The sequence below is a fragment of the Neovison vison genome, chromosome 4 (genome assembly GCF_020171115.1).
Source record: "Neovison vison isolate M4711 chromosome 4, ASM_NN_V1, whole genome shotgun sequence".
Classification (NCBI taxonomy): domain Eukaryota; kingdom Metazoa; phylum Chordata; class Mammalia; order Carnivora; family Mustelidae; genus Neogale; species Neogale vison.
The window spans coordinates 220004697-220143205 of NC_058094.1; the positions used below are offsets into that span (position 1 = coordinate 220004697).

The following is a 138509-nucleotide window of genomic DNA, read 5'->3' on the forward strand; positions in this document are numbered from 1 at the left end:
TTAAAAAATTGTTTAAATTTTTTTTTTAAATAGCAAGCTTCCAAATTCTTTTTAAAGTTGAAAAATAGGGGCGCCTGGGTGGCACAGTAGTTTAAAGCCTCTGCCTTTGGCTCGGATCATGATCCCAGGGTCCTGGGATCAAGCCCCGAATTGGGGCTCTCTGCTCAGCAGGGAGCCTGCTTCCCCCTCCCTCTCTCTGCCTGCCTCTCTGCCTACTTGTGATCTCTGTCTGTCAAATAGATAAATAAAATCTTTAAAAAATAAAAAATAAAGTTGAAAAATATTATAATCATGGTGAATTGAATTAGTTCCAGGTCTATGAACATTTAGGTAGTTTCCAAACTTTTGCTATTATAAATAATGTCATAATAAATAAACCCATAGCCTATCATATTGCATGAAGGCAAACATATTTATAATATAAATTCTTAAAAATGGAATTGCTAGGTCAAAGGGTGTGTATATTTGCAAAATAGAAAGATATTGCTAAACTGCCCTCCTTAGAGGCTGTACCGATTTACGCCCCCACCAGTTGCATAAGACAATGATTTTCCACAAATCCCTGCCAACACCCTGAGTCATCAAACTTTTTGATCTCTCCCAGCTGGATAAATAAAAACATATCATAGTGTAATCCTAATTCACAATTTTTAAAAGTATATACAAGCACAATTTTTTATGTGCCATATGTCCATTTCTGTCTATGTTCATATCATAGGCCCATTTCTCCAAGGGGCTTCTGTTCTTTTATTTTATTGATTTTGTAGCTCTTTCTACACTAGGATAATTAGCTTTTTGACTATGAAATGAACCCAAATATTTTTCCCAGTTATTTTTTGACTTACTGGAGTTTGCTAAGTTTTTAAAATTTTATGTAATTGAATGTATAAATCTTTTAAAGTTTCTGCATTTAGTATCACAGCTAACAAAGAGGTCTCTACTTTTAGATTTCTTTTTTTTTTTTGAAGATTTTATTTTTCTAAGAGAGTGACAGAGAGAGCACAAGCAGGGGGAGGGACAGAAGTAGAGGCAGAGGGACAAACAGACTCCCCACTGAGCAGGAAGCCTAATGCTGGGGCTCCATCCCAAGACCCAGAGATAATGGCCTGAACTGAAATCAGACACTTAAACCACTGAGTCACCAGGCGCCCCAGTTACTCCCAGATTTTTTGAAAGGTTTTTCCATAAGTTCCTCAGGCACTTTAGAGGTTTCTTTTTTTAAAATAAAATATTCAATCAGGCTAGCCATGTTCCTTGCATAAGGTGTGATGTATGGGTCCAGCTACATTTTGTTTAAACTTCCCAGGTGACCCAAAACCATTTATCAGACAATCCATCTTTTACTTATTTGGGAAGGCAGTTTATTTAAAGCATTTGTGGTTTCAAATACTTAATTCCAAATTACATGATCAAAGCTCTAATGATGATTCAAATGGAGACAATATCATTGACCATGAAAGACAAGGATTTGGTTTACATATCCCACCCCTTTTCCACCCCTCCTAAGTTTGATAATCACATCATATTTAGTCTCTTTATTAGTTACTTTTGTAACTGTAAATAATTGGCTTACACCACTATTTCTTGTTCCAACAATTCTAGTCAGTACCTTGGCACTCCTCTCAGCATGTGTAAAGAAGTGTAAATATATTTCTGTTATTCCTACTCAGAGCCCAGTATAATAATAATAATAATAATAGTAGTAGTAGATGGAAGCCGGATGTAGAGACTCAGATCAATGTTTTACCATTTTATGATTCTTAAAATATTCATCAGTTCATATGATATAAATAAATGACTGAATTAATAGATATATACATAAATGGAACAATTCTTTCAGAATTTCAATTAATAAACGAAGAAACAGGGAACTAGAAAATCACCATTAGAATACCATAGTAATAATTGCTGCAGGCAAAATCTTCCCTACCTTGAATGATAAAACTGGCCGGTGAAAATTTAAGGAGAAACAGGACATTTCATAGCTTCAACATATCTCCCCCCAAAATGTGGGTGGTTTTATAAAAGAGCCACAAATTCTTTGATGTCCTTCCCTCCAAGAGATGGGCTTAATCTACTCAGCCAGTACTCCCACCTCCAAACTAGGCTGTACTTAATGACTCCCTTCCAAACAATAGATTATGGAAAGGCAGAAACAGTGATTTCTCCGTAGAAAAACCTGACAGTTTTTTCCATCTTACCCAAAAGATCAAGGTTAACATCATGGCTAATAAGTTATGTTAGTATCAGGAACCCCTGACATAATTCAAGGAGAAGGGCACTTCACCTTTCTGGTATACTTCCATAATATCCCAATCCCAACCTAGACATAAAAAAACATCAAACCCAAATTGAGGGACATTCTACAAGACACGTGACCAATACTTTTCAAAAGTGTCAAGATCAAGAAACACAAGAAAAAGTCAAGAAACTTTCACAGATAGGAGGAGACTAAAGAGAAGGACAACTAAATGCCAGGTGGTAGCCTGGAATGAATCCTGGAACAGAACAAGGATAATTGTGGAAAAATGAAATCTGAATGAAGCCCATCATCTAGTTAATAGTAATGTACCAATGTTAATTTCTTAGTTTTGATCATCCAACCACGGTTATGTAAGGTGTCCCCTGTTAAGGAAAGCTGGATAAGGGGTATCTAGAAACTCTCTGTACTATCTTTACAACTCTTCTGTAAATCTAAAATTCATGCCTAAATATTAAGGTTTTTAAAAATAAGTGGTGATTTACTTTTAAAATAAAATATTATTATGAGGCTAAATTTGCTCTTGGAAACTTTTAAATTAAAATTACCGGAGAAATGTGTAATTTTTCAGTTTCAGTTATTCCAAAGCAATTAGTTCAATTTGCAAGTGGGTGAAAACAGCATCCTCGTTTCATTTCGTGTGCTCTACTCTACGTAAATGTTTACAGTCTTTGTGTTCTAGTAGCTTAAGGTTGTTTTTCTAATGAATACAAATGAGAAGTGGAATCTTTATTGTTATGTTTTCCAATTCATAAAATTAGTAACATTAAGAATAATTTTAATAAAATTAAAAAGATATTTTAAGAAATTATTTCCCTGCAGTAAATGTAATCCCGGTGTAAGAGGATATGACATATTCACAAATAGAAATAGGACACACCATTCTCCGCTATCTTTCCGATTATCGTGGCAGAGAGGCCTCCTTCTCTCCTGCAATCACTCTCAGAAAAGTACAAAAAATGTCTAATTTGGGCACTTCTTACTCTGCCCCGGTCTCAGAAAGTTCCTGCAAGTGCCAAGTCACGCCAATAACTAACATGTATCCACCCTCACAAGGCTCTACGAGGTAGGTACATTTTAAAGAGGAATGACGAAGAAACTGAGGTTCAGAGAGGTACTGGGGCTTGCCAAAGCAGCACAGCTAAGTGAGAGGGACAGTAAGCAACTCAAACACCTGCTTGGGCCCCCGGACATCAGCAGAGACCAGGAGGCGCGCGGAGCGGCCGGGGGCGGGGCGGGGGTGCTGGTGGGGGCGGTGTGTCGCTGGGAGCCACGCCCTCCCCAGGGGGCCCAGCCCCAAGCGCCCTTTGGCCAGACTTGGCCCCGGGCGGTTTTCCTAGCGCGCGGCTGCGCAGCGGAGGCGAGGGCGGGGGCGGGGGCGGTCCTCCGGGGCAGGCCGGGAATCGGGGCGGGGTCGCCGCGCAGGCACAGGGAAACGCGCGCTGCTGCAGCATGGGACCCGTGCCGCGAACCCTGGAGCTCTTCTACGATGTGCTGTCCCCCTACTCCTGGTTGGGCTTCGAGGTGACTCCGGGAGCCCCCTTGGCTGGGACTTGGAGGGCAAAGGCGGAGGGAATGGGGAGGCGGGGCGCGGGGACCGTGATCTCGTGAAATTCTTGGCACTGCCAGCCAGGGGTGAAAGTCATTTTGTGTCTCTAAACGGGATACGGTCGCTGGCTCCAGATCGACCCTTTATAGCCTAAGGCAGTGGTTTCCCACGACGGTTTGGAATAAGGGGGTGGGGGGTAACTCCAAAGAATCAAGGAGAAATCCATGGCACAGCCACCTCTTAGCCTACTCCGAGGTTAGTTTGGGGGCGGGGGGTGCCGTGCACAATAGGATGGTAGCTGTCCACTGAGCAGAGAACCTGGGATCGATGTCTTGGGACGGAGCAAAGTTCATGGGATTGATTTCTGGGAGTGGAGTTTTGCCGTTTAAAACCAAATAGTTTAGGGTGTTCGCATAACCCTTACTCTTCTGCACTTAGAGCCTCTGGCTAATCAGTTGCCATAGAACACCCCTCCCTCTCCCTTGGCCATTTTCACTGTGTCCGTCTTACACACTGGCTCCCCATCTCCACCTCTGCTCCTTCAGGTCCTGTGCCGGTATAAGAACATCTGGAACATCAACCTGCAGTTGCGTCCCAGCCTCATTGCAGGGATCATGAAAGACAGTGGTGTGAAGGCAAACGCGTTTGGGACAGGGATTTGAGGGAGGGCAGCTTCCAAAGGTCCAGGGGGACTGCCCTCAAACGGGTCTTTATATTGGCACCAGCAGCTAGTAATTTGCACTCTGCTGAAAACCCCGGTAGGGGTCCCCCCGGGCCTAGGACCCTTAGGTAGACCCTCACCAGTGTGCCCAAATTTCCACTTGCAGGAAACCAGCCACCAGCTCTGCTTCCCCGCAAAGCCCAGTACTTGAAAAATGATGTCAGGCTCCTGGGACAGCATGTCCAGGTTCCCATGCAGTTCCCCAAGGATTTCTTCTCTGTGATCCTTGAAAAAGGTAGAGTGAGATACAGATGGGTTATCAAGTGGAAGGCAGCAAAGCCCAGGAAGTAGGGGCTGGCAGCTATATGAAATGAAACAAAGCGTGGGAAAACACAAGTCAGCGCTGAGTGACCAGCAGCTTGTGGGGACCTGAGGGGAAGAAGAGCAGGATACACCGGTTATGAGAAATTTGGGTGGGAGGTGAGGGCAGTTGAGCCGCTCTGGGGGTGTCAGAAGCAGGAAAGAGCCGGTCTCCATGGGAAACAAGCCAGAAGAGCCCTGCCTCTGAGTACCTCTGCCCCACAGGAAGTTTATCAGCCATGAGATTCCTCACTGCCGTGAGCATGGAACACCCAGGGATGCTGGAGAAAGTGTCCAGGGAACTATGGATGCGTGTCTGGTCACGGGTGAGGGCACGGCTCTGGGAACCTACTTGGGAGACCCTGGATAACGTGCCTAGAACCTGATTCCCAGAGTCCTAGTCCTGCCCATTGTTCACTGGCCTACTGTCCACCCATCTCACCCCTCACTGCCCGCTTCCTGCGGAGTGTTCTCTTCTTCTCAGGATGAAGACATCACAGAGCCCCAGAGCATCCTGGCTGTGAGTATCCTGGCTGTGTCTCCACCCCTTCCACAGTGAAGCTGAAAATATCTGACATTTAGGGGCAAAGAGGACACAGTTTTCATATTGGGTGGAAGAGGTCATAGTTATTTGGGGAGAAAGAATATCCGTATTTGAGGAGCCAAATTCCTGAAAGGTTGGAACTCAGAGAATTCTCCAAAGAATATATCTCATGGTTGAAAGGGAAAGTGCAAAATTCTACACAGGTGGATTTTATTTCATGAAAGAACTCAGTGGGAGGGAGATGTTACATGTTGGCACGCCCAGGCGGGGAGGGATGAACTATTGGCCCCAAACACTCCCAACACCAGACCTCACTGATATATCCAGAGTAGAAAGCAGGAGACTTTACAGACAGGCTTTAAAAAGAAAAAAGAAAAAAAAGAGAGAGAGAACGGACTCAAGCCAGAATCCCACAGAAGCCTGAGTGGAAACACATGGAAATAGCTCAAAACATTTAAATGTGTGCCAGCCATAGATGGGGGTATAAAAAGTAAGTTTGTCTTTGGGATTAAATCAGGAAATTCAAAACGGTATTTTTCCTGCGGTTTATAGAAGATAGTTGAGGCATATTCAAATTTAATACATAAAATGGCAAATCAACAAAGAATGGCCAGTGTGTTCCTCCAGTGTTTTTATTCCTGCAAAGTATATGCACAGGCTTCTCTTGCCATTACTAAGAAACATTCATTTTCCATACCATTGTAAATTCTTTGAAAGTATCATTCTTAGTTTCTACACAGCAGTCCATTCAGTGGGCCTCCTTTTGCTTACTTAACTGTTTCCCTGTTGTTGAACATTTGGTCTGGGACACAATTCTCTCATGTAGCCAACTCCAAGACCCTGTCACATCACAATATACCTCATGACTTCTGTTTCCCCCTCCAAGTTGAGGAGGTCAGACTACAGTGGTTCTCAACCTTGGCTGTATATTTTAGTCACCTGGAGCACCTGGGCACTGCCTACCAAAAATTAGGATGTAATTGTTCTAGGGGATAACCTATGAGTGGGATTTTTCAAAAGCCCCCTCGGGAGATTCTAGGATGCAGCCAAAATTGAGAACCACTAATCCTAAATGATACCAACAAACGCCAAATAGGAACGTTTATTCTTGTTAAGCCCTGCTGGTAACTATCTCCCTGTGCCCTGCTCATAAGTCCTCGGGAAATGCTATGAGAATTATAGCCCAGCCCTTGATTTAAAAAAAAAAAAAAAAACACAAGATACTCAGGAATTCTGAGAAGTAGAAAGGCAAGAGCCCAGACTTGGATTCCAGTGTTGACTCTGCCACTAACAAGTTCTTGAATGCCATCCAAGTCATGTACTGCCTCTGGGCAGCAATCCCCTCTTGGTTAATAAGTTAGGGAGCTTGTTTCTAAGATGCCCTCTGGCTTTACATTTCTGCATGTAAAGTTCCTGTTCTTTCCGCCAATCACAAGATTTTAAAGGGGGGAAAAAAGAAAAACAGGCCCTGTTAGCAAAGATAGACCTCTGTGGGTGGGTGAGTAAAGGCCTTACCAGGAAAATGGGAGCAGAAAATAAAGACCAGAGTTTCTTCTGAGCCCTACCTCACTAATACAGTTGTGTTCCCCTCCGCCTTTCCTCAGGCTGCAGAGAAGGCTGGCATGCCTTCAGAACAAGCCCGGGGACTTCTGGAAAAGATCTCAACACCAAAGGTGAAGAACAAGCTCAAGGAGACCACTGAGGCAGCCTGTAAATATGGGGTGAGCAATTCTTGATGTGGGTCCCCAACCCCAGTGCTGAAGACTGAGGCCAAGCATCTGCTGGGTCCCCATGCTCCTGTTCTAAAAGTTGCTCCCAACATGAGTGCTCCCAGCTGTCCAGACAACCCTATCCTTTCCCTTCCTGTCCCAGAGTCCAAGGAAAGGAAGGGAGGGAGCTAGATGGTGAGAGGAAAGACAGAGCATCTGAGAAATAGAAACAGAAAACTCCTAAAGCTGCGGAGCCTCTTAGCAGACACCTCTTAGGCTGCTTTGCTTATATGACCTCAGACGAGTACCGACTCAGCCTTCCATCCCAGCCATAATGAACACCTGCTCCATCCCCTTCCTCCCTGCACTAACTGCTCTCTCCAGGCTTTTGGGCTGCCAGTCACAGTGGCCCATCTGGATAACCAAACCCACATGCTGTTTGGCTCTGATCGGATGGAGTTGCTGGCACACCTGCTGGGTAAGTTACAGGTTCATGGTGGGCTGCCCTCAACCCCAGCCCACCCCCATTTACCAGCTGACAGGACAGATACAGAGCAAAAAATATATATATATTCTACATATTTCCAGCAATGAAGTCTTACACACACACAGAGGTTCTCAGGGCTGAATGTGAAAAAGGCCACTTTTTCCCCCCTAGAAGAGAATGATGCCAAACAGAGCTCTTCTAGAAAACCACTGGGGGCTTGTGGGGCCAGCCTCTGACCGATTTTCTCCATCTAGGAGAGAAGTGGATGGGCCCTGTGCCTCCAGCCACAAACGCCAGACTTTAAGGATGGCCAGGAGAAGCAAAACTTTTGGGATAAAAAGCAGACCTTCTGCTTCCCCTTCTTCCGCTGTTTGACACTGGGACTCTGGTTTCTCTGATAGAGGTTCCTCTGTGGTCCTGGGAGATGCTGTAGAGGGGGTCGCGGAGTGCCCCAAACTCTGCTTTCCCTCAGAATAAACATAATGCCATGAGGCATCCTATTTCTGGATCTGTGTCCTCTCTGATGTTTGTCTGTTCTTCCTGCAGTCACCTCCTATCCACTGTAGGTGTTGGTGAACAGCTCTTTCCGTACTGTGAGCCCTGCTGCCCATCTCAGGGCAGCTTATGTGGAAGGAGAGGAAACAGTCCCTCTTCAGGGATGGAAAAAAGCCCGATGTATTTTGCAGCTAACCAGTTTGGAGGCTACTGTCTTCTGACCAGCCACAGTGCGTGAGACAGAGCTGGGATCAGAAAAAGCCAGAACTTGGCTGAGCTTCTGCCAGATATTTGAACCAGCTCCAACTACACTGACTAGCAGAACCAGAGCAAGGTGGCAGCACAGGGCCACAGGCTGAAGTTGCCGTGACCTGGGAAGTTGCTCACCCACAAAGCAGATCCTAAGTAAACCCCAGGGCCTCTCTCCCTGGCCTAGTATAACCCCTGTTCCTTCCCACACAAACCTAGAGATTTCCCACTCCCTCAATTATTTATCCAAAGGCCCTGCTCCGTATGTGCCAGCTGTGCAATAATCAGAAGACCTTTGTTTCAGTAGTCTTTCGACCTGGTTGACAATACCCTAAAACCATTCTTGGACATCTGTTGGGAAGCAGGAACCACTGTTGGTTCAGTGGCTCCAGAGGCATTAAGAGGGGATTCCTTGCCCCTGCCCTCTGGCTTTTTCTGCTCTCAGAACTCATTTCCCCCTCTTGGCCCCCTTCACTTGCCATTTTCCTCTCCTCCCCTCTTCTGTTACTCCAGCATACTCCAGGATTTCCAGTGATCCTTACTAGGCTAATCTGCTCACCAAGGCCAGAAGTGTATCTCTAAATACAGACTCCCTTTTTCAAAGATTTCATGACATGGACAGTTAATACAAATTTAAAATATGGGAAAGTGTCCAATAAGAAACAGAAGAGCAAATTAAAATGTTACTTCCCCTATATTGAAGTTACATATTTAAGCATATAGAAGTTCTCATATATGCTGACAGCATGGTGGTAGAGAAAAAGTTTTGTGAATAAAGATGCTTGTCTCAATAGTGTCTGTGATATCAAGTAACAATATAACAATAGATGTTTGAATAAGTCATGGTACATCCTGGATGTAAGGTTTCATAGCCATCAAAAATTATATATGTTTTGGGGCACCTGGGTGGTTTAGTCATTAAGTGGCTGCTTTTGGTTCAGGTCATGATCCCAGGGTCCGGGGATCAAGCCCCAAGTCGGGCTTACTACTAAGCAGAGAGCCTGCTTCTCCCTCTCCCTCTGCCTGCTGATTCCCTTACTTGTGCGCGCGCGCTCGCTCTCTCTCTCTCTGTGTCAAATAAATTAATAAATTAAATCTTTAAGAAGTTTTATAGATATATACTTAAAGATTTATTTATTTGAGAGAGAGGGAACATGCACAAAAGTGGGAGGGGCAGAGAGAGAGGCAAAGAAAAGTCCCAAGCGGACTCCTCACAGAATGAGGAGGCCCTGACATGGGGCCCGATCTCATGACCCTGAGAGCATGACCCAAGCCGAAAACCAAGGGTCACTCAACTGACTTTGCCACCCAGGCACCCTCAAAAATTCCACTTGTAAAGAATTTCAACATTGGAAATTCTTAGAATATTATTTGGAAAAAAGATGAAACTTTCATACTTAGTATGATCTCAATTATGTCTTGATGTAATAAAAATACATTATAGAGGACACGAATATATTAATCCTGGAATAAAATATGCCAAAATGTTTCCATTTTATTTGTACACTTTTTGAAATGATCATTTATTCTGATATATGAAAAAATATATATTTAAATGAAAAAATAAAAGAATTTTTAGATTCACATTTGGGCACAGTTGTTTTTGAAATGTTGTCATTTGCTTAACTTAATCCTAAATCTTATCCCAGGCTAATGTGACATAATCTTTTATTGTAGATCCGTATCTCCCAGCTCTGCCCAATCTTCCTCCAAGGAGTCTAGCATTCTATTTTCCTAATCTATAGCAAATGTAATCTCTGGACGAATGAGACAATTTCTAGACTAAACCTTACAAATATAGTTTAGTTTATAATGTCTGAACTTCTGCTGAGTAGAATCCAACGGTCAGGGTTCGCCAAAGAAACAAACAATAGACTATTTATAGGTATATATAAAAGGAGTTCTATTATCAGGGACTGGCTCACATGGTTATGGAGGCTGAGAAGTCCCACAATCTGCCGTCCGCAAGCTGGAGGCCCAGGAAAGCGGGCTGGTGGGATAGTTCCAATCCAGAATCTAAAGGCCTGAGAACCAGGAGCACCTGTGTCTGAGGGCAACAGAACACAGATGTTTCAGTGCAAGCAGAGAAAGCAAGTTTGCCCTTTGCTTTTTTGTTCCATTCAGGCCCTCAACCGATTGGATGATACCCCCACAGACACTACTGAGGGCCACCTTCTCTACTCAGTCTGTGGATTCAAATACTAGTCTCTTCTAGTATTTGGGATACACTCAGAAATGTTCTGTCAGCTCTCTAGTTGACACATCAAAGGAACTATCAGTGAGAAAAGGGGAAGCCCCCAAAGGCAGCTGTATTAAAGGAACTTTTTTCTAACCCAAAAAGTTTCATACTATTAGTTTCTTCCTCTCCGCCCCTTCCATCAACAGTCCTAGTGCGATATAAAATTTGCAGTTACGTCAGTACTCTGAATTCACTGAACCACTTTTTTGCATTGCAGTTCATATTTGAAGCTTACCAAAAAACATGCTTCTAAAACAAACTCCTTAAGTAAAATTTCTAGAATTATATTTTTTACAGGCCCAAAACGTAAGCATTAGTTAACAACAGAAGGTTTCAGAGGCATGTGGTAAAACAAAAGGGAAAAAAAAACACAGTACCAAGTGAAAAGTCTCCCCTTTGTCATTCCCATTCTCTGGTTTTTCTGTGTGTGCAACCAGAAATGTCCCATGTGTTTTAACATACAAATGTCAGGCATGATTCAGAGGACTCAGTCTACCCTTCACCCGGTTTCCCCAGCAGTAACATCTTGTGCAGCTACAGCACAACGACACAACCAGGAAACTGACCACGATTCACTCCATCAAACCCTGTTCAGATTCCACTACTTTCTTGTGCACTCATTTGTGTGTCTTTTTTTTTTTCTGTGTGATGTGTGTGGGACCACCATCACAGACAAGATACAAAATACTTCTAGCATAAGGGGTCCTCATGTTTCCATTTCATAGCTAGGCTACCTTCTGTCCTCCCCACTACCCTATGCCCTGGCAATGACAATCTGTTCTTCATACCGTTTTCTCATTTCAAGAGTGCTATACTAATGGCATCAGATTGGCTTATCTTCACACGCAAGGTATTGTGTGTCTCAGTGGTTTGTTCTTTTTATTGCTGAGTAGTATTCCATGGTATGGATGTGCCAGAGTTTGTCTGACCTGCTGAAGGACATTTAGGTTGTTTTCAGTTTAGGGCTGTTACAAAAGCTATGAATATTCTTGTACAGGTTTTTGTGTGCATGCAGATTTTCATTTTAGGGGGTTCAGGAATACAGTTGCTGGGTCATATGGTAAGTGTATGTTTAATTGTACAAAGAACTGCTACGTTTTTCCCAAGTGGCCAAACCATCTTAACCTTCCCACCAGAAATGTGTAAGTGATCCAGTTTTTCTGCATCTTCACCGGCATTTGGTGTCATTACTCTTTTTTTTTTTTTTTAATTTTAGCCATTCTGATAGGTGTGTAAGTGCTGTCTCATTGTCATTTTAATTTGCATTTTCCTAAGGAATAATGGATATCTTTTTGTATACTTCGCCACCTGTACATCCTCTTCAGTGAAATATCTGTTCACACCTTCTGCCCATCTTTTTATTTTTAAAAAATATTCTTTTATTCCCTCTTTATACTCTTCTGCTCTTATTTTTTTTCCTTTTTTTTAAATTTCATTTTATGTTTTCAGTGTTCTAAGATTCATTGTTTATGCACCACACCCACTGCCCCATGCAGTATGTACCCTTAATACCCACCACCAGGCTCACCCAACCCCCCACTCCCCTCCCCTCCACAACCCTCAGTTTCTCAGAATCCACAGTCTCTCATGGTTCGTCTCCCCCTCCGGTTTCCCCCAATTCATTTTTCCTTTCCTTTTCCCAGTGTCCTCCGTGTTTATTCCTTATGCTTCACAAGTAAGTGAAATCATGTGATAACTGACTCTCTCTGCTTAACTTACTTCATTCAGCATAGTCTTCTCCAGCCCCGTCCATGTTGATACAAAGGTTGGGTATTCATCCTTTCTGATGGATTCTGCCCATTTTCTAACTGGATTGTTTTTGAAATGTCCATATTGTCCTTAATAGTTTGTTTATAAGTAGGCTTCACACCCAGTGTGGAGCCCAACGTGGGGCTCAAACTCATAACCAAGACGAGCCAAGATCAAGTCAGATGCTTAACCAACTGAGCCACCCCAGCACCCCTTTTTAATTTTTTTTAAGTAGGCTCCACACCCAGTGTGGGGCCCAAACCCAACAACCCTGAGATCAAGAACTGCATGCTCTACTGAGTGAGTCAGACAGCCCCTTAATAGCATATCTTAAAAGAATGTACCAACTATAAGAACACATTTTGAGACAACTGGGGGAAAATAACATGGACTGAATATTAGGTGATACTAAGAAATTAATATTGATTTCATTAAGTGTGATAATGGCAGGGTGGCTGGGCACAGATTAAGTTCTCATCAGTTGGAACTACATTCTGAAACATTTAGGATGGAAATGACATGCTGACTTTAAAAAGTGGGAGAGGTGGAAAGAGTAGATAAAATGTAATTATTGAAGCTGAGTGATGGGTACGTGGAAAGTTCATTACACTGTTCTTTCCTTTTTTATGTGTGTTGGGCTATTTCCATAATAAAAATGTCTTGAAAAAGTACTGACAGCCTGGCTTAGTCAGTACAGCATACAACCTTTGATCTCAGGGTCATGAACTTGAGCCCCACAGTAGTTGTAGAGTTTACTTTAAAAAAGAAAATGTACTGAGATTTCAATTCTGTGATGTTACACATTCTCCCCCTGACCCCATAGTATTGTGCATACAAGGTCAGCCCCAGCTTCATGGACTTGCAACCTGTGCACTCACACAGGGCCTCATGACTGCTTTGATGCTCTGCCTTGTCTTGAAATTCTTAATTTCAACTAAGGGCCCTGCATTTTCCGGTTTTGCACCAGACCTCACAAAGTATGTACTGTGCTGCTCCTGTAAGCACATAATACATGCTGAGTAACTGCATGTCAAATAAATGAGCCAAAAAAAAAAAAAAAAAAAAAAGCAGACTATGAGCGAAAGAAAGGAAAAAGAAATGGGGATGGCAAAGGAGAAGGAGATAACTAGGTCAAGGGGGAGATACGGGAAGTCTCAAAGTAGAAAAAGCTGAATGGGGGCTGCAGGAAGGGATGCTGCTGGGCAGGTGCACAGAGAAAGCAAGAGTCCAGCCAGAAGACGAACCTAGGGCGCACTATTCATCATTCTCCTCAGAGGAATCACAGTGCTTCGTTTGACCACAATTCCCAGGGTTAAGCAAAAGTGGAAGCAGAAAGAATTAGCCACTTCGGACTCCAGGGAAAGAGAGGATTGGTGGCTAGGAGGCCAACTGGACCACTGTTCCTCACACATCCCATGACCTTAATCCCGGAGAGTTCCTTCAATGTCTTTGCAGGGGACTGGGGAAAACTAAAACCCTTGGCCTGCATCAGACCAACTTCCTCCAAGTCCATGTTCAAGGGTATGGCTGGCTCTAGCTGATGCCAGATGGAAAAAAGCCTGGAAAGGTGGGGAGGCAATTGAGGGAGGATCATGAATCATTAACTCAGCAAATATTCACTCATTGCCAGTCAATGATATAAGTATTTATTATCCACTCCATTCATAATGACGAGATGGACGTAAAAGGACTATAAACGAACCCCTTCTGTATCCATGATGCATTCAGATCCCCACCCTTGTCAGCACCGAGTCTCTGCTAGGAAGCACAGCACCACTTTGTTCCTTGTCACCTTGTACCCTGTCTTACAGTTAGTTATGTACACGTTTCTCCTCTTACGAACAGTCACCTCTTTATGATAGAGAGTGATATTCCTACACAGGACCTTACAGCGTCCTGTGTAGCAAGTGAATAGTAAAAATTTATTGAATCCAAGTCCGTGGGCAAACAGATATTCCTGCAATGTGAGCAGGACACTGAATTTTTATAACTCCTTTTGAGAGAAAATGGCAATATATATCAAAAACTTCACTTTCAGGAATTTTTCTGATTTCTACAAATGAGTAAAAATATGTATATAGAGGCACCTGGGTGACTGACCTTTGGCTCAGGTCATGATCCCAGGGTCCTGGGATCGAGCCCCACATCAGGCTCCTTGCTCAGAGGGAGGCCTGCTTCTCCCGCTCCAACATCTGCTGCTTGTGTTCCCTCTCTCACTCTCTCTCTCTCTGTCAAATAAATAAGTAGAATCTAAAAAAAAAAAAAAAAAAAAAAGGCACGCATACAAAGATAGGAATTGCAAAATCCTAGATAAAAACTAAATGGTTATCACTTGGATGACAAAGTTATCAATGGTTATCATTAAATAAATTAATTGTTGTTTCATAAAATAGAAACTATTTTCAAGAGCATAATAGATGGAAAGAAACCAAAACAATAGTTGCCTATAGGGTTGACAGGGAGGGGGCATGAGGGAACTTTCTAGATGATAGCAATGCTTCATATCTTGATTGGAGTTTGCATTATACAGGTATAACTCTTTATCAAAACTTATGGAGTGGTCCACTAAAAATCTTTGCTGAACACTAGACAAATTTTATTTCAAAAGAGAAAACATTAACTAATATTTAACTCTACTTTCATGCATGCAGAAAAATGAAATACCTTACGGGTCACACAGCAAATAAGCAGTAGGAGTGAGATTTGAAACCTGGACTGCACATCTCTAAAAATATGTGCTTAACCACAACCACAAATACCTCTCTGTTTTCTCTTATTTACAGACATACTCATGTGGGACTCCTCTGCCGCTATCTGCAGACATCTCATAAACACAATGCTTTTTTTGTCTCTGGGCAACAACCACACTCAACTTCTCAAATTTGAGAATTACTTCTTGTGGCTCAGTGCCGAATAGCTGAGATGGAGGGACAGCCTGAATCTCATATTTGTTCGGTGCGTTCCCAGTGAGCTTTGTGCAGTTTTACACCTAGATGATGAGAGTGAGAATGCGTATTTATCCTTATGTACTTGAGAATTCATCATTTATGGGAAACATTTCCATCCCAGAAATACCAGTGATGCTGATACACTTCATATTAAATCATTATCCACCTTCCCTACACATTTGAAAGCACTGGGGGTGAGGCAACAAACACAAAGAGAAACACTCAAAACTGAGTTAAAAGGGAAAGACTCTGAGTTTGATTCTAACTCAGCAAATCTACTTTCTCTGCTGATTTCCTCCTCTGTAACATGAAAATGATCAAATCAGACTCGTGCACACGATTGTCAAGGATCAAATGAGATTGGGCCAATTTGTGCACACACACCACATACGTTGTCTTCTCACCTATACTATTTTTTTAAAAAGTTAACCTGCACATCGGGCTTCTAAAGCTATTCAGGTAAAAGTCTTACCTTTTGTAATCAGTCTTAATTAGCTCATAAAAGATAAACATCCTGATACAGGGGCTGCAACCATAATTTCCCATTCTTGCTTTATATATTGATAACTTTCTTTAATCTTCTCATAATTTCTTTTGCTGCCTTTGCTCTCTAAAGATTAGCCTTAAGACGCCAAACAGTGGGGGAAATAACGTCCAGGGAAGACCCCAGAGTTATAATTTTGAATGTCAAAGGTGTTTTGTTAAATTATCATTACTAAATCAGCCAAAAAGTGTGTTTAGAGTTGGATGACATAATGTTTAAGAGTCAGGTTTCTGGAGTGGGACTACAGATTCAAATCATGGCCCCAACCTTTATTAGCTATACACTTTCCTCGAGTTTCTGATTGCATCTATAAAACGAACATAATAATAGCAACTACCTCTTATGTTATATTTTAAATTATTTAATTTGTGTAAAGCATTTAGCACAGTGAGCAATACACAAAACACACATGTTGGCTACAAGTATAAAGCAAACTCAGATTCAGAAACACAAAATCACAAGAATACGGAGGTGTACAGAAGTGCTCAGTGATAGACATTAACTACCTCACAGAAGTCTGTCAATTATCTCTGCTTCTCCCCCTCCCCCACGCCCCATTTCCCTTCACTATTCCCTCCCAAAATGAGGTGGGCCTAGTGGGTTCACCTAGGGCAGTAATCTGACCTCTAACACGGTGGTTTGTAGAGACAGGCAAGTAGAAAGTAGGATGAATGACCAACAGTATCTTTAGCATTCATATTTTGCTAAGGATACTAAGTTGAAGAAAAAAGGAAAGTAAAATGTTTGGGGAAAAGTTTGGCCATACATATTCAACGAAAGCTTTCTTTCTCATTGCTTTCACAAAATCTCAATGATAACATTTCCTGGAATTCAACAGGAGGAAATAATCCAAAAAGGCAAAACATGTAAGAAGAGGTTCATTGTAGTATCATTCTTTAAATGGCTTTATGGAGGCAGAATTCACCCTTACAAAGTGTAAAAAAAATTCAGTGGGTCTTTAAAGCATATTCAGAGTTGTGCCAGCATCACTACTAATTTTTTAAGATTTATTTATTTTAGGGGGGAGGGCAGAGAGAGGAAGAAGGTGAATCCCAAGCAGGCTACACAGAGAGCCCAACGAGAGGCTCCATCCCATGACCCCAAGATCATGACCTGAGCTGAAATCAAAAATCAGATGCTTCACTGATTGAACTGCTCAGGTGCCCTGCATCACTACTAATTTTTAAACATTTTCCTTACCCCCAAAAGAAATCCATTAGCAGTTAATCCCCATTCTTCCCCCTCTCCAATGCCTGGCAAGCACTAATCTACTTTCCGTCTCTTGAAACATTTGATGACCAAAAAAAAAAAAAAAAAAAAAAGAATAAAATAAACTCAATGCAACTAAGTAACATAACATAAAGGTATGTTAAATTATGGGACATCCATTCAATAAAATACTATGTGGCTGTTAAAAATGACCACAACAAAGACTGTATCAAAAGGTGAACTATATATGATACAATATTTAATTTAAAAAAATACAAAATGGTGAGTACTCTGATTTCAGCCAAAGATCATTTCAACCAGTGTGTGAACAGACTAGAAGAAATGTGTAGAAATTTTAAACAGCCATGTTGAATAAGGAGATTGTAGATGATATTTTTTCTCTATAACCTTTAAATATTTTGCAAGATTTTATATTTAACAAGTGGAATTTTTAGGGTTGCCTGGGTGGCTCAGTGGGTTAAGTAGTCAACTCTTGATTTCAGCTCAGGTCATGATCTCAAGGTCTTGGGATTAAGCCCCCAGCTCCCACCCCCACATCTGGGCTCCAAGTTCAGCAGGGAGTCTGCTTAAGGATTCTCTCTCCCTTTGCCCCTCCTCTCTTTCTCTCAAATAAAAAGTAACAGTATAAAAAATGGAATTTTTAGAAAATCTATTTAAAAAGTTATCATGATAGAGAATATATTGAAGGCACAGTCCAGCCTTCCTGACTTGGAACTGGTTCTTAACTAGCAAGTCGCTCTAGTGTAGGCTCCTGACAACCAAGAGCCTTATGCTACAAAGATCTCATTCTCCCAACTGCAAATCCTTTCACACTGTAGACATTCAGCCCCCTCTTTGACTCCCTTGCTTCTCAGTCTACACGCCCCCCATCTCGCTATCCAGATGCACTTCGTAACAAAGCCCTCTTACTTGCCATACATACCAATGACTCCTGACCAATTTCCGTCTATTAATATATTAGCTGTAGATATAAATCCTTCTTTTTTAAAAGATTTTATTTTAAAATAATCTCTACATCCACCATGGGGCTCAAACTCATGGCCCTGAGATCAAGAGTTGCCTGTTGTACCAACTAAACCAGCAGACTCCCCAGATGCAAATCCTTCTGATCCCAGGCATACTTTCCTTATAGGAGATGAACAGTAAGGAAATCCATGTAAACAAAACAACAACCAGCTCTCCCCCTACTCTCCATTCCCACTTCCTATAGGCATACAGCTCATTTGGACTACCACAGCCTTCCTCTTACATCTCTTCCCTATCCTTTTTCTGGTCAAAGAATCATCATTGACATTCCACCACTACACACACCTGCGTTCCATTCCAGGCAACCTCATCCTTCTTTCCCTCCCTCCCTTCCACTCTCCCTTCCTCTCCCACTCTGTATGCCTCTGTTTCTCTCTCACACACACACTCACACACTCCACACATCCTCTGAACATCAGCCCTGGCTATGCCCCCCCAACTGTCCTTGGGATTAGATTTGTGCCCCATTATCTCCTACTCCCCTTGGTTTGTCCAATGGTAATACTCTGAAGCCCTGGAGCCCAGCCTTGTGTCCTTCTCTGACTCTCAAGAATAAAGTATGCCCATCCTCTACACCTTCCAATACCTGCATCACCTAGACTTATTACCATGATTCCCCTTAAAAGAGTGGTCATAGGGGTGCCCAAGTGGCTCAGTTGGTTGAGTGTCTTGCCTTTGGTCCCAGAGTTCTGGGATCCCAGGATTCTGGGATCAAGTCCCATGTGGGGCTCCCTGCTCAGTGGGAAGCCTGCTTCTCCCTCTGCCCCTGCCCCCTGTTCATGCTCTCTCTCTCAAATAAATAAATAAAACTTTTTTTTTTTTTTTTTTTAAAGAGTGGGTACTGGACCTCCAGGGGGTGGTGAGGCCAGGCAAGACAGCAGCCTTCGAATAGAGCATTCTACTGTTCAGTGAGCACCTACCAAGTCAGTTGCAGGGATTCAGAATTTATTGAAACAATTGCACACTTTGAAAAGCTCACAGTGGAAGAAAGGTACATAAACAGAAAGTTACTATATAAACAGCTAAAGGTTTGAATGGGGGTAGGAAGGAATGCTGTGGATACACTGTGGAGACAGCCTCCACAGTAGGTATCACTACGGGCATGGCTTTTGAAGAATCAACAGTTAACTGGGCCAAGAAGCAAGCACAAAAACGTCTTACAGGTCTGCCGAAAACAAGTTCAAAGAAATGGTACTTTGGCAGCTAAAGCACGACAAGCCATTCCATGCCCACAGCAAATCATGCAAAGCACTATGTGATCTAGAGATTAAATAAACCGTGGCCTCTGCTCTAGGCATAAAACATATTAACTAAATACAAGACAAACTACTCACAATGCAGTAAGCATTGAGAAGAGGAAACTGAATAGAACTCTGGTCCTGAGTACAAAGATCATTGGGGTGAGGGCGGGGACACAGGAGCACTCTCATTAAAAAGAGGGTGGACGGTGTTTAAAAAAAAAAAAAAAAAATCAAGGTTCGGCAATAACAAGTCAGTTGTGAACAGAAAGGGGAGGAGGAAGCCTGCGCGTGAACTGAGGGATTGGAACAGAAAAGTGGGTGGAGCCACTGGGCTCCACCCCCGCCCTCCCGCTCCCCTACAACCTACTTTCTGCAGAGTCGGTCTGGACAGGTGAGGGAGGAATTCCTAACACCGGTGAGAAGGGTTGGAAGGCCATGGGATTGGGGTTAGGGTTAAAGCAGGGGATCTGGCCCCTACCTAGAGTTTGTGGCTTCTTGCTATGCAGAGTTCAGGGAATTCCTAATGGGTTGGTTTTGGGGTACAACTGCCTGGGCGTTGCTGCTGTGTTGCAGAAGGAAAAGGCTTCTCCCCACCAGCTTCCTACCCCTTGCGGTAACTACAGGCAGGAAACTTGAAATCTGAGCTTCCTGAGTTGAGGTCCATAAAGGATGGGATACCCTGGCAGATATGGAGAGATCAGGGGTTATCTGGGCCTCTGTCCATTGCCGTAGGCCTTTGTAAGAATCTCATAGTTGTGTCCCTTTGTTGTATCCGTGTGTACTTTCTCCCCCTCAACCAGAGCATGGGCTGAGTGGAAGAAATGGGAAGATGGGGTCAGACAGGGTAAGTGCTATTTCTCCCCAAATTCCCTCTCCAACAGTATCTAACTGGGAAGATGGGGGTGGGTAGGGTGGAGGTCCAATGCAGAGCAATTACAGAGAAAAGGCAGGGCCTGCCTCATCACTTGGATTCCAGTGTTCTTGAGCACTGAGGCCCCAGGCAAGGCACCGGGTCTTGGGTGGTGTAGAAAGATAGAGCTGGAAGGGACAATGCAGAGAAGGAAGAACTTAGAAAGGCAGGGCCATGAAGGCTGCTAGGGTTATTTCCTGGCTACTCCACACATGCTGATATCCTGGGACAGCAGTGTGATCCTAGAGAGAATTACAAAACTGAAGGGAACCTTGAAGATCATATATTTGGGCCATCTGATTTGAGACTGAAGAACCTAAAACCTAAAGGTGTCTAATGTGGTTACTTTGGAATATGATGCGGCAGACTCCTGTCAACTGCCAACTGCTGGTTTAGACATACTGTCTTTTTGCAGGAGCCTGGGGAGGGGCGATGGTGCCAAGCCAGTTGTGGGGGAGACTGGAGAAGCCGCTTCTCTTCCTGTGCTGTGCCTCCTTCCTCCTGGGGCTCACTTTGCTGGGCATACAGCCAGACATCACCCCCGTTGCTTATTTCTTTTTCGCCTTGGGTGGCTTCTTTTTGTTTGTCTGCCTCCTGGCCTGTTCTCTGGAATGGGGATTCCGATCAATGCAGACGGAGAACCCAGGGGCCTCGGGCAATGCACGGTGAGTTAAGGGGTGGGTAGAATTCTAGGAATACAGGATGGACTCTTCCCCTCCCCCCAACCCCGTGTCCCTCTAATCTCTCAGACCTACAGCTCTGCTTTCCTGTTAATTTTATCTATGAGGGAGTGGGTGGAGTCAGGGGTGGGTGGGTCTTTTGCCAATAGAAGATAGTAAAGGGGAAAAGGACTCCTTTCAGGAGATCACCAGTGACTTGTTTCTTCTCCCTCAGCGACAATGAAGCCTTTGAGGTGCCAACCTACGAAGAAGCTGTGGTGCTGGAATCACAATGCCGCCCCCAACAGCTGGATCAACCACCCCCCTACAGCAGTGTTGTAATCCCTCCAGGACTTGAGGAAGGACAGCCCAGCCATCCAGACGGCCCTGACAGAGCGAGACTAGGAAGGCGAGTGGGCTCAGAGGGGTCTGTGACTGGAAGAATTCCAGTCAGCCTCCGGCTGCGGGGACCCCGGGTCATGTCCACTGCTCCTGATCTGCAGAGTTTGGGGGTGCACCCCACGTTGGAGCCTCTTACTCCACCCCCTGACTATGATGTCAGCTTTGATCAACCGGATGATGATGATGTTTTCTTTGAAAACAACTGGACACCCCCCTAAAAGACTTTCCCACGATATATTATCATCTCTGCACCAGACCCATTCATGCATTTGAACCAACATTTTTCCAGTTCCTGCTATGTGTCAGGAACTGTGTTTCTGCGTGGGGAAATGAACACAGAGGGGAGTCAGGCTACCGTCTTTTCCAGCGGGGATGTGTGTGGCACAATTTGAGTATTCAGGTAACGTTCAGTGACCTACCCCGTATCCGGTATTTCCAGAGTTAAATGGAGGGTGAGAGGAGGAGTGATCCAGAGAATCTGGAGAAGGAAGAAGAGAAACATCTGAGTGACAACTTTGTTGTTTCTGTTCTGGGTGCTTCTCTCTACCAGCTCAGTTAGGCTTTCCAGCCATAGGAGATGTTAATACCCTTATTGGAAAAATGAGGGTCCCAAGGGACAGTGAAGTTTAAGAACTTGCACAGGGCACGCTGCTAGTGAACAGCATAAAAATTATTTACCCTCTACTCTTCTGATCCCAAATCCTATTTTATTTTCAAATACAACGTCACCCACAAATCTCAATCTTTACCTTGGACAATTGCTGGACAGGGGTGGGAGACATCCTATGGACAGAATGGGGAATAGTTGTGTCTACAGGCAGTGCGGGCTGAGTGTGACCAAGCGTGCCCAGCCTCCTGGATAAACAAAGCTGAGACAGCTTCTGCCCAGGGGCCGGAGAGCACTCTCTAGTGCTTGCTAACGGGAAGCAGTGGAGTAAATTGCCCCAGGGGGAGGGGCTTCCGATTCTGAGATGAGTGGATGAGGCTGAGAAAGGAGAAAACAGGAGCTTGGCGAGGGGTGGCGGAGGATCTAAGGTTCCCTCTTGAATCACCTGTGAAGCTGGAGCCACCCGCACGGTGTCTAACCGTTAAGCCTCACCCCTGTGTTCTGACCACAGGGTTTTAGCCCAGCCCCCGGTCCGGCTTCCTCGGATCCCACCAGAACACCAGATTCTCTGGAATCGGGCTGTGGCTGCGATGTAGGTTTTAGCCCCTGGGAGCTGCCTCCTCAGGGGTGCGCTCCCCACTTCGTCACTCGCCCACTGTGCGGCATCTAACAACGCCTTCTAGTGCTCTCCATCTCCTCCTTACCCTGGCCCTAATAGTTCAACTTCAATAAAATCAAAAGTCTGGCCAAACCCATCTCGGTAACGTGCTTCCAGTAGGCGGGTGAAGCAAGGTGGGAGGCGCCGGAGAGCCAGCCGTGATTTCCGCGGGAACCAACGACCAATCGCATTTCCGCGTAGGACGGAGCGTCTCCGCGTTACCCCCGCCCCTTCCCTTTCCGCCAAGTGCGCTCTCTCATCCCATTGGACGGCACGTCCAGCGCGAGAGCTCCGTGCCTGCGCGCGCACCGGCGACGGGAGGGGCGGGGCAGGCCTCGCGTAGGGGTGGAGCTAGGAGAAGCAATGCGCAGGCGCAGTGTGCGCTGCCGGACCGGGGAGGGATGCAGAGGGCGCCAGGGTTTTCGATTTGTTTGGATTGTGGGCGGTTCGCGCACAGCCCGGGAAAAGCGGTAAATGGCGGCGCCGAGCACGGCCTCTCGGCCTGCCCTACAGCGAAAGGCGCTTATGGCCGCTGACAGAGGGCGCCGGTGAGTGAAGGAGGGTCGCAGAGGTCCTTCATGGGGCCGAGGGAGGGGAGTGCGGATCATGGCCCCGGCGTCCCCAGCCCTTGGCATCCCTGGAAGCGGCCGTGTCCGCCCTTGGTGCCAAGGGTGGGAGGCCGGGTTGAGCCCCCGAGGGGCGCGCGAGCGGCGGCCTCCCGTCGGCCTTGTCCCTCGTGAGCCGACCGCCCCAGCCTGCTTTGTCCAACCCACGGGGGCTCTGAACAGGAGGAGCTCTCCAGTTCTGCCACATCTCGGCTTCTCTTAAAGATTCTCCATCCTTTCTTTCCCCTTATTCTTTTATGACAAACTTTACTCTGTCCCCTTAAAAACGGACGAGACCTGCAAACCTCGGGATTCTGCCCGATGTGCATTTGACTTGGATTGAGTATAGCATGACACGTATTGCTTTGGGTGTAACGATCAGGTTTTCAGTGCGGTCGACACGGGCTTTGGGGTTTGAGTACTTTGAAAGGACAAGGTGGTTCCGAGACTCCGAGTGTGGCTCCGCCTCGGCCCCAGTTGGTTTGATTTCATGGCAGGCATCACCCTGGATAACATTTTTTTTTTAAAGATTTTATTTATTTATTTGCCATAGAGAGAGAGATCACAAGTAGGCAGAGAGACAGGGAGAAGCAGGCTCCCCGCTGAGCAGAGAACCCCATGTGGGGCTTGATCCCAGGACCCTGGGACCATGACCTGAGCCGAAGACAGAGGCTTAACCCACTGAGCCACCCAGGTGCCCCGCACCCTGGATAACATTTTAATGACTCCCGGTCCAGACCCAGAGGATCAGTTCAGGACTTTGGAGCCAGAACCTGCAGAAAGACAGAATCAAGACTTAATTCCCTTTGTGTCCTTTTCTCCTCTCCTTCCTCCCCTTCCAGTTGTGCCCTGAAGTTCTGGGTGATCATGGTTACTTTGGGAAAAGTCCATATTTGAGACTTTCACCCTAAAGTGGAGTGCAGGGAGGAGCAGGTGTGTGGAGAATGGGATAATGACTTCAGATTAAACTTAATGAGTTTCTGACTGAAAATTTAAGTCCAGAACTTGAAGGAGTCAAGAACTGGGAGTCAGTCGGTGCATCCTGTGTATGGATGAGAGTGAATAGGGACAGGCTCTTTGAGGGGGGGGTTCCTAATGGAATGTTAGCATTTAAGGGACAGTTAAAGATCTCGTAAAGGATCAGGAACATAGGAGGCAGAGAGAGGAACTGGAGAGAATAGTATCCAGGAAACCAAGGGCGGAGAAAGTTTTAAGGAGAAAACACTCCTGGAAAATTAAGAGAAGAAACTTGACCTGCCTCACCAATGATCCGTATCCTGAGGAAGTAACCAGCATCCAATTGTTGGCCTAATAACATTGTTACCAGAGTTTCATATATCCTGTCATTGTTACTGCTTTGGTGTTTTTTAAGGTGATTCTTAATTTTTTTTTTTTTTTTAATTTCTCTAGATGTATCGTAGCAGGTTTCTACCGAAGGTTTGGGGTCACAGGAGTATTTCTATAGTATAGAAACCTGAAGTTAAAATGGAGTTTCAGACATCATTGTCCCAAATCCCAGATTTAACCCTAGTTAGCTGCTTCCAGCCTTGGGAATGTTTTATAACTTCTCTGACTCAGGATCCCACATGCCACCTTGTTGGATCTCTCTTAGCAGTTTTAGGACTCCGTCTTTTCCCTCCTCAATAAATCTCTAACCTGGAGTCAAGCCAAGTACATCCTATAAATGCATGGTAGCTAAGTAATTTCTAAGATGCCCGTTTCCCCCCACACATACATATTTTAACATCTTTGAAAGCCATATGCATTTTTAAATAGTTTTTAACTTGCGAACTGTAGATGTTATCTCATCCTTTTCTCTCTGCCTTCAGGCCCTTACTGTTGTCATGTTTTCAGGAACTAACTAGGCAGGCTGGGGAGCTGTGCATTTATATAAACTAGGCACAGAGATGATAGTGTGTTGGAAATGGAATTTTTAAAATTCATAAACAGAAGCTGATTATATTTCCAAACCAATAAGAAAACCAAAGAATCCTTGAAATAAAGACACCCCTAATAAATTACCAAAACAATTCAACCTTTATGCTTTAACTCTTTCAGGTGATCTCAGGTTATGTTCATTGTGTTTGTCATGGGTGTTTATCTCCTGTGACTTTCTGTCATACTTGCTACTTACTCAGTTCTTAATTACAGGATTCTGACCATTTCTCGTGTCATTTTGTCACAGGAACTTAAGTTTAAAGACCACAGGTATAATTGGTACAAGTGGGCTGGAGAGTAATGTGTATGTGTCAGCCTGTCTCATTTATTTCCTATTAAAGCCAGCCATTGGCTTGAGCTTTTGCCATTGTATCAAATTATTTTATTTCTTACCCAGGATCGTCTTAACTCATATTATTTTTAGCAGCCTGGATAAATAATATGACAGGTTTTCTGGGGTAATCTCTCTTTTTTTTTTTTTTTTTTCAGTCTTTCATACAATTTTATTTTCTCTTTTCACCATTATAGTATGATACCCAAATTTTGTCTTAACTGGAGGGTCTGTAAACACAGGCTTAACCAGCCCTCTTACAGGCGGGGCAAATGCTGCTTCTTGAAATGGTCCCTCCGTGGAACCTCTGGTCATCCAGCCCACGTCGCACCCTTGCCTGGCTTTATCTTCACTATAATGTGTGGCCACTTCATTGAAAGTTATTCCAGACTTTAACTTTGCCATGGCCTGCTTGATTTTCTCATGTTCTTCACTCAGAATGTGTCTGACCTTTGCTATATTGCCACCACCTTTGGGTCCCTGAGCCTCCTTGTCAGAACTGTCACTCCCAGAGGCGGCTGCTCCCCCTTACCCTCTTCCCCCCCCCCCTTTCTCAGAACCACTTTTTTTCAACGGCCTGGAATAATCTCGTAGTTAAAATTGGTCTGTCGGACAGAGGAGTAGTCCTTCTTTTTTTTTTTTTTTTTTTTTTTTTTTTTTAGTAGTCCTTCTTTTGTGTGTATTTTTGTCAAGGTAGATATCTCCCTCCCCTAGACAGACTGTTCACTTCAGAAGATGGTCTCAGTGGAACATACTCCATAAAAAATTATACATGATTTCTTCATGATTAGTGTGTTACTGCTTAATACTATTTTGATTTTAACCAGACTCCATAAAATATGCCTAATACTCGTTATCGTAAGTCCCATTCTTTTTGTTCTTCCTACCCACTCCTTTTCCATTCTACTCTTCTGTGTCAGATCTTGTACTTGATGACCTTTCCCTCTGCCTTTCATCCGCAGGATATTGGGAATGTGTGGCATGCATCCTGACCATCAGGAAGCACTGAAAAAAAACCGAGTGGTGCTAGCCAAACAGCTGTTGCTGAGTGAACTGTTAGAACACCTCCTGGAGAGGGACATAATCACCTTGGAAATGAGGGAGCACATTCAGGTATTGGGAAGCAAAAGAGAAACACCAAATCAGTAAACTGGTCGTATTAGGGGGAGCAGAACACTATGAAGTGTGGCAAGGATATAGAACCTTAATAAGAAAATGAAAATGCCCTTCTACCCTAACGCCTTTTCAGAAAAGATACATAATTTTAAAATAATAGGAAAGACTGCCCCCATACATAGATTTCTTCTGTAAAAGGGTTCTTGAGATTACTAGGAAGGTCATCTGAAGAAATAGAATTACAGCTGAATAAGTAAATATGATTTTATGTTGTATTCTTTGATCTTAGGCCAAAGTGGGCAGTTTCAGCCAAAATGTGGAACTTCTCAACTTGCTGCCCAAGAGGGGTCCTCACGCTTTTGATGCCTTCTGTGTGGCCCTGAGGGAGACCAAGCAGGGTCACCTGGAGGATCTCTTGCTGACAACCCTCTCTGGTCTTCAGCACGCACGCCCGCCGGTATGGAGCCCTAGACATGTGGTGGTGTGTTGAGAAGGGTTAGTTTGGTGGGAAAGGAATTTTTGAGACAGGGTGGGGTAGGCTAGGTTATGGTTTTGTTCAAACTGCACCATCTCCCTAAGTCCTGGCATGGTGGGTCCTCATTTCTTACAGTTGAGCTGTGACTACGACTTGAGTCTCCCCTTCCCGATGTGTGAGTCCTGTCCCCCTCACAAGCAGCTCCGCCTGTCTCCAGGTGAGAATCAAGGAGAGAACACATCCCACAGATTGACTTTTTTCTTGACTGATATCTGACTTTGCCCTAGCATGATACCTGTTTTCATTCATACTGGGAACAGTCTTCTTTGCAAATTTGTTAGGGACTAGCAGCAGAGTTTAGTTGGGGGATTGGCTGGGCCTTGCTTCCGCTCTGTCACAGATGATTTTTTCCTTACGGCATTTGGTCCTTAGAGCAACTGGTACAAGTAGGAAATTCCAACACATGACTGGCCTGGCTCCTTGAAGCTGTTACTTTAGGATGAGCTGTTACATTATGGGCCATTAGCCTGCTGACTGAGTATCCTAGTGATTAGAACAAGGCTTTTATCAGATATCCCATTCAGTCATTCAGTGGGTTAAGCACCTACTGTGATTGGGCTCAATGCAGAGGATCCAGTGGTGAGCAAAAGCAGACAGGGTCTCTGGCCTCATGGAGCTTCTAACGTAGGGGAATGAGCAAGACCAGTAATTTGTAAAACCCCAGTTCAGCAGGGTGCCTTAGGTTATAATGAAGTACCGGGATTGACACATAGATGGTACACCAGTTTTTCGGCTCTCTGTGCCACAGATACTGTGGAGCATTCCCTAGACCACGGAGATGGTCCTCCCTGCCTTCAGGTGAAGCCTTGCACTCCCGAGTTTTATCAAACACACTACCAGCTGGTGAGTCCTCCAGAATGCAAGAAGAAAAGTTGGGAAATTAGACACCCTTCCTGGGTACCTGAACTTAGTTTACACATATACCCCTTCCTGCTTTGTTAGTCAGAAAGTCCATACTGATTGGTTGTCTTCTCTGAGCATTTCTCTATATTGACTTGGTGGGGTTAACAAGAATATGATGGCTTTGTTTACTTGAAATGTCTCATTTAGTTGGGGAAATGGTTTCTATCCATAAGAAGCTCTAATTGTCTCCCCTTTCCCCCAGGCCTATAGGTTACAGTCTCAGCCTCGTGGACTGGCACTGGTGCTGAGCAATGTGCACTTCACTGGAGAGAAAGACCTGGAATTTCGCTCTGGAGGGGATGTGGACCACAGCACTCTGGTCACCCTCTTCAAGCTCTTAGGCTACAAAGTCCATGTCCTACTTGACCAGACTGCGCAGGTACATCTAATGTGTACAGTAGAGAGCTGAGCAACACTGGGGCCAGACACATCCTCTGCCTCTCTGCCTGCTGGATAGGTCTTACTTGGTTACTTTCTTCTCCCTCCCTTTTTACTCGTTCTCTCCTGTCCTACCTTGCAACCTAGTTAAAAAAAAAAAAAAAAAAAGAATTAGGGCCAGCGAGCTGCTTCAGTGTTAACTTCTCAGAGTCACTGTGCTCTCCCTGGGTAATACTGATCCCAGATTGGGTTGTTACTCTCATATACCAGAGACTCAATTCCTAGTCACTCGGCATGTGAGGAGACCCTGAGATTCACCCAACTAGTCAGGAAAGATATTTATAAGCCGGGACAACACAGGACATTTACTCCTTGGTTTGACATTCTCGCTTACAAGCCCAGTTATTGATCAGTTATTATTACTTCGGCAGATGACATTGTTGCAAATGAAAGTTTGCTAGAACTGTCCATGGTGGTTTAATGAATGAATATGGGGAAATTCCTTACTCTGACCAGTTGTGTGACCACAGGACAGATCTTAGGGGAGATTACTTCTAAACTGGATTCCTGCAAATCACAAGCATTTTCATTATTCCCTGTTAACCCTCAATTACTGAGCTATACTGCTGATTTAGTTACCTTTAGGTATTTCTGTTCTGAAATTGATAGTAGCCTTATTAGTAAATAGATACTAATTATTCATCTTTTTTCCATTTCTATCCTTTCCTTTTTTTTTAAAGTTTTAATTTTAATTCCAGTTAGTTAACATAAACTGTTTGTTTCATGTATATAGTACAGTAATTCAACGCTTCCGTACATTACTCCCAAATCCCCATCTCCTGTCTCACCCATCCATCCCCACCCCTAATTCTTTATTTTGATTCCAGAATAATAGCACTTTCCTAAACTTGCCTTTGGGAGTGTCAGTGGTAAAATCAAAGTTTCTAGGACATTCACTTTGATTTGTTGAGGTACTGTTTTGTCTTCAGCATTGTCTGTGGTTTTTAATTCTGTATCTTAGCTATCTTCCATGGGAATGATTGTGTAAGAGCATGTGACTCTTGATCTTGGGTTGTGAGTTCAAGCCCCATGTTGGACATAGAGGTTACTTTAAAAATTAATTAATTTTGAGCACTTTATAATGGTGGGGGTACTTAGTTTGCTATACTAAAAACTTTTTTAAATGTGAATCTTAAATTCATAGGACCTCAGTTAGATGAGGGAGTCTTGACATCAGCAGAAGTAGAAGTACTTACCCTTATATTCTGAAGGACCAAGCAAGAGTAGACAGTGTATTCTATAGCAGTTAAGAGAATGAAACAATCCGCCTGGGTAGATCTGGTCAGAAGGATAAATGGAGGGTGTGAGACTTGAGCAGGACTTGAAAGAAGCTCCTCCAGCACAGAGGAGTGATGAATGGGTCCTAGGCAGGGAGAATGGCCTACGGATAGGAAATGTGTGTGTGATGTTAGGGACCTAATGGGTAAACCAAATGTCTAGGACAAAGGAGTGCCAAGAATAAGATAAGGATCAGAATGCCATGACCTTGAACTTCCATGTTTTAGAAAAACATTAGTAGGGGCACCTGGGTGGCGCAGTCGTTACGCGTCTGCCTTTGGCTCAGGTCCTGGGATCAAGCCCTGCATCGGGCTCCCTGCTCTGCGGGGAGCCTTGCTTCTCACTCTTCCTCTCCCTCTACTTGTGTTCTCTCTCTCGCTGTCTCTCTCTGTCAAGTAAATAAATAAAATATTTTTTAAAAAAAGAAAGTAAGAGAAAAACATTAGTAATTCTTTTAACAGAAAGGTGATATATTCACAGTGATGATTCAAGGCACCATTGAAAAGAAAGAAGTAGAGACCAGTGGCAGGGAATCCAGTGTGGAGTTGATACAATGCCAATACAAGATGTTGGGAGCCTGGACAAAACAATGGAACAAGAGGGAAATAATATGTGTGGAAAATAACACAATGGCATGATTGTACTATAAGAGCTTGGTAGTTAAATGATTGCATATGGAAGAAGACAGAAAAATTAAGTAAGGAATTGAGGGTTCTCAAGAGATGTCAGTACCAAAAATGTAGTTTGGGCATTACGTGTGTAGAAGAAATACTTTAAGTGATGAGAGTAGGAGATGTTGGAGGAGAGTCGAGTAACAAGAGCAGAAGGCATAGGACTGAATCTTGGGATGGAACCCTCCCTGTGCAGCCTCGTCCTCAGCTTTGGAGATTCAGAAATGTGAGGAGGACCTTGCAAAGTCGGTTTCCAACAGTGGCCAGTCAGATGCTGAGATACAGTTACAACCCAGTAGTTACAATGGGTATGATAATTTGGTTCTTTGGGCATCTGCACAGAGGACTCTCTTCGTAGTAGGACTTCTCAAGAGACTCAGCTCTTAAAAAAAAGAGAGAGATTCAACTCTTTTATCATCTGATTATTTGATGAGCCAAAGAGAACCAAAAAAATTAAGATCCTCCACCCCCCGTTATACCTTTTGACTTGAGAAATAATTGCATTTAAGTATAGTCTTAGCTAACCCTCTGCACTTGACAGTGCTGGACAGTGCGCTAGTATTCTCACCGCTTGTGTGGGTTTTCAGTTTTTCTCTTTGTCATCAAAGTCTTCTGTCACCATGCCTCCCTCCTGAAGTTACTAGTTCTAGAATTACAGTTTATCCTGTGCTAGGAAATGAGATACATTTTAAAGTGGCAAATTTCCTTTTACCATGTGGGTATTGATTTTTAACTTGCATATGGGTTACAGACTGCCTTGAAACTGTAAGGGTGCACTAGGGGCCATCCCTGGAGAATGCAGCTAGCCATAAAATTTTGCATATCATCTCAGAGGGTTTATAGTTTATTCCCTTGTGTCCCCCAACCTCCAGTCAAAAACACAGGCAAGAGTGAAGAACCTTGCTATTTTTAGAAGTGCTGTAATTTTATCAGAAATAAATCTAGAGATTCTGTTTTAAGCTGTGCTACTTTTGGAAAATTTCCCCCCAAATGAATAACCCCCAGTTACTAGTTGAGTACTGTTAAATTCGATTACTGAGGATGTATGTTCTCACTTGGGCTTTGTTGTCCTCTATTTACTGATCTAAGAGTCTCACTGAAGTTCAAAATGCTCATGAGTAGGTGCCAAACATACGTTTTTATTGCCGCCTTCCAGCAAAATTAGCATCAACTACTCTGTGTTAAAATTCCAAATAAATAAATGAAATCTTTACAAATGAGAATTCTCTTATGGTCAACTCCAGAACATTCATACTTCTGTAGTCTCTTGAGATTATATATTCCTGAAATAAATGAGTTTGGACATCTTTTTATTATCGTAAGATTTCCAATATTATGATTGGCTTCTCTTGACCCAGAAAATGTACATACTTTTCAGTCAAGCCAATTTCTTCTTCATTTCCAGTTTAGTTACAGACTTCCAAGTCTTCTATACAATGGTCTCTGTTAGCTGCAAACAGAAGTATTCCACTCAGACCAGTAGTTCCCAGACTTCAGCATGTCAAAGTCACCTGGAGGGCGTATTAAAACAGTTTGCTGCGACCCAAAATTTTGCATTTCTTGCAAGTTTCCAGAACTACTTCGATGTATTATAGAGTGCGCTTTTTATTGGGAGCTGTGCCTGGTAACTTAAGTAAGGTGATGCTGCAACTGTCCTCCCTAGTTTGCTGTCATTGTATCTAATTATAGTTCACTAAAATTCATAGTAAAATGAACTTGTTTTCTCTCTTCTGGTCTCAAATAGGAGAGACCCCTCAGACTTCTTGAGTTGTAGAGGAGGCATAGGTTTTACAGTTTGTATTGGGTTATTTACTATTTGGTGCAACTTTCCGTTGGATGGGCCAGTTGCTTAAGGCAGAGTGATACTCATGTATGGCAACCTGGTACACCGTAAACAAGAGTCTTAGGTTGGACTAAAGATGGACCAGTAGTAGGTTCTCTGAAAAAATAACATTGCTACTCTGTGTTAGATAAGTACGTTATAAGAATGGCAGAATAATGCAGTATGTGCCAGACATTGTTATAAATCCTTTCTACATAGTATTTCTTTTAATCTTTATGAAATTGGAGAACATTTACTCTTAATTATCTTCTTACAAAATGACTATTAGAGATTTGAGGGGCCAAAAAACTGAACTCGTTTCACTTTGTGAACCCAGGGCTCAAACCCAAGTCTTTCTGCTCCTGTAGCCCATGTATGTGGCCATAGTCCTGTGCAGATTTCTCCAGACGGTGTGCTCTTCCGTGCATGGAGCATTTTACCCAGATACTGTCACGTCCCGGGGAACGTAAAATCTCAGGCCGAAAACCGCGTGGAAGTACTGCCATTCTCTATTATCATGATTCATGATTCTCTATTATCATGATTATCATGATTCCATTAGCCCTTTGTCAGAACAATTTACTTCCTTATGGCTGGATAGGTGTTTTACTCATTTATAGCTCACCTGGTGGTCCCCCTTGTGCCATTTATGTTTATATAGAGAGCCTTTGCTCTAAGAAAGGGATCAGATTGATGATTGGGGAGTGGAGTTAACTAGCACTTAATTAGCTTTATAAGTGTCTTGGTTTAGTCCAAGAACTCTTGACATATCTCAGTGAGTCTGGATTTTGTGAGATAATATTCAGAATTCTGTATCTGAAGTCATGCATCTTTCTGATGAGTCCACAGCCTTTTTTAGCCTTTCCTAGGGTGTCTGACTTCTCTTTTCATTGACCACAGTAATAAACAGCTTAGGGTTAGGGTTTCAGAAACCAAAGAAGGATTCTGTTGGTGCTGACTGCAGTGAACAACACTAAAATGTGTTTTTCCTCCAGGAAATGCAAGAGAAACTTGAGAACTTTGCCCAGTTACCTGCCCACCGTGTCACGGACTCCTGCATTGTGGCGCTTCTCTCTCACGGTGTGGAGGGAGGCATCTACGGTGTGGACGGCAAACTGCTTCAGGTGTGTGTCATTTGCGGCGACAGCTGTTCATGCTCGATGACTTCCCCTCCTGCCTCCCTGTCTCTCTCGTAACGGTTGCCGGAGTAGGTGGAGGACTCAGAAAGGCCTGCGGTCTGCTTAACCTCTCTTCTCTTTTCTGTCTTTCTGGCAGCTTCAAGAGGTTTTTCGGCTCTTTGACAACGCCGGCTGCCCAAACCTACAGAACAAACCGAAAATGTTCTTCATCCAGGCCTGCCGTGGAGGTGAGTGCCCTGGCAGGCCAGCACCTGGGTGGTGGCTCCTGGGCGGCCTCCCACCAGCTCTCACTCTCCTGTTTGCTCCTCTCAGGTGCTATTGGATCCCTTGGGCACCTCCTTCTGTTCACTGCTGCCACCGCCTCTCTTGCTCTGTAAGTGTCTCCCAATGCATGGGGTGTGCTGGGCCTCGGGCAGCCCACGGCTCTCAGGTTGGTCAGCTCTCTGTGCGCCACCATCTCCTCTTCTCAGGACTCTCTTTAGCGGTGCCTTTGCCTTCCTCCCGGAGAACTCTCACTTCTCCTGCGCTGTTAACTCTGGTGTGCTCGTTTTTGTTACCCACGGCAGTTAAGGAGCTTCTGTCTGTCTCTTCTCTCTCTCTCTCCCTTCGTACCCTTCCCCTTTTCTCCAGCCCTCTTCCCCTCTTCTCTTCTCATCTGCACCCCATCGTTGCCGCTTCTCTGCTTCATCCCTGTAGCGTGCAGGCCGGGAGTACGGAAGCCCCAGGCCGGGCCGTGGCTCTTACTCAGCCTTGAGCTGCTTCCATCCCTCTTCTTTCTCGCGTGCAGTCTCCTAACCTCGAAGAGCCGGGACACCGAGGCTATGCTCCGAAGACATGCCGGCACACTTCTTCTCCTAGAGGGAAACCGTAATAATTAAAAGCTCTGACCATTTTTAGCGATATCAAGTTAGAGAAGTTCCTTCATGTCCCTCCACCTTAATTTTCTCCGTATAAACTGTAGGTAGTAATCAGACCTACTTCATAATGTTGCTGTGATAATTGAATGGAGTAATATGTATGAAGGGCCTGTTTTGCACCTGGCTCATAGTCAGTCCTTAGAAGAGGCCAGCTGTGACTGTTAAGGCATGGTCCGTGGCCTCAAGGGGCTTATAGTTTGGTTTAAAGAGCACTTTGTCCTAACATTCAAATAATTCTTATCTCTCGTGTATTCAGCAAATATAAATGGTTAACATTATCTTTCTGATATCACCAAAGAATATAATTTATTATGGTCGTACAACATGACTAAGTTACTATCAGAAAAGCAGAAGAAAATGTGTGGTCTCTCAAACCACTACTATCTAAAGAAAGGAAAAAAACAGAAAGAAAATGTCTCTTTCAAAAGAGCCTTCCAGTTACAAAAAGATAATGCAAGTATACACGAAGTAGCTTGAGAATGATTCAGAGGCCTCAAGCAAGGGGATAATTAGTGAGTTACAGGCCATGCATATGAAGGAATAAGCAGTAAGGAATAGATTGTTTTAAGCCGGCTTAGTTTGAAGACATTTCATAAGTATTTTAATGTGGTAAGGCTTAATTTGGACCCAGAAGGATAAAATCTGCATAGGTGTGGAGTAGTCAATAGGGCCTTTCGGAGGAGACAGGGATACAAGATGACAAGCACACCAAGACTGAAAGGACAGCCGCCCTCCCCCAAAATGTTGTCCTGGGCCAGAAGTCTGCCTGGATCTAATTTAAAGAAGGGGCATTGGTAGGTGTGTAGTAAGATAAGGCTGGCTGCAGGCAGGACATCCAGCTGATGATAAACCTTTAATCAAACTGAGATTTGGGGCTTCAGCAGATAATAGTGTGGAGCTGTTGGTAGCTCAAGAAATAATGTGAGGGATTCTTTTCCAGGACGATTACCATGCTGGAGAGCTACAGTGAGGAAAGAGTTTGTGAGGGCAGGAACTTACTGTTTATTCACCGGCACAGACCCAGGGCACTGTCTCATACATGGTAGCACTTAATAAATATTGAACAAAGGGATGAAAATTAATCTTCTCAAAAACTGTAGCAGTCACACAGAAAATAGATGGGATTTTGTGTTACTGGGAGAAGCAATAACATTTATTGATTAATGGATCTGAACCTCAAAGCCAAGAAAGAAAGTTTCCTTTTCCTTGAGGGACACATTTAGATTGGCCTATTGCCTTCAGGAGGTATTACTGGCAAAATAAAATGAAATAAAGACATTTATGATCATTTTCTCTTACTATATTCAGAGATATATATACAGTGTCAGATCTGGATAGGGAGAATCGCTCTTTCCTGAGGTAATCTGAATCTTCTCTCTAAAATGAAATCCTTCAAGAGCTGACCTTGGAAGATTTGAACTCCCCTGTCTACTGTCGTACTTAGTAGTTACTAGAACTGATGTCTCTAGAATTACTCTCCTTTCTGCAGCTGCCTGGCTCCGAAACTAGAGTGTGAGGTCTGTAAGGCCGGGAATCTTTACATCCTGGGCCTTAATGCAAAATAGTGCCTGACACATGGCGGTTGCTCAGTAACTTTTTTTGGGATCAGCGAATTTTGGTCAATTCCCCGTAATTCTTCAAGCTTCACTTGCCTTTTGGGCTCTCAAGTGTTGCCTGGCGTAGGAATAGTGTGAAAGACTTCGCTTTCTTGTTTTTGGTGTGTTGAGCTGTGTGTATTCCCTGTCTCTTTTTCCTCCTGACGGTACCCACCTACCTCCAAAATAAAACAGCAACATCCAAAAAAGAGTATGTCTGGGCATAGGTAAGGCCTGGGTCAGGAGGTTGGACATGTAGTCCAGGTATGTTGAAAATTGCTAAAATTTAGTAAGTGTTCTTTTTCAATCATATAGAAGAAAATAATCAAATTATCCCAATTTTTAAGTTTTTCCTTTTACAAATTTCTCTTAAATCTTGGATGCCTGCCACAATTTGACTTATGAAATTAACAAGGAGTAAGTAACCTAAAAATACCAAAAGATTTAGAAAGTGATCACTTTCGGGTTTTTTTTTTTTTTTTTAAAGATTTTATTTATTTATTTGAGAGAGAGAGACAGTGAGAGAGAGCATGAGCGAGGAGAAGGTCAGAGAGCGAAGCAGATTCCCCATGGAGCTGGGAGCCTGATGTGGGACTCGATCCCGGGACTCCAGGATCACGCCCTGAGCCGGAGGCAGTCGTCCAACCAACTGAGCCACCCAGGCGTCCCACTTTCGGGGTTTTTAAAATTTTTTTTATGGATATATAGATTTGAGGTGATTTTCATACATCACGCATGTAGTAATCATGTTATCCATTTATTAACTTGGTTTTCCTATTTATATCTAAAATTGATTTGTCAGCATTTAATTATGTATTGTCATAAAAAGCACTGTGACTTCCAGGTGTATTGCTAATTGAACAAATAAAGACATAGGATTTTTAGTTCTGATCACAAGGAGTGTTTGATTGGCAATTTCCGTCTTGCTCCGAGTGGATGAAGCTGGGCAGGAATGGGAGTAATGATGATTTTTTTTAATTCATCAGCCGGAGATTGGAGGCAGCAGCTGGAAATGGCTCTTCCCAGTCAAGGTGACAGGGAACTCTGGCTTGCCTGTGGCAGGCTCAGGAGCCATGGGAGGAAGTAACGTCTTTGTCCATTCTGTCTGCCTTTGCTACAGATGAAACAGACCGTGGGGTGGACCAGCGAGACGGAAAGAACCACACCGGATCCTCGGAGTGCGAGGAGAGTGACGCCAGCAAAGAGGAGATGCTGAAGGCCCGACTGCCCACGCGCTCAGACATGATCTGTGGCTATGCCTGCCTCAGAGGTATGCGGGGCGCCCAGAGGGAAGTCCCGTGCTGCGCTCCCAGAGACGGGCACATTTGCCCCCAGGCTCTCTGAGCGGGGAGGGTCCAGGGTGCCAGGGAAGTCAAGTTTGGGACATCCAGCCGTGTAAGCTGTCCTGTGACCTTCACACTGTGGGTGGCACCATCCTTGTTGCAGGGACTGCTGCCATGCGGAACACCAAACGGGGTTCCTGGTATATCGAGGCCCTCACCCAGGTGTTCTCCGAGCGGGCTTGTGACATGCATGTGGCCGACATGCTCGTGAAGGTCAGTCATCTCCGTCCGGCTCTGTCTGCTCGGGTTCTGCCCTCCTGCCTCGCCCTATCTGTCATCCTCTCTAGCCTGCCCCTGGTGCCAAGAGGCTCAGACCGGGGGACGGTGGGTTTCTGTCTCTGCAGGTGAACGCGCTCATCAAGGAGCGGGAGGGCTACGCCCCTGGCACGGAGTTCCACCGCTGCAAGGAGATGTCCGAGTACTGTAGCACCCTGTGCCGCCCCCTCTACCTGTTCCCGGGCCACCCTCCCACGTGACGCCGTGCCCACAGCCCTGCTGCGTGGAGGCCTGATGGGACCTGTCCTCTTCTGGTGCGCGGTGTCTCTTCCCCCTCAGGGACTGGGAATCTCCGGGGCTCGTGGAGCACGCCCGCCCTCTCCGCCTGGGTGCGCGGGGCCACGGGCCAGCTCCTCCTGTGGCAGCTCCGTCCCTGTAGAGCGGACTCGGGCCGGACGGGCAGCTGCAGTAGAGGAGCCTGGCGGATGATATTAAGAGCTCAGTGTCTTTATGGGGAGAGGGCATGTGGGTTTCCCCATGGTTTGTGTTCACTTCCTGCCCCAGGTCTTTGGTAGACAGCACTTTGGTAATTGCTTTTATTACATTAGCTAAGATGTTTCGGAGACCATCCCCTGTCTTTCTTTTTTCTTTCATATTTCCACCACATTTATCCCAGACTGAGAGTTTGGAAAGCATTCTGATTCAAAGTAGGCATTTATCATTTTGCCTCAAAAGGGCAGACAGGACGGGCGGCACATTGCTTCCACATGTGTGGTCGGGACCGCAAGGCCACCCAGTGCAAGGCCGGGGTTCTCTGCTCCACAGTTGGCTCCTTTGGGCTCAAGGAATCCTACTGAGGATTTCTGGTACCTGGAACTCCTTGATCTTTGCTCAGGGAAGTTCCAGAGTTTTCTTAATCAGAGATTCTGTCTCTGAGCTTGGTTACTAAGATGAACCTCAGCAGCGAGTGTTAGCAGAGGCAGATAAGGGTGGTATGCTTCCTCATACTCAAACCTGTCACCTTATCTTTTGCTTCCTCTGAAATGTCCTTGTTTTTTAAAAAAGCATCCTAGTTGTTATCTCCCTACTTCCTGTTTCTCCCCTTTCACCTTTTTCTCATCCTGTTTACTGCTACCGCCAAATCTATCTAACATACTGCTTTAAGTGGATCATTTGGCTGCTCACAGATAGAATGTGGTAGCTTGTTCCTGCTTTCTGTTTCAGTATTAAGTCCCCTTTGATTTTATATGGCCCGTTTTCCCTTCTCCCAGGTCTCCATCTTGGGCTGTTGGCTGTACGTGCTGTGTCCCCTAGGAACCTTCTTTATCTGTGCCACGTGTCCTGCTTTCCCTGTTCTTCAGGGACTTCTCTTGTCCCTCCAATCAGATCTCTATATGACAGATTTTGGTTTGGGGTTTTTAAATATAAATCTGATCATCTCACTCCCCTGCTAAGATTTCTGTCATACCTGAAGCAATGTCCAAACTCCTAACGTCGGCCTGTATGGGTCCTACCTTCCCCTTGAACCTCATTAAAGGCTGGTTTCCTTCTAAGTGACTGTCCCAGCGCCATCCTCAGTTTCTCAAACATTCTGAGGTCCTTCCCGCCCTGGACCATGACACACTTTTCTGGGGTCTGCTGAGCTCCGTTCCTCACAAGTGTTGGCTTACATGCCACCTTCTTATGGAGGCCTTTTTGGGTCATTCTGTCTAAATAATCTTCCGTGTTTCTTTATTACTGCATCCTGTTGAATTCCTTCACTGCACTTAGCGCAATTTATAATTACGTTTTTGCTTGCTTCACTTGGTCATTTCTGTTGCCCCTACTAGGCTGTAAGCTCCCTGAGGATAGAAACCTTATCTCTGTTTCTTTTGTTCACCAGTATATACCCAGCACCTGGCACATGGTAGGTCTTCAATAAATGCTTTTGGGTGAAGGAAGAAAGCAACCCTGACTAGAACCCTACTTCTGGACAAAATTTCCCTTGAACAATATACACAGTTTAGTATTTACACTCTAGGTTTTTCCAGGTGTTTTGTTTTATCCACTGATAGTCCTAGCTCGTGAAGACAGCTGTCACATGTCAGACGCCATCTTCCGCATCTCCCATGATCGCTGGCACAGTGCTCAGCCTGTAGTAGTTCAGGTGCTCAGTAAATACTTGTTGTGTGAGCCGGGGGGTGGGGAGGGTTGGACACTTCTGCTGAGTCCTGCTCTTGGATCAGTATCATATGGAAGTATTTAGGTGATAGAACCTTTCCATTTCCCACTGCCAGGATTTTATATTGCCTCCAGGTGCCAAATAAATGCTCGTATTTATTGCTGATGTGTGCCTGACATCTCTTTTTCCACAGATAATCTTCTGAAGTTCATATATTCTCATTTTCTTGGCCCTTTACAGCACTCCTCACCACCTCCCAAGGCAAACCGAGCTGAACACCCTTCTTTGCTGCCACGATCTTTGTGACATACACAGGTGGGGGCCCATCTTAGCTGTCATGGCCATAGGCAACTGCCCAGAATATAGCTGACACTGGGATTTCTCAGGGTCAGAGGAGACCTGAGCGTTATTAGCAAGCAGTGTTGGTTCTGGATTATGTAGATTATGGGATAGAGGCTGGAGAAAGAGATTGGGCTGGAATTACAAAATGGTGAGGATTATAGGATCTCTGTGGCCCCAAGTTGGATTTAAGGTTTTCCAGAGTGGACATGGACTATGAGAGAACTCAGGGCAGCAGGAAAGAGATCTAAGCAGTGGGCTCTGCAGGTTGGTAAATTCTTGGGTTGCAGTGTGTCCAAAGTATGTGCATGGAGAGACGAGTATGTAAGTGCATGTGGGCCATGGAAGGAGATGGAAAATTCTTTAGGAGCATCTTGGTAGTAAGCATCAGTGGGACCTGGGGGAGAGCGGTTGGGATATAGGAGGAGAAGGAGGAAGATCAAAAAGAGATGAAGTTGAGCCGAGGCAGATCAGCAGGTGAAGGGAGGCGAACTGGCTGAAAAACCCAGAAGGCGTGAGAAGCCGCCTGACGCTGCTTGGCTGTACCCAGGGGAAAGCAGGGGCTGTCCTCAGCGGAAGAAGGGCTGCAGAGTGTTGAAGAGGTTAAGAAATTACTGGAGCCATAGGAGTGAGCAGAGTGCCCATTTCCAGCATAAGCAAACTTTCTGGAAGTGTACGTTTGTGGGAATTACAGAGCAAGGTGCTGGTTTGTGACTCGGATCGCGTGTCCTTCCCACCCCGCCCTTGAAGGAGAGCATCGGGTCGAATTTCATAGCTCTCTTCCCTTCCCCCCTGCTACCTCTGCCAGGGATTCTCTGCTAAAATTATCCCCCTCCCTGAGCTGGGGGCTGCCCTTCTCTGCTGCTCTCCTCCGTCCTGCTTCCTCTAAGGGGGAAGAGGACGCGCGGGTCAGGAGAGCGGAGCCTCGATTTGAGGGGCGGGCAGGGCAGGCATCTGCCAGAGGAGGAGCACAGCAATGATGGCCACGGCAAGGGACCACTTTCACCTCCACAGTCTGCCCTCCCTGCGGCCCACGATCTAGTCATTTTCCCAGTCATTTGTTTTGTTTTGTTTTTTTCCAGAAGGAAATGAGGCTCAAAGACTTCAAATACACAAAAAAAGGAAGAAATGTAGCTTTAAGGCCACGAACTTTAGACTTAAATAGGTTTTGAAAGCTGGCCCAAACCTCTTGAGATACTGGAGACCTTGGCTAAGATACCTAAGCTCATGGAACCTCAGTTTACCTTAGCTAAGAAGGAGGGAAATTATTTCTCCCTCAGAAGGTCCCTTTGAGGATTAAAAACATCAGGCAAACTCACATCATGGTGTTAGCAGGGGTTAGCACACTACAAACACTTAAGGATCTGCCACAGTGAGTTTCAGTTCTGTGATGCATTCATACTCAGCGCTTACTCTTGGGGGCAGACACTGGTGAGTTTTCTTTTATTACCATAACCCCCCAAGTTACTGCCTTTCTGTAGAAACTGAGGTCAGGATGTGAAAATGTTACCTTGAATGTATGCTTCTTGCTAACAGTATTGTGTTTGGGGCTTCCTGGCATGAGATTTTTTTTTTCCCCCTCACTTTTTGGGGAAGAAAGATTTCTCCCACTGAACTGGGAGAATGAGCCTGAGACCAAAGACTATTACATCTTTGTGCCAGCTAGGTAGAGAATAGGCAGAGAGTGTATCATGTTTGAAAAACCAGAAGGGGGAGAGAGAGACCTGTCCAGGGCTCTCAGGAAGGCCTTCTGTAGGCCTTGGAAGGGACCAAGGATTTGTCAAGATCTGTGGGGCAGGGTCCAATGGGAAGCAGAGGAGAAATGACTACCAGTGAGTACATCTAGAGAGAAAGTGTGGGGTGAGGGGGTCACTGTTGCCTAGGTGATACTAGGAAGGAGGTGGTCCAGGTGCCAGGCTGGATGTGCAGAGGGAAAGTGACAGCCGGAAGCCCTTAAAAGAGTAATGGTGTGTCGTCCAGTGGGCTGGGGGGCCAGATTTGAAGAGGTCTGGAAACAAGGGTGTAACCCAGAAAGTTCATGCTTAACTCGATGGAATGCCAAGGGGCTGGCTCGCTCACACCCACCTATACTCCAACGCACACTTTCCCCTCCACATGTGTTCCGTATGGTTATTTTTGACAACGTTCCTTCAAATAGCAATTCCAGAAGCCTCTAGGTTTTATTTGGTATCATGGACCTCAAGAAAATCAAAATATCAGAAGAATACTTACCTTACACAATATACATACCTAATAGAATGCATGCGTGCTTACAAGTTTGTTTCCAGATTTTGGAGCTTTTCACAGAACTCCCCAGAAACCCATCTTCCAAATAAGACCCTAAGCACCGGTCCCTGTGAGTTGCTGGGTGGAGGGTAGTCATAGTCTACATTTTATTTTCTTATTCTCTTAAAGGATGGTAGCCCATGAGATTTTAACTCTGTGATGTCAAACTCAAGATCATTACAAATCCTTACTCTCTAGCATTAGCCACTGTACATTTCCTTGACCCTCCCAATTTCAGGCTCTGGTCTTTAGAATTACAGCTGGCATTTCTACTTGGTTTGGTGGAATGAGGATTTTCCTGGTCCCACTGGCCTTCAAATCTTGGAATCTGTAACCAGGTCCTGATTTTCTAAGGAGTAGTAAAGAAATAGTAATTGTGTTCTTGGGATTATTGATGTCCTTGTAAAGACTGGCTCCCTTCAGGAGAGCCATGCCCCACAAACAGGTGACAGTCTTTCTGTTTCTGAAACCCCCCAAAGAATCCACCTTCACCTTGGCACTGTACTGTCCTTATTAAGAAATATTCCTTTCATTTTATACCTCATACTTAGATGTTCATTCTGCCTAGAGAGAAGGTGAAAGTCACAGCCTTCAAGTCTCTCAAACTATCATATTTTTTTAATCATTGCTGGTGGATTATAGGCCTTCAAGCTGTAGGATTTATGTTAGAAAACATGCTTCTTTTAAAAAAAAAAAAAAAGATTTATTTACGTAAGTAATCTCTATACTCAACACGGGGCCCAACTTACAGCCCCAAGATCAGGAGTCATATCCACCAGGTGAGCCAGCCTCGTGCCCCAGACAACCTGCTTTTAACGGCATCTGTCTCCCCTGCTTTGGGCAGATTCGGTTAGCTGAGATCGAGATTTAACTGTAGACCAGATGATTGGTGTCCCTATTCTGCTATCCCTGAACTTGGAATATTCTGGGGCAGATCCTACTTGGTGACAGATTCTAAACTATACATTGGCTCGTGTTTGTAACTAATTCTGAGGTGAAGAGTTCACAGGGGAAGGAATGTCCTAGGAAAATCAGTTTTTTTAAAAAAGTGACAGCAGATAAAGTAGTTTGGCCTTGGCCAAAATCTGTTTATTGATCGGAAAAGGGAAGAAGAGCCGAGTACTTCCCCGTCATCTTTTATGTTTGTGGGACTCATGATGAGATAAACTTACTCCCTGCCCCCGACTCCGGCCTCCTGCAGGCCTCTGGCCCACTTCCCCTTCTCCCCTGCTATCTAACCTGCCATCACAGACCTAGGCAGGTGCTCCACAGTCTAAGTAGAAGCTCAGTCCCTCCGTGAAGAGTCCAGACTTCTGGTGTGATTGACATATCTGTCTGGGAAGTGGGAGAAAGGCCAGAATCCATGGCTGTTACCCCTGCTTCCCACACCCAATGGGTAATAAGGGTGGGGTCAAGGGGATGACACCAAAGCATTATTAGCAGCATCTGGCAGATAGAAATAGCAAAGCTGGAGGAGAAAACTGAAAATCGGATGGCTTGGGAGAGCTGGTCCAACAGATGAGGACTCAGTCTTGGGAAGATACTGAGCTGGGAGCAGCCCAACAGGAAAAGATGCCAGAAAGGCACCAGTTACTCTCTCCGGTGAGTTACCCTCCCGTGTTCCCAGACATTAGTCACTCCAGCGGCCACCCCTCACCTCTCCACGCGTGGAAGAGGGTGCAGATCTGCCACTCCCTGGGAGCAGGTTGGAGAGCTGCGGAGCTGCCGTCTGTCCTGGTCTGAGCAATATTTATAGAGGGCCCAGTGCCTTGGGGCTGGAAGCCTCCTTGTGGCTATGGAGGGGGACAGTGCTGCTGGCCCTGCTGAGGGAATTCCCTGTGGGGCTGTCCCTCAGGTTCTCCTCCCAGCCCCTCCCCCATACTGCTCACACCTGCTTCGACCCCAAGCAGATCAGATGTGGCAGTGGGGGGGGGGTCATGTGACAGAGAGATGCCTATAAATAGCTGGGGGTGGGCATGCTGCCCCAGACGCCTTAGGGACAAGCAAGAGGACAGGCTTAAGGAGCTGTACTGGGGAGAGGACGGGGGCAAGCAGGCCACGGCCCGGCCCAGGGAGGGAACATGGAGCCAGCTGGGTCCCTGCGGCGTGGGGGCGAACAAAGCTGGTGGGGTAGTGCTCCCCAGTACCAGTATATGCCCTTCGAACACTGCACCAGCTACGGACTGCCCTCCGAGAATGGGGCCCTTCAGCACAGGCTCCGGAGGGATGCAGGCCCCCGTGCCAACACCCGCCCCACACAGGTAAAGTCCTACAGGGGAAGGGTGGTGGAATCCAGGAGATAGTTGTGTGATGGATTGGGGGAAATTAGGAATTAGGTGAAAAGAGGCAAAAGTGTTCATCTTTTAACTTAAAAAAGTACATGGTAATGTGTTCGAAATACGAAAATCCTTCAAAGGGCCAAGCTCAGCCAAGCATGCACTTAGAGACCCATGCAGTTTTATATAACCCTGACTAACGGAACCCCCGAATCCGGGGGGACCGGCACAGCGACGCATGCTGGACTAGCTCGTGCTTACATAACCTGCGTGGAGTGACAGGCATGGGAACCCACACCCTGTGTGTGCAAGCTGTGTCTTACACCCTCACCCCAATGCAGACACCGCCAGAGCTCTCCCTCCTGACCCTCAGCAGAACACGCACAAACACTGCTGAGAAGGCAGAAGGAAGGTGCTAAGAGAAGTAGAGGAAACTAACTGGATTGCTTGTGAGTGATCAAAGATACACTGGGGTCAACATGAGCAGAAGAAACGCAATCAAACTTTTAGGTGGGAAGGGTTGATCAGATAAGAACCTATTAAGCTGTACGGGCCTGGGAAGGTAAAGGTGCCTGTTCCCGGGGAGAGGGGATTGGGAATGTCCAGGAATATCCAGGAATAACCTCCCTGCCCAGGAGTGGGTTGTGGTGCGTCGCAGACATCTAGAAAGGGGAAATGGGAGGGCGCGACCACATGGGAAGCTTCTGAGGTTGCCATGGATCGACAGGGAAGTGAGGGTCAGTGAGGAAAGGCGATTGCAGAGTATCAGGATGGATCCTGTCAGGACCAGGAAGCCAGACTTTAAAGGTGTTTTAGCTAAAGATAGGTCCAGCACCGATTAGGGGGATCTAGACAGGGTGGGGACCTGAGGGGGACTTCACGGGTAATGCCAGCACTGGGGGCCACAAGTCTATAAGATTCACGCTGCAGCCTTAGTCCCCAACATGAGGCAACCCTGGGGAAAGGGGGCAGTGGGGGGGATGGGGACACCAAGTCAGAGGAGGCTGGAATGGTGAGTGGAAGGGAGGGCGCTTCCTAGGGAAGCTGGAGCCTGCTCTGGCCTCGGAACACAGGATGGGATGGGACAGAAAGACCCTGCTCATGGCCTCGGGCTCCTTACACCCGTGTTCACCAAGCTACCTGGGTGGGGAGAGTGAAAAGTAAAAGGCACTTTCTGCTGACAGTGAAGAAACCAGGCAGATTAACATGGAGCTTTATGCGGGGAAGGCCTGGTAAATTAATTTGGGAAGTAGAGTTGGCTTGAAAGCAAAGACAAGGGGTTTGGACTTCAGTTTTCCTCTGTTTAATTTTTATTATGGAAAATTTCAAACTTAAAAATAGACCCATATGATGAATCCCCAAAGCACCCCTTACCCAGCTGCAACAATTAGCAATATTTTGTCGACATTGCTTCAGCTGCCCTTCCCAGGCCCGGCCTCCCTGCTCCACACACTGGTGCTTTTGTCCATGAATCCCAGACGCAGCGTCGCCTTCAGACTTGGGTCGTCCTTTCCCTCCCCAGACCTGCTTTGATGCCCTGCTCAGCCCTGAACCAGCTGGCTCTGATTTGGCTCTTTTAGGTGTTTCCCAGCCAGGGTTTGGTTTGGAGGACCCCCCTCCCTCACCTCCACCAGCCTAGGACCAGAGGCAGCTGAGACAGCAGGTGGAGAGGGACGTGCCCTAAGCTGCACGGGTAGTGTCTGCCCTCTGAGGCCAGGTGGGACAGGGAGGGACACACTGTCTCCCTCAGTCACTAACCTCAGAAGATGTCCCGGAAGATGAAACAGCCATGAGCCGGGGCCGTTAGTGTGCGCCTGTCCAGAACTGGGGCGCAAACACTGCCACTCATATTGTGAAATCAGATCTCTCTTACCCAGGCTCTCCCAGAACCAGCAACACGGCCTGGCCTGACCCTGGCCTCGGAGGACAGACCTAGTACAGTGGGGGAAGGACAGACTAAAAGCAGTGAGAGCCCTTGCTCTCCCTGCCCCAAACACACATGCTCTGCACAGCGATGAGAGCAGAGGGCTACCAGATCAGAGGGGTGCCGCTCTGCCCTCCCCACACTTAGTGAGCACCTAGTTATCCTGGTCCAGGGAGTCCCTTACCAGGACTGGCTCCTGTTTGTGCACATGAGCACAGGGAGGCAAGGCGGATCGGCTTTCTCTGAGCTTGGCAGAGCATCTGAGGGGCCTCAAGAAAGGCCAGACACACCAAGATGGAAAAACCAAGAGTCACCTTCTTGTCTGTCCTCGTGGGTCCATGTGAGGATTCCTAGGAAGGAAGAGGGTGGCTAGGATGGTAGAGAGAGAGGGGCTGAAGCACCATAAGCTGGAACAAAACACCTAATTGACACGGATGTCCAGTCTTAGCAGAGTTCCTGTGTCTCTACTGCAGAGTAGGAATTGGCCTCCTTGAAGGCCTCCCTTGACCAAGATGGGCGCGGACAGAGAGAGGGTGAGGATGGACGGTAGGTAAGGAGTAGAAGCATGCAGAGAGCGCAGGGCAGGTTCTGCCACAAAAGGGTCCTATGCTAGGCCCTCAACACCCAGGAGTTTAAAAAGCTGTTTTCCCCGCAGGTCTCTGCACTTTCCCTCTTATCTGTTTCTTCTACCTCCAGCAAAACAGACCTTTCCCATTCTCTCTGTGTCCAGATTTATGGCCATTACAAACAGCAATTCTCAGACAAGGAGCAGGACACAGGGATGCCCAAGAAGACGGGCTCCAGTGAGAGCGTGGACAGCAAGGATGAGGACCACTATTCTAAATGTCAAGGTGATGGGGCCTGCAGGCTAAAGGCATCTGGAGTGGAAGGAAGTACAGGGACTAAGAGAATAACTGGGAAGTACCCGCCCTCCACCCTCCCCCTAGCCACACTCCAGTCCTCCTCCCAGCAACAAAGAAGGCATCCCTCCCTGTCTCCTCTCACTTTGCCTTATTCCCTACTCTCCCAGTCGCCCCCCAGGAACCAAGAGTTTTAGAAGGCATTCAAGTGTCCCAAGGGGAGTTGGACTGGGGTGCCTTTGGAAGGGACAGGGGCACAGCTGGCAGAGAGGTGAATAGAAGCTCGGTGAATGATGCATACGGCAAGACTCTGGGGGCTCCGCGCTTCCAGTCCAGTCCTCAGCCAGCGCCCACGGTGGTGACTGGAGAGCCGCTCTGCTTTGCCCTTCCCTCTTCTCAGGCTGTGTCCACCGCCTGGGACATGTGATGAGAAGAAAATTAGGAGAAGACTGGATCTTTCTGGTGCTCCTGGGACTGCTTATGGCTCTGGTTAGCTGGAGCATGGACTATGTCAGTGCCAAAACCCTTCAGGGTAGGTTTGCCGTGGCCCTTCAGCCTCTCCCTCACGATGGCTATTTCTTGAGTTCCTGCCTGGGACAAGTTGGGGGTTCGGGGAGGCGGGTGTTGCCCAGAGGAGATCTGGCCCAGGATAAGACCAGACCTGGACCCAGATCCGTTTCTCCTGCCCCTTCACCTGCTCCCAGCCAAGCTGACGGTGCCCCTCTGATTAGGTGACCAACTCATCCCCATTTTCCCAGGACTTTCTTGGTTTGAGCACTGTCCACCCCGAGTCCCAGGCACCCCTCAGTTCTGGGCCAAGCGGCACAGTTGCTAACAGTGTGCCTGCTTGACTGGGGCTGGCAGCATGGTCGGGGCGTGAGGACGTTCACGGCACACCGGTGCGCTGGGGCCGTGGGGGAGCGGCGACATCCCCGCCTCCCTGGGACTGAACCCAGGCTCGTGTCTCTGCAGCCTACAAGTGGAGCTATTACCAGATGCGGCCCAACCTGCCTCTGCAGTACCTGGTCTGGGTCACCTTCCCGCTAACTCTCATCCTCTTCAGTGCCCTCTTCTGCCATCTCATCTCTCCCCAGGCTGTTGGTGAGCTCTGACCCCATCCTCCCCGTGCCATGTCGTCAGGACAATCTCACTGGCCTCCAGACCTTTCCAGTCCACTTTCTCCTCCTGCCAGCCCTCCTGACAACCCTTTCCCCTGCTCTGCCGTCGTACCCCCCACCCACCCCCATCGCCAGGTCCACTGTCTGGACATTCCTCTCCCCTTGAAACTCTTGCTGGAAGCTGCGCATGATCATTCTTTGACCCTTCTAGGCTCTGGAATCCCTGAAATGAAGACAATACTCCGTGGGGTGATCCTGAAGGAATATCTCACCCTCAAGGCCTTTGTGGCCAAAGTTGTGGCCTTGACTGCGGGGCTGGGCAGTGGCATTCCTGTGGGGAAGGAGGTAGGTCCGCTGGTACTCCAGCAGAGGGCAGCACTGAGCCCAGAGGGAGCCCCGGGCACAGGAAGAGGCAGTGCCAAGGGGCACCGGGAAGGAAATCAATACTCAGGAAGTTCCTAGTCCTGACGCAGAATGACAGACCTGTCTGAGCTGGTAGGGACTTAGAGTGGAGCCTCCAGCCTGGCCACTGGGGACATTTGGGGCGGGATAATTCTTGGTTCTGAGGGGCTGCCCTGTGCATTGTAGGAGGTTAGCAGCACCCCTGGCCTCTACTTCCTAGATGCCAGGAGTGCCCCCCCCCCAGTTTTGACAATCAGAATATCTCCAGACACTGGCAAATGTCCCCGGGGTTGGAGGGAATAGAGAGTCTCCCCCGGTTGAGCACCAGTTTCCTTGTTTTAATATGTGGAAGCTGAGACCCAGAAAAAGGCTGTGCTTTTTCCAAGGTTCCGCTGCTGTGCACTCTTGCCCTGCTACAATCGGGGATCCACATGGCAGCCAGAGTCGTCTTTTCAAAAAGCAATCAGTACTGGCTGACGTCTGCTTCGGAACTTCTAATGGCTTCCCAGTCTTCTCACAATAAAACCCCAGCTTCTTACTGGGGCCTAGGAGACCTGTGCTGATCTGGCTTCTCTCTGGTCTCCGGTCCTCTCAAGCTGCCCTTCGTTCACTGGGTTTGGGTGACAAGCTCTTCCCGTCCCTCAACCACACAAGCTGTTCCTGTACCAAGGCTCCTGCCCCTGCTGTTCTCTGTTGCTCCTGACATGCATGTGGCTCCCAACCTCCTCTCAGTGGAGATACTGCTCAGTTGTGATGGCTGAGTGCCTTCTCTAGTCCCCCACTGTACCCTCGTCTGTCCTGCCTCCTCCTCCCCTCACCCTCCCTCCTCTTCTGTCCCCAGAGCTTCCCTGAGATGCTGGTCCACCCCACCCCTTCCTCTCTGGATTGTAGATCCCGAGGGCACACCCTCTGTCTTGCTCACTACTGTATTTTGGGCACCTTGCTCAGTGCCTGGAGACACAGATCTCCTCTCCGGACCCCCAGCCCCTGACCTGTCCACTCCTTCTCTCTCTCAGGGCCCTTTTGTCCACATCGCCAGCATCTGTGCTGCCGTCCTCAGCAGGTTTATGTCGATGTTCTGTGGCGTCTATGAGGTAAGGTTGAGAAAGTAAAATGAGGGAAGGGCTGTGTGTGTTCGGGGCCTCGGGAGGGCTGTCTGTGCTGGGCTGGACGCGATGCTGATGTGGGGCACTGCGCTAACCCACGCTCCCTTATCCTCTTCACACACGCCCCACCCGCCTACCCCAGCCACCTGTTGCCATCCCCAAGACACCCCTCCCTTCTTGGTCCACACCCCTGCTCCAGACCTGCACGCTGGCCGGTTCCTCTGCTGCCCTCCTGTCTACCCCTGTCCCTTGGTCTCCCTAGCCCCCACCCCATCCCTCGTGAACCCTGCTGCCAGCCCCAGCCCTCCACTCTCCTCGTCCTGCGTGCTTCTCTGTTGCAGACCGTGTCTGGGCAGCTTGATCTCCTGGTGTCGGCCTGTGCGGTGGGCGTGGGATGCTGCTTTGCAGCCCCTGTTGGAGGCAAGTCCCACTTCCTCCCTACCCCGTTCCCCGAGCACGACCTGGAAGGGGGTTGGAGTGGCTGCCTAACCTTTGGGGTGGAGAGGGTGCTCGCCAACGGGACTAGCGGGTGGGCATTCAAGGAGTGACCCAGATCGCAGCCCCTAGCTTGCAGGCACCCATACTTCTCTACTGTGTAGAGGGCTGTGTGTTCCTTTGTGGCTGGCGGCTGGTTTATGCAGGCTTTATTGGTACTGTTTGTCCAGAGTCCTTTCTGTTTCTCTTGCTACTGACACTTCTTGCCCTGGGCCGTCCCCATCTCCAGCCCCTCTCTGATGAGCACTTATTGCCTGACGTGCCTTCCACATAGTTATCTTTGATTTCATTTTCTGTGTTTGGACTTGCGCTATGAGGTCACTTCCTGTTTGCCAAACTAACTGAGTTTCACTTGGCCTGGGAATCACTGGGGAGGAGGGGGCCACTCTGATTCCCTGTGACTTAAGCCTCCCCTTCTGCCTTATTCCCCACCCTTGCTTGTTCTCCATTCCTCTCTGGCCCCCTTCCCTGCCCCTCCCATCTGTCTGTCTGTCTGTCTCTCCCCTAGTAGCAGCCATACTATTACACTGACATGCTGACGGTGGGCTGTGCGGTAGGAGTCGGCTGTTGTTTTGGGACGCCACTTGGAGGCAAGTGATTCACCCTCTCCTGCATCAGTCCGCTGCCCAGGCTGGCTCTCCAGCCAGGTTTTGTCAGCATCCCCAAGTGCAATATTGCCAGTTAAAACGAAAGTATGGCAAGAATAGCGAACTTTTACTGAGCATTTACTATGTGCTGGTGACATTCTAAGTGTCTCTCTACATTCACTCCTGCTAAAAGCCATATGAGAGCCACAGTGCAGAGGAGAGGAAGGGGAAAACTGATTACAGAGAGGGTAAGGGACTTGAGCGAGTGGGAGAGCCAGGAATGAAAACCCGAGCAGCCTCCCTGTTTCCATCCTTGTCTTAAAGCCTGTCGATATTGTTGGACATGTTTGCCCTCCATTTACGACTACGTCTTCTACCAGGGGACTCTCCGTAGTTTGTTCTCCAAGGAAAAACTTCCATTTGTGCGTGTTATTAGGACACGGGTGTGTAGGTGGGCCTTACTTAGACTCATGGTCAGCTTTCGCGAGGGCTACGGATGGGAGTTAAACCCTGTAGCTCCCTGAGAGTAGCTTAAACCTGACCTTAGCTCTTTCTGCATGTGGAAGGCAAAGGGTGGCTTTTCGGACTGTCACCTGTGTCCTGAAACACGAACAAATGGGTTCGGACGGGGAGAGCAGCTGTACCTGTTTGTTTCCCACTCGGTGTGAGTTGTAAAGGGATTACCGCAGTGGGATTATGTGGATCACTCATTGGATCATTGGTGATAAAAAGGACACCCAGCTGACAACTGGGGCAACAAAATTGCTTGAAAAGCCTATGCTTCTTCCACACACCTGCTGTGAGCGCTATCTCTTCGATTATGAAAATGTCATCAGTGCCTTCGTAGGAGTGTCCAGGTAGCTAACAGGACCTGGCTCAGAAATGACGTAGGTAGGGATAAGCCTTCACAGTGAATGGCAGTGCGTCCTGCTCACTTATCCTGACGCTACAGCAGCCCGCACAGCTCAAGGAGATCATATCAGCTAGCCTCCTCTGCACTCTGGCTCTTGTCACTGAAGTCACTAGGCCCCCGAGTGAGGGGTGTGTCTGAATTTCTGTACAGGTTAGACATTACACACTTACATGTATTCCCACTTTCCCCTTTACTTACTCTTTTTGCCTTACAAATCCAGAAGATCTAAACAACATTTTTAGACAGAAAGACTTTTTAAATTTGGGTTTTAATCAGCCAGATTCTTTTTTTTTTTTTAAAGATTTTATTTATTTATTTGACAGAGAGAGATCACAAGTAGACAGAGAGGCAGACAGAGAGAGAGAGATAGAGGGAAGCAGGCTCCCTGGTGAGCAGAGAGCCCGATGCGGGACTCGATCCCAGGACCCTGAGATCATGACCTGAGCCGAAGGCAGCGGCTTAACCCACTGAGCCACCCAGGCGCCCCAGCCAGATTCTTTTAAAATGAAGAGAATCTGGGTTTGGGGTTTTTTGTTTTGTTTTGTTTTGTTTTGTTTTGTTTGCATAAAACTGGAATTTCTAGGATGAACGAGGAAGGTTCTCTTGGAGACTTCAGTGGAGACTATAGGAAAGATAAGAGAGTTACAGATAAAACACATCTCTTGATGTGAGTAAAGGTTCAGGACTGAGAAATTGAGGTGCCATTTTCAGGATGCTTATATTGAGTACAAGTAATAAATGTCCTGGCAGGTTGTTTTATTTGATTGTTTTCCTTTTTTTTTAATGATCATAGAATAATCCTGAAAGAAAAACAATTAGTAATAAGGTGATTTATTCGCTATGTAGCCAACTCGTAATTCCTTACACCACTGCAAAACGTCTGCTTCCACTTTCTGCTAAAACGGCAAACATCGTTTCCCTTCCATCACCTGTGCTCTGGGTTCTGTGCCCCCAGGCGCTCACAGCTGAGAGGGTGGCCAGGCAGACGGAGCGGTCCTCTAGCCCACTCAAAGACGTGTCTCCAGGGCCTCTTGGGCAAAGCGCAAAGAAGGCTGTGAGGACAGGGTGCTCTGGACAGAAGAAAAGGCATCGCATAGTCGCGATCTGGGGGCTCTAATCACAGGAGATGAGAGAATCACTAGAGGAGGCAGGGGGACTTATGGGGCTGCATCGTGAGGGTCCTCAGCGGCCACACACGAGAACATAGATTCTGTCCTCCAGGCTAGACTTTGTCCAAATGTGTTTTACAGAACATAGTTCTCCACGGTGTTAATAGATACAACAGGTGAAAGGGCCCCAAGGTCAAATAAGTTGGAAGATGCTATGTTAAACAGACCGACTGGAGAAGTGACCAGAGGGTCGGCTCTGCCGGCAGGCGTTGCGAACATGCAAACTCTGGCTCAAACACAGCGCTTCCCACAGAACCCCTTTAGCAAGGAACTTCTCCTAGTAGCTCACAGATGGACTTTGGGAGATTCGGTCATGGGCGAAGCGGAGCCACAGAAGAATTCTGAACAAGGAAGGGACATGTCAAACTGCACGTTCGTCCGATCCCTTTGGCAAAAGTGTGCGGAACAGAACTGGCCCGTGGATTAACAGGATTCATCTGAGATTAACAAGAAGACTATTGTAGCCCTAATGCTAGATGATGAGAGAGTAAACTGGATGGGGGCAGAGGAGAGAGAGAGAGAGAAGGGGATGATACATATGCAGTGATAAGAAGTCAAATTGATGGGACCTGGAGGTTGATTTTGTGCAAGGTTTTATAAAGGATGAGAGAGGAAGAGGAATTTGGGCCAGTTCCCAAAGTTCATTTCGAAGAAAACAGGATGGCCAGTGGTGCTAGTAAGCCAAACAAGGAATATAGGAAGTGAAATATAGGAAGTCTAGGAGGAGTTGACCAATTTTACTTTATTTTTTTAAAAAAAGAGAGATTTGTTTATTTATTTTGATGAAGGAGAGAGGGGAGGGGTGGAGGGGCAGAGGGAGAGAACCTTCAGGCAGACTCCCTGCTGAGCCCTGAGCTCCATCCCTCCACCCAGGAGATCATGACCTGACCCGAAACCAAGAGTCAAGAGTCAGACGCTTTACCAGCTGAGCCTCCCAGCTGCCCCGGTTTTACTGTAGTTGGTTGAGCTTGAAGTTCCTGTGGCAGATCCAAGTGATATCAAATAGGCAGCCAGATGGGTGAGTTTGAAGTTCAGGAACCGAGCTGGAAACATCACTCTGCGACCCAGTAGCATGGAGGCGGAAGTTGAAGCCGTGGGCATAAATGGAGCTAAGAGAGTGTGTCTGTGAGTAGCAAGGACAGGATACCAAGGCAAGGAAGGCCCTAGCCTGGGCGGAGGCAAAGGAGCCAGAGCAGGGGCACAGAAAACATCCAGGGTGCCAGGAAAGAGCCAACCCCAGAACCTTAGAGACTAGAGAGTTTCCAAAAGCTGTTTGTGTTTGTAAGGCTTTGTTTGCTTTTATTTTTTTTTTTTAAAGATTTTATTTATTTATTTGAGAGAGAGAGAGACAGTGAGAGAGAGCATGAGCGAGGAGAAGGTCAGAGAGCGAAGCAGACTCCCCATGGAGCTGGGAGCCTGATGTGGGACTCGATCCCGGGACTCCAGGATCACGCCCTGAGCCGAAGGCAGTCGTCCAACCAACTGAGCCACCCAGGCGTCCCTTGTTTGCTTTTAGAAGCACATTTTCTGTTTGGCTCTGACAAATATTAAAGTCAGTGGTCATTCCTGAGGATACAGTGACAGACTGCTAGGGAAAGCATCCCAGAACCACCTCGTAGGAAAGAAAATCTAGCCTAGGGTTTCAAAAAAAATGGTTGCAAAATATGCATAAGTTGCATAGCTTACGCCCCAGCAAATCAAAGCTGGTTTGGTTTTATTACTACTCAAGAAAAGGAGAGACTTGCCGCACCTGCTTCCCCACTGTGTCAAATCGTCCTTTTAGCCGGAGGACACAGATGCCTCACCTGATGTGATTTGAGGAGCAGGGGCAGAAGGGGTGGCTGGCAGCTCTCTCTGCCCCCAATTCCACCGTCCCTCGCTCCGTTTTCTGAAATTTCACCCGTTCTGTTCTCTTTTGTTTTCTTTCCTTCACATCCTCTCCTCACTGTTCATACACAGAAGAGGCAGTAAGGCTTGATAATGTACCAGGCGTGGGATTAGGTGGGGGGTTCCAAGGAATTTTTGATCCTGCAGAGAACTCTGAGATGGAAACAAATCACTCTATCTGCAAGTGGCAAGTGCCCAAAAAGTCCCAAACTCTGAGACAGGAAGGTGATGAGAGGGGCCTTTTCTACTTGGTGAGGGCTGCTGGGAATGCCTTCTGGGAGAGGGTGGCGTTTGAGCTCACCACTAGGGCCCTTCGGCCAAGTGCTGCAGCTACTAGACGAGAGGGTAACGGTTCGGCCACCCCCCCCACGCCCATGCGGCAAGTAACCCCCCCCACGCCCATGCGGCAAGTAACTTCCTGTGACTGTGAAATAGAGGGGGGCTCTTGAGGAATATGAGAAATGTAACTTGGAGTACAGAACAGGGAGAAAAAATGGCTGGGGTGTGAGATGCTCCCTGAAGGGGGAGAGGGGAGCTGGGGGGGTCTCAGGCAGGCCAGCACCTGCCCACCATGGGGAGAAAGGAGGAGACAAACCTCATCTGGCTCACGGCCTCGCATGGGGCCAAGTTCTTCCCCATTTATCTGATGATATGCCTCAGTTCCCTGGTTTCTCCTCCTCATTTCTGATAAAGATGAAGTGCAGCTAGGTCATTTTGTTATCAGTTTTTACTTTGCATCTAATCAAAGTCCACTCCCTTATTCTTAATATGTTCAAAGGTTACTTTTTTTGCCGTCTCTTGAATTTTTTTTTATGCTCTCCTTAGCGTTCCTTACTTTGTCCCTCCCCGTGCCTACTGTTGGTCTGTACATCTACCAACTCATTTTCCAGTCCACCATCTGCTCTTGGAAACAGTAGCGCTTAGGGCTTTCCATTAGCTTTCCTCCTATCTCCTTCACCTTTTTCTTAAGCAAAATCGTTTTGAACTTCTAGCCTCTTGGTTTTTCTCCTTGTTTGGTTCTTTTAAGTCAGGTTTTTATTTTATTTATTTATTTTTTAACTCTGGGTGAATCTTCTACTTTCTTTTCTTGGAATATCGAGTATTGTCAGCTCTCTTTAAGTTTTGTTGTTTGTTTTTTTTTTTTTTAAAGATTGTATTTATTTATTTGACGGACAGAGATCACAAGCAGGCAGAGAGGCAGGCAGAGAGAGAGAGGAGGAAGCAGGCTCCCCACTGAGCAGAGAGCCCGATGCGGGGCTCGATCCCAGGACCCCGGGATCATGACCTGAGCCGAAGGCAGAGGCCTTAACCCACTGAGCCACCCAGGCGCCCCTCTCATGAAGTCTTTTTGTGTTCATTTTGGTTATTTGTTTTTTATAAACTTGCCCTACGGTATGTGGCGCATGGGAGAAATGTGAAGGAGAGTCCCTATAAATCCCGAGCTCCCACCGTGATGCTTGGCAACTCTGTTGAGCACCTGCTCTGGAAAGGTTCTCTCTCCTAACTTCTCTGCAGAAACTTGCGTAACTGTGGACATGAGGCAGCTGCGAATCCCCCCCAACCCTCCTTTCTAAGGGAGAGAGAGGGAGGACCTCCCGATCTTCCTGGTTTGTGGGTTAAGGACCACCCCTCCTCCCACCCCATCCCTCTCCGCCCCTCCGCCGCCCCCCATCCCCTTATCTTTGTTGGACCACCTCCCCGGCCTGCAAACCACTGCCAGCAGGAGCCAGGGTATGGTTTAGAGCATGAGGCTCCAGGAGACCATCACTTCCCACTACTGCTTCCCTCATGATCCGGGTTCCAGCAAAAGCACCTCGGGCCCACAGGTGGGAGAGTGGGGGAGCGCTTCTCGCTTTCCTCCGCACCTGACTCCCTCCACGCCCCTGCAGGAGTGCTGTTCAGCATCGAGGTCACCTCTACCTACTTTGCCGTGCGGAACTACTGGCGAGGATTCTTTGCGGCCACGTTCAGCGCCTTTGTTTTCCGCGTCCTGGCCGTGTGGAACAAGGACGCAGGTGACAGGGCAGCCTGGGGTGGAGGCTGGAACCGGGGTGAGGAACAAAACGCCCTGGGGCCGCTTAGAGAAGGAATGGATGCCATTATTTGGAGAGAGGGCCCAAGGCCCAAGGATATAGGGCAAAGATCTAGGTCATAGCCTGGGAGGAAGGAAAGCGCTGACCCGCAGCTGGGGACTCCAGCCTCGCCCCGCGCACCCCCCCACCCCCAGCACCGGGTTTCTGGGGTGCTCCCACCGTGATGCCTGGCTTTCCCTCCCACAGTCACCATCACTGCTCTCTTCAGAACCAATTTCCGAATGGATTTCCCCTTTGATCTGCAGGAGCTCCCAGCCTTCGCCGTCATCGGGTCAGTGGGCTTGGCCGCTTGGGAGTGACCGGGGCGTGGGGTGCGGCTGCGGCCGGAAGGGGCCCCGGCTGGAAGACGGTGGGGCAGACCTGGCTAAGTGTGCATCGCTGAGGGCAAGAGGGCAGGAAGGGAGGGTGGACGCCTGGTATTTGTCTCCCGCGGAGGGCCGGTCTGCGAAGAGGGTTCCATTGCTGTATAACTTACGCCCTCAGGATTTGCTGTGGCTTCCTGGGAGCTGTATTTGTGTACCTGCATCGCCAAGTCATGCTCGGCGTCCGAAAGAACAAGGCCCTCAGCCAGTTTCTGGCGAAGCAGTGAGTCACTGCCCTCCTGTGTCCTACCCGTTTCCATTCTGCTTTCTCCATGAGCCCCTCCCTTTTAATCTTTGTCAAAGGCCGTCCTTGGCTTTAGGTGGCTCGCGATGAAATATAGGAGCCCGATATACCACACGGGAGCAAGGGGCGTGGTCTGCCCCTTAAAAGTTGCTTTTTGGTGACAAGAATGTCATGTGTTTAAAGAGCTGAGGCTGCGTGGGCCCAGCTCGCTGGCTCAGCGTGGCGTCCCCTGGGGCTAACTTGCAGGGTTCCAATCTGTTTCTTTTTCAGCCGCCTGCTGTATCCCGGAATAGTCACCTTCATCATTGCCTCACTCACCTTTCCGCCAGGAATGGGTCAATTCATGGCTGGAGAGGTCAGCTCCAAGGAGTCTGGGGGGTGGGAGGGGTCAGGTCACTGAGCACAAGACCAGACTCAGCCAGGGCAGGGCCACAGCAGACATTCCTCAGGCTTCTGAGCTCTTTGGCTCAAGGGTTGAACCTCTCCCCCGAAAGAAGAGCAGGAGGGTCCCTCAAACAATGAGACTGGGGGAGCAGTTCTGTACAGAGCGCTAGTACCTGACATCCTTGGAGACCTCCCCCTTTTGCTTCCTCCTCTCACAGCTGATGCCTCGCGAAGCCATCAGTACCCTGTTTGACAACAACACGTGGGTAAAGCATGTGGGTGACCCTGAAAGCCTGGGCCGGTCGGCCGTGTGGATCCACCCACAGGTCAATGTGGTCATCATCATCTTCCTCTTCTTTATCATGAAGGTACCCCTCCTTGCACCCCTAGCCCCTTAAGCTTCCATCCCTTTTCAACCGGGAACCCACGGTTTGCCTAAGAACTTCACTGGGGCTTTGTCCGACCTAAAGAGAAATAGCTATGCTCCCATAGTCTAGGTGAGTTGCTCACCTACAGAAGTGAGCCCGTATCTGGGTTAATTGCTCCCTTCATGTCAACCTAGCAATGTTGCCATAATTACCATAAGCCTGCTAAAGGTTCCACTTGCTAAATGATCAAGACGTCACAGCAGCCTAGTAAATGAGGAAGAGACAGGGTTGAGCAACTTAGATAACTGTGTAAACACCCGGCATAAATTAACCAAATCCCCCACATATTAGATAATTAGGTACTTCATTCTCCTATATCCGATGATCTATCTTTAGATGATTTGCATATCCATTTGTCCCTACCTAGTGGGTAATCTCTTTTCTAGAATTGCCAAAGAGATTAAATATTTAACTCAATATTTTAGTGACTATAAATAGTTTTTAAGACTTTGTTTATTTATTTAGAGAGAGCATGCTCTTGAGCTCAGGGAGGAACAGAGGGAACAGGAGAGAGAGAGAATCTTACCCAGACTCCCTGCTGAGCTTGGAGCCCAACATGGGACTCAATCCCACAAACCTAGGATCATGACCTGAGGCAAAATCAAGAGTCAGACACTTAACTGACTGAGCCACGCAGGCGCCCTATAAGTAATTTTTATACATGTTGTTATTTCCCCTTTTGCTGGTGAGGCCATGAGGATTTTGCCACTTGCAAGCTATTTTCTCTTCATTTCAATTAGGAAACCAAAGCTGGCCTCTTCCACGTCTTCATAGGCTTCTCAGTCACTGCTTTATACAAACACACTCTTATTTCCACCCCCAGTTGTACATTATTACAATTGCTGCTTTCCCCATTTTGTTTTCTTTCTCCGTGATTGCCTTATTACAAATCCTATGTCTTGCCTGAATGATCCAGCATTTTCCTCTGTACATTAAGGTTCTCATTCAAAAGTCGGTCCACACTGAACGTTCATGCTTTTGAATATTCACTTACTCATGACACATTTTTTGAATCTATATTTTCCCAGGATATGAGTCACTAAGTTATATTTACATTATATTAGCTGTCATGGGTTCATTAAGTTATATTTACATTATAATAGCTGTCATGGGTTCATTTATTCCATAAATGTTATTACACCCCCAGTTGGGGCACCTACCGTGTGCCAAATATATAATATTTGATTGTTGTACTTTGGCAAATCTCTTGCTTATGGTTGAAAAAAAATGTCTTTGCTTTTGGCTGCTCCTTTAATGTACTTGTCAAGGACCCTGTGATTAAAGACATCAGGTGCTTGACACACCAGGTTCCAACTTTGTGACTTATATTCTCAGGATTTGCTCTGGGTTTCTGGAAACTGCATCTCTGCATGTTCTTTCCCATTCTGCTCCATGTGGGTTCAGGGGGTCGGCAGCTTCAATATTTTGTACACCCACTTTATTACCTTCAAAAGATTTGATATTTTCATCGTAAGTTCGTTCTCAGCCTTGTTAAGGAATTGACTTTAGGACTTTCAATACAGAGTTCCTCTTCTCTATTATAAATCCCAGCTTCCTGTAAGTAACCAAATCCAAGCTTTGATAGCCTCTCAGGATTTATTGTTCAAGGATAATGATTGCGTTTTCCTGATATTCCTCTAGACTGAACTATATGTAACTTTGGGATCATACATATCTTTAAAATGTCAAGCTCTTGCAAAGTTTTGTAGAAACAAAATACCATATATTTTTCGCCATGTCCCCTACACCTCACCTCACCTCCCCAGATTCCCAAGTATGTGTCTGGATTTGACTTCACAGATTAAAGTTTATTCTGGGAGGCCTACTTGGATTATACAGCAGGACTCAACTGTATGTCGCTATTATTAATTTCTCACTGAATCACATCCTTGATAATGTTTACATCATGCAGGTAACAGGGGAAGAAACTCACATACTTCCTGGGCTATATTTCAAGCCTCACAGTTTGCATCAGGCCTATGCCATTCCATAATATTTAAAAATGTAGGGGCACCTGGGTGGCTCAGTGGGTTAAGGCCTCTGCCTTCGGCTCAGATCATGATCTCAGGGTCCTGGGATGGAGCACTGCATTGAGCTCTCTGCTCAGTGGGGAGCCTGCTTCCCCGCCTCTCTCTCTGCCTGCTTGTGATCTCTGTCTGTCAAATAAATAAATAAAATCTTAAAAAAAAATAAAAATAAAAATGTAACTAACACCACTCATTGCTATAAATCCATGGTATTGTCCAATTATAACTGTTTCCAGCATTTTCACTTTTCTGTAATTGGACCCATATGCATCATCCCTTTATCTATTCCTAAGTGTAGGTGATAGGCTACATAACCAAATTAGAATATGAAAGTGACTGGAACTATTTTTCCACAGTCTGGTTTGAAATTTAGCCTGTATGGACTTCCGGTGGTATTCACACAGGCAGATAAGGTTCTCCCCTATTGATGAAGGGAACTTCCATCTTCCCCAGTCTTAAGACATGGAAATATCAGCATGCTGTAAGTTAACAGCTGCTACAATGGGTATGAATAAAATTACACTTCTCAGTTTCCCTATTTAATAAGTCTAAAGTCATTACCTAGTATCACTGACCAGCATAGCCTGAGGCTCTGTGGAATTCTCTGCAGCACTCCTTCTTGTGAAGGGTCTGACTGAAGTAGAATCTGTCATGGTGGGTCTCTAGCTTCCCAGTTCTCCAGCGCTGGATGTGTAAATTCTTGGGAGTTACTTGTGTTCTACATTATTTACATTGCATCTGGATCTTTCCTTTGGTGTGCTAATAGCGCGAAAAGTTTGCTAACCTCGGGTCATTCTTTGTCCTTAGGAGTTGTTCACTTCAAGGCCCTCTGATCCTCATCTGTTCTTACACATATCTTGGAGGATAATCCAAAATTCATCCTCTGAAATCAGACCTATCAGCCACCTATAATCTGTATTACTGGAGCTTTCAGATTAACCCGAGCCTACAAAATCCCATACGGCTTTCGTGTGCTTATTCCAAAGAGATGGTACAAAGTAGTTCAAGGGGTCTCCAGTTGTTACATGTCAGAATCATTTGCAAAGGTTAAGTAAGCTTCAAATACCCAGAACTCTGTGTCCACACGAGTGGACTTGGTACAGATTTTCAATTACAAATATTTCAATCCTGGCAATTTGTTCTAATTTAGTTCCTACCATCTTTTACCACATGAGTTTGAGATCCTTTTGTAAGATTGGCTTACTTATTTGAGAAGTAATATATAAAACCTGTTTCTACATTTTCATGGTGTATCTCTTATTTTTATTTCTTTTACAGGTATTTTAAAGGTTCAACCAATGCTCATTTTTCCATTCTATTTCTTAATTCTTCCACATTTCTTTGCCACAAATGTATGTGTTACTTTTGCTAAAATTGTTCTGATTTCTTTTGGAATATTACCTGACAAAGTTGACCTTTGAGATCTTTTCTGTTGTACTGGCTAACTTTCTCAATGTGTCCTTCCAGTATGGCTAGGATAGATTTGATCTTTTGAACCTCTGTTTAATGTGGTTTGGTGTTAAAGGAAATGACTCAGGCAGGACAGTCTTCACTCCAGGTTCCCTTGTGAGGTTTGCCATATAAATGGGTTTATAAATAACTGTATCATTAAATTAGTCACATAGGAAGTCACTGAGACTCTAAGATGTCTAACACTTAGAGCTGAGCTCTTTTTCAGAAACAATCTGACCAGGAAAAGATAACCCTCCAGCTTCAAGAGTTTCAGGCTGTTATGCTGAGGTGAACTTTTTGGGCTAGGAGGGTATAGTATAGGCTATACTATACCTTCTGGAGCAGTGACAGGAATCTTCAGGGGCTCCACTTCTTGTTCTAGATTGCCTAAAGGCAAATATAGTCATTCCAGGGGGAAACGATCATCAAAAGGAACTCTTACAATGTTGTCTTTGGTGGTTTTTAGCCTGGGTGAGCACTCCACGTTTTTTGATTCTGAAGAAAGAGTACAGACAAGATGGCTTCTGGACGAATTAGCTACCCCAGGGTTTCTGTGACTCTTGAGGCAAGAGGAAGGGTTGGAAGTGGGGAGGAAGTGGAATAGGGATGTGTGCGTGCGTGTGTGTGTGTGTGTGTGTGTGTTGGGCAGAGTTGAGAGGGTGTCCTGATGCCTCTTTTTACCCCAGTTCTGGATGTCCATCGTGGCCACCACTATGCCCATACCCTGCGGAGGCTTCATGCCTGTGTTCGTGCTAGGTAAGTTCTGATTGGAAACCTGGGACCTTGCTGACAGCTGCAATCTAGGGTACTGGGAAATTAAGGAAAGGCCTGGAAGGCCAGGGGCTTGTATTTGGTCTTAATGCCCAAGAAGGGCTTGGCTCTGAAATATAGAGGATAAGGAACTTGGATCTTTCAACACCTTCCTTCCTTTTGTCTTTCCTCTAGGAGCTGCATTCGGAAGGCTGGTAGGAGAGATCATGGCTATGCTATTCCCTGATGGTATCTTATTTGATGATATCATCTACAAGATCCTACCTGGGGGCTATGCAGTAATTGGTGAGACCCATTCCACCCTCTGGTAACCCCTAATAGCCACATGCAAACTCTCCCATGACATCTTTATTCCAGACAAACTACATAATGTGGTTTTAATTTTACGCTGTTTGATTCAACTTTCATTCAAGTAATCAACCCTTGGCTTTGACTCTCATTAGCTCTTACTGAACGTTTTTGAAGCTCAGTTTCTTTATGTAGAAAAGGGATTATGGGAATTAAATGAGATAATAAGAATGAAAGCACCTAGGATTGTGTCTGAATGTTTGGTAAGGGTTTTTTCCTTCCTTCCAAAGAATTTTAGAAACCGCAGTGCAGGTGACTGGCTTGGATACTCCCAAACTGCAGATGGGCTAATACTGACAGGACTTTAAAGTACCTGACTAAGCGCAAAGAAACATGGTCTCTACTCATCCCTGTCACTTGTCACCTGGATGACAGTGGAACAAGTTACCTACCTTTCTGCACCAGAGTTTCTTTATTAGAAAGTGACTTCTGAGATATCTTACAGCCCTCACATTCTGAGAATCTGTGATAATCTTTTTCTCATTAAATCCAAAATCCCATCCAACCAAAACCCTGTCTAACAAACACAGTGGCCTGTGTAATCCTCAAAATTATTATGCCTCCCCGCTCCTGCTCTTCCCCATCAAAACCCCATAACACCTACAGCCGTGCCTCCCTTAAATATAGAAGCATTAGGCAGCCTTCCAGTGCATATGGTGTCCTTACCCCTCATCACAGACCTTTATGAAAAGCCTCTTTTATCCATAAGAATCCTCAGCTCTCATTCCCCATCTTCATGACTCTCCGGTGTCACCCATCTTCCCTGGTGGACATTTCCCGGAATACCTGTCTCTTGTGACAGTTTATGTTCTGAAGTATGTCACGTGTACCATCTTGCAGAATTAGTCCTCCCAGTATTTCCCTTTTGTGACTTTTCTTATTTTTTTTTTAAAGTAAGCTCTACACCCAACTAGGGACCTGAACTCACAACCCTGAGATCGAGAGTCACGTGCTCTCTCGATTACGCCCCTGTCGTTTGTGTCTTTTTCCTGTTCTCTTCTCACGTATATCTTCTAGTGACTATTTCTGTTGATGGGAAAACAACGAAAAATAAGATTCTGTTTTCAAAGAGTTCATAGAATCATAACATTTTAGATCTGCAAGGGCTTTACAACTTATTCAATGACCTTTTTTTACCTTAGAGATGATAGTATGAGATTCCAAAAGGATCAAGTTCTACACACACAGTTGAGAAACTATAGAATCAGAATCTGACACAGGTGTTATTACTCCAAGTCCACACCATGAGTGCTGGGCTTTGACTCCCTTCACTCATATATTGTTGACATTAAAACCCAAGGTCCAGTAGAAAATGCTGTCACTGGGTTTTAGAATGCTCAATTAAGAATGATCCAAACTTTTGGGGTGCCTGGCTAGTTCAGTCAGTAGAATATGTGATTCTTGATCTGAGGGTTGTGAGTTTGAGCCTCATGTTGGATATAGAGAATATTTAAAAAAAAAAAAAAGATCCAAACTTTCAAAAGCAAGGAATAGATAAGACATCACTATCTTCATCTTACAAAGGAAAATTTGGGCACGCACAATGATTTTGTAAATTGCCAAAGGACACAGAATGAGATCAAAATGATTTGCTGACAGTTTTCCAGCTCCTCCTCTTGACAGATGGTTGTGTCAGGAGTGTTGGCACTGACCAGGATCACATCCCGCATGTGGCAGCCCTAACCCACTGGTACATTCCTGTGTCATTCTAGGGGCAGCCGCGCTGACCGGTGCAGTATCCCACACAGTCTCCACAGCTGTGATTTGCTTCGAATTAACGGGTCAGATTGCCCACATCTTACCCATGATGGTGGCTGTCATCTTGGCCAACATGGTGGCTCAGAGCCTTCAGCCCTCCCTCTATGACAGCATCATCCAGGTCAAGAAGCTACCCTACTTGCCTGACCTTGGTTGGAACCAGCTCAGGTCAGGGCACCAGCTGGAATTAGTTCAGGCTTGATGGGGTGGAGGTGGGAGCTATTGAGATTAGGATCAACATTTGGGAATACTGCTTTTTACTTATTTTTATGTTCCCATGTACTTAATGAGTATTATGAGTGACATGATGCATGGTAAACCTCATGGGAAGAATGGAAGGGACAGCAAAGGAACAAGTGTATGGTGGGGCTAACGCCCCATGCCTTCTCCCCCCGTAGTAAATTCACCATCTTTGTTGAGGACATCATGGTACGTGATGTGAAGTTTGTTTCAGCCACTTGCACTTATGGGGAATTGCGAACCCTGCTCCAGACCACCACAGTCAAGACTTTACCGCTGGTTGATTCAAAAGGTGAGTGGGAAGAAAGGAAGCAGACTCCTGAGCCAGTGACCTGAACCAGGGCTCCACAGAGCTGGAGGAGGCACCGTAGTGCGGGCTTATCTTTAGGGATCACCCAGTCTGCCACAGGATACCCAGCTTGTGTTCCTAGTCAACACGATCATCTTCAAGGAGGAAAAATACTGCCAGAACACAAGCAAAAGAAGGAAGTTAAAAAGGCAGTCAGAGAGGGGCACCAGGAGGCTCAGTGAGTCAAGCACCCGACTCTTGATTTCGGCTCGGGTTGTACTTTCTGGATCATAATCTCTGGGTCGTGAAATCAAGCCTGAACTGGGCTCCATGCTCAGCGGTGTGTCTGCTTGGGATTCTTTCTCTCCCTCTGCCCCTCTTCCCATTCTTGCTCTCTCTAAAATAAATGAACTTAAAAAAAAAAATTCAATTAGAGAACTACAGCTGATACTCTTTAGTCACTGAAGCTATGTCCTCTAAAGTCACTGAACACTGAACTAGGGTTACTATACTGAAACACTGCCCTGGAAAAAATACAGGGTTAGGTTCCTCCTGTCTCATTTTCTTCAACCGATGAATGCATAAACTTATTTTATGTGTGTCTTTCTTTATATACTGTCGGTTCATTAACTAGCATTCATGGCCAACAGGGCTGCACCTCATGCCTGAACAAAGCTTACCCAACAGGTATATTTTCTCCATGAGGCACATCACAGCCTTCTTGTTTGGGTGGTGGGGGGAGGGGTGGGAAGGATGTCAAACAGCAGAATCACTAACACAAAACCAACAGAAGTGTGAAAACGTGACATTAAATGGACAATGAAAAGAATGCTTGCTTATAATATGTGGGCTGAGAGAAGAAGCAGAATGTTACTTTTCTAACCTCAGCTGGGAACATTTGTTGGGGGAGGCTCCAGTGGTTTGCTGCGCTGTGCAGGTCTGTGAACGATGGTGGAAGCATCTTGAGCCCTAATTGGGGTTTACAAATACCTGTACTTCAGCCGAGAGGCAAATTTGCAAACAGGGCATTCATGAATAGCGAGGCCCCGCTGTAAAACCCTAGCCGCTTATGTGGTTCTCTTTGCTACTTAGTTGGATGGTAGCTGTTTTTCAATGGCCAACTTGAGGGGCAAATGAAACTGTTCCATATGAAAGAGTGAGTGGTTTTACTCCTTTCTAATTTTTTAAGAGAATTTATTTATTATTCTTAAAGAGAGAAAGAGAGAGAGAGATAACGAGCGGGAGGGAGGGGCAGAGGGAAGGGAGAGAGAGAAATCCAAGCAGATTCTATGCTGAGCCCGGAGCCCAGCACGGGTCTTGATCTCATGACACTGAGATCACAAACCAGACTGAACCCAAGAGTTGGACCCTTAGCCAACTGCACCGCCAGGCACCCCTTTTTAAAATTATTTATTTGTTTGTTTATGGAATGGCCTTAAAGCAGTTCTTTCCCTTCCTTCACCATCCTTTTCATCCACCTTTGGCATTTAATTCTGCTCTGTATTAATGATTTTTTAAGGGTTTTTTTCATTTATTTGACAAAGCACAAGCAGGGGGAACAGTAGGCAGAGGGAGAGGGAGAAGCAGGCCTCCCCACTGAGCAGGGAGCCCTTTGTGGGGCTTATCCCAGGGACCCGGGATCATGACCTGAGCCAAAGGCAGATGCTTAACTGACTGAACCACCCAGGCGCCTCTATATTATTTCTTATTGGAGTTTATATCTATGTCTCAGTAGGCTGAGAATTCTTTGAGGGCAGAGACTATAACTTCTATCTCCTTCAGACTGCCTCCTTCTAGGTATTTACTAGATATTAAGTAAACACTGCCTAATGTTTGAATTCATGTAATTAAGAAGAATCATGTAGGGCCATTTGGAGCCATTAAGTTTGTTAGTTCCTGATTTCAGATAATCAGAATGTCCATGTTGTTCAAGTTAGATTCATTTTAATATTTTTCCCAAATCCCAAATACTTTGTAAGTGGTCTCTCAAGCAGTGGCTTTTCACTGGAGCAGGGGTACAGCCAAGGAGGTACAGGGTTTTCATAATAGTAACTAAGACCTAATGGTAAGATTTATCTTAATAACGCTGTTGTAATTTTATGGGCTTAAAACAATGAAAATACTCTTCCATATATGAAAGATCTTCCCAGGAAAAGGAGACATTTTGTTTATATATCCTAGAAGGACTCACAGGCTTTACGTGATTAAACCTCAGATATCCTTGTAGACTTCTTTCAAAGTATATTTACATCTCAGACTATATAAATGGCTTTTTTTTTAAAGATTTTATTTATTTATTTGACAGAGAGAGATCACAAGTAGGCAGAGAGGCAGGCAGAGAGAGAGAGCGAGGAGGAAGCAGGCTCCCCGCTGAGCAGAGGGCCCGATGCGGGACTCATCCAGGGACGCGAGATCATGACCTGAGACGAAGGCAGCGGCTTAACCCACTGAGCCACCCAGGTGTCCCTATAAATGGCTTTTGAAGTCTTTCTTTTCTTTTTCTTTTCTTTCTCTCAAGATAGGCTTGATTAGCCATTTTAGTACCAAGTTCACCTATTTACATACAGCCTGTATAAGGCAGGGCTTGCATCAAAATAAGTATAAATTAACACCAATTAGCATACTATCAATTGGGTCTCTAAGTGCTAAATGAGTGAAATAAAAAGGATTGAATGAGGTCAATCCTGGAAGATGTATGAAATGAATCTTCAGGAAGAGAGGGGAAGAGCTGGAAAAAGAAGCAGGGGTGCTTGGCTTCTGTCCCCAGCTCGGTCCTGCAGAGCGGGTTGGAGGGGGCAGGGAACCATGCAGGCCCTCAGGCTGAGCTTGGCTCTCCCCCAGATTCAATGATCCTGCTGGGCTCCGTGGAGCGGTCAGAGCTGCAGGCCCTCCTACAGCGTCACCTGTGCCCCGAGCGGAGGCTGCGGGCGGCCCAGGACATGGCCAGGAAGCTGTCCGAGCTGCCCTTCGACGGGAAGGCTCTGCTGGCTGGCAAGGGGCACCAAGGCATCTCCCTTGAGGGCCGGAGGGAGTCCTTTGCCTTTGTGGATGAGGATGAAGATGAGGACCTCTCTGGGAAGCCTGAGGTGACCAGGCAGGGACGGGCTGCGGGAGTAGGCTGGATTGGGGCAAAGGGAAAGTGGGAGGAGGGAGATGGGATGCTGGTCACTGAGAAAGTCAAAGAGACCCGTGCACCTGGGGGCAGGGACTGAAGGAGATCAGGTTGCAGATGATGGTACCAATGAGAACTGAAAGGGATATAGGAATTCCGAACGGGTGTGAGGGTGAATGGATGTAGATAGAATTCCTGGGACACCAGCCTCTTCCCCAGGACTGAGAATTTTTACTGTTCCTTATAGCTGCCTCCTCTCCCTCCTCCTCATCCCTTTCCTACTGCCCCGTTGTCCTCCGAAGAGTCCAATGGGCCCCTGCCCAGCCACAAACAGCAGCCAGAAGCACCGGAACCTGCAGGTGAAGATTCTCCCAGCATGCACCCGCATTCGTGCCTCCTGGGCTCTCTCTGGGCTCTCCTCCACCCAAGGGCTGCAACTATGAGGAGGGACGAGGGCCGAGGGAGGCAGGAAGGGAGTTGTAGACATTGAATCTCCATATGACTGTCCCGAGTGGTGGGAGCAAGGACTGATTCAGGAGGGTAGGATAGAGAGTATCTGTAGAGGGAGGCATCTGGGAAGAGCACACTGTGTGTGACAAAGTGTCAGGGGCCCCTCGCTGCCTCCCATCGCCCGTGGCCCCCGCCGTTTCCTCCCAGGACAGACAGGTCTTTGTCTCCATTTCCACCTGCTCGCCACTCCTCTCAGGTCAAAGACCCTCTGTCTTTCGGTCCCTGCTGCGCTGCTTACTGGGCAGACCTCGCCCCACAAAGAAGAAAACAACCCAGGTAAGAGCAGATGTGCTGTGGACGGTGCACAGGGAAAGGACCATGTCTCTGAAGACTGAGAGAACCATGGTCCTTAGATCAAGGGGGAGGAGGTCCCAGCACAGGGACGCTTCATCACAGGGCAGGAAGGATGAGCAGGAAAGCAGGCATCTGTGGCCGTGGCCTGTGAGGGTTGCTAATGGCCAGGGGAACCACAGCTGTCATGGGGAGAAAAGGGAAAGAACTTGGACCTGTGGCTTTCTTCTCTAGGAGTCCACGGATTTAGTGGACAACATGTCGCCTGAAGAGGTAAGAGAGAACAGCTGTCTGGGATGGATCGTTCTGTCGGGTGAAGGCTTTGCTCACTTGCTTCATTGTGTTGTGACAGTAAGAGGCTAGTCTAGGCCAGAAAGCATTCTGAGAGGTTGGGAATGAGACGGGATTATGGAGAAAGGGATGGGCCCATTGCTCAGAGGTGAGGGAAACATGTGATGGTCTCAGAGGGATCAGAGGAGAAAGACCGTGAGCTTCCACGCATAGATGGGACCAACAGTGCTAAGATGAGCCTCAGATCTTTTAGACATTAGGGATATTCTGGACCAGGAAAAGGCCGTGCAGGAAGGACGAGCTTCACCTGAAGTAAGATGGCTCCGGCAGCCAGTAGTTACACGTACCAATGTGGAGGAGCAGCGTGGAAGCTAAGGTGGTCAGTGCCTGCTTGAGGTTACGATACCGGACTGGACAAGGCTTCGAGACAGTGGACAAGTAGGAAATGCCAGGATGCGAGACTGGAAAGAATGGAAAACGGAGGGCCAATATGGACAATGGTGTCTCATTGGGACAAACACCTGTTTCCTAAAAAAAGGTAATTATTGAGTTCATGAGAGAGAAAAGCCAGCCCTGAATGGGCTTGGTTGTGAGGAGGGGACAGACATGGAGCAATGATTTGGAGGCAGCAGGGTGGTCCTGATCACAGTCCTGATGGAAAGAGACCCCAGGGTTGCAGAGAAACAGCAGAGTCTATTAGCAGCCTTTCTGTTTGGTAAAAGAATGCAGGCCCCCTGTGGAGGCTGAACAGCCACAGCTTTAAAAGTATGTAGATGACAAAGAACCTAGCAGGTGTTATTTTAAAATAAACATCTCCTTGGTTGTCCAGACTGGATGTGGGGGGAGGGAGTCATAGGAGAGAAGGAAGTCTTCCCCTTCTCCCCTTGTCACCTCTCAAAACACGCACTTTTCTGATCAGTGCTTAATGGAAAGTTCGATGAGCACAGAGGAAAAAAATAGCTCTTGCTTCTGCCCCCAAGCAGGAGTCAGATGGGTCATAACTATGGTTGAGGAGGGCCTTGCTAAGTGCTAACCCAATAATCATACTCTTCAAAGAAGCACACCAGAGGGAAAGCTGGCTAGCTGACCCAGTGAGGCTATTTAACAACCACTGGAAATAAAGTGCAACGAGGGGTATAAACAAAGCACATATTTTTAGCTTATGTCTTTCCCAAAGAAGATTTTGGGTATCTAAGCTCCCCTGTCACTCATTGGGATATTCTAGAGGGATAAGATCCCATAGGAGTAAAAATTCAGGATATTTTGAAACTGGTTTTCAGACAAGATCAAGGAGGCACCCTTGGCAATATCCCGATGACGCCTGCGGGAAGAGCTCAGTTACATGTCACCAGAAGTGTTTCCTTCTGCTCCCCGGTTCAGAGCACACACAGAGCTCCGGTCTGGTAAAGGGGCTGAGCCTTTGCAAGTAGTGGGACAGATCAGACCCTGAAGCAGACAAACCCTGCCCCTTGGAGACAAGCTGGGGCTTCCTGGAACAGGATCGTCAGCCAAGGTCGGAAGCCCGGCTCCACCTCTGTCATCTTGGGCGGACTGCTTACGTACTCCATGCTTCCGTCTCCTCATCCGCAAGACAGAGACAATGAGAGGCTGTTGGAGATGATTCAATGAGTGAAGACATGTAAAGCAGCTGGAATAATGCATGGCCCAGAGGAAGTGCTTGGTGCATAGGCACTGGGAAAGGCAGGAACGGTCCAGGAGGACAGGACCCACCACACCAGGGTCGGCAAGGGTCCCACAAATAAATCGTATCCACAGCACACCTGCCGAATGGTCACCCATCCATTCATCCGTGGGTCCCTGTGCTGTGAGGGCCAGCCAGACCTGGTGTGAACATTCAGCCAGGGAGAGTGAGGTTTAGAGGAGGTGGGATTGCAGTCCAGAACGGCCAGGAAGGGACAGATGGAGAGCACCCCGCTATGGACTCCACACTGGGCTTGAGAACTATGAGGCGGCCTTCGGAGACTGTCTCTGACGCCTGAGACATGCGAATTTGGACATTAGGAAAATAAAATAGTACAGAGTTCAGAGGGTACCGACTGAACAGAGATTTCAAGAAATTTTCAATTCAGTTATGACAGTGAGAGCTCTCCTGGATTATTTGGAATCTTGGGGATTTCAGCATGTATCTCTAAAATCAAAAAGAGGTTAAGGCCTTCATGCCTTCATGCTTCTGTCACAGATAAAATACAATGGTTTTACTCAAGCCAACCAAGGGCCGCGTGATCCAGGACAGCTCTTCAAACCCAATGGGTAGCTGCCATGTTCTGTAAGAGACAAATGTGCTAGATTCTGCACAGCTTTCCGGGGGCAACCCCACAGAACACGTTTAAGGGATTACACCCTCACCTCTGTCCTGTAGGGAGAGAGAAGACAAACACCAGTAAGAGCCGGAGCGCAATCCAGGTCATCTCGGAAAAGGAGAGACCGGCAGAGTACGATAGGGATAGAAAAAGTGTGCTCCTGGGATCCTCAGGAGAACAGCGTGCAGGCAGGTGGGGGAATAAGGGGAATCCAGAAGAGCAAATGCAGATTCGAGAAGACATGTCTGGTTTCACTGAGCACCGGGTATTGCAGGAGTGGTGGAAAATAAAACTGGGCAGAAGGGCTGGATGACAAAGTGTTGGAGGCATGGGGTGGGGAAGGCGGGAAGACAAGAAGACAGAGCCGCGCTCTAAGTGCCGAAGGGTGAAGGTGATGGGGGCCTGGTGAGGGAGGAGAGGCCCCTGGGAGGAAGGGAGCAGGTCTTAGTGATCCGGAGCATTTGTGAGAGTTTGTTGCATAGTTCAGGGTCTGGGCTGGGGCTGGGAGGGCTGAGTGGGGTCAAGCTGCAGGTCTGAGGCTGAAGGGGGCTCCATGACACTGAATGACTGCCCTACTCCGCCGCACAGATCGAAGCCTGGGAGCAGGAGCAGCTGAGCCAGCCTGTCTGTTTTGACTACTGCTGCATTGACCAGTCCCCCTTCCAGCTGGTGGAGCAGACGTCCCTGCACAAGGCAAGTGCTTGCCCCCTGATCGTTCGGGGCTGCCGAAGGCAGGGGAGGTCTGGGGTGAACGTGCGCTGACGTGCTGCTCTTTCCCTGCAGACCCACACGCTCTTCTCACTCCTTGGCCTCCACCTTGCTTACGTGACCAGCATGGGGAAGCTCAGGGGCGTGTTGGCATTGGAAGAGGTAAAAGGGACAGGTCCCATCTGAGCAGCAGGAGGAAGAGTAGGCACAGGATAAGGGTGTGGGGGTACGGAGGGGATGGTGTAACTTCTGGGAGGTCCCCCAGAATTCCCTCTCTATTTCTTAGGCAGAGATGGGAGGAGATGGAGGGAGCAAGTGGCAGGTGGAGAGGAATGCTCCAGGGCTTTCCATGGCCCAGGGGTTTGGGATGAGGATTCTGGGCATGAGTCACGGTTTCATGTGTTTGCTCTGGGGAGGGCCGTGGAAAGAGGGAAGAGATGGGGTGTGGCTGAAGGATGCCTGAAGGTCCTTAGGAAGGGGCCTTGCCAGAGGAGCTTGAGATTCGCAGATCCACAGGTGCATCCCCCCGTGCCCCTTCTCGTGCCCCTCTGTGTCTTTCCCCCTCGTCCTCCTTGCATGAATGTGTCCTTCTCACACGCCTGTTTGTCTCACCCTGTCCCATCTTCGTTCTCTTCCCAATTTTATACCCCCCTTTCCCTCTCCCCACCAGCTGCAGAAGGCCATTGAGGGGCACACCAAGTCTGGGGTGCAGCTCCGCCCTCCCCTGGCCAGCTTCCGGAACACGACTTCCATTCAGAAGAACCCTGGGGGCCCGCCCCCTCCCACAGAGGCCTGGAGCCTGCCTGCGGGTGGAACGGGGGCTTCTGGAGCAGGGGATGGGACTCCTGCCTCCCCAGAGACCCCCGTGCCCTCCCCCTCCCCAGAGCCCCCTCTGTCCGCGGCTCCAGACAAGGCAGAGGGCGAGCTGGAGGAGCTGGAGCTGGTGGGGAGCCCGGGGCTGGAGGAGCTGGCCGACATCCTGCAGGGCCCCAGTCTGCGATCCACTGACGAGGAGGATGAGGACGAACTGATCCTGTGACCATCTCCAGGACCGCCTCTTAAAGACTGTCCAGAGCCCCAGGCCAGGGTGCGTGTGGAGGGGGTATGTCCTGAAGCTGGAGAGAACACACCAACGTCCCGACCCCTCCTGGGAACTTTAAAAGGTGATAGTTTTAGTCTTAGAGGAGGGTTAAAATCTGGGCAGAGAGAGTAGCCTCAGTCAGCTCTTTAGGCCACGTCCAGACAGGCGGGGGTTCCAAGCCCAGTGGAGGACCCGATATTCCATGGGACTTCCTGAGCTTTCCTGGAACATGCCTGGGAAATCCCCTGCCTCTCTCAGCCTCCCTTCAGTGCCCCCGCAGTCCCCAGTGTCTTGACCCAACACCACCGCGGCTTTGCCCCTGTGACTGACAGGCTCTGCAGGGGGAGGCCCACAATGACTGTGGCCTCGGAGGACAGGGTCACCTCCCGGCTTCACAGAGTGTCAGCTCTGAGTATACTCACCCACGGCCCTCTCTCACAGCCCCCCCAGCCCATCCTCCGGCTTGCAGACCTCCGCTCCCTGAAATTGGCCTCCCACTCCATTCTGACTCCCACTACCTGTCACCGGGCAGGGGCCATCACTAAGGCAGTGAAAGGCCGGTCCCATCGGCCCCTCTTCGTCCCAGGGTGTAAACAGTGCGTTGTGGATAAAGGAGGAGCAGCCCCTAAGAGCAAAGGGCTCTGTGCAGGAAGCAGGTGTCTTGGTGCCAAACACTCATGCCTCCTTCGGGCGCAAATCCAGCCTATCTCGCACCAACGACAGCTTCCTCACCCTCCAGTTTCCAGGTCACCCTGGCAACTACATCCCCTCTCCACGGTCCTCATTGACCTCTCCTGCCCCAGGGTCCGCTGTGCCCTCCAGTTGCTGCCGCTGTGGCTTCTCCTGCCAAGAACCAAGGCTCAGGGCAGCCGGGTCACTGTGTCCCTCAGACACCAGCCTTTCTAGAGGTGGGGAGACGGGGGTTCAATGTCAAGATGGCAAACCTCTTTGACGTTTCCCATGCCAGGGAAGCCAGAGACTTATCCTTCCCAAACCAGCAATAGGGTGCCTGTCGTTAGCCTGTCTCTCCTCTGAAATGGGCCTGGGGGCTCTGAGCCGCTAGCAGCCCTGGCTTCCACACCCAAGGCTTTCTTCCCTCCCTCCCTCCTTTTGGTCCCTATCTAATTCTACGAGTTGTACTCCTTTCCCGACATTCTCTCCTTCCCCTCCCCTGTGCCCACTCTCCATCATCCCCCAAAGAAGACACTCATAGTCAGAGGTGCCACCACATTCTGTTTAGTGCCATTGAACACAGCCTGTAGCCCTCTCCAACAGGATGTCCCTTCCACCCCCGCCCCCAGGCCAAGAGAGGGTGCAGCCTGGGCAGGGGGGCTGGCAGTGGGCATTTGAGCCCATGCCCATGTGTATATAATCTATGATATTTATATATATAGATATATTTATATATAATTCTCTCTGTAATATATGTCATAGAATCTCTCTTGGGCCTGGGGTAGGAATGTCACATTAAGAAAACATGCTAAGACTGGCCGTAAAAATGGTTATTTCCCAGACCTGGAAGACAGAGTATGGGATGTAGAGGTGGGGACACAGAAAAGGTCATACGCTCATTCACCAAGAGCCGCCCCCCCACCCCCCACCCCCAGCACAAGGATAAGAAGGGAGGCATTGGGGGAGGTGGGGCAGTGGAAGGGGAGGAATGGGAGATTTGGATTTTTCTTTAATAAAGTGATTCGAAAATGAAAGTGCACCCCCCCACCAAAGGAAAATCATTTAGCAAGAGCAGTTTCATTCACAAGAATATAAAAACAGCCCTGTTCCAGGACTGTTGGAAAACGTGCTGCACAGCCTTTAACCCCAAAGGAAAAGCAACCCTCCCCCACCCCACCCCACCCCTGACAGCCTCTTCCTGCACATGCCCCTCCCCTCCCCCTGAATAGGCTATAAGCAAACCCCATGCACCCTACCCCCAGCACCAGAGAGGCAGTTCCTCCCTCCAGAAGAGTCCTAAGAGGGTCCCAGGCCAGCTCCTTGGCTCTTCTCTCTCTTCAGAATGGAAAATGCAGGCCCCCACCTGACCTCTGGTCTGCGAGCCCCCTCCATGAGTAAAGTCTGCTAGATTCCCTCAAGGTTTCAGCCACTGTTGCAGGGACCATTTGGCTTCCTCTGGGAAGGGAGGGAGGGAGGGAGGGAGGAAAGAACACGGCTTTAGTCCACCTTTCCCAACTCCATAAGCCCTGAGCAAGAACAAACTGTAATGAATGAGCCCACTGGATTGGATTTCCGCCGTGGTCTCAGGGCAGAACCTAGGCAAGAGGGTGTGAGACGGAGAGGGAAAGGATGGTGCATTGAGACAGCAGGTGATGTGAGGCGAGGAAACAGGGACCAGTGGGAAGAGGGAACCGTGAGCATGCCAAGCCCGGAGGTCCCACGGCAGGAGGGCAGGAGTCTCCAATGAGGGGCAACCGGCGAGGGCATGCAGGGCCACCTCCCCGAGCTGCTCTCTGCACCATCCTGTGTCAGGTCCCATCACCAAACACAAGAGAGGCCTTCTGTTGAGACAGCTGTGGATAAGGTGACCCCCTCCCCACGCTCACCATGCCCACTCCCGGGTCCTCCAAGGACCAGCCCCAGGAAAGCCACCGTCCCTCTCCTCTGGAGGACATGGGATCCTGGCCTCAGCTGCATTGCAAGAGCACATGTGAATGACTGTGTGAACTCAGTGCGGGGTGGGGTCCAGTCACAGATGGACAGAAACACCCCGACTCTCAACCTGCTCATTCCAAAGAAATAGAAGTCTGGGGCATGGGGTGGGAGGGCAGTTCTGTCCAGGGTCTGGGGGAGAGTGACAGTGCCCCCTTCCTGGCAGAGGGTAAAGAGGTGGGACCCCTGACGAAGTCTGGGTAGGACACAAGGCCTTGGAGCTGGAGCCTTAGCCCCGCACGAGGCGGGAGGGAAGGCAACAGTGAAGCTCTGAGCTTCTCTCTTCTATCCAGAGTCTCCCTGTGCCCCTGCAGTGGGAAGGGGCAATGTGCCAGCCATCTCCACAGCTGTGGCGTCCTTCTCTCTCCCCCTGGGCCTCTGCTGGCAGGATCTCTCACAGAAGGGCTCCGTGGAAGTCCCCACCACAATGGAAACACGGAGTGAGAGGACAAGCCCTTTCGGGGCGTGCGCCTCACTGTAACCCGCCCTGGAAGGAAGAACACTCTGATTCTCCTCTCTTTCTCCACAGGAGGCCTGGGGAGGGAGGGAGGACATCTGTGAGGCCCTCCTTAGAGTCCTGGGAGGAGCTGAAGAAGGGGCAAAGGACCCGAGGGCCCACACTGCTCCTCAGCAAACAGCCCGCCCTGGCCGGGACCTGACAGCACCGGACTCCTCCCTCCAACCCACTCAACCCTGAGTCCCCAAGAAGTTATAAAAATGTAGAAAAGGCAAAGAGAAAAGTGTAAACAGCTCCAGAGAATTAGAGGGTGGATGGAAGGAGACACAGCCCTCATGCTTCCCCATTTGGCCAGGACACCTGCATTCTGTGTCACCCCCTCAGGGCCAGGGCTCCCAGAGCAGGAGACAGAAGAAGGCAGAAAACGGAAGCAAGAGCTGGGGCAGCCAGCCCTGGCTGGGCCCTTTCCCAGATCCTTGGATCCTCCTTCCAGACAAGGGAATAATCAAGATCTCGGAACAGGCGGCCATGTTTGTTCTCGGTCTCATCAATGACTTTCTGGTCTCTGAGCAGGCCCTGTTACAGAGAATCACGTTTGTGTCCCTGTGCATCCCAGCTGCCACTTCCCCCTCCCCCATGACTCCTGATCTCAGAAGCCCATTTCTCGCTGAGGGCAGACTCTCCACCCTCCAAGGGCACACGACTTTGGGTCGTCGAGCCATACCAAGAGCCCCCGAGGTCTGTTCCTCATAGTGGGGATGAGCTGGGGCCACAGTCAGAGAAAACAGAGAGTCAGGAAAAGCAGGAGTGACACAGAGAAAGGAGGCATTCCCACAGCCACAGTCAAGGCTCCTGGAAGACGAATCAGAGGGTGAAGAACTGAGGTCCAGTCGACGACCACGAGCTGCTCGGTGCTCCCGTCCTCGGGCGCCACATGGGAGCCGCATCATTACAGACCCAGAAGCCTGCCGCCAAGCAAAGTTCAGGGCCATCTGGTGGTCTGGGCCTCAGTTCCCGGACCTGTGGTTTCTATAGCATAAGCCTGGGTAAAATCCCATCCTGGCTCTCCATTTTCCCAGCGAGGACTGGCAACTCCTGGGTAACCTCATGGTCTTCTGCCCGGGTTTCAGCTGTGCCGCTGGGGTAGGGCGGGTTTTGTTGCAGCCGTGCCCCTCAGGTGGGAGTGGAAGGCTGGGCGTGGAGTGGGGGGAAGCTAGTTGTTAGCCTCGCCCTCCTCCTCATCGAAGGATTGCACACCCGAGGATGTGACGTCAGACACCTTCCGGCTGAGAGCGGTGGACATCTCGGGATCTTCTCGTGGGGACAGTGACTCCAAGTCCCGGCATCCTGCATCCTCTTCCTCCTCGGGGGCTAATGGCCTCTTCTCCTCCTCGGCAGGGCCCCTTGCCAGGTCCACTCCCCCCACCCCCGGAGCCCAGTCCGTGTCTGACCCCAGCAAATGTGGAGGCTCCTGAGCAGAGTATCCGCAAGCTGGCTGGGAAGGCCCCATTTCATGTAAGCTAGGCTGGGAGTCATCAAATGCAGGACCAAGATAGGATCCCGTGGCGGGAGAGGCAATGAGGGACTGGTCGCTGGCTTCCCAGGCATCCGATGACCCCAGACAGTACATGCCCTGGGACACATAGGAGTGAGGCCATCCATCCATGGGGCCTTGAGCCAGGGCATCTGTAAAGAGAATCAGGGAAGTCAGCAGGGTCACAGAACACTGAAGGCGGCAGCAAGAGCCCACAGAACGGAATAGAGAGGGCGACAGCATAGGGAGGAGGAAAGGACAGCTGAGACGAACCGGGAGCCCACAGGAACGGAGGGAGCCCAGTGAAGTCGGGGGGGCCTCTCAGACCTCGGAGGGACCGTCCCTCACCTTGACTCTCCATCAGCTCCTGGTAGTTGTCACTGTAGTTGCAGCCCAGGGGCTCCTGGGTGGAGTTGACACTCATGTCCTCGCCATCCATGGAAGACCAGGCCATGAGTGTGGCCTCAGAGATGGCGAACTGTTCCATGACACCTGCAAGAAGAAACAGAGTTGGCACGAGATACCTCTGGAACTCTTAGACACACGTGCGGGGTTTGGTGACAGGGGAGCAGCACTGTCCTAGAAATACAATGCAAGCCACCTGTGCAATTTAAAATTTTCTCACAGCCATATTAAAGAAAACATAAAAGAAGCAGGTGAAATGAATTTTTATAACATATCTTGTTTAGCCCAACATATATCTTGGATTATCTTTCAACATGTCATCCATATAAAAATTATTAACAAGGTATTTCACATTATTTTATTCATACACATTTTTGAAATCCAGCTGGTCTTTTACACTGACTGTATGTCTCCATTCAGATGAGCCACATTTCAAGTTCAAGTTCAAGTGGCTACTATATGGGACAGCACAGACTAACCCCGACACAAGGCAAAAAACCGTGTGGGACTTCCAGAGGTCAGGTTAAGAATTCTAAGCTGAGAGAGTTAGTGGGGGGGAGGGTCTTCTGGTGAGACATCTAAAGGGATTAAAATGAGGAATTTCCAGAAGTTTCTCTTTGGACGGTTTTAAGAATGTTAGCCAGTACTAGGTCATCAAAGACAGGGGAAACTAAATGAGGGGGCTCGATTTCAATAGAAAATCCCCAAGGAAGCACCATGGCCTTGTAGGTCCACAGTGGTATCAAGAGGAAAGTTCCAGCAACTGGGAGAAGGGAGGGAGGACAGACTAGGGAGGTTGGGTAGATCTGTGGGTCCCCATTCCCGTCAAAGCTGTAGGTTGAAGCTTACATTTCCAATTGCCCTAGACTACCCCCTACGAATACACGTTTGTCTCCCCCCTCCCCTCTGATGGTTCTTCTGCCTTCATGCCACCAGCACAGAGAGACCTCCCTTCTCTTCCAGATCTATCATTCTTCCCAGCTGTCTTACTGTAATCACGCCATATGCCTGTTTTGCAGGGATTCCACTGTCCTGGACCGAAACTCTTCTGTCTACCACCCTTACCTCACCAAGCTTCCTTGATCTTCTAGTGGCTGTCATAAGCAATGAGTCAAGTAAGTGAACCCACTACTGCAATGTGCTGAGGGGGCAGAGTCTAGAAGGGACTTCCCACTGCCTTTTCTTCTTTTTCCTCAAGAGACATGAGTGGAAGGGAAGTCTTTCAGAGTTGAAGGCCCCTGCCTTTTTGTTCTATACTGATAGTGCTGCCATTTAGGAAAGAAGAAATTTGGAACAGGTGGACCCACAGTCCCATGTAATTCTCTTTAATTTCTGAGATAATAATAAAAATAAGTTTGAGGGCACTTACCCAAATCAGTCAAAGTACTTGAAATCGGAGCTGATGGGGGAAATTATGACTATGCTCATCCTATGGATAGAGCCAATCCTACCATCAGGGATTGGGCTGGAAGGTCAGTCTCTAGTCATCCTGAAAACATGTCTCTTGAGGGTCCCTAGGATAAGTACCTGCTAGGAAACGTGCCTCCTTCTCGCCATCGCTGAGGTCCGAGTAGGCGTCGGTATCCCTGCGCACCGCCTCATGGCTGTGTTGCGGCTGAATGGTTGGTGTCTTCCCCCAGCCCTGCCACTCAATCATGTGGGCCACCCGGCCTTGCCCCATGGCTGTGGGCTTCGTCACATGGTCCTTCATGCTGCGAGAAATCCCTGAGGGGCCAGACATTCTCCACATCCTCCAGAATAGCACACAATACCCATACAAGATCCACCCCGTGTCCCCACCCAAGTCCCATGGGACTCCATCCAATGGGGGAGCCCCATATGACGGGCCGCCTGGGCAGGAGGGCTTGATGGAAAGGGCAAATAGGTCAGGGGTAGGAGTCTTCTTTAGGCCTCAAGGAGCAAGGAGACTGAGACCAGGAGCGCACAAGTATTCTCCTGTCTGGATGCATCCCCAGGTCAGGAGTCTCACCTGAGAAGGATGACTTGGCCAGGGCCCCAATGCCATAGGCGTTAGAGTTTCGCTTCAGCTTTGGAAGAATGGAAGTGGTGTCCTCCATGGAGAGCTGGGGGAGGGAACGTGGAGGAGGGGCAGAGAGGAGTTCAGAGCTTCCAGGAGAAAGGGTCTGAGTTAGGGCAGGTGACGGGGAAACATTATGCCCAGGAATCCCAAGGACGCTTATTCCACAAATGCCCTTGAAAATATGGGGAATCCTTAGGAAATGTGAGGCTCATGGTGCCTGCTGTGGCAGATCAAGGGAGAGTATAAGGGAGAGGAGCTAGGGTACCCCGGGGAGGGCTGGCCGAGGCTGCACTCACATTGATGCCGTCCCAGGAGAAATCAGTCCGGCTTTGCTGTGAGGAGAGAGCAAATGGAGTGGGGATCTCAGGCATTCCCAGGAATGCAAGTGGCCCGCACCCCACCCCCATCCCAGGGACTTCTAGGAGTGTGTGAAGTAGAGAGGTTTTTCCTCAGCTTAATTTAGGGGATTAGGAGTTCAATGTGGAACATTTGGCCTGTGTTTTGAGGAAAGCAGGAGAAATGTTCCTTAAAAGTGTCAGTCTGAAGAAGCATTTGGGCTGTTCTCTTGGAATTTAGGAAGATAATTCAAGGATCAGGCAGCTGGGAGGCTTTGTTCATGACGGTTTCTGGGGTCTTTTAAAAGTCCTTCAGTTGCAGCGCCTGGGTGGCTCAGTCAGTTAAGCATCTGCCTTCGTCTCGGGTCCTGATTCCAGGGTCCTGGGAAGGAGCCCCATTTTGGGCTCCTGCTCAGCAAAGAGCCTGCTTCCTCCCTCTGCCTCTGTGCCTCCCCGGCTCACTCTCTCTCTCACACTAATAAATAAATAAAATGTAAACAAACAAACAAACAAAAACTCCTTTGGCTAGGGGGCAGCCGGGCATGGGGTCTCACCTCAGTGGACGGCCGGTGGAGACTGCTCCCGTGCAGCGAGCTGGTGCTGTCCATGTGGATCTGGTCGACATCCTTCAGGCCCTTCCAGTCCACTGCAATCACCTCATTCCCTGAAGAAGCCACAGGCTCATTAGTTGCTCCACCATCAACACCCCCTGCAGAGTGTTGCCCAGGGGCAGCCCCACCAGAACCCTCCCTTCCCTCCAGTTCCCACTCCCTCGAAAGTACCTTCCTTTCCAAGGTCCCTACTCTTCCCCAATTTTTGGTAGGACAAACCCTAATGCTGAGCCAGAATATTCCCTTTGAGCTCACCCAAGAATAGCATATTCAGAGAAAGTGTTGTATGGCCTTATTTGTTGTTGTTTAAATGGAGGAGTCAGTGGTTGGGGTTTACCAGGAAAATCATTCTTTATTCTGTCCTGAGGAATCTTTGAGGGTTTCTATATGGGAGTATATGGGAGCGGTGCCTTTCATCCATTCTGTTTCCACAAATAAGGGCACAGCTTCTTTAGGGGTAAGCTTCTCTATATGTGGCCTTTGTGACTTGTATCTTGGAGTTGGTGAGTCTGTCTGGCGGGAAGGAGGCCTGGCGAGGATAGAGGCAGGATTTGGGTGTGTTCACTCAGAAATGATGAGAAGGGAGAAAGCAAAGATTGAGATGCGATCATCTGCCCTGGCTGGTGGGAGACAAGCCATGGATGGAAGAGGAGCAAAATGGGGGAGAAGCGAAGGGGACTTTAAAAAAGAGGACCTAAAAGAATAGGCATTCAAGTCAAGGAGAAGACAAAAAAAATGAGGGGGCTGATGCACAGGATTTGAGGGCGGACTGGAGAGCTGGAGGTCAGAGGAGGCTGGGAATTGTTCAGGGGAGGCCAGAGCTTGTGGCCAAGGCAGATGCTGGCAACAGGACAGGGTGGTGCCTCTCCTGAGAAGTTGGGGAAGAACCCCTTGGGCAGTTGGAAAGGGACTCAACCATCAGATGGTTTGCTTAAGCATGGGGAGGCCTTCAGCAGGAATCCACACAGCTAGTGCAAAATGGATGGTGGTTAATGGGTGGGAAGGAGGTAGCCCCCTCCTAAGTGAGCCCCTCTCCCTTGGAGCTACAGGGGAGTGATGAGATGGGTCAGACCAGGGGCTGTGGTAGTCAGGGAGGAGGAAATAATTGACCCCTGGGGTAGAGAGCAGGAAGGGGGCAGAGATGAGGAGGGATGAGGAGAGCAGAGAAGGAGGGGGGGGGTAGCCTTTGTAGAGGAGGGAGAGCTGAGTCAGAGCTGGGGGAGGGGGCAGGGAGGGAAAGAGAACCCCAGGAAGAGGTGAAAGCAGAGGAGGGGAGTATCCATGGAAATAAATGGGGTCTCAGAGAAATCAGGCTTCCGGAGAGTGAGTTTGTTTGTAATAATAATACGATTTATTCTCTCAGCCTGAGGTCACTGGGTCGTGTAGGCGGGGGAAATTGGGAGTTGGAATGGGAAAAATTGGGGGGTTCGGGAGAGGGTTGGACTAATTCATGGAGCTGTGAGCGTGGAGTGGGTGCGTGGGGCGGGGGATAAGGGGGTGGAAGCAAGGCAAAGGCTGAGGGGAGAGACGACTTAGGAGGCGCCAGTGCCCGCCCCCAGTCCAAGGTAAATAAAGAGGCGGCCCCGCCCCGCCAGCCCCCGCCGACAGGTGCTGGTCCCCGTTCCTCGGGCCGGCCGGCCCCACCCTCCTGGGAGCGGGCTCCCCACCCCAGTCCGCGGCTCTAAATCCCCCAGCCTCCTTCCCGCGCCCCCGGCCCTTTCCTCCAGCCCAGCCCGGCCCCATTTTCTCCGGGCGTGGACCCAGTTCCCCTCCCCGAGGTACCGGGCGCATCCCGCCCCCGCCCCGGAGGGAAGATGCACGTGAACAAAGCGAATCGGGGGAGGCCGAAACGGCAGAAAAAGGCAACAAGACAGAGGGAAAGAGGTGGGAGCAAAACACCCAAGGCAGACGGAGGCGGGGGGGGGGGGTCGAGGCGGGGGCCGGGGGTCCTTGGAAGGGGGCTGCCCCAGAAATAGAAGGGGAGAAAGGCGCGGGCGGGGAGGCAGGGTCGAGGCGGATGGCCGGGAGGTGGCGGGCGCGGGGACGCGCGAGTAGCGAGAGGAGGCTGCTGGAGAGATGATGGAGAGGGACCGCGGCGCGGGGGGGGGGTAGCGGCGGAAGGAGGCTGGAGGGAGACGAGGGAGCGGAGCAGCGGGGAGGGCGTCCGGCACCGGAGGCGCGAGGGGAGAGCGCGGAGGAGAGCCGAGCGCGGGGAAAGTGCGGGAGCCAGGCCGGGGCGGGGGCCGGGGGGCGCCGGGGGGCGGTGGGGGAGGGGGTCAGGGAGCGGCGCGGGCCAAGCCTGCCTCCGCCCGCCCCCGCCCCGCCGCGGTACCCACCCACGGTCCGGGAGCCGATGCAGCCCATGGCTCGGGCGCCTCCGGGGCCGGGCGCTCACCGCCGCGGGGCGGGCGCCGGGGGCAGCACCGGGAGCCGCGCCGCCGCCCCAGCCGCTCTGCAGCGCCGCGGCTGTCTCCGCTCGGCTCCGCTCCCCCCTCCCCTCTCCATCCCTCCCCGCGGCAGCCTCCGTCGCCGCCGCCGCCGCCGCCGCCGCCGCCTGGCTCCCCCGCCCCGGCTCGGCTGGCGGCGGCGGGGAGGGGGCGGCCCGGGGATTGGCTGCGCGCGGCGCCTCCCCGCCCCTGCCCTCGACCCCGCCGCCGCGCTCCCCGCGCACCTCGCGGCGCTCCCATCCGCCCGCCCTGTCCGTGGCCCGCGCGGGGGCTCCTCGCCCGGTCCCGGCTGGGCTGGCGTCTGGGGGTGCTGGAGACCCGGAGAACGTCCCCCTTGGGTCCCCGGTGGGGACCGCTGGGAAGGAACCCAGCGCCCGCCCTCCGGTTCTGGTAGATGGATTTCGAGGGCCGGGTTTGGGGATGCCCAGCGAGAAAGGCGCGGGATTGGGGGTGGGGGGGCGGCGCGCGGGGGACGTGCAGTAAAGCTTGGATGAAGGGCCTTGGCCGCCAAATTCCGCAAACACTTGTTTTCTTCCTGGGTCCTCATCTGGGACACAAACGGAGCGTGATTGGATACAGCTTGGGTTGCTCTGCGTTTCCTGTGCGCTGTTTTGTCCACCCAAACAGATCGCGGAGTCTTTGCGAGTGCATCGTGTGCTAAGCTTCCCTGTACTGGGCGCTCGCTGGAAACTCGGGGATAAGTATGGGGATGGTGCAGATCCCTCCAGGCCTGCCTGGGGATGGGAGAGTAGAATGAGGTAATTCAGCCCCAGCTAGAGGGGAATAAAAATCAGGATTCAAGACTGACTAGACGGCACAGTTTTATATCCAATTTAACTTTCTGTGCGATGATCTCCTCTGACAAATGACAGCATGGATGTCACCAAGCAGTCTAGAGAAGGGAGGATTGCCCTCTGGCTGGCCAGAAGGGGTCAGGTAGGTACCAAGGGTGCGGTGGGTAAGAGATTGAGAGAAAGAAGGAGTGATCTATGTGGTAGGGGTCAAGTACTATAGTATAGCAGGGAGGAAGTGAAGCCAGAAAAGTCACACAAGAAAGGGACCAGAGGCTCTTGTCTAAGCCGTGCTCACAAACCCAGAGTGTGAGAGAGCTGACAATGATAGCAAATGCTGAGCCAGGGTTGTGTGTTCCCCACCTGCCTTCATGTCCCTCCCGGGCTGGGCAGGGAGCAGGGCAGTGTCCCTGGTGCGGGTGTGTAACAGGACAAAATACCAAGTCTCACAGATGCACCTTTTAACCCTGTAAAGTATGAATGGGGAGCTAAAATTTAGGGTGATAACCACCACATTCTGTGGAGTCCCAGATGAAAGATAGGAGAGAAGGTGATAATAATCTAATTGTAGATCTGGGAGATGGAATTATGGAGAGAGAACTGATCTTTGTTCTCTGTGCATGACAAAAGAAATCCAGTCTGCATCTATGAAAGCGTGAGAGAGAAGAGGGAGTCGTCAGTAGGTATCGTGAGATTTTAATCATCCAGTATCATTTGTGGCAAGATCTGATACCTTATTTTGACAGTGAGAAGAATTAGCAAGTATTTTTTTCCCCATACTTAACTATTGTTGGTTATACAAAGGAGCATCATGTGGTTTCTGCCCTTCTGGAATATATTGTCTAGCTGCAAAGGAAAGAAGATGGAATGATGGAGGGAAAGAAGAAGGAGGAGAAGCAAGAGGAGGAGGAGGAGAGGAAGGAGAAGAAGGGTAAGGGGAATAGGAAGAAGAAACAGCTTCCAGTACTACAGCAGCACCACTCAGCCCCTTTTGCTTGTGGAGGGAAAGCACTGATGGGAATATCCAGGTCAGGAAGTAACAGACCAAGTGGCCAGCTCTGCTCACACCTTCCCACTTGAAACTGCTCTCCCTTTGGGGTGCTCTCTGATTCCAGTATTCCCACTATTCATCTGGTCCAAACATGGATACAAACCCTGCTCCTGTTCCCCTTACCGCAGCTGTGCAAGGCTGGGTTTATCCTAATGATTGAAATCCAGTCAACAAAAGGAACCCCAGGTTTTAAGGAATCAGTCCTGGTTCCTATTCTGTCTTTTTTTTTTTTTTTTTTTCCCTATTCTGTCTTAAAGGTATTTCCAGCACGAGGGAAACACAGAATGTCAGAGGCACAACACTGGCCTGCTTTCTTTCTGCTTCTAGTACAGGATCCTCTTACTTTTCCCCATTTAGAAGCATTCTTTCCCAGTCTTTTTGCTATCATCAGAACCAAGGTCAAAGATTCCAGTTCTGATATGAACAGGAACAACCTTTCTGGAGGACGATTTGACAGTACTGATCAAAAAATCTTTAAAATATGCATTGCTGTTTTTGCGCATTACTAAATTGTGACACAGCTATTCCATTTATAGAAATATTCTAAGGAAATAAAAATAGAATGTGGACAAAGATTTAATCTACAGCACCCATCAGAGCACGATTTACATAATAATGAAAGATTGTACACACCCCACATGCTCAAACCTGGGGATTAATTAAATAAGTTATGTATATGCTTATAAAAGAATACTATGTAGCCACTGATAATATTTGATAATTGAATTTGTTGACAAATTAGTCATGATATGACATTATAAAGAAGCAAGCTGTAATAGAAGAATTAGAATATATCAATGTTTGTTTAAAAATCGCATACACACATTCTTCTGCCTTTTGTCAGGCTTTCCATCCCAAGTAATTTATGGGATTCCCTGAGGAAAGTCTATGTTTCACAGATGTCCGGGCTCACTCATCAGGTAAGTTTGGCTCTCAATGAAATCATGATATTAATGAGTCTATTTCCAAACTCTAAAAATAGAGGACTTTGGCTGAATGCCCAAGTATGGCATTGGTACTTCCTAACTGGTCCCTTTTGGAACACGACGGGGTGGAATGATGTTTCCCCCTTCTCTGTGGTTGCTGTTTCATGCCCCTAATCTCCTATGGATAGCTCTTGGACAGAAGGAATAGAACCGAGTTCAGAAACAGTACTGTCTAGGGGTGCCTAGGTGGCTCAGTTGGTGAAGTGTCTGATTTTTTAGCCCAGGTCTTGATCTCAGGGTTGTGAATTCAAGCCCCACAGTGGGCTCCACACTGGGCATGGAGCCTGCTCTAAAAAAAGAAAGAAAGAAATAGCACCATCTAAAACAGAGACTCTAGAGGTGCCTGGGTGGTCCAGTGGGTTAAACCTCTGACTCTTGGTTTTGGCTTGGGTCTTGAAATCAAGGCCAGGGTCAAGATCCACACTCAATGAAGAGTCTGCTCCAGATTCTCTCTCTTCCTCCCTCTGCCACTCCCCTGGCTTGCTCGACCTTTCTCTCTCTCAGTAAATAAATAGATATTAAATAAAACAGGAGCTTTTTGTAAAGATTTTATTTATTTATTTGACAGAGAGAGAGAGAACGTGCACAGGCATGGGGAGAAGCAGAGGGAGAGGGAGAAGCGGGCTTCTAGCTGAGCAGGGAGCCCAACATGAGCCAAAGGCAGGTGCTTAACCAACTGGGCCACCCAGGTGTCCCTAAAACAGGAACTCTTGTCCCAGGATACACAGGCAGCATCCAGAGTGTCTAACTTGAAAGTTAGGAAGCACTTAACATCTTTATGTTCCCTGACTTGTAACTGAAATTCTCCATGTCCTTCAGGTATGTGTATAGGCAGCAAAGCACAGTGGTATTAGAGCTGTTGTTCTGTGTCTTTAGCGCCAGAGAAATCATAGATGTTTCTATTATACAACAGTTGTTGCAGATTTCTTACACTATCCTTTATGTTCATCACTACATTGAAATTATTGTGGTAGTAAACCTGCCTGTACATGTTCCTATTAAATGCTTTGATAAAGAAGCAAATATATTACTGTATCACCATTTTATAATAATTGGGTTTTTTTATATTAGTTGTTCCCTTTTTATATTATTGTTTATTATTTAGTATTTAGTATTACTCCGACAGTGAAGCCATGGATTTTCTAGATTGCCAAGGGATCGAGGCCAAAAAAACATTTGAGAATCCCTGGCCTCAGGGATGCCTGGCTGGATCAGCGAAGCTTCTGACTCTTGATCTTGGGGTTGTAAGTTCAAGTCCCACTATGGGTGTAGAGATTGCTTAAAAATAATTTTTTTAAAAAACTTTAAAAAAAAAAGAATCTCTGGTTTCTAAATATATTTTTGGTGTTGATGGTGATGTGGGGTGGTCTCTGATTCTGCAGGAGTTTAATAATCCCATTAATAGTACCGACTTCAGTGACCAAGCAAGACAATTGACATCTCATTTTGAAGACTTGGTCCCCAAGCCAGGAACAAAGATAGGTCCCTTTTATCTGCAGGACTAAAAGAGTCACACTCAAGCTTCATGCCCGCCCCCAGGAAATCCAGAGAAACCCTAAAACAACAATGACAACAACAGCTTAATAATTTCTTTGGTTTTACTGGGAGACACTAAATCACAATTAAGGGTGGATGAAAAGATCCAGCTGAGAGGGGGAGGTTCAAAGTACTGGAGAGGAAGGTTCATGAGGCAGAGCGTGAATTCCTAAGGCAACCGCAAGGGATGCACACAAGGCTCAGGGAGGGGGACTGGGCTCAGACCGAGAAGCCCAGCTATTCTTGCAGATGGAAGGATGGAGCAGATGCCAGTAGGTCGCACATTTGGTGTTGGGGAGTTGAGGGATTCCAGTCTGATGGTGTCTGTTTTCTCTGAGAAGTGGGAAGCAAGTCATCTACTAAGTCTGGGAATGGGGGAGATGGCATAAAATAATAATAAGTAATGTGCAAATATCACTTAGCAGTTGACAAAGAGTTTTCATTGTCTTCCTACAACAATCCAAGAGGGAAATCATTGTCTTCGTGTTGCAGCTGAGAAATCTGGGCTTAGAGGCCCATTAACTAACTATCTTTCCCCCCAAATTACCCAGCTGGAAAGAGAAGGAGCAGGAGCATAGACTCAGCCCCTCAGGTAGAAAATTCACTCGGGAAGCTGTAGGAAAAATCTTTTATGTGTCTGTTCATCTGTTTTTTAAATAATTAGAGCTACTTTGTTTAGGGTTTTATTTGCTACACCTTCTCTCACTGTTGTCTTTCTTTTATGAAGGTGGGGCCGTAAGCTGAAGAGAGGAACATGTCTATCCACACTCCTAAATTTTGAAATGCCAAGGGAGATTTGCAGCCCCTGGTGTAGGTCACGAGGCACAGATGACCAGAGTGTCGGTTCCTACTTATCAATGTCAGTGTTTTGTATCAGAGTCTCTGTCTCAGGGAGACAAGAAAGTGACTCAGGCCACCCCCACATTTAGTCAGCCTTGGGGCAGCTCTTAGTGGCTCACAGGAGGCCTCCTTGGCTGAAGGCACCCGAAGTGGGCATGCCATGGGGCTACTAGGGAACTTAGGGACCTCGGGGAAGGGGCCGCAGGAGGTTATCTGGTGGTAGCACCTGGAATGGCAGTGCATCTGCATGGAAGTCAGAACGGCAGTGATGGCGGCAGGGATTCTTTTAAATGAGAGTCATTTACTTAATCCTCTGGGAACAGGAAGACAAAGAAGGGAGCTGGAAGTTGCTGACACAGAGGAACAGGCTCAGAGCGAAGTCATGAGTGGGTGGGGGAGTCAGTGGTGTGCGGATGGAATTCCCTCGGAGGAGGAAGTACCCCTTGAGTCTTCGGTGGTCTGTGGAGTTCTTTTCCCCACCGCACCCCCCTTTCGGCTGGGTTCCCCTAGTAGTCAGTTGATGAGTTTCCTGGCCATTGTGGGGGGATGGGACGTTCCTAGGGCAGAGCAAGTTTGCTGAGGGAGACATCCGGCTCAGGGCAGCTGATTATACAGGACAACACATTCCATAACAGAAATTCTCCGGTTTCAGTGTGGCTGGTGGGGGCAGAGAGACCTCACTTGACCAATGTCCGATCTGTTGGGCGTTGAGGAAGATAAAGCCTTTTAGATTGGCATAGGTCATTGCTGGTTTGACTTTTAGAGGAAGTTTGAAACTTTACAGAACATTAGGGATCAAGGTAAGGTGAACTCATGGCCACGTGTACTGAGATAAGGAACTTGGCAGCGTGGGCAGCGGCGGCGAGCGGTCTCTGGTGCAGCGACTGGAGACACACCTCTACGTGTGAGGCAAAGTCTCCTGCCTGGGCAGTTCACCACCACAGAATCCATTGTCCAGGGTCCTGTGGTTTCATTCAGCACAGGACAGGACTTAAACGAATGTTTTCCTGGTGACTCTAATAGACTCTATTCTTTTTATCAAGGGGATGCATTTGCCCTGTCTTCTCTTTGAAAAGCAGCCCTGGGGGAAAGGCTATAAGAGAATTACTGAAGATTTGGGGTTTCTCTCCAAACATTCTGATGAGAGAGGCCAGTGGGTTCTAAGCCAACAGGATCTTACATCTCTCAGAGAAGAGAGGCTTTGGTCCAACGGGCCCAAACGATGTCAGTGCTTTACAACTGCTTCTGTGTTGGCCCCAAGTATATTTAGGGTTTCGGGGGTACCATCTTCATCATGTCCAGGTCACAGCCAGCAGCAGATCAAGCAGGGTGCCAGGACCAAGGAAGCAGGCCCGAAGTGTAGGCAACCGTGAGGCAACAATTAAAAAGGGGAGTCCATCAATAGCAAGAGAGATGGAGCAGATGGAATCTTCAGAGGTCCAGCAAATTCTCAGCACTCACACATCCCAGAGCCCCTGACAGAGAAGGGAAGAATCAGATGGGGAACGCTGGGCAGCTGCTTCTTGCAGCCTACCTGCCAATGTCATAGTCTTCCGTCTGAGAGAATCAGGGAGAACCCGAAATTGGAAGACTGGGTCCTGAGCATCACTGATAGCTTCCGGGCCAGTATTTATTAACTCAAAGGAGAGGAGCAGCCACAGCACATCATGCCTCTCACACCCCTGCTGGCACCCCTCTGAATGCCCAGCTCCCCCAGGAGAGCCGCTGCCTCTGCTTACAACACACCCTCCCCTGGTCTTGCCTCTGAATCATGGCCTGCTGGGTGAGGCTCCATGACTACCTGCCAGACTTCTCTGTCACCAGCTGACAGTTGACAGCCCCCTTTTCGGATTCCCCGAATTTACCCCCGTTCTGGGTTCCCAGCCCCTTGCCTTCCTTAAATTTTGGGATGTCCTGCAATCTCAGCATGGATCCCTCTTGCAAATGTTTTCTTGGACAAGCCTCTGTTTTTGCTGCAAAGTCTAACTGCCTGGAACCTTTTCTTCTCTCCCGTGACTGGTCCAGATCCCCAATGAGGAGTTTACTGCAAAATGGGTCAATGTAGCTCCAGCTCTGCCCGTCTCAGTCTGTTTTCTTCTCCCATGAGCGAGCCAGTCCGGCTCCAAGAGGACGGCAGAGGCGTCTTCCCGACCGTGGAAGAGCAGAGGATATGCAGGGCATTAAGTAGTGGTCTGTGAGTGTCGGAACTAGACAAGACCTTAGACATCAAGTCTGCTCCTAGTGTTTCACAGACACAGAAGATTGGTCTCTCCAGTCTTCACAATCCTACAGCTAAGGGGCTCAGTTAATGACCTAAATTCATGTTTTCCAACTCTCTTCTAGCATTCTTTTCCCTGTCTATGATGCTACCTTAAATGTATGGTGGGTCATTTTTCTGGTTTATATTACGTAAAATGTATGTAACACTAAACCCTGTTGAAATACCTTCAGGCCCCCTACTCTTTTTGCTCATGTAGATTGATCAGCTCCTTCTGGGACCTAAAAGGTAAAAACAATGTTGTTCTAAGAAGGTGGGTTTCATGTTAAGTGTTCTTACCACAATAAAATTAAAAACAAGAAAGAAAGAAAGTAGAGAACATTGTTTTAGCTTAGGAGTTCCAGAGGTTTGTTCTTTGGGCTTGAGAATGGGTGTGTAAGGGAAAAAAAAAAAAAAAGAATGGGTATGTAATCTTTATGTATATGTTCAGGTCATTGTTTGGTTTAGGTGTTTTTCATGGTGATAAGCTGCAGGGGACAAGGCTTTCCTTTTCTGGGTGTCAGGGTGGGTGGGTGTTCACTTGAGGGCTGTTCATGCACCAAAGTAATCACGATTGTCCTGCCAATGGGCAGTGGACCCACCCCGACGGGAAAGTCCAAAAGAAACTGGAAATTTTGAGCTCTGAGTGGTGTGTACATGTTTTTCTCAAACAATATATACTTGTTTTAGGGGGGAAAATGTACTTATTCTTAAATTGGCTCCACAGCCCCACATGGGGTTTGAACTCATGGTCCTGAGATTAAGAGTCACATGCTCTATTGACTGAGCTAGCCACAACCCCCTCCCCCCCAGAAAAAATCTAAATACACACAAGCAGAAAGAAGGACACCAAAGCCCTCACCTATTTCTTACACTATCACTATTTTACAGCATTTCCTTTCAGACTGACTCATGCATCTAAAAGCACTGACGTGGTTGGTGGTAGTAGACACTGGATTTTATTACTGACGGTGGAAAATTGTGTTGAGGGAGGAAACAGGAGCAATTTCTGCATTCTAAAGTGGGAGCTGGAATTTGCCACTTGATCTTTCTCTCCCTGTATCTCAAGTTTCCTTCATAGCCCAAGTTCTTGGAGGAGCTGCCGACATCCGTCCCCATTTCCTCACCTCCATTCATTCCTCATCCCACACCAACCTGGTGTCTTCACTTCACTGAAACAGCTTGCGTGGTGGTCTCACATCTCCTCCATGTGAGCAGATGGGGTTCATTTCTAATATTAACTTGACACATCAGGACCATTCCACAGTTGACCACTCCCTTGTCCCTGAACATCCTTTCCTGGTTTTCCTCCTGTCTTTCTGGCTGCTCCTTCTCTGTCTTCTTTCTTTGCTCGTTCATTCATTCATTCATTCATTCATTCATTCCATATTACAAGTATTTCTTGAGCACCTATATAGCAGAACTATTCCAAGTATTATGGGCTCAAACTCATGCCTTCACGGGGCTCACAGTTTAGTGAGAAGTAGTTGGGAGGAGATATCAATATAGAAATTAAATAAGTATTATAAATTTTTTTTTTTTTTTGCTATTGAAGCCCAGGACCTAATAGTAGAATATATTTAAGGAGATAGATGCTATGAAGAAAAATGAAAGAAAGGAAGATAATAAATAAACAGGATTAGTGTATGTAGTTTTTTCTTTTTTCTTTCTTTTTTCCTTTTTCAGAGAGAAAGAACATATGCATGCATGTGCTCATGCATGCACTGGGGGAGGGGCAGAGGGAGAGAGAGGGTATCTTAAGCAGGCTCCATGCAAGGCTTGATTTCACCACTCTGAGATCATGACCTGACACAAAATCAAGAGCTGGATGCTTAACTGACTGAGCCAGCCAGGTGACCCATATAGTTTTTTAGCATATAGTTTTAAGCATATGTAGTTTTAACTCTCAGTGAGGGTGGCCTCACTGAGAAGGTGGCATTTGAGGAAGAATATGAAGGAGATGTTAGAGTGACCCATGCAGATGTCTGGGGAAAGCCTTCTAAGCAAAGGGATAGCAGGTGCAAGGCTCTTGGGTGGGAATGTGACTTTCATGTTGGAGGGGAAGCAAGGAGGCCAGTGTGTTTGGAGCAGAATGAGTCATAGAATATGAGCTCAGAGAGTATGTGGGACTCATTTGAGGAGAGCCTTGTACTCTGGCTTTCATTCTGAGTGAAATGAGAAAGGAGAGTTTTGATCAGAGTAACATGATGTGAAATAAGATGAAAGGGTAACATTAGCGTCTGCATTTTGAGTAGACTGTAGGGAGGCAAGATAGTTCAGTAAATCAGGGGAGATGATGGAAATTCTGACCAAGAGGGTAGTGATAGAGATGGGGAGGAGTGGCCAGATTCTGGAAATGTTTTGAGGACAGAGTCAACAAGATTCCATGGATTTGGAGTGCCAAAGAAAGAGAGATGTCAGAGATGTCTCCAGAATGTTTAGCCTGAACCAAAGAATGGAGTTTCTATCAGCTGAATGAAGGATGGTTATGGGTAGAACAAGTTTTGGGGGGGGGGAAGAGTAGAAGTTAGGCTTTGGGCATATTTGAAATGTCAACTAGATAATCAAGTGGGAATGAAGAGTAGGAGGTTAGATGTATGTGTTGTTGGGTAATAGGAAAGATCCACATAGAGGTACACATTTGGGGATCATTAGCATAGACGGCATTTACAGGCTTGAGACTGGGTATGGCCATCAAGGAGAGTGCCCAGATGGATGGACTCAGGGTGGACTCAAGATGCAAGAACTCAATCCCAACACATAGAGGCTGAGCAGAAAAGCTGGAGCCAGAGAAGGAGAACGAGAAGTATGGACCAGTGAGGTTGAGGAAAATAAGAGTACATGATGCGCAGAGAGTGAAGCAACAGATGCTTCATAAAAAAGAGAGTAAACAACTGAATCAAATATAGCAGATATGTCAAGAAAAGTAGGAACCGTGAGTTGTTCATTGACTGGCAATAAGGAGGTCATCACTAATCTTGAGAAAGGTAATGTTGGTACGGTGCTGGTGGTCAAAGATGACTAGAGTAAGTTAAGAGAAAATGGGAAAAGAGGAATTAGACATAACATGTATACAGAACTCAGGAAATGAGCAGAGAAATGGAGAGCTAGCTGGGAGGGGGGATGGGGTCAATTTTTAAGTTGGGGCAAACACTAGCAAATATCTGTATACTGCTGAGAATGATCTGGTAGAGAAGGACACTGAAATTCAGGGGAGTGCATTAATTCCTGGAGCAACATCCTGGAGCAGATGAGAAGTTGTAGAATCTAGTGCAAGAGTGGTGGTAGCTTTATGCATCATTTTATGACACTAAGAGGAAGGAGAGCAGAGGGCAGGAATGCAGACTCAGGTTGGGGGTGGACACGAGGGGAGCCTGGGCAAGGGCTTTTCCATTTCGTCAATCTTCTCAGTGCAACAGGAAGCAAGGTCATCAGCTATGGTGGTGGATGGGGAAGAAGTTGAAGAGAGGGAAGATCTAGAAGTCTTTCAAAAGAGTAAGGAAGTGAACGGACAAGAGAAATTTGGGTGCTTATGGGGAAGTAGAGTTGTTGAGCAGCACCTGAAGGCCTGTTGTCATGAATTTTAAAATGAGATTGGTCAGAAGGGCTGTGTGTTTGCCTCCGCTCCATAGAGGTGCCTGGCTGCGGCTATGGGTTTGGTAGAGTTGGGTTGACCCCAGGGTTGGGTTTTGCCCAGTGAGGACCACAAAATGGGAGGCAGAAGGAAGTTGAAAGCAGGTGCCAGGGAGTACCTCCCATGATTGCCTGAGGCATTTAAGTTGGGTAGGGAGGCCATGATGTTGGGGGAGGTAAAGAGAAAAGCTGACATCAGTGGTAGGTCCTGGTGTGTCCAAGGATTGTTAAGGGTAAGCTAGAAGAAGGGAATAAACTGGAAACATATAAGGAGCTGGTTGGAGAGAGGGTTGCTTGAAATTGTGATTGGGAAGGGGTAGTACAAGGGCTTCTAGAGCTGGGCTGTCCATTATAGTAGTCGCTAGTGGCTGAGCACTGAAATGGGCCTCTTCTGAATCCAGATGTGCTGTAACGCTAAAATGTGTACCAAATCCCCAAGGTTTAGTACAAAAAATGTAAAATGTTTTATTAATAATTTTAGAATATTGTTTACATGTTGAAATGATAATATTTTGGATATATTACATTAAATGTATTATTGAAGTTACTGTGACCTGTTTCTTCTTCTTCTTTTTTTAAAGATTTTCTTTATTTATTAGAGAGAGAGAGGCAGAGATCACAAATAGGCAGAGAGGCAGGCAGAGAAAGAGGAGGAAGCAGGTTCCTTGTTGAGCAGAGAGCCCTAGGTGAGGGAGGGAGCTGGATTCCAGGACCCTGAGATCATGACCTGAGTGGAAGGCAAATGCTTAATCCACTGAGCCACCCAGGCACCCCTCTTCTTTCTTTCTTTTTTTTTTTTTTTAAAGATTTTATTTATTATTTGACAGAGACAGAGAGTGCACAAGTGGGGGAGTGGCAGGCAGAGGGAGAGGGAGAAGCAGGCTCCCGCTGAGCAGAGAGCCTGACCTGGGCTCAATTCCAGGACATTGGCTCATGAGCTGAGCCAATGGCAGATGCTTAACCGACTGAGCCACACAGGAGCCACCCTTTAGATTATTTTTTAAATTAAATAATGGCTCATGTCACATTTCTGTTGGTCAATATTGGGTTAGGGTATTACCATGGGAATAGTGGTTGAGGCAGAGCAAAGACATGGGATGAGAGAAGTGTAAGGAACAGAGAGATGCAGAGGGAAGGAAGGATCTTCTTTGTGATGTTGAAATCACCAAGACTTAATAGCAACGTTGTTTTGGAGAAAGTGCTAGTGAGCTAGGACATGACAATGTTTGAGAAACAAGGAGAAACGGCCAATGGCAATAGATGGCTGTGCCACAGACGGGCAGGAGGTGGTATAGTTTGATGACGAGATAGTCAAAGCTGGGGATTTTAGGGAAGAGGCAAGGAGAATAGTGTGGAAGTAGTAATGAGGATGGAAAGGGAGATCTGTGTCCACATCCAGTGCTACTGGTAAGAAGTCTAGGGGGGAATTTTTTACTGCCACTTGAGTGGGCTGCAGAGGGAGGTGTGTCCTCAGAGGTGATTCAGGTTAGAGCAAGTGGGGAGAGAATGCTGGAAGAACACACTGGCAGCGGCTATGAGATCCTGAGGGTCAGGCACTGGTTTCCAGAGGTGGGCAGAAGAGCAAGCATGGGGGGGGGTGGAGCTGGGCACCTGGGTCTTCTTACAGTGACAGACACATGGGGTTAAGGGGCTTAATGCAATGGAGCACAGGGAGGCCAGGTGGGGAGGGGAGGAGGAGCGGGGTGGAGGCGGCCTTTCATCACTCCTACTGGAGGTGCGGAGGGGCCTGGAGAGGGGCTTCCTTATTCGGAGAGTTGGGCCTCCCTATCCACATGTCCCACAAATGCTGTAATCCGTCAAAGCCCTCTCAACTACTCACAAGGCGGTTTTTTCAGTCAATAGCAGCTTCACATTACTACCTGGAGCCAGATGACTTGTAAAGGTGGATATTCGGGGGAGTTCTCTCTACTCTGCTCTGGACCAGGACAGCCCATGGCCTACTGTACACCCTCTCATTCTCGGCAAGTCCGGAGGAAAACACACGGTCTTCCTCTTAGAACTGCAGCTCTCAGCCCTGAGCACCACACTCTGGGGAGGTACCAGCCAGACGCTGTGCTGGGTCCACGAGGTCTCTTTCTCCTCAGCGGCCCCGTCCTCTCCCCTCCCTGCCCAGGCATCACATTCAAGCCATCCTTAGGTTCTGCCGATTATTCCTTCCCGAAACAGCCCTCGATCTATCCACTTTTGTGCATCTCCACAAACGTCCTCCTCCCACATGAGTCTGTCCGTATCTGTAGCAGACCCTCCTGCTGTTCTCCACCTTGCCCCCAACGTGAGATTTTCAAAATCCCTGTCTTTTCATGCCATTCTTTTCAACCTGGAAGTCCGGAGTGGCGCCCACGGCTCGCGGGACAAAGTGCGCTCCGCATCTCTCGCCCGCCCCTTCTCTACCTGTCCCGGAGAGGAGCGCGCTTCCGCCGCACCCTCGGAGGGCCCGGCCCCCCCACCCGGGCAGCGCGTGCCGACAGCCAGCGAGGGCTTTGCTCTTGCTCCGGCCTCGGCGTGGACTGCCTTTTCCCTCCCACTTGGCCTCCTTAACTCTTATCTTTCAGATCTCAGCGTGGCCATCCCTTCCTTAAGCCCCCGCACCAGATCGCATCTCCCCTGAGGTATCATATGTCTCCCCCCACTCCCAGGACCCAGTAACAGCTGCAGTTTTGCATTTACGATATTTGATTAATATTTCTCTCCCCTAGTAGCCTCTCCAAGGGGGTGGCCCTTCCCGTGGGCTTGAGCTCCTCGTTCAATATTGCATCAAAGTCCTGCACACAGTAGGTAATCAATAAATCTTAAATGGATAAACGAACGATTCAAGATAATTTAAAAGCCCTTAAATACAGGCCTTTCTGATCTAGCATGAGATTTGCATGGCTCGGGAACTCACATTCAGGCTGCAAGTGCAACCCCCCCCCCCCCACCTTTGGCTGGCGCTGTGCTAGGTCTGCTAGGCTCTGCTACTACAGAGATTAGGGCAGGCTGGGGGGAATTGGGTGGGTTGCTTGTAGCCTAAGCGTGTGTCCTCTGCTAGCTTCTCACACTCGGGTACAAAGGCTTGTCTCTTGGTTTCTGGAGAAGCGAGAGAAGCGAGCCTGTGGAGGAAGACGGCTGTGTTCTGGGTGGATCCTCTCTTATCTTTCTAAGACTGGGTGTCCGTTTGCCACGTGGGTGGCATCTCCGGATGGCAGGTAAATAAACCCAGGGGCAGGTAGGCGCTGGAGGAAGCTTGAACAAGCTCTGTGGCTTTGCTCTGGAGCGCCCATTTCCTTTGTCAGATTGGCCAGTGGGTTTCTTCATATTAGGCCCATCTTCTTAAAGGGAGTGGAGGTGGCAGGAACCACTCGAGAAGCATCAGTACTCCTCATCTCAAGCGGCTAGGTGTATCTCGCTATAGTTAACCCCCCTACTTCCCGAGGTGTTTACTCTCTAGAGCAACCTAATCTGCAGTTTTCCATGGTGAACACAGGAGCTTTGAGGCCAGACCATCTCTGATTTTGGCGTGCCTGGGTTCAGGGAGAAGGAAGGCAGCAGATGTCTCACTAGTGGCCGCCTCCCGCCTTCATTCCCCCCGTGCCAGGAACCTGCCTGTGCTGCTGTGGGAGGCCTGGGTGTCTTTTCCTGTCTGCCCTTCCCAGCTCCCTGGGCTGCTGACTCTCCGCCATCTGACCATCTGTCCTACTCTGCCCTCCACAACCACCATGCATTTCTGCCTTGCTGACACTTGCAGTGCCTTTGGGTGCCCATCTGGCTCAGACCTGGGGATGTATGGAGGCCTGACTTCTGCTGCTCAACTGACCTCTGTTCCCTGGATGACCTATGCAGGCTCTGCTCACTGCTGCTTGGGACCTGGTGGGATGATCATCATGAGGTTTAAGGGGCCAGGTCACCCAGCTATTGTAAGGAGTGTGACCACACCAAGCAGCACTGTGGGGGTGGGTGAAAGCTTCTTTCATAACCTTAACATTTACCTTATTATACTAAAATATCCATGTAAGTGTTTTCTCCTCTTGATGGAGAGTTCCTTGAAGGCAAGAACTGGCTTTATCTTTATATCCAGAGTGCCTAGAATATAGAAGTTATTAGTAAATATTGGTTGAACCGAAGTGAGAGAGGGAAGAGAAAAGTACATTGAGGATGCTGTTTCGATATCAGCCTGTTGGGGCGACCTTGGAAGAAAGGAGGACAAAGGGGGCATTTGTGGTTGTCAGTGCATCCTTTCCAGGGGGGTTGTGGGGGGGGGAGGGGTGTGACTCCTGGGCCGGGCAGGACCCTCCTCTTCCTTGGCTTTGCCACCAAGCTTCCTGGGTCTTGTTGAGTACTTCAGCAGCCCCTACCCAGCCCCTACCCAGCCCCTGCCTGGTATCTATTCTTCCAGGTACAAGTTTATCTTGTACCCACAAGAAATGCAAGTGGGACTAGGAGAGGAGTAAATATTGGAGGAAGGGGGAGAACTGTAGACCATGTGCTCCCGGTACCCCCCCAGTGCAAGAGAGCACTCCAACAGGAGGAAAGAGACCATGGCGTTGTCATTGCTCCTCTTTCTTTCTTTTCCTTTTTAAAAAAATTATAAAAGTAATGCGGGTTCATGGAGAAAAAGACCATGGTTATAAAAGTCTTCTGCTTGGGCGCCTGGGTGGCTCAGTGGGTTAAGCCGCTGCCTTTGGCTCAGGTCATGATCTCAGGGTCCTGGGATCGAGTCCCGCATCGGGCTCTCTGCTCAACAGGGAGCCTGCTTCCTCCTCTCTCTCTCTCTCTGCCTGCCTCTCTGCCTACTTGTAATCTCTCTCTGTCAAATAAATAAATAAAATCTTTAAAAAAAAGTCTTCTGCTTGCCCTCAGTTCCAAACCATAACACCAGCCACTGTTAACAACTCTGTGAGAAGCCTCCTGGAAATGTTCCATCATACAAAACTATATATTATACAAAAGTGTAATATACAACGAGGTTTCTTGTAGCCTAAGCATGTCCTCTGATAGCAGCTCACACTTGGGTATAAAGGTTTGTCTCTTGTATGTATATATATATATATATATATATATATATATATATGAAATCTCCAAAGTGCCTATCTATATCTATATATCTTTATCTAATCTCACAAATACAAAACACGAGTGTGTATACACACACATGCAGATGGACAGACAGACAGATAGGCACCAGGACTTCAATAAGGGATGGAACTGGAGGCTGACCTGAAGAGGTCGTCGATGCAGCAGGCTGGGGCTTTTGAAGGAAAGAAATGAGGGACCGCAAGAGTCTAAGTGGAGGGCGGGGGTGTCTTCAAATAATAAAATATTTGCATTGGAATTTTTCTCTTTTTTTTTGGTGTTACAATTTTTTTTTCTTTTTTCAGTTTTGGAGGTGAAGAAAATCCAACATCTGGTTGGCTTCAGTTTCCTTACCTGAAAAATGGGATAATAATGTACATTCCTCACAGATTTATTGTGAGGATAAAATAGGGGTATATGTTTAAAGTGTTTAGTTTTGTGCTTCGCTGCACACCCGAACCCTTACCTCGTGTGCTATTATTAGTGGTGTGGGTGATGTTACATGGTGGTGGTGTATTGTCCTGCTATAGTCTCAGCAGCCAGCACCACGCCTGGAGCCCTGTTGACCCTCTGTCCATCGGCAGCCAGCACACAGAAAGAACTTCGTGATGACATCCCTCTTTTCATTACTGAATTCGTTGCCCTGTTCCCTTCTTCTTCCTCTTTTTTTTTTTCCCTTGACTGCCTCTAACTTCTTATTTATGTTGTGTGCCCTTGAAGCAAACTCTCTGAGACCTGGTGAATACAAATCCTCAGAGGTGTGTAGGGATGTTTTCTGTGGCAAAAGGTCACTGCCAGTTTCCTCCTGTCCTCTCTCTCACCTGGCCCCAGGCTGTTGGAAATGATTTGGTGGGAACATCTATACACTTGCTGCACTTTACACATATTCCCCCAAAAAGCCAATTAGAACTGCTTACTTAAGAAAATACTTAAGAATCTGTAGGGCTTCTCTTATTCATTGTGTACGTTCTGATAGCATTGACCCTGAAGCTGCACTTAAGACATCTTGGCCTAGTGAATGTGTCCTTCTGAGATGCTCTGCAGTGTTTCTACTTGTATTTAGGAAAGCTGGCTTAAAATTCTTGGGTTTAATATTCTGTATCCCAAATGCTCTTAGTTGTCAGTAAAACTAAGCCTGCCTACGCACTCTTCTATTCTTGATTTATAAATAGGTTCAGCTGCCTAACAATTAAACGTACTATATTTTGCACATGCATATTCCTTAAGGAGACATTTGGAGGGTAGATGGCTTTTACTCTTGCGATGCTATCTGGAAACCATCTTCCTAAATTTTTTCCCCAAATGGGTGTATAGTCGGCTGTTGAACAACATGGGGGTTAAGGGACCTGACCCTTGTGCAGTCAAAAATCCACCAATAACTTCTGATTCCCCCAGACTTCACCAACAGGCTGCTGTTGTCTGGAAGTAACATAAACAGACCATGAACACATATTTTATATGCTATATGTATTGTATACTGTATTCTCACAATAAAGGAAACTAGAGAAAATGTTAACTAGATCTTAAGGAAGAGTAAATACATTTACAGTATTGTAATTATCAAAAGACAAAACAAAATAACCCTGTTTATAAATAGACCTTCACAGTTCAAACCAATGCCGTTCAAGGACCAACTGTCTTTTGAAGGGTTGGCAATGAGACTTTGGGTCTGCAAAGCCCAAGACACAGTCTCCGACATGCACGGAAAAATCTAGTATCAAATTTCCAGCAGATCTTCATAGGGACAGGCCCAGGACCTGCTCCTACGTGTCAGAGGAGATCTGCACTGCAGGCTCAGTATTATACATGGCCACACATGCTGTGGCTGCGAGAAATCCCAGTGACGACCGTAGGACGCTAGAGAAAAGAAGAGTGGGGTCATAGAAGGAGATGAAAATGTAGTCACAGGTAGAATAAGTTCTTGGATAAGGTGCATGAAAGGAGCAGGGCTTTGTGTGTAGCAAGGCCCATGAGAGGTCTGCCTGCCAACCTCCAGGGGGAACTGGTTCTAGGTTAATCCACCAGAATTTCCCTTCTGGGCAGAACTGGGGCTTGAAAATAATACTGAGCAATATATGGCACTTTCAGGTATGGAGTTTTGTTTATTTTTCCATAACACTGCAATAAGGTTGGTGGATTGAAGATCACCCCCTCTTTTACAGAGAAAAATGAAGCAGAGAGAATGAAGACAGTTGTCACTTATTTGGGGCGCTCAGGCTGGGTCTCTGAACCCTGACCTCATTCTGCTCTCTTGAATCCAGGGTTGCTTTACCTGATACCAGGGCGCAGGGAAATGAGCTCTCACATTACGTCCCTCAAGACGCCTAGTTCTAGTCTAGACCCTGCAGATGACTGGGTGGGACCTGGCCCCATCTCCTAAGTCCCCAGCCTGTTTTCTTGTGCGAATGGGAGGGCTGAGTCTGGAGGTCTCTAGAGCACAGCCCAGAGGCTCCTTGACCGTGTGGAATGGCCCATTACTAGGGCCAAGGACTGACCGAGCACACTGAGTATGGTGCCCACAAGAGCGCTGACTGCCTTAGATGGCAGTGAAGGCTGGGAGCACAGAATGAAAGAAAAGGAAGCACCCGCGGGTGATATATTGGCCCCACAGGCTGAAATGCCCTATGTCTCCTACTTTGCAAGTAGTGATGTGTTGGAATTCAGGCAGCAATTTGGTAAATTTCCCATTTGAATTAAAAACAAAGAGAAAAAGAGCCTAGATCTGGCCCTTTTTCGTAGCCTGGGGCCGAGTCCCCAGGCCTTGGAATCGGGTCGGACCAGTGGGGAGCTCCACCGAACGCAGGCTCCGCTTGTCCCGGGGCGGCCTCGCGGCCCAAAGCCTCTCGGAAGGGTGGGTCACGGTGGGCGCTGAAGTACTGTCGAAGCCATGTTGCGGGGTTCCACCTCCGTCCTCCCCCGCCCCAAGTCCGCCCGCCGCCCTGGCCTCGGGGGCCCCCGACCCCCATTCCCAGTCTCTCTCTCCCACGAAGCTTCACGGATCCGCAGGCGGGGGCGCGGGTGATGAGAATTCCTAGAAGCCTTAGGCGGCTACCCAAGATTTTAAATTAGGATCCTCCAAGGACCCTCCAGGTTCATGCTCACACCCCGCCTCGGGGGCACAGAAGGACCCGGGGGGCGTGGGCAGGGAGAATCCCCCACTCACCATCCCCGTCTACCCTGGACCCCGTTTCCATCCCAGTCCTGCCGGTCCGGGCTGAGCCGGAGGGGACGGGGGACGTGGCCGGCGGCTGGGTAGGAGGAGGAGGAGCAGCTGGAGGTGGCGGGGGAAGGTAGCGGCTGCCGGGGAGAGGAGCGGGCTGGGCCCCTGCGGGAGGCGCAGTCCGGCTGCTTCGCCACCTCGGGGGCAGCCGCTCGACCTCCGCCGGCTTCGCCGGGAGTGGGGACGGTGAGTCAGATCTCGGGCACCCGCGGGTCGGGCGGGGGCGCTGCTGGTGGTGGCGGCGAGTCAGGAAATGACATCAGAGGCCTGTGCCTGGGGAGGGGAGGTCTCAGCCCAGCCGGGGCGGCGGGGGCGGCGGGACGGGGGCGGGAGGACCTTGGCAGAGCCTCGGGCCCGGGGTCCGGAGCGGGGCCCCTTCCTGGGGGAGTTTCCTGCCGGGTCCGCCCTCCCCGCCTCTCCCCGCCTCTCCCCGCCCCCCTCTCCGGGCAGCTCCTTGTATGGTCTGAGCGCCGCTCTCTTCCCGCCCCCTCCCTCCCTCCCACTTCCCTGCGTCCCTCCCCGCCCAGGCTGGAGGCTGCTCGGGACCCGGACGCAGAGTCCTGGGACCCGGCTGCGAGGCGGCCACCCGAGACGCGGCGCACACGCTCCAGCCCGCGGTGAGGAGTGGGGAACCGCTCGGCGGCGGCGCACGGGGAGGGGCGGGGGCGCGGCCGCCGCGGGGAGCCGGGCCGGCTGGGGGTCCTCGGGCCCGCCGCGCGCCGCGTAACCTGGTCACCTCCCCCCAGCAGCCCGGCTTGGCCATGGCGGCCCCCCGCCCGCCTCCCGCGATCTCCGTCTCGGTCTCGGCTCCGGCTTTTTACGCCCCACAGAAGAAGTTCGGCCCGGTGGTGGCCCCAAAGCCCAAAGTAAATCCTTTCCGGCCCGGAGACAGCGAGCCTCCCTCGGCCGCTGGGGTCCAGCGCGCGCAGATGGGCCGGGTGGGCGAGATCCCCCCGCCGCCCCCTGAAGGTATGCGGCTGGGCTTGGGGGCTGAACCCCGGCGGGTGTGCGCCGGGCCGGGGGCAGAGGTTTCGGGAGTTTGGGGGTCTGATTGCACGAAGGGGGCTGGGCGCAGCTAGCCTGTCCCGAGCAGATGTTCTTACCTCATCGTGGAGCTCATGGCTGGGAGCCAGGGCTCCTGGGACCGTTCCAAGTCCCCCGCCTGGGGGTGGGAGGCGGGAATGTGGGGCACGAATCTTCCCCTCTGGGTCCGTTTTCCCAAGTGTAACGGGAGCTGCATCACTCCACTGTCGAGTCCCCCGCCTTTACTGACCCAGTGCTCCCAGGGCGCCCTGCCTCCTCCTTTCCTTCCCGCAAGCTCCGGGGCCCGGGAGAGTTCTTGGGTTAGGGGTGAGAGCTGTAGAAGGAGAGGGGCTTGGGGAAGGGGTGGAGGGGTCGCCTGCAGACTGTCTTCTCACCAGACTGTCCTCTCTCGCTTTCCTACCTCAGACTTTCCCCTACCACCGCCTCCTGTCCTTGGTGATGGCGACGACTCGGAGGGTGCTCTAGGAGGTGCCTTTCCACCTCCCCCTCCGCCTGTGGAGGAACCGTTTCCCTCTGAGGCTCTGGAGGAGGAGATCTTCCCTTCCCCTCCGCCTCCATTGGAGGAAGAGGGAGGGCCTGAGGCTGCCATACCTCCCCCACCACAGGTATGGGGGCTTGGGAGGGTCGGCTACAGTGGGACACCTGCCAGGGAGGAGAGGCAAGTCCTTACCTCTGACCTCTGCACCTCTGGCCTGATGGGGGTTGAGGTGGGAGTGGAGACCTGGGATCCCTGCTCTGACCCCTGACCCTCTAGCCCAGGGAGAAGGTGAGCAGTATTGATTTGGAGATCGACTCTCTGTCCTCGCTGCTGGAGGACATGACCAGGAATGATCCCTTCAAAGCCCGGGTAAGAGACGGGAGAGTAGGAAAGGCCGGGCAGGGAGGAAAGGCACCTGGCCCTCTAACTGAGAGCTTCTTTTCCCTTGCTTCCCCTTCCTTGCAGGTGTCCTCTGGATATGTACCCCCACCAGTTGCCACTCCATTCATTCCCAAGTCCAGTACTAAGCCTACAGCTGGGGGCACAGCACCCCTGCCTCCTTGGAAGTCCCCATCTAGCTCCCAGCCCCTGCCCCAGGCCCAGGCTCAGGCTAAGCCTCCCAGTCAGACCCAGTTCCATGTGCAGCCCCAAGCCAAGCCTCAGGTCCAGCTCCATGTGCAGTCCCCGCCCCAGGCTCATCCCCAGCCTGTGCCTTCGGCTAACACCCAACCTCGAGGACCCCCAGCCCCATCTCCAGCCCCTAAGTTTTCCCCAGTCCCTCCCAAGTTTACTCCTGTGGCTTCCAAGTTCAGCCCTGGAGCCCCAGGTGGACCCGGGTCACAGCCCAGTCAGAAGTTGGGGTCCCCTGAACCTCCGTCTTCCAGTAGCACAGGCTCCCCTCAGCCCCCCAGCTTCACCTATGCTCAGCAGAAGGAAAAGCCCCGAGTGCAGGAGAAACAGCATCCGGTGCCCCCACCGGCTCAAAACCAAAATCAGGTGAGGAAGGGTAGGAGGACCAGGCTGAGACCAGGGAGCCGGGGAGGGGGCTAAGTCAGGAGCCAGAGAAAGAGGGCAGAAGTGGCTCCAGAGAGGGAGGTGGACATGGAAACAGTGGGATAGGACTTTTGAGCCTCTGAAGTTGGCCTGGTGGGTCAGTGGTAAGAGAAAGTTCTCTGGAGGTTCTGGGTCTGGGTGGGGTCTTAAGGTGGACTTTTCCTTGCACCCTGCCCCCTAGAATGTTAAATGGAGGGATGAAATCATCACCGGTCCAATTTTGCTTCTTGCCCCTTCTTGGATTCTTGAGTTAATCTCTCTGCTGCTCTGACCACTCTCAGTGCCCTGGGGCCCATCTGATGATAAGAGTCACGGTGTCAGTAAACACTGGCTGAGCCAGCGTCCGCTGAGTGCCAGGCACTGTGCTCTGTGCTCTGGAGGGAAGAGATCTCTTGAAGAGGTGAATTCTGAGTCAGATGGGCCTGGGATAGAATTCCTGGCTCACAAGACCGTAGGCAAGTTGGGTGAACTTTGGCCTTCAGTTTCCCCACCGTAACCCTACACAGTGGTTCTGAAGATTAAGTGAGCCAACTCATAGAAAGGCCTGGGATCTCTATCTAGCTCTTGAATGCTAAGCATAGGAAAGTGATCATTCCTGTTTGACCATTTTTACCTTCTGGTGCAGGGGTCAAGATCTGAGTTGAGGGGACCCTGCGGGTCACATAAGTCCTACGAACTGTCATGTTAGTCGATGGCACGAACGTGTTAGTGCGCAGGCACAGTTGAAGGGATGTAAGTGCCTGTGAGTTTTACAGATTCTGCTGTTACAGGAGCTCCAGACAGGCATCAACATGGGAGGCTGCAGGTTAGGAAAGGTGTGACAGCCCTAGTGTACCTTGAAGGGTTGGTGGGACTTGAGGTATCCGAGAGGAGAGGGAAGGGCATTTGAGTGGGAACGGCATGAGCAAGACTCAAGGGCTGCCGGGGTGTTTGGAGAAGAGAAAGTAGTTCCTGTGGCAGTAGTGCAGAGCTGGACTTACAGAGATAGGTAGGTGGGGGCTTGAGGGAGGAGGAAGTAAGACAACACACCAAGGGAGCCCGTGAGTCCTGGAGAGTCCGTACTGGGTTTTGAGGAGTCATGTGGCCGGGTTGGAGGGCTAGTGACAGCTGTGCTTTTGGAAGCTTTGGGGGAAAATTTTCCAGCACAAGCATGGGCTAGAGGCAGGAGGTCAGTGATGCATGGGAGTTCACTCCTGGGCGACCTTGGTAGTGTTGGTTGCAGTGAAAAATAAAGCCCAGATACGAGAACTGTGAAAAAGGAAGAGCCTCCAGGCTTGGTAACCGATAAGCCGGTGGAAGAGGAGGGGTGTGTTGGGGAATGATGGTATTGCTGACAAAATAGAGAAGTCCAGAAGGGGAAATGGTTTGGACGGGAAGAGGAGGGGCCCAGCTGTCAGCATGTTGAGCAACAGGTTCCAGGAGGACTTGGTCTCAGCTGGAACTGTCATCTAGTTAGAAATGGAGGACTGGGTTTCAGGAGAGGGCCTCCAACTCTTGAGGAGCGTGTGATGATACCAGAGGAGCAGGGGCTGCTGAGGGGCCCAGGGGCTGCTGAGAGGAGGAGCTGAGGGTCTAGCAGTTGGGTGATGCTAAGGCTGACCAGGTGGGAGGGGGAAGACGGGCAGCAGGAGGAAGAGGGTCACAAGTCAGGGCGGGGTCTCAAGACAGTGTGATGGGGGAGGGGTTCCTCAGCGGGGGTTTGAGGTGGACGAGGACTAAGATCAGAGATTTGGCCATTCTGAAGTCCCAGATGACTTTGTCGTGGCCCTTTGGTGCCCTGTGTTGGGGACAGAGTGAACGGAGGGGAGTCAGTAGGTGGTGAGAAATGGAGCTGCCAGAGTAGCCTGCCCCCAGGTTGGCAGGGAGGTGAAGCAGCCGGGAAGAGAGTGCGCGTGTGTGAGAACCCGGAGGAAGAAGCTGCTGGAAGAGGGGTTGGTGATGCTTGCAAGCCGGGCTGCTGCTCTCATGGCCTCCTGGAGGGGAACATGGTGATGCTGCCGCCCCAGGCATTCCCAGAGAGCAAGGGCAGTATGGCCACCGTGTTTTCTGGGAGAGGAGGAACGAGCAGGGAGCTGGAGCTGGCTGGCTTCCATCTCCTCAGTCATGTAGGAGGTGAGGTCATCGGTGAGCGAGGGGGCGATGCAGTCGGGGGCTCTAGGAGATGGAAAGGTTTGGAACAGCTGCTGTGGGGAAGGCGACGGGGAATCTGCAGGAGCCAAGTACCAGACAGCCCCTGTGGGGCTTAGGCTGGAGGGCACAGAGGGCGCTGCAGTGTTTTATGAACTCACTCTGCGGTGTTCAGGATCTCTCCACCTACTTTCTGCAGCTGGGAGGCAGAAGCAGGAAGCGGGCAGTGGCATGAGCCAGGGTTGAGATGGGGCCGGCTAAGCCGGCGATGGTGGCTGAGGGAGGCATGAGTAGCTGCGAGGGCCTTGTTGAAATAGCTGGTTCAGGGCCCAGACCTGGGGGAGGCAGGCTAGGAGATTTTGATGCATAAGATACCTGGGGACGGTCAGGAAGCAGAGGAACCTTTTCTGAATTGGTGCATTCAGTAGGTACGGAGGGGAAAGGAGAAAGGAAGGTGATTGTTGGGAGGTCAAGACCAGGGTCTTAGAGGAAGATTTACCTGAGATGGGTGAATCTCGGGTCTGAAGTGTTCCCGGCGGAAGGTGCCCTAGATGGAAGGACATTTGGAGCTGTTGGAGTGGAAGAGCTAGGGGTCTGACCATGGATGTTGAGGCTGAGACATTGGTGCTGGCAGGCAGAGAGGGAAAACTGTGGCTGGAAGGCGTGTGCATACCCATGGGGAGCTGATGCGTATGAATAGCTCATACTTAAAAGAATGGGATGGACACCTCAGGGGGCCCCAGAGAGCAAGGGCTGGCTGAGGGCTCTTCCTCTGTCCCCAAGATGCTAGGAAGGGAAGACTGGGAGAAGAGACAGGGAGGCTTACATTGGAGAAGGGGCTCCGCGGGGCCACAGTCGCGGAAGGGCAGAGGTGGTAGGAGTCTGTGGGGGAAGGGGCTAGGAGCTGGAGCCTCCGTGAAGCCCTGCTTCCCCAGGCTGATGGCAGCTCTAGATGCATGCGGGTGTGAGTATGGGGGAATCAGGGCTGAGAGGGAGCTGGGAGGCTTTGAGGTTCCAGGCGTTACAGGAATGAAGGCATTGGCAGGTACAACATTTGGTGGTTGCGGCCTCAGTCCTGGCTGGGCTTATCCAGTACAGAGAAAACCAACCTAGTGTTTCTGTTGGAGTGTCATAGAAATGCTGATGCAGGCCACACAGCCCCTGGCACGGCTCAGGGTGACTTTCGGTGCCCCCCTAACCTTACCGGCATCCCCATCCCCGTCTCCAACTCTCTCAGGATGCCATTAAGAGAAGGGTAGGCAGGTCTGGCGAATGGTCCTCTGAGGCCTGCGGGGAAGGGAGTGGGGTCGGGTACTCCCGGACCCCTGCTTGGGGAGCTGGGAACTGGGCTCCAAAAGATGGCCCTGGGGGTTTAACGTGTGATTCCTGCCTGTGTTGCATCCTCACGCTGACAGGGGCTGCTCGGCAGCAGGCGGGCCGGGTAGGTGTGTGTGCACCCGGGTGCACATGCCATCACGTGCCAACCTCTCCTGTGGGGGGCCATGTCTGCGCATGCTCCGTGGACTTGACGCGTGGCCTGGTGTGTCGGTGCTTCAGTAACCTCAGCTGCTGTGTGTGTGTGGCCTCTGTCTGCTCAGTTGCTCTGGCCTGTCCGTCACTGCCCTGGGAGGGGGGTGGTTTGGGCAAATTGGGGGGAAGGGTCATCCCCTTCCCCTTGATCTCGTGGTGCTGGGGGTCAGGGAGGGAGGATGAGCAGCTTTCGGAGTCAAACCTGAGTGTCTGGGAGATGGGAGGGGAGTTAGTCGGTCTTGGAAGAAAGCGAGTAAGCTGGCTGGGGAAAGTTCTTAGAGAGGGCGGCCCTCGGGAGAGTATGAAGAGAGTGTTGGCGTTTCAGGGACGCTCCCCTGGGGCCCCAGGACCTCTGACTTTGAAGGAGGTGGAGGAGCTGGAGCAGCTGACCCAGCAGCTGATGCATGACATGGAGCACCCTCAGAGGCAGAACGTGGCTGTCAACGGTGAGCTCCCTGGCGAGCCGTTGGGACCTCGCCCCTGGCCTTGCAGTGCTGCCCAGCACCTTGGCTCTGCTCCCTGTCGGGGTGGCCGGACCCTTGCGTGCTCCTTTCTCCTCTTTACTTCTGTCCTCTCCGGCCTTCCCAGAGTCCTGTGGCCGGTGTCGTCAGCCGCTGGCACGCACGCAGCCTGCGGTCCGGGCTCTGGGGCAGCTGTTCCACGTCCCCTGCTTCACCTGCCACCAGTGTGAGCAGCAGCTGCAAGGACAGCAGTTCTACAGCCTGGAGGGGGCGCCCTACTGCGAGGGCTGCTACACCGTGAGTCCCAGTTGGGGCTGAGAGGTGCTGCCTGGAGCCTCCGCCAGCGGGTGGGGGGCAGTGCGGGGCAGATGCGCCCTCGCGGCTGGTTTTTGGGTGCCAGTTCCCTGCCAATGCCCTACTGTTGCCTCCTTAGGACACTCTGGAGAAGTGCAACACGTGTGGGCAGCCCATCACTGACCGCATGCTGAGGGCCACGGGCAAAGCCTACCACCCGCAGTGTTTCACCTGTGTGGTCTGTGCCTGCCCCCTGGAAGGCACCTCCTTCATCGTGGACCAGGCCAACCGGCCCCACTGTGTACCTGACTACCACAAGTGAGGACCCACCTCCTGTCTCCTGGGCTCTTCTCTGAGGTTGTCTGAGAGTTAGGCTGCCCTCCCACAAGTCCAAGACCACTCCAGACTTCTGGCCTCACTTTCCGGTCCCACATTCTGTCCAACAGCAGGAGCCCCATTTGTCTGGATGTAGCTGTCCAGTGGTCTCCGAACTTGGCAGCAAGTCCCACTCCTGGTAGGGCCCCCCCCTTGGCCATTGGTTCACTGAGGCTTCTTTTGGGTGTGGTCTTAGGTTCAACCTGGTGTGCTGGAATGACTTCATTTCACACACCGGCTGGGCTCTGAAAGTTCTTTTGGAGATCAGCGTTTTGGAGTTCTGGTGTTCTCCTAGAAACAGTGTTTACAAGGTGGCTACTTCGTAGGTCCTCAGCAGGATCCCACAGTGTATCTCGAGGTCGGTGCGGGAAAATTGCACAGTCTCATTCCCACCTCTGCCGGTGTTTGAGGTGTACGTTTTCAGAATTCCACCTGACGCGTCCAGAACTTCATATCCCTCCCTCCACCCACCCCACCAGCAGAGCGGAGATAGCTGCATGGCAGGGGAGGCTAGGGTCCCGGGTCCAGGCATGGGGGCTGGAGAAGGGCACCTTTGGCTGTGGTCTGTACCACCAGGTAAAGACCTCATGGCAGAGGTCCCTGGAGTGAATGGGCCTTTGGGAGGGTGGGGGAAAGGCAGGAAATTCCCCTTGATAAGGGCCCACGAAGGTGGCTTGTCTTAGGACTTCCCTGTTGAGCTTCGTCTGCCGAGGGATGTGAAGCAAGTTGGCCAAGACGTCTGTCTGCCCCATTGCCATGCAACCAGCATGTCATCTCCTTCCCTGCACTTCGATGGATAACCCTGGGTACCCTGTGCCCCCATTCTGACTCCTGCCCCACTTTTGGGCCCCTCCAGGCAGTACGCCCCCAGGTGCTCTGTCTGCGAGGGACCCATCATGCCTGAGCCTGGCCGCGAGGAGACCGTGCGAGTGGTGGCTCTGGATAAGAACTTCCACATGAAGTGCTACAAGTGTGAGGTTGGCTGTGCCTCCGGCCCCCTGGGCTGGGGGGGGGGGCGATGCCCGAGCCTGCCCCATCCAGTGCTCCTGTCCCTGTGCAAGATGAGGGGGAGGGCTGTGGGTCCCTGAGTTTGGATAAACCAAGAAAGAACGTGATCAGTGGGAGGTAAGGGGCTTGTGCTTTGCTATAGTGGAGGGGAAGGGGGAGGGGGACGTGCTGGGTGAAGTTAAAGGAGGCAGAGAAGGGAGCTGAGGCAGGTGGGAGAGGTGAGGTCCATGTCTTTTATTGGGTGGGTGCTTTGGAAATGGCTCTACCCACACTGCCTGCCTTCGGTGGGAGGGGTCTAGGCGACACGAGTGGCAGTAGTGGTGAGGCTAGGAGTGGGGGTGCGTGTGGTTGGGGACATAGGAAGTGTGACCTGGATATCCGCCAAGCCCTGAGGCATTTGGTCTTCCTACTTTAAAGATGGAGGTGTGGGGGACACAGGGGCCTTCCACCAGCAGACTCTTCTTCCTGTCTCCCAGGACTGTGGGAAAGCGCTGTCCATCGAGGCGGATGACAATGGCTGCTTCCCCCTGGATGGCCATGTGCTCTGCCGGAAGTGCCACACTGCCAGAGCCCAGACCTGAGCAGGGGATGGGCGAGTCCCTTCCCCATCAGCGTAGACCACCCTGCCCCCCCTTCAGTTATGTTTTTGATGTCCAGCCCCTCCTTCCACGCCAGTCCCCACCCCAGGATCCCAGGCACCCTGTCCGGGGGTCCCAGCACGGCCTAGGACTGCAGAGTCCCAGCTCCGGGTTTCCAGCCCAGCCCACCCCACCCCACAGGGACCACGCACCATCCCCGGGTGTACCCCACCTGTGGGGGCACCATGTTGAGCGCTGCTGCTTTCACTGCCGCACCGATGCCCTTGGCTGGCGCCTGAGCAGCTGCGTCCTCTGCTTGCTGCAGCCAGGAGATGCCCGGACTCCAGGAGGCTGGACTGGGCCGGGCAGACCGGCCTGGATATTCCCTCCCACCCCCATGCTGCCAGGTTGTGGCTACAGCTACAAATAAAAAACCCTGTTTTCCAGAATTCTTAGGAGTCAACTCTTCTGTGCCTACAGCCCTCATGGGTGGGTTGGAGGAAATAACAAGGATAAAGAAGCCAGGGGTAAAGGAGAAAACTGTTTATTTACAAAAATATATATGTATATGTGTATATATTAAACCCTTCCCCAGGTCCCTCCCCCAATTACCTTTTTATTTCTACCCCCACCTCCCTTTATAAAACAAAGGCCCCCAGGCCCAGAGGTGAGTTCCTCAGGGAAGGGTGGGCAGGAGCAGCACCAAAGGCCTACATCTTGTAGGTTGAGGGGAGGACTGGGGGGAGTGACCACAGCCCTCATCTTTGCGGGTGAGGGAGGGGCTCAGTCCTTGAACCCCTGAATACTGCAAAGAATGCGCTTCTGGTGTCCTGGCAGCGTGATCCCCATCTGTGCCAGGTCCCTGTGGGTGATGAAAGGGGAGTGTGAGTGTGGGCTGCCCTCCCAGCAGCCCTCCCAGCCCGGGCCCGCGGGGTCCTCACTCGGCCGTCAGCTCCAGCACACATTCCATGGTATCCAGCCCCGCTGAGCGGAAGTGCAGGATGTAGCGTTTCATGCGGATGGACTCCAGCCACTCCGGGACGCTTCGGTAGGGGATCCCGTCCGAGCCGCTCAAGCTGGGCAGGCGAAGCGTCACCCTGTGGGATGCGGGGTACCTCAGTCCCTTGGGAGAGGCAGGCGCTGTCCTCTGCCGCCCCCCCCTCCAGCTTCCCTGACATCCGGACTCAGCCCGTGAGCACCTGCAGCCAGCATTCAAGTTGGGTGTCTGAGCACAGAGATTATCTGGACTTTGTGGATTAGCCTGGCCATTGTCTGTGAACTGATTTCCTGGCCCGATTCCTGGTCTGCTCAGGGCAATGGGCAGGCTGACAGTCCTGCTGCACTGACGGGCCCAGGGGAAGTGGCCGCCCTGGGAGGCCTGCACACCAGCAGACTGCTAGCCCACCTCCCGTCAGAGTGGCCGGTGCTGCCTGATCAGGGGCTGATGCGCAAGGGTCAACCATCCCAGCCGAGGGGACGCAGAAGGCAGAAGAGCAGAGGCCTGGGAAGCCGGACAGGCTCCTGCTATTGTCAGAGGGCCCCCATCAATGCCAGGAGCAGCCACTGCTCGCCCCCTCCAAGCCCGCCTGTTATTCTTGCCCTCCGACACCCACAAGACAATGAGTGTTCCTGTGCTAAAGCCAACCAGAGCCAAAACCATTAGCAAAGTAAATCTGCTGGGGGAAAAATGTTCAGCATTCCAGAAAGATTAGCACATGCACTCTCCAGTATAGGAGGGAGTTGTGCTCCAAAAGATAGCTTCAAAAGTTGGAACTTGGAGCACATTTTCTCCCAGAAACAAGGTTATATATGGTGGTTTGATACAGAGGCTGGCATGCCAGGGCTGGTTTACTTGGTTCAGCATTCGGAGTCCAGCCTGGCCCATCCCCCGCACCTTACTCCTGCCACCAGTTCATTCTTCACATTCTGGCAATCTTTTTGGTAAAACACAATTCTGATCCTGCCCCTCCCATTTAAAAACTGGTCAACAGGGCGCCTGGGTGGCTCAGTGGGTTAAGCCGCTGCCTTCGGCTCAGGTCATGATCTCAGGGTCCTGGGATCGAGTCCCGCATCGGGCTCTCTGCTCAGCAGGGAGCCTGCTTCCCCCTCTCTCTCTGCCTGCCTCTCTGCCTACTTGTGATTTCTCTCTGTCAAATAAATAAATAAAATCTTTAAAAAAAAAAAAATAAAATAAAAACTGGTCAACAGTTCTCCATGCTCAGGGTGAAGTGCAACCTTCTCGGCAGAGCTGGTCTTTCTGGCACTGACCCTGTCACCTCTCCAGCTTCATCTCTGGCCATGGGCCCAAAACAACGCTGCAATCTTTGTCATCAGCCTGCCCTTCGCTCCCCAACCCGTGCTGGCCATGTGTCCTGGGAGACCCCACAAGGCCACGCGACATGCATCCCACCGGTACTTGCTGGTCTCTGTCTTCCCCACCCGGGACCAAGCTCCCTGGAGTCAGTATCAGGTTGTCAGCACTGCTTCTCTGGGCTTTCCATCTCTGTGCACTTGCTTCCTCTCTTCCGCCAAGCTAGGGCTAGATAGCTCTCCCATCAGGGTGGACTGTCCCCAAGGACGCTGACTACAGTCCTGCCTCGGGAGTATGCTGTGCTCTTCCCAGAAATCCACAGGCCCAGAACTCAGTGAATGTAGCTGAATGTCCACTTCCATTCTTGCAGGTCTGCCCTCTGAAAGCCCTTGCCCCCTCCAATGTGGGTACCTGGGATCAAAGTTGGCAATGGTCCGCAGGGAATGTGGGTTGGCAAGCAATTGTTCCAGGTGTGCCTTCAGCTGGTGGAAGGAGGGCCGACGGGCACGGTCATAGGCCCAGCAGTTCTTCATGAGTTCATAGAGAGGGGCAGGGCAGTCCACGGGAGGTGGCAGCCGATACCCATCCTCAATGCTCTTCATTACCTGCAGTGGGGAAGGGGTGCAGGCTTGAGAGAAGCTCACCTTCCCTGGTGGCCCCTGAGAAATCTCTGTTCACACAAGATAGAGGCAACTGAGCCTCTACCTGCCCCTGACAGTAGTAAAGAGAACAGGGAATAAGGCAAAGTGGACTGAGAACAGGAGTACAGAAAAGCTGCGGGTCAGGAAGAAGGAACAGGATATTTGCAGGCAAGGGCCATGGGAGGATTTTAGGAGATGAGAAGCGAGTTAGGGGTGACACGGGGGGAGGAGTACTCCAGGCTTACCTCCTGATTGCTCATCTCTCCATAGGGCTTGTCTCCAAAGCTCAGCACCTCCCACATCACAATCCCAAAGCTCCACACGTCGCTGGCAGTGGTGAAGGTGCGATGGGCGATGGCTTCAGGGGCCGTCCAACGGATGGGGATCTTTCCTCCCTAATGGGGCATGTAGGACAGAAAGGTGACATGTTTCAGGGCATGGTGGGGCGAGTGGGTGAGAAAACAACTGTCAAAGGGATGAGTAATTATGATGTCCACAAAAGCATGTGTCCTTACTCGTGCAGGTGACTATACATACATGGCACATAATTGCACACACGTGTGTGTGCATGTGTGCACGTGTGTGATGAGTACAGGGCTCTAACCTGGGTTTCGTATGTGCCATCCAAATTGTCCAGGAGGCGGGTCAAGCCAAAGTCAGACACCTTGCAGCACAGGTTCTGACTAACTAGGATGTTCCTGGCGGCGAGGTCCCGGTGGACGTAACTGTGGTCACTGAGGTAGTTCATGCCAGATGCGATGCCCTGCAGCATGGCCACCAGCTGCCCAGGGACCAGCTGGTCCTCCCGCTCCTGCAGCACAGTGAGTGGGCAGGTTAGGGAATGGGCAGGGTCTCCTCTTCCCAAACCAGGAGCCAACCCCAGGGATCCATGGTGCACTCCCCTGCCCAGCTGGCTCTGCCCTCCTCACCCTCAGGAAGGCATCCAGGGCTCCATTCTCCATAAACTCTGTGATGATCATGATGGGCTTTTCTGAGACAAAAAGCACACGTCAGCACGGCAGCCTCTGTCCCATCTTTACCCAGAACCAGACTTCCTGCCCTTGGCACTGTATCTTCCCATCACTCCCAGTGGTCTCATGCCCTCCTTTCCTCCTCTTTCCTTCCCCATGCTCCGAGAGGCCGCTGCTCGTACTCTTTGTGATAACGCCTTCCAGGTGCAAAATGTGTGGGTGGTTGAACTGGCCCATGATAGTCGCCTCTCGAAGGAAGTTCCACCACTGGCCGTCTGGAGAGGTGTCCTTCAAGGTCTTGATGGCCACAGTCTTGCAGTCCTGGCTGGGGATTCTCAGAGTCCCTCGATATACTTCCCCAAACTCTCCTGGATGGAAAGAAAATAGGCCGTGGCCCGATGCCCTGTCAGGCTCCCCTGAGGGGACAGGGAGCCAGATCATCCAGTCCCCAGATTCCTGTCTTCTCTGATCAAAGAAGTGGCTTGCTATTGTTCTGCCACAGGGTTGGGCTGCCCTTCCTGGGAAGGGGACAGGAGTCTGGAAAAGGAGTGTAGCTCTATGACCTGTCTAGAACTGTCTCCCACATGAGCATAGCTCTTGGCTAACAGGAGCTGCTCGGCAAATGCCCGGTGAAGGCGGTCATGCGGTAGCTCTGGGCTGTGTTTACAACAAAGGGCAGGCGGGGCCAGGGCCAGCGCACCAATGACCAGGGAAGCTGACCATTGCCTCCTCTCTTCTGCAAGATCCTCCGGTCACAGCTCAGCTGGCATGGCTGCACAGTTGGCAAGGACACTGCCAGGCTTTGTTCTCCTGCTCAGATTCATTTCCTCTGCTGACCCAAGGGATCAGGGCAGCCCAAGGACACTGGGCCTCTGGTGGGGTGGAAGGTGGAGATTCAGAGGGAGGCTCTGAATCTCTCCCACATTTGGGAACCATGTGAGAATATCCTGGGCCTGGGCACAGCGACCCCTCTGTTGACAAGGATGACGTGTGCAGGCTGTTCATCAAAAAGTCCACAACCACAGAAGCAGATTGTGTGGGGAGCAGGGGCGGCTCTCAGACACCTGATAAGGGGGTTACAACATGACCACAGTGATTCAAGGAGAACATCGCGTAGAAGAGGGAAGGAACTCATCTAGGAGCTCTTGGGCCGGCTGAGAGGCTGGCTGGCTAGGAGCTCTGGGCTGCCACGTAACAGGGGACCTGCCCGGGCTCACCTTCCCCTATGACAGTGTCCACAATGAGCCAGCCTGGATCAAGCTCCTGGGTGAAGTCCAGGGCTCCCTGGGCAGGGTCCTCATATGCTTGGAGGTCCACGTAAGGCTTCAGCCACAGCTTGTCCTCTGTGGGGAGAACAGGGAGTGCTCGGCCACAGAAGCTCCAACTGCAAGGCTCAGGAGGGTTTTTTTGGGGGGTGGTGAGGAGAGGTGAGGCCAGAAGCACTTCCCAGCTTTCTCATTCTTCTGTTCCCTTAAGAGTCCCGTGGGACTTTGTCCCGTGGGAGAAAGTCTCTGTAGCAGTGGGGTCTTCCTCTGTCCACGTGCAAAGCTCTGTGTCCCTGCCCCCAGGGGCCCAGAGCACCGGGCCAGAACCTGGGCCTGAAAGCTGTTCACGGCCTCCAGTGACCTAATCTTCCCATGGCTCACTGACCACACTTCAAATTCCTTGCCCTTCCTCCTCACCCCTGCTAGCCATACTCCTCTGATCACTCACACCTCATTCACATTCACAGACAAGGCTCCCTCTCACTCCTTCACTTGGATGGACCACTGACTCCTCCTTTGGTGGGGCACTTAATGAGGTGACCAGTAGGAAGGCCAGATGCCTTAGAGGACTTTAGGAAGCCTGTCAGCAATCCCTTTCCTGCTGAGCCTCAGCCCACAGACCTGGCCAGCCAGGATTGGGGAGGCTGCCCAGGGCCCGGGTGCCGGGAACAGTGGCACCAAGAGCTACCAGGTAATTGCACAGAGCCTCTGGGGGGCTATCAGAACAAAATTAATTAACCAAAGTTAATTAGGTAGCAAAACAGAAAAGCCCTAGAGACAACAGCCCCAACCTGTGCTCCCAGAGTTGGCCTACAAATGTGGGTTCTCTGGTTCCATCCCAGTGGTACTTCCCAATGCCCTTCCCCACATATACACACACAGGTGCCCCCAGCTCACCTCGGATCACTCACCTCGGTTCAAGTCAGCGACGCGATCACGTTGCCTCTGCCGGTGTCGCTGCTGGGTTTTCCTGTGGGGGTGAGGGGGCAGCTTCTTCAGAGTCTCGGCATGACTGCATGTACTCAAGGGCCTCTGGCTGGCTTTTTCTCACAAACGACAGGGGATGGGGGCATAGGATAGGGTGGGAGTATGCCAGAGCTTTCATACTAGGCGATGGGCAGGTTGCTGGGGCTGCCTTTGGGGCTCTGGCCAGGCCGAGGGAGCACCGAGGGTGGCCGGGGAGGGGCAGGGACAGCACCTGGAGCGGAAGAAGAGGATGCCCAGCAGCAGAGCAATAGCCAGCAGCAGCCCGAAGATGATGGCAACAATCTCTCCTCCGGTCAGGCCCCTGGAAACTGTGGCACGTGGGATGAGGAAATTTGGGGGGCTCAGAGTCCACCGGGATGATGGAGGCTGAAAGGGCACGCCCAGGGGCAGGGACCTCAGTGGGCCTCAGGTGTGTGTCCCCTCCCCAAGGAGATGGGTGTTTGTGTGTGTGAAAGAGAGCCAGCACGTGGAGGCCTCACACTGGGACCACTCACTTGGGGAGGCCTACTGATGAGCACAAAACTGAGGGGTTAGCAGATCTGATAGGGAGCTGGCTGGCAGCATCACATCAGAAGGTGTATCTGAGGAGATTATGAAGAGGCGGGGGCTTCGTGTGCCAATGTGTGGGGCTCTCCCTGCACCCTGGGCAGCTCCTGTGTGTCTGTGCACATGCATACAGGAAGAGGAAAGGTCACTGACTGGAGCACGGTCTGAGAAGACTCAGTGGGATGACAGGTGTGTGTGTGTTTGGGGTAGAACACAGGAGAATCCACCCACCTGGAGGGCTTGTCCGAAACTCATGGTCAGGGGAGAAAGGACCAGGCCCTAGAGGAGTCAGCATTCGAACTCTGACAATGTACGTGGTGTCTGGCTGCAGTTCAGTCAGCAAGACTCTGGGTTCCAGAACCATCTGGTGCCGTTCTTCGTCCTGTTGATGAGAGCTAACCTTAAATGGGCTGTGCCAAGCCAGACCCGGTGAAGGGGATGGGCAGTCTTGGGATCACGGGGAGTGGGGTGGGTGGGGGAATGTCCAGGGCAAGGGCTCTTTGTAGGCTTTTGTCCTGAGAAAGCCGCACAGTTCACTGTGGTCCGATTTCCCTCCATCCCATCACCCAGGCCAGGGATGCTGGGGTGTGCCCAAGCATGGACACTGGACACCGTCTCTCAGCCCCGCCCTCACCTGATTCAGCACATGTAGCTCATAGCTCAAGTTCCCCCCCGGGCTGCGGGGCCGGGACCCTGCCCAGGTCAGTTCCAGCTGCCGTGGCTCCTTTTTCACCAGCCTCAGGGACAGGCCTGACAGGGACTCTGTAAGTCGGGGGAGTCCCAGGGGATTTGGAAAGAAAGAGGAAGTAACTTTAATGGCCTTTCGATTGCTTCCTGCCCATTCATTTGTCCCAGTGACTCTAAGCCCTTCTGGTTTCTTCCAGTTCTGCCCCGGTTGCTTACCTGCAGGCCCCATGCTGATGCTCAGGGAGGCGCTGGTCTGTGTGGAGGGGCCCAGCCCGGACACTCCATTCTGGGCCTCAACATTAAAGGTGTAGTTGGCATAGGGCTCAAGGCCGTTGACACGCACAGCCGGTACCGTGAGCCCAGTGGCTCCCGGCGTAAAGCGCACACTTCCCCCACAGGGCTGGCAGGGTCCTCCGTCCACCGCTGCTCCCCGACACTGAGAACACCACACACTGTACCTCACATCCTGGCGCCCCCCCATATCTGCTGGGGGTTCCCAACGCAGGGAGAGCTGAGTCCCCAAAACAGAGAAGCTCAGGTTTTGGGGAACTGAGGGGGGCCCTGTAAGGAGAAGAGGGGCCGTTAAAGATTTGCTCTCATCCAAGCTGCTGGCCCCTGCCTTCTTCCACCTCTGAAGGCCTTGCTGGGAGGTCTGACTCCAGAAATGAGGAATCACCTCATTTCTGCATTCTTCTAGGGAAAGTAAGGCGCAAGGGAGGAGCTTTAATGGTTCGTTGCTTTAAAGGATGCCCAGCATATGAAAGCTCTGGAAAATTCCAACCTTAGCTTGGGCTCATCAAAGGGCTGCACCCCCTTGCAGATAGCCAAGCCCTGCCTCCTTGGACTCACGTGTGCATGACACCTGGGGGCCCTCCCCAGGGGCTCGGAAATGGCCGCTCTCACAGGGACAGATGGTGGCCCCTTCAGACTCTGTTGTGCTGTGTCCCGGGCACTTGAGACAATGGGGTACATCTGTGTCCACTCGGTAGGAGCCGCTAGGGCAAGCTGGAGAGAGAATGCAGGAGAGCCACGGATGTCCAGTTTTTATGGGCAGACTCCTCCCCATTCAACCCCTCTCCCCCAAGCCTTTGTACCAGAAACACCCTAAATGTGTCTCCTTGGGGGACAGGCATCCTTCCCTCCCTCAAGTGTCCTCTGCGTGTCCTCACCCCCTCCTCAAGGCTCCTTACCCAGGCATCCTTCACCGTTGCCGTCTTCCTCATAGCCTGGCTCACAGTGGCACTGCCCCACGGGCACCAACCACTCACCGTCGGGGCTGCAGTGCATACGGGGTGCCCCTGAGGGGCCAGGGCTGGCCTGGGCATGGGGCAAGCAGGTCCCTCCCACTTCCACCAACCCGCCAGGGCCAGGGAGAGTGTCGGGGAACCGGGCCAAGCCGTGCACAGCCTCGGGACAGCGCTGGTAGAATACCCTCACAGACACCAGGGCCACACAGGCACCTGGGTTGTGGAAAGCGAGGTAAAGGCCTCGGCGGGTCAGGCGGCCCAAGGAGCAGCGCTCCACATTCAGTTTCACTGCACCAGACGCCAGGTCTCGGATGGTGAAGCTCTGGTCTGCCGCCACAGTGGTTACCTGGGAAGGAGCAGGGGGAAAGGGGGTATGATGAAGTCATGCTTCATTTCCATGGAACAGAAAACAATTATTTGTGTAATTCTTCATCGTTTACACGTCCATAAACCAAGGGCCTATTACCTGTGAGCTAGTGAGCTAAGTAAGCATCTTATGTGTGTTATGCTCTTTGGGTCCATACAATAAACCCACGAGGCAGGATGGATTACCAGCCCCACTTAACAGGCAGAGAAATTAAGGCTAAGAGAGGTTCCAGACCTCGTCCAAGATCACACAGTCACTACATGACGGGACTGGAATCCAGGCCGTGAGACGCCACAGCCCATATAATTTCCCTTACTCGAAGGTGTTCCCAACCTCTGTGCCAATGAGGTGATCAGTTATAGAGTGCATCATCATTAATTTATTACTAATAACAAACTTTACAACATCTTCCCTCTGGAAAAAAAATACGAGCACTTCCTATAATATGCTCTGTATACCTCCGCCTTCCAGTGCGCTTTCCTGAGCAGGAAAGAAACGGAATTAGAGAGCGAGCCTGCCGAGATCGGTCTCTCTACCCAACCCCAGGCGGACTCGCAGGGGCGGGTCGCACACCAGCGCCCTGCGTGCTGATAGCAAAAGTCCCAATACCCGCTCCCAGCCTCCGCCAGGGAAGGCTGTTGGCTCGGCCGAGGCTGGCCTCTGCAGGCGGCGGGGCGGGCACAGGGAGCAGCGCTCCTACCGCACCGGGCAACCTGGGAGGGGGTAGGCCGAGCCCGAAGATGGGGCACGGCGGGAAAGGCACAGCGGCTCCTCCTTATCCGCACGCTGGCTTTTGGGGCGGCAGGTGTTGACCACCGGCCGTCAGTCACCGCCGAAACGGGTGATCCCCCCGCCGACCTTTTGTGAGAAGGTCAACAGCAGCCTCACGCTGCGTCACGTCATCGCGTCGTCACGCCGCAAGCCCAGCGTCACGCCGCAAGCGTGACGTCACGCTGCGAGTCCAGCGTCAGGACTCAACACCTGGCCGCTGGCCTCACCTCATCTCCTCGCGGGGCGCTTTGTCAGCTCGCGGCATCCCCGGAAGGAAAAGGGTGAGTACCGAACAATGGGATATTTCGAGAGAGAGGGACAGAGATGGACAGAGACCGCCAGGGTAAGAGACTACAGTCCGAAGACCTTTGTCACCGTACACTGCTCTAACTGTCGTCGTTCTCGACCAGTCACTGTTCGCCCTCTCTGCGGTGCGGCACTACCCGCGGCTCGGGCATCCAGCGGGGGTTCTGGGACGCGCGCCCCCCGCCTAAGGGGGGGCTGCTCTGCTCCCATGCACCCCTTCTGAGCTCTAGGCCCACATTCTCCTGACTTGACATCTAGACCCTCTTAGTTTCTGCCACTTTGCCTTTTCCTTAGCGGAGCGGGGTCACAGGGAGGAGGGAGGCAGGAACCGGTGTCAGGACCGAACGGTGAGGGTTGAAACGCACCTTCTGGAACAAGGGCCGTCGGAGCTGGATGCCCACGTCCTGGTCGCTCTCCATGTAGAGGAGGTTGAAGGTCTCCTTGCAGCCCAGAGGCCCGGCTCCCCCGGGGAAGCTCTTGCAGTCCCTCACGGTGAACTGCAGCTCCACATGGACCCGAGAAGCTTCCTCCCCTCGGTAAATCCAGTTGGAGCGCAGCCAGTGGTCAGTGTCTCCGCCTGCTTGCACGGGGCAGTCCTGGTACATGTAGAGGGGCGTCCCGTTCAGTATCTGCTGCACCTCACTCCACTGCGGGAGGAAAATCCCAGTCAGGCTCCAAGTCAGCACGTGCTCCCCAAACTCTGGTTTTGTGGAGCTGATGATGGGGAAGCTGTAGCCAGGGCTCCAGGGGTTCAGGCTACGTGTCCTGCTCTCTTCCCACCCCCGGGCCCAAGGAAAGTCAGTTAAATGTTTGGGGTCAGGAGCTATTGAGATATGCAGGACAGGCAAGACAATACCCCCTCATGATCTGCAGCCTTGGAGGAGTCCACTCCCAACTGAAGTTGGAGCACCGATATTTACTGGCTCTCATCGCGGAGCTCTCAAGGGCCCTAAAGGGAGACTGTTAGGGCATAAGCCCAGTCCAAAACCTCTCTGCCTGTCTGTTCAGAGAAGAGGATACTGCATTTAATATCAAGGCCCCTAAGCTTTTGGAGGGCAAGAACAGGCACAGCACTCTTCTGTATAGGGGGAACTCACCCTCTCTAATATTCCTTCCAGTTATGGTCACTATCAAAATCCACAACAGACAGGACTGGGTGGACTCCTGGACACCATGCAGTCCACGCCACCTTAACTGCTTTGACCTTAAAATAATTTTTAAACCTACTAATAATCATAGCACGGACGGGCCACTCACCGTTGTAAGCACTTTCCATGAGGAAACTGAGTCACAGCAAGGTTAAAGGACTTGCCCTATGCCCTCAGTTGTTAAGAGGCTGAGCTGGGGCATGTACCCAGGCACTCTAGGTTCAAGTTTATGCTCGTGATCATTAGGTCTCTATGCACGTGTTAGTCAAAGTCAGAGAACATGTATAGTGTCAAGTGAATGTCCTCTCACCCGACTACCCCTTCACAGGGAGCCACTCTGAACAATTTGGAATACAGCTCACCACACCATTTTCAGTACCTCTATAGAAATGGCTGAAGATTTTTGGGTGGATGTGTTTTTAACATATATATATATATATATATATATATATATTTAAAACTTAAGTACTATTTTGTAACCTGTTTTTTGCTCTTATCTTAACAAAAAGTCTTTGAAAGATGGTCATAAATGGGGCCTGGGTGGCCCAGTCAGTTAAGCATCTGCCTTCAGCTCAGGTCATGATCTCAGGGTTCTGGGATCGAGCTCAGTGGAGAATCTGCCTCTCCCCCGACTCATACTCTCTCCTCACTAGTGCTCTTCCTTGCTCTCTCTCTCTCTCTCTCAAATAAATAAATAAAATCTTAAAAAAAGGTGTTCACAAGAGTATAAAAAGATCTACTAATTCTTTTTAGCAATCCATAAAATAGTATTATATTGTATGAATGAACTATAATTCATTTAATCATTCACATATTGTTGAACATTTAGGTAGTTTCTAGCTTTTTTTTTTTTTTTTAAGTAAACATGTACAGATTTCTACAAGATTTCTGTAGAACTGCTGTATCAAAGGATAAGTATTATAAATTTTAAAAGAAGATACGGTCAAATTGGCCTCCAAAAACGATTTATCAATTTATACTTTTACCACCAATGCATGAGGCCCCATTTTTTGAAAACCTGGGTATTAATGATCTCTTTACTTTTGGCCTATCTTATGGACACAAACACAGCTTCTTGCCATTTTAATTTACATTTTTTTGAGAAGGAGGTTTCGCACTTCTAATTTGTTCACTGGTTGTGCTCGCTTCGGCAGCACATATACTAATTTGTTCACTGGCTATTTCTATTTCTATGTAATTATCTGTTTCTAAACTTTGCCTGATAGCCTGTTCTTATCTTTTTGGAGTATGCTTTTGGATGAGGCTTTTTTTTTTTTTACATGATAAATGTTAATCATTTGCTTGAAATATGTTTCAAATATTTTCTTCCCATCATGCCACTTAATTTGCTAATGATGTCTCTGATGTTGGTACCTTAAAAATTTCACATAGTAACATCTCTCTTCTCTCCCTATGATTTCTGGGTTGTGTACTTTGCTTGGAAAGCTCTCCCATCCCAAGCTTATAAAGATCTTCTATATTTTCTCCTAATATTTTTGTAGGTTTGGTTTTTAGGTTTAGATTTGAATCTCCCTAGCATTTGTATTTTTGTGTATAGTGTGAAATGGAGATGTAACTTTATAGCCTTCTTCTAACGTGTTGTCTTCTTTTTAAAATTATGGACATCTGAATGTCAATTTACTATCTAATCTATACTTTGCACATTGATTTGCAATTCCAGTGTTATCACATACTAAAGTCTCATGTATGTGGGTTTTCCATTCTGTTCCATTGACTGAGTATTCTTGTGCAATGTCACGTGTTTTAATTATAGGCCATATATTGTATGTTCTGATATCTAGTAGGGCAAGTATTCTATTTCATTATTCTTTTTCAAAAATTCTCAGCCATTCTTATGTATTTTTTTCTGCTAGATGGATTTAAGAAAGGAGCTCTCAAATTCTATAAAATATTCCATTGGTATTTTGGTTGCAACACCTTTATCTTATAGTGGAGTCTGAGGCCCTCAAATATCTTCTTTTCCAAGGGTGTTCATTGCTACACTCACCTCTGGGAAAAGGCAAGAGAAAGCACCAATAACTAAGAACTGGGTGCGGTGGGGCAGGGGCAGAAATCCATGAGGTACAGTTCAAAGATTGGGCAAGGGAGTCCAGGCAGTGAAGGCATGCAGGGCCTGTTCTTAAGCCTGTTCTTAAGAGGAAGTATGATGGGGAAGCCCAAGTGGAAGGCCTGGGATGGAGGTCAGGTGGAAGGGTAGTAGGTGGTTAATGTGCAGCTCATTAGCTAGATTGCCATAGCTGTGGCTGGAGCCAGGCACAGATGTTCCCAGCTGTTACTTGCCTCTCCCAGTCCCAGCAGTGACAGACGGGGGAGAACCAGCTGCCCAGGATCAGCAGCAAGAATCCTTTTGCTTATCATTTGGGCTGCTGGCTGCTCCATGGGTATATTCTGGGGAGCCTGAATTTGTGTGTGTGTGTGTTGAAAAGATAAGGAGGAAAAAAAAAAAAAAAGATAAGGAGGGAAGGGGGCAAGGTAGACATCAGGAGTATGTGACTGGGGCTGTCTCTGTGCCCTCCTGGTGCAAAGTTGTTTGGCTTGAGCTGCAAAAGGGGTCTTGCTTCCACTCCAGCCCAATAAGGGAAGAGTTATTTGGGTGGGGACAGCTGGTGCATACTGCGGGGAGGGGGATGAAGGCCTGTGGGAGCCAGCAAATGGACCTGCAGCCCTCATTGTGGAGTGATTAGCTGGTTTATGAGATGAGGCACCTATTATGGCTGGCCTAATCCAGGATTTTCCAAGCAGCCCCTCCTGTAGGATACATTATGGTTTAGTCTATTAATTCTAATTATAGGCCACTCTGTGGGAGAACGAAGAGTAGAGCCAGGACCCTAGGACCCAGAGGGAAAGTAAGCAAGTGACCCCAATCCCAGAAATAGAGGCTGCATTCCTACTGGAATAGGAACGGGAAAGGGGTCCAGGACTAGAGGGGAGGAGGGCCTGAGGCCAGGCTCCTGGAAGCTGAGGCCAAAGAGGTCAGCCTCCCACGGTTCTGTGGCTGGCTCTGCTGAGTGGTGGACGGTGTTCTCTGGGACTCACAAAAACCTACTTCTGTTCACTAGGTTTTAGGAACACCCAAGGAGGGAAGGGACTTGGAGCAGGTTCAGACAGCTGGAATGCATGGTGTGCCTGGGCTGGGGAGGATGGAGAAGGTGCCAAGGGCTCAGGACCTCTAGTGGGGGGAGCGTTTAACTTTGGGAAGGCAAACACCCTTTAAAGAGTTAGGTGAAAACTTTGACTCTCCTCTCCATATACATATACACAATTTAGAACATACACTTTTATGGAGTTCCCTGACCCTCTGAAGCCTATCTGTGCAACTCTATTGGGACAGATGAGACCTCAGATTGAGGTCACATCTGGTGTTTTGGTTCTTAGCCCTCAACCATCCCTAGTATGGCTCATCCTCTCCCTGGGTGATGTGGGCTCATCACCCCCAAGTTCTAAGTATTCAGCCCTCGCTCGCTGGAATGAGGAGGGAGGGAGCCAGGCATTGAAGCGTTCTTCATGGGGCGAAGCCTAACCCCCCCCCCCAAAATGTCCCATTCAGGAGGCTCTGACTCACCTCCCCTCCCCCTCCCTGAGGAGACACTTCCAGTTTTTCCTGCTCTTTTCTCTGTTCCTCCACCCACCTCTCCGCCCATTTCCCACTGGCCTGCAGCTTTGAGCCTTCCCTCCCCTGACACTTACCCCATCCTCTGGGGGATCCAGCAGCCAGCCCAGCTCTCCCTGTGCTGTGCTTGTGTCCATCAGAGTGACTGAAGTAGGGAGAAAAGGGGCCGTTACCTCTGGGGGAGGAGGCCCTATGTCGTGCAACCCACTTTCCTCCTCCTGGGCCCCCAGCCCCAAGGCTTCCACATCCTGTTCCTAACTGCTGCGACTTCCTGAGGTTTAGCCCAGGAAGGAGGAGTGAAGAGCTCTAGGGATTAGTCTGTCTTCCTCCAGAGTGTGAAGGGAGGAAGGTAGAGTTGGGGAAGGGCTGGGGCAAGGACTGGATGTCTGGATCTTTGGCCAAAGTCAAGGCAGGAAATGTTGGGAAGAGCAGCCACACACAAGACTTGCACCCTCTCACTCAGCAGGGACTGGTGCTGCCTGGGGGATCCATCCGCTGCAGAACTGTAAGGGTGGATAGGCAAAAGAGAATCTCAGCCCCTGGAGGTCATCTATGGTTAGGGTGTGAACAGGGGACATTCGAGGGGGTTCCTGGGTGGGGAGGTTCCCTTCTACTGGCAAAGGGCCTGCTCTGCCTGTGGTTGGGGGTGCTCAGTGTGGGTACAAGGCATAGCTGAGTCTGGGAGGTAGCGCCAGAGAGGGTGTGCAAGCCTTCACATGGAAGGCTTGACCTGTACATCTGGGAACCCCTGCACCTCGAATTCTAATCTATCCCCCAGCATCAGGTCCCTCTGTCCTCGGGCCTAGGATGGCATAAGGCGACTTCCCACCCCTGACTTCATATGGTCCGGATCTCTGGGTTGGGCAACTGAGGCTAAAACCGCCGGGGAATGAGGGATCTCCACGATCCCTGGGGTGGGGGTCTGGACGCTGCCTCCCCGCAGCGGTCAGGAGCTCCCTCCCCACCACCAGGCACAAACTGTAGGCCAGGGTGACTGACCCGGGAAAGCAGTTTTTTTGGGGGGGTCAAAGACCAAAGACTGGCCTGGCCAGTCAGTCGCCTGGCTGCGGGGCAAAACAAGAGCGCTGGAAAGGGGGGCGCGGAGAGGGCCTCCTCCGGAATGCCGGCTCCTGGACGAGGATGCCGGCTGAGCCGCAGAGGAGGGGGTAGGGACGGGAGCGGGGGTCGGTACCTTCCTTGGCGCGCGTCCCCGGGGGCAGCGGGGCGCAGAGCAGCAGCAGCAGCTCAAGCCCCAGGGGCCAGCGCCGCTCCATGGCGCCGGGCCGGGACCTGGGACCTCGGCCCAGACGGCTGGGTCAGGTCGCGAGGACTGGACGGGAAGGGAGGGCCGGGCGGGGGTGGGGGGGCGGGGCCAGCGCCAGGGGCGGGCCCGGCCTCACCTGGATCACCTTCTTAAAGGAACAGTAGGGCAGGAAGGAAACTTGTTAGACAGGTAATAAACTTCAAAACCGGAGGCGTCTTGTCCGGAATGAGACTGCGGGCGCCGCCTAGTGAGTGGGATTAGGAATTGACTAGCCCGGTTCTAACCCTAAACCCAACCCAGTCTTGATCCAGCCTTTAACCTAATTCTACCTCTGACTTGAACTACACCTCTGCCTTTCTAAAGGTCTAGCAACGTTAATAGGCACCGGGGAAGGCAGGGTTTTATGCTGCAGTAGGGGAGAGTTAGATAACCATAGTGCAAGGTGGGCTACAACTCTTAGAGAAGCGAGGGGGTTGAAAGAGGAAGCAAGCCCAGCCTTCAAGGCTCATTAGGTGAGTCTTCAGGGAGTAGACGGTGTGAACTGGGTTTTCAGTGGCAGATATTGGGAAAGGCAAGGGCCTGAGGCAGGGAGCCTCAAGGTGCACTCTGGGAGTGGTAAATGGACCAGTCTGACTGCTGGGGAATGGGATTTGTCTTGGGAGCAGGGCAGAAAGGCAGGTGTGGCCAGAGCAGGGAAGGTCTTGGTAAACACCTTACCATGCACTTCACAGAGCAAAAGAGAGGACTCCGTGAAGGGTTCTCAGCACAAGTGTTGAGAGGGAGCAGGTCCAGCTGCTTTAGCCATATAGGGAGACAATTCACATCCTTCCCATCCTCTTGAAGACTGTCTTACATTATATTTAACAAATGTTTATTCACTTTCTAGTCTGCACACATCAAGCTCTGAGAGAATCAAAGAAGAGTAAGACAGTTCCTGCCCTAAACAAACCATTGGTCGGAGGAGTGTTGAGGGCTAGGGCATAAAGCAAATGCATATGACTAAAATGGCAGACAGGCGTAGACCCCAGCTGAGGTGTGAAATGGGAGTGATGGTGGCTCAAAGGGGGAGTGATGGATCCATTGAGGATGGTGGAGGCTCCACTCCTAGGTCCTCTCGTTCCTATACCCCTTCGTGGCTCCATCTCATTTGGGTGAATCATTCATAGTCTTTGAATCATTTAAACTGCATGTTTCACGTCACTGTGGAGAAAGGGAGGTGGTGCATTACAGATGCATACTTTATTTTCAAAAATTAATATTTCCCAGGCTTTCTTCTTTTTTATATAGATACATATGAGAAGAAAATGGTGTATAATTTCCTGGCCCAGACTATCCTCATTGGCATAAATAAATAAGTAAATGTAATCCCTGCTCCTTGGTTGGAAAATTCACTTTGAAGAGATAAGAAACAAAATGGAAAGTAGAACCCTCCCTCCTTCCACCCTCCAGTTCCTCTCCCCAGAGTTAACTGCCACCAATCCCATTTTGAGATTCTCCCAGGATTTTTCTCCTAAACACACACATACAGATGTGCTTTTAGAATGTATACAGAGGGGCCCTGGGTTACACTCTGTTATGCACCAGGGGCTTCTTTCTAATGTTAAGTATTTTGGGAAGGAGGCCCAGGCTCCTGCAGGCCCACAGGGGTCAGAGCTTTGTGATTTCAGCAGGGAGGAGGAATGGGCGGGTGAAGGGTGCACAGCCAGCAGAAGGGGGGAAATGGAGCAAGCTTTGGACAATTGCTGCTAGGAAATAAGCCAGACTGCGGTGAGGTAATGCATGTGTTCCTTGCTGTAGTTTGTTAAAGTTATGAGACCCGTGGGACTGAAGGGGGTGGGGTGGGGGGCTGTTCCATGCAGTGAGAGGTGGTGTGGAGAGGGCTGGAAAGGAACTTCACTTTGGTTTTAAGATTGCTTTTCTGTCCAGGGTCGGGAAGTGATGCAGAAGGAGAACGAAAGCCCACCTTCTATCTCCATCCATGATGGTCCCAGTTTGACAATTCCTCATTCCATTTGGCCTTCGATTTTGGCCTCTGCCCTTAACTAGCAGTGCTGCTTCATACTCCCTGGACCTTAGCTTCCTTGGACTTGGAATCTTGGAAGCCCATTCCAGGAAAGATGGCAAGATTTGGAGTCAGAAGACATAGGCCAGCTCTATTCTGTGTCTCTGTTTCCTTAGCTATAAAACGGGATTAATCAAGCCCATTTCAGGAGCTAGATGTGATAATCCAAAGGGGAGAAAGTGCTCCCTAGCAGTGAGGTGCTATACAAACACTGAGATACTAGGAGATCGTTGGAGGTGTGGCTTACTGAGGTTCTCCTGTAGGTCTTCCAGAGAACTTCTGGATTGGAACAATCGCAGTGACTAAGGCATCAGCTTTATTTTTTTTTTTTCCCTCTTAAAAGCAAATTTATTGAGGGATAATTTGCATAAAACGAATTGCACCCATTTCAAGTGTACAGTTCAATGTGTTCTGACAAAGGCATACGCCCTCATAACCACTGCCTCAGTCAGGATCCAGAACAATGTCATCACCCAGAAACGGTACCTTATGCCCTTTGCAATCGATCCCACCGTGGCCCCAGTCTTCCCGTCAGTATAGATAAGTGTTGCCCCCCTCCCCCCTTTATCCTTAGGTCCATGCATGTTCTGGGTATCAGCCGTTTGTTCCTTCTGGTTGTTGACCAGTATATTCCCTGTGTGGTTGCCCTAAGACATCATTTAACATAAAAATCAAACCCAAAAGTCTTTCTCTTTTCAGCTTCCCCAGGAACTATTGGCCCCTTAACTCTTAAGGCTTCTCAGATGGACACTTGTTTTTCCTCTTAGGTGGAAAGAACCCAAGTTGTCTGGACCTGTTCTCCTGTAGTTGAGAAGGAAGGGAAGCTTGTATGTCCCTGCTTCCTGGGTTTCTGGCTTGCTCCCATAACCTGGACCTTAACGCTTTCACATTTATGTTGTCCCATCCCCTGCCTGCCCTGATTCCCCCTCCCCAGCCTCATCTAGCTCTGCTGATCTGGGATAAAGGGAAATTTCACCTAGCCTAGGTCAAGGTCTTGTCACGTCCATAAAGTTCTGGTTAAAACACAGCCTAACCAGCAGGGTAACGCAGTAAGCTGCCAGTAAAACTCTGAGAACATTAGTGCAAATTGGTTATCAAATGGGTATTAGTTCCTTAGCAGGGGCCTGTGTAGATGGGACAGCTTTGTTTTGGCTGTTTCGGGCTGGCCTGCACTTGTAGGCAGCATAGTGCAGGAGACTGTGTGGGCAGTGGGAAGCGAAAGAACAGCCTTCTCTGAATGCGTTCTGGTGAATTCCGCACATCTTTGATCACAAGACTAATTTGGTCCTTCCCTTTCCTTCGCCTCTGTGCTCTTACCTATCTGTTCTCTGATCCTGGTTTACCATCAGGCAACAGGGGTGGGGATAATCATAGTTACCATTTATTACTGCACCTACGCATGCTGCCAGGGCACTTCACATACATTATTTCATTTACTTCTCACACCAACCCTTTGAAGAAGGTATTATTAGTTCTATTTTATAGATGGAAAAACCTGAGGCACAGGGAATTTAAGTTACTTTTGTTCAAAGTCACTCAGTTGCAGAATCAGGATTTGAATCCAGGTCTATCCAGCTCTGGGGCCTATGGACCCTACTTTAAGTTCCAGAAAAAAAAAGAAGTAGGCAACACCTAAATTTTGTTTTCCTACCACCTTACCTTCGTCTCCTGGCTTAAAACAGCATGCATTAGATTTGCCTGTTTTCAAGCTTTAGAAATGGAATCGTGATATGCATTCTTTGGTATCTGAGTTCTTCCATTTACTCTTCTGTTTGTGTGATTTATTTATGCAGTTGTGTGCTAACTCACTCTCACGGCTGTACGATATTCTCTTGTATAAAGAACACCTTATTTTTAAAGGTTTCTTTACTCTTGATTAAACATTCTACACTTGAACTGTCACACTGGGTGACTCCCAGAGTTTATGTGGCTGACTGGTCTGGGTATCTCTGAAAGAGGCTTGATCTTTCCAGAAGGTAATTCTATTGTTGTTGTTTTTTTTAATTTTTAATTTTTTTTTTTAAAGATTTGATTTATTTGACAGAAAGAGACCCTTAGAGAGAGGGAACACAAGCAGGGGGAGCGGGAGAGGGAGAAGCAGGCCTCTTGCTGAGCAGGGAGCCTGATATGGGGCTCAATCCCAGGACCCTGGGATCTTACCTGAGCTGAAGGCAGCTGCTTAATGATTGAGCCACCTAGGCGCCTGGTAATTCTGTATTTAAAGGAGATTTCTTGCTAGCCCCATGATTCCTAAATTGATTAAATCTATACAGAGGCAGCCTGTGAGCAATGCCACTGCCTGGTTATTGCCCTCCCGCTCCCCTGTACCTTTGTCTGTCCCTCCCACCTCCCATGTCACTTAGATAAGAGGAAAGCACCTGATTTAAGTAGTTGGAACTCTTCATACCAGGAGTAGGACTGTTTTGAGACAGAGGCCATTGTGCATAAGTGCATAACTTGCACTTATTGTACTTGGTGTTTCATTTACTTAAAAATATTTTTTTTTTCTGAAGATTTCAGGAGCAAAAATATCAATTAGAAAGTCCTACTGTTGTGACTGAATAGCTATGTGACCTTGGGGAAATCACCTGTCTTGAATCTCAGCTTCCTTCTCTAAAAAATGGGGGAAGTGGTAATAGGTGTTGGTCCTAAGCATCTACAGCACTGTGGATGAGATGGGTACCAACAGGATAAAGGATGCAAGCAGATGCTTCTGCTTCTGCTTTCCTTTTTGTGTCCTCCTGTACAGGGTTATTTGCAAGATAGATTTGGAGAATCAGGGAATAATAAGTCTGCTGAAGGAAGGAGGAGACTAAGTAGTGTCAGCCCCTAAATTATAAGGGATGTTTGCTTGAAGCTCAGACCTCAAGAAGAGGAAAGAGAAGAATAAAGCAAGAGCTAAGAGAAATTACTCTTGATCCATTTAGATTATGAGGCCATTATGGGACTAAATATGACACTAACACTTTCAGAAGATATTGCAATTCTGCCTGTTCTTGTTTTTCTTAAGCTTCTGTTTCCCTTTGCAATATTAGAATCTTCCCAAGCATTTTATTTGTTTTAGAGGCAAGAAGGTAGTGAAAAAGCCATGAGCTTGTGCCCCATCCTAGCATGGGCCCCAGAAGAGAGTAAACTCAAGATGGAGGATGAGTGGTAGCAGCCACAAAAGAGATGGGGCTCTTTCTGGTGCTGATGGAAGATACATGGCGGTGGGAAGTGGGAACTCACTTGGGGTTCTGCCTTCCATCCGAGTGCATATTTAGTTATGGGCTTTCCCTCAACATCTTCCTCATCCCCCATTCTTTTTCTAATTCTTTATTTTTAAAAATATTTTATTTGTTTATTTTAAAGAGAAAGAGAGTGAGAGAGAGAGAGAAAGCACAAGTTTGGGAGGGTAGGGGAGTGGCAGAGGGAGAAGTAGACTCCCTTCTAAGGGGGGTGCCCTATGTGGGACTGGATTCCAGGACCTTGGAATCATGACCCTAGCCCAAGGCAGACGCTTAACTCACTGAGCCACCCAGGTGCCCTGCCCCCACCCCCAGGCTTAACTGATCTCATTCCAGAGTGAAAATAAAACCAATTTGCGGTCTGTCCTGTTATATTTCATTGATTTCTAGAATAGTGACACTCCAGTTTTGGAGTGGTCAGTAGTAAAGGGGCTGTGACTCAGAATTCCTTATACTAATATTTGTGTGTGTCTCATGAGAATCCCTTGTGCTTCTACCTTAACTTGTTTGCTTGACTGCCTCAGAAGATAATATTGCTACCCTGAGAAGTTAATACGCTCCATTAATGCTTAGGCAGGTAGAAGGGAGGGAGAGAACAAATGTGTCTCAGTGAACTGGGGCACGTCAGAAATTTAATAAGAACAAGTTGAGACAAGTGTTAAATACCAGAATCCCCCAGGAGAAGAGTGAGAGCTTGGTCCTTGTTGAAATGTTTACTCCTTAGACCACAGGAAGAGAACAGGGAGTGGTAGACTACCTATGTTGTAAAGTCAATTTTTGTTTAGCTAGTATGAGAGAGGAAAGGGCTGAAACAAACAGTCAGCTTTGTCTTCCGGATTGGGACAACAAAGTTTATTTGAAAAACTTACAATTTTATTGCTAGCCTAGGCTGGAAGTTCTGGGAAACTAACCTCTAGAGAGGGCTGGAATGTCGATTGGTATAACCCACGCTTTCAGTTTTAAGCTACTGGTCCTGTGGGCCAGAGGTAATACTACCTTGTTGTCTTATAAAAGAAGTATTTAATAAGTATAGACCTTATTAAATGGCCATATTTGATTCCTTTTAAATTTTGCTTTGAATAAGTTTTTAATAAAAGAGATTCTAATAGGGCAATCCATACTTTTTTCGAAGTTCAAGTTAGAAAGTTACTGTTATAAATGTATACACACAGAAACATGCGTGTTTGAACATACGGCTACAACCACCTCTGTTAAGAAATTAATGTACACTTCTCCAAATATATAACCTAGCTGGGATAGTATCCAGGCCAAGGGTCATAAAATCTGAGCGCCACCTGGTGAGGAGAAGTAGGTATCTGCATCTGTATCTTTAGGTATGCTATCAATAGCTAATTTACCCCTTATAAACTCTTAAAATAGCATGGGAATAATTATCGACATAATCTGAAAGAGTGATTTTCATTGTTATGAAAATGGGTAGGCTCTAGGCTAGAAAGTAGCTTTCGGAGCTTGACCGTGTCATCCCAGGAGTGATAGCCTCTGAAGGGAGAAAGGGAAGGTCCAGGTAGGAAGGGAGGGAGGGAGGGAGTTTGACATGGCCTGATGAGGCCTTGTCCTCCCTTCTTGCTTCAGTGCAGAATTCTTGCGAATCCAGAACTGAAGTGAGAAAGTAGGATCCAAGTTGCCTAGGAAGCTCTGGCTGGAGGAGAGGACAGTCATTATTTGCAGTGCTTCCATCAGGTACAAGGTGGAGAGAGATGCTTCTCTACTCCCTTTCAGTCCTGAAGCTGGGCAGAGAACCCATGAAGAAAGAATGGCAACAGTGTTTCTCTTTTTTCTTCTTTCTTTCCCTCTCTTGCCCTTCTTACCCCTCCCTCCCTCTCTTGTTTCTATTTTTTAAAAAAATAATTCTTTGGAAGCATGTTTCATTATATCAAAATCAAAACTTGCACTTATTGTACTTGGTGTTTCATTTACTTAAAAATATTTTTTAACTCAGAATTTATTTTTACTTAATAATGCACAAGACACTTAAAAAAGTGTCCAAAAGTCCAAAGATGCCCAGATTTTATTGAAGATGATACTGAGGTGGTGTCGGTTTCTCTGTTGCTAAAGCCTCAATTTGATCCTGTTTAATTATATGCCCCAATAATTCTTCTGGTTGGGGCAGGGAGAAAGTTCCTATTTGTTTTTGAGAGGTACTGAGGGTTAGTGGAAAGGAGGTTTTGGAGCCTTTGGATTCAGATTGACTTGGAGTAGAATTTGGGTTTCTGCCTCCTAGGAGCAGGAGTGTGGCTGTTTTTCTCACCTCTGAGACTTAGGCTTCTTCTCATGCAAGCGGTTCATTTACCTTTTGGGAGTACCTCCGTGTGTGTGTGTGTGTGTGTGTGTGTGTGTGTGTGTGGTGTGCACCCAAGTGGAAGGCAGCTCCCATAAGCCCTCAGGTGGAGGCGGAAGCAGACAGCCACATGGATACAGGAACAATATCCTGTCAAAGGAAAAGGTAGCCTTTGTGTTGGGCCACAAGTAGAATGAAGTAGAAAGACTTCAATAAAGCAGTTTATTCATTCATCCCACAAAAATGTAATCAGCTTTTACTGTGAGTGAGGCACTGTTCCAGGTGTTGGGATATACCTGTAAGCAGGGAAAACAAACAAAAAAGACCTGTCCTCACTGAGTCTACATCTCAGGGGGAGGAACCAGGCAGTACACAAATAAATGAGTTTTTCAGTTGGTAAGAAATACTGGGAGAACAATTGAACAGGGAAGGGGGTCAGGTTTATGCGAGGTGGTCTCTATTTGATACAGATGAGGTGAGTTTGGGGCAGAGAATTTAAGGAGAGGAAGCAATGTGCCATACAGATTCAGATTGGAGGGAAGAACAACCCAGGCAGAAAACAGCTCAAGGCCCTGGACACATGTGTGCAGAGGTTCAGCGAAAGGCGAGGAGACCAGTGTTTCAGATCAGAGCAAGCAGCAGGAGAAGGGGATTAGAGAGGTCCTGGGAGAGGATCAGCACACACGCGACATTCTAAGCCATTTGAAAGACTTTTTGGCTTTTCGTTTGAGTGAGTTGGGGACCCTTAGCAGGAGTCAGTCAAAGAAGATGCATGCTCAGCCTGAGCTCTTCAAGGGGCTACTGGCTAGTGTGCAGAGAACAGATTGGGGTGGGGTGGGGGCAGAGCAGGGACGAGTTAGGGGTCTCAGTCTTGGCCCCTGGGAGAGATGGGAGGGCTTGAAGCAGAGTACTCTGGAGGGTTCCGGGGAGGGCGGGAGTCATAGTGCAGCAAACATTGTTTTATACCGAGCAGGCAGCAGCCATTTGACTTTAGAGTGGGAAGATGGCTTGATCAGGAAACGGCAGGCTTCCTGTTGTGATGGGCTTACTTGGGGTGAAGAGGAAGAGACGGATGATAAACTCTACAAGGCAGGGTAGAATTGGCCTTGATGATATATAGCAAACGTTTTGAGCATGGGAGCACAGGAGCGGATGAGGGTTTGAGCTCTGGTGGACAACAGAGGAGAGACTGTAGGTACAAGAGGAGGAGGGAAGCACAGATAATGGTCCAGATAATGTGGTGTATCTCCCAATCAGATGGGGGGCCCCCAGATGTGGGGTGACAGATCAGGTGGAAGCCGGTGGGACAGGTGGTAAAAGATTCATCTAAGGCAGAACTAAAGAGATAGTACTAAATGTAATACCTCTGGGAAGTGGAGGGCAGGACTCCAATGGAGAGGCTCTGTCTGTGAGGCAGTAGTGAGGGACCATAGTTATAGGGCAGATGTATAGGGGATGTATAGAATTTCTTCTTTTTTGGTAATCTTAGGAATGGTGCCTGGTTGTAATTGGTCAGTTAGGATGGCTCTTTCGAGGTGGGTCCCTTCATGAGCCTGTTTGCATTCAACTGGGAGTCGCTGTGATCCCTTTTGCCTTGTACACTTGGTCAGGTTTTCAGTGCTCACGCCTGTTACCTAAATGTGGCCTTTACAGGTAAGAAATAATAAGAGTTCAAACTTGGGCAGGGAGTGGAAGGGATATGGAGTGACGTTTTACTCATGGAATAATAGGGTGTGTTGGCCAGTTAGATGGGGAGGTGAGGCAAGTCCACCAACTCATGTAGACTCATATTGGTGAAAGTCGTATTTTTTATTTTGGAAAACCATATCTCTATGGAAGTAGGTGTGCTGGGAGGAATTTCTGGTCTCTGGAAAATGCTTTAGAGATGATGATGAATCAGTATGATACTGCCATACCTGGTAAGAAATATATATTTGGTCTTAGGCCCTTTTCTGGCACAGAACTCTTAAAAAACAGTAGAATCTCCTGTGCTGAGAGTGGGGAAGGTATCTTTTGTCATGTTAATGAGTGACTTTTGGAAAGCTCCTAGTTCCCCGTAGGAAGGGCTTGTTGCTAGGGGAATGAAAGGAATCCCTGATAAGAGGGTCAAACTTTCAGTCCCACCCTGACCTCCTGGGAGGGGAGTGAGGCTGGAGGTTGAGTTAGTCACTGGTCCATGACTCACTCAATCGTGACTGTATAATGAGGCCCCCATTAAAAATAAAATTTAAAATAAATAAAATTTATTTTCTTAAAATGAAGGCCTTTGAGAGCTTCCAGGTTGGTGAATGAGTGGAGATGCCAGAAAGTGGTAAGTCCAGAGACAGTATGGAAGCTCTGTGCCCC

The 138509-nt window shown here is 49.3% G+C and overlaps 7 protein-coding genes across 13 annotated transcripts; 5 read left to right on the forward strand and 2 right to left on the reverse strand.

Annotated features, from left to right (window-relative positions):
* Positions 1–3641: 3641 nt before the first annotated feature.
* Positions 3642–8078, forward strand: GSTK1 (glutathione S-transferase kappa 1). Its single transcript, XM_044246763.1, has 8 exons — positions 3642–3784; positions 4355–4436; positions 4637–4765; positions 5056–5156; positions 5315–5350; positions 6979–7095; positions 7468–7561; positions 7825–8078. Exons 1-8 carry the CDS (start codon positions 3713–3715, stop codon positions 7872–7874), a joined length of 681 nt encoding a protein of 226 aa, XP_044102698.1. The 5' UTR covers positions 3642–3712; the 3' UTR covers positions 7875–8078.
* Positions 8079–18929: 10851 nt separating this feature from the next.
* TMEM139 (transmembrane protein 139) lies at positions 18930–21518 on the forward strand. Of its 4 annotated transcripts, none has more exons than XM_044246765.1 (4): positions 18930–19706; positions 20092–20135; positions 20617–20866; positions 21096–21518. In XM_044246765.1, the coding sequence occupies exons 3-4, from the start codon at positions 20634–20636 to the stop codon at positions 21478–21480; spliced, it is 618 nt and encodes a 205-aa protein (XP_044102700.1). In that variant the 5' UTR covers positions 18930–19706; positions 20092–20135; positions 20617–20633; the 3' UTR covers positions 21481–21518. The 4 variants fall into 4 exon arrangements, with proteins under 4 accessions (XP_044102700.1, XP_044102699.1, XP_044102702.1 ...); XM_044246767.1 differs by having other exon boundaries at positions 19437–19682; XM_044246764.1 differs by lacking the exon at positions 20092–20135 and having other exon boundaries at positions 18932–19706.
* Positions 21519–22913: 1395 nt separating this feature from the next.
* On the forward strand, positions 22914–39700 carry CASP2 (caspase 2). 2 transcript variants are annotated; one of them, XM_044246768.1, is made up of 11 exons: positions 22914–23075; positions 26364–26514; positions 26807–26974; positions 27128–27209; positions 27801–27895; positions 28158–28334; positions 33160–33288; positions 33440–33530; positions 36936–37085; positions 37262–37371; positions 37503–39700. In XM_044246768.1, the coding sequence occupies exons 1-11, from the start codon at positions 23002–23004 to the stop codon at positions 37632–37634; spliced, it is 1359 nt and encodes a 452-aa protein (XP_044102703.1). In that variant the 5' UTR covers positions 22914–23001; the 3' UTR covers positions 37635–39700. The 2 variants fall into 2 exon arrangements, with proteins under 2 accessions (XP_044102703.1, XP_044102704.1); XM_044246769.1 differs by lacking the exons at positions 36936–37085; positions 37262–37371; positions 37503–39700 and adding an exon at positions 33616–33680.
* A 4541-nt stretch (positions 39701–44241) lies between these two features.
* On the forward strand, positions 44242–73762 carry CLCN1 (chloride voltage-gated channel 1). The gene is made up of 23 exons (XM_044246771.1): positions 44242–44421; positions 47091–47211; positions 47621–47752; positions 48193–48321; positions 48550–48683; positions 49757–49834; positions 50853–50931; positions 56787–56912; positions 57177–57261; positions 57474–57575; positions 57867–57951; positions 58199–58348; positions 62574–62643; positions 62833–62943; positions 64719–64932; positions 65163–65296; positions 68135–68379; positions 68653–68764; positions 69112–69191; positions 69441–69479; positions 72407–72511; positions 72602–72688; positions 73197–73762. Exons 1-23 carry the CDS (start codon positions 44242–44244, stop codon positions 73563–73565), a joined length of 2967 nt encoding a protein of 988 aa, XP_044102706.1. The 3' UTR covers positions 73566–73762.
* Positions 73763–77241: 3479 nt separating this feature from the next.
* FAM131B (family with sequence similarity 131 member B) lies at positions 77242–84060 on the reverse strand. Of its 2 annotated transcripts, none has more exons than XM_044246772.1 (7): positions 83991–84060; positions 81598–81707; positions 81005–81040; positions 80658–80751; positions 80195–80392; positions 78611–78754; positions 77242–78414 (listed from the first exon to the last, which is right to left on the reverse strand). In XM_044246772.1, the coding sequence occupies exons 1-7, from the start codon at positions 84016–84018 to the stop codon at positions 77942–77944; spliced, it is 1083 nt and encodes a 360-aa protein (XP_044102707.1). In that variant the 5' UTR covers positions 84019–84060; the 3' UTR covers positions 77242–77941. The 2 variants fall into 2 exon arrangements, with proteins under 2 accessions (XP_044102707.1, XP_044102708.1); XM_044246773.1 differs by lacking the exon at positions 83991–84060 and adding an exon at positions 81910–81991.
* Positions 84061–104040: 19980 nt separating this feature from the next.
* Positions 104041–112882, forward strand: ZYX (zyxin). 2 transcript variants are annotated; one of them, XM_044246776.1, is made up of 10 exons: positions 104041–104102; positions 104232–104454; positions 104935–105134; positions 105284–105376; positions 105473–106003; positions 110043–110163; positions 110306–110475; positions 110612–110790; positions 111704–111824; positions 112332–112882. In XM_044246776.1, exons 2-10 carry the CDS (start codon positions 104247–104249, stop codon positions 112434–112436), a joined length of 1728 nt encoding a protein of 575 aa, XP_044102711.1. In that variant the 5' UTR covers positions 104041–104102; positions 104232–104246; the 3' UTR covers positions 112437–112882. The 2 variants fall into 2 exon arrangements, with proteins under 2 accessions (XP_044102711.1, XP_044102710.1); XM_044246775.1 differs by having other exon boundaries at positions 104042–104102; positions 104235–104454.
* A 187-nt stretch (positions 112883–113069) lies between these two features.
* Positions 113070–128641, reverse strand: EPHA1 (EPH receptor A1). The gene is made up of 18 exons (XM_044246774.1): positions 128504–128641; positions 127389–127456; positions 122898–123179; positions 121032–121434; positions 120691–120846; positions 120058–120402; positions 119789–119916; positions 119386–119536; positions 118820–118916; positions 118533–118591; positions 117574–117699; positions 116539–116724; positions 116315–116376; positions 115990–116196; positions 115631–115780; positions 115156–115349; positions 113375–113530; positions 113070–113295 (listed from the first exon to the last, which is right to left on the reverse strand). Exons 1-18 carry the CDS (start codon positions 128583–128585, stop codon positions 113217–113219), a joined length of 2931 nt encoding a protein of 976 aa, XP_044102709.1. The 5' UTR covers positions 128586–128641; the 3' UTR covers positions 113070–113216.
* Between the last annotated feature and the right edge of the window lie 9868 nt (positions 128642–138509).

What these genes read in the sequence shown, in the direction of transcription:
- GSTK1 (XM_044246763.1), top strand. Translation starts at nt 3,713, where the DNA reads ATGGGACCCGTGCCGCGAACCCTGGAGCTCTTCTACGATGTGCTGTCC. An exon ending in ACTCCTGGTTGGGCTTCGAG is followed by an intron (nt 3,785 to 4,354) that starts GTGACTCCGGGA and finishes CTGCTCCTTCAG; the next exon opens with GTCCTGTGCCGGTATAAGAA. An exon ending in CTCTGTGATCCTTGAAAAAG is followed by an intron (nt 4,766 to 5,055) that starts GTAGAGTGAGAT and finishes TCTGCCCCACAG; the next exon opens with GAAGTTTATCAGCCATGAGA.
- TMEM139 (XM_044246765.1), top strand. Translation starts at nt 20,634, where the DNA reads ATGGTGCCAAGCCAGTTGTGGGGGAGACTGGAGAAGCCGCTTCTCTTC. An exon ending in GGGGCCTCGGGCAATGCACG is followed by an intron (nt 20,867 to 21,095) that starts GTGAGTTAAGGG and finishes CTTCTCCCTCAG; the next exon opens with CGACAATGAAGCCTTTGAGG.
- CASP2 (XM_044246768.1), top strand. Translation starts at nt 23,002, where the DNA reads ATGGCGGCGCCGAGCACGGCCTCTCGGCCTGCCCTACAGCGAAAGGCG. An exon ending in GCAGCTCCGCCTGTCTCCAG is followed by an intron (nt 27,210 to 27,800) that starts GTGAGAATCAAG and finishes TCTGTGCCACAG; the next exon opens with ATACTGTGGAGCATTCCCTA. An exon ending in TGGACGGCAAACTGCTTCAG is followed by an intron (nt 33,289 to 33,439) that starts GTGTGTGTCATT and finishes TCTTTCTGGCAG; the next exon opens with CTTCAAGAGGTTTTTCGGCT.
- CLCN1 (XM_044246771.1), top strand. Translation starts at nt 44,242, where the DNA reads ATGGAGCCAGCTGGGTCCCTGCGGCGTGGGGGCGAACAAAGCTGGTGG. An exon ending in CATCTCTCCCCAGGCTGTTG is followed by an intron (nt 48,322 to 48,549) that starts GTGAGCTCTGAC and finishes TGACCCTTCTAG; the next exon opens with GCTCTGGAATCCCTGAAATG. An exon ending in CTTGGTTGGAACCAGCTCAG is followed by an intron (nt 64,933 to 65,162) that starts GTCAGGGCACCA and finishes CTCCCCCCGTAG; the next exon opens with TAAATTCACCATCTTTGTTG.
- FAM131B (XM_044246772.1), bottom strand. Translation starts at nt 84,018, where the DNA reads ATGGGCTGCATCGGCTCCCGGACCGTGG. An exon ending in TCCACCGGCCGTCCACTGAG is followed by an intron (nt 81,041 to 81,597) that starts GTGAGACCCCAT and finishes CTCTCCTCACAG; the next exon opens with CAAAGCCGGACTGATTTCTC. An exon ending in GGAGCTGATGGAGAGTCAAG is followed by an intron (nt 78,415 to 78,610) that starts GTGAGGGACGGT and finishes TTCTCTTTACAG; the next exon opens with ATGCCCTGGCTCAAGGCCCC.
- ZYX (XM_044246776.1), top strand. Translation starts at nt 104,247, where the DNA reads ATGGCGGCCCCCCGCCCGCCTCCCGCGATCTCCGTCTCGGTCTCGGCT. An exon ending in CCCCCCGCCGCCCCCTGAAG is followed by an intron (nt 104,455 to 104,934) that starts GTATGCGGCTGG and finishes TTCCTACCTCAG; the next exon opens with ACTTTCCCCTACCACCGCCT. An exon ending in GCAGAACGTGGCTGTCAACG is followed by an intron (nt 110,164 to 110,305) that starts GTGAGCTCCCTG and finishes CGGCCTTCCCAG; the next exon opens with AGTCCTGTGGCCGGTGTCGT.
- EPHA1 (XM_044246774.1), bottom strand. Translation starts at nt 128,585, where the DNA reads ATGGAGCGGCGCTGGCCCCTGGGGCTTGAGCTGCTGCTGCTGCTCTGC. An exon ending in GGACACTGTCATAGGGGAAG is followed by an intron (nt 116,725 to 117,573) that starts GTGAGCCCGGGC and finishes CTTTCCATCCAG; the next exon opens with GAGAGTTTGGGGAAGTATAT. An exon ending in ATTGCCAACTTTGATCCCAG is followed by an intron (nt 113,531 to 115,155) that starts GTACCCACATTG and finishes CGCATCCCACAG; the next exon opens with GGTGACGCTTCGCCTGCCCA.